This window comes from Mirounga angustirostris, unplaced genomic scaffold (genome assembly GCF_029215605.1).
Source record: "Mirounga angustirostris isolate CCGP_5_RB_7025 unplaced genomic scaffold, mMirAng1.0.hap1 SCAF_12, whole genome shotgun sequence".
Classification (NCBI taxonomy): Eukaryota; Metazoa; Chordata; class Mammalia; order Carnivora; family Phocidae; genus Mirounga; species Mirounga angustirostris.
The window spans coordinates 57607690-57718582 of NW_026991720.1; the positions used below are offsets into that span (position 1 = coordinate 57607690).

Sequence of the window (110893 nt, forward strand, 5' to 3'; positions counted from 1 at the left end):
TGATAGAGCTATCACCTCTAGCAACAACACGGGTGAATTTTACAGTATTGAGTAAGAGAAGCCAGACACAAAATAATTCAACTTCTCTGAGTCCACTTATATGCCTTTCAAAGACAGACACAATTAATTTATGGTTTAGAATTCATAACAGTGATTCCTCTTCAAGGGTGGCTACTAATAGGGAATAGGACTGGTAACAGGAATGAAGAGGCCGTTCACATGCTGGTAATAGTCTCTCTCCCAGTCCAAGACTGCTGTTACATGAACATGGTCATTTTTGGAAAATTTGTTGAGCTGAACACTTAATGATTTGTGTACATTCCTGTATACCTGTTTTACTTTAACAAAAACAAAATGTGTAGGGATTATATTATTGGTGTTTCTGCTTGCGTTTACGTGGCTCAAATAATATAAGAAATGTATAACATGCTTAATCACAGAGAAGTTTAATAAACAACAGAAATTCACTAGGATTTCTAGAAATACTAGAGTTTATCTTAGTGTAACTGTGAGCATTTGAGCAGGTTCTCTGCCTTTCTCGTCAAGGTATTTTTCCTCTCGTGTTGGAACTGTGTCCCAGTTCAGGGAGGTAATAGCCATAGCAGACCTCTTCATGGACCTTACCAACACAGCATCTTCTGGGTCATCGAACACAGTTCTGCAAAAATGGCAATTAACATCAGAAAAAAAAATCCATTAAGCCACAGTGAAATTTTCATTCAAAGAAACAAATGCCATATTTTTCTATGCTATTTTTAACCTCGTACCGCTAACAAATAACTTTGGGCCTCTACTGACAAATGACTTGTAGAATAAGGAATGCTAGTTTTACCATATATATTGTTTATTTTTTAAAATTCAGTTTTTGAACATATTTGGGATCGGCTATTCCAGTTTAGGTCTCACACGTGAATGTGTTTATGATTTGAAACCAGTGTTGAATGAGATGATTAAAATATTTGTAGATGTCATATGCATATTAGTATCTTAAGAACATTTTGTTAGAAAGTTATGATTACATTATGCCATTATTTTATAAATGTGCTTGGGGATAATATTTTTCAACCTGAATCCAAAGAAAAAATACCGAAGTGCAAAATCGAAAAAGAATGATGATTTTTAAAGTTTATCAATATTCATGAATTTGAAATGTTTTCCATAGTTTAATGAAGTATTTGCTATTGAAAACGTAAATTCCAGAGAATATAAAATGTTAATCTACATAACTGCTCTCACTGAACATATTTGGAGGAATATTAAACATTTGTAATTTGCTAGTAAGTCTTAGGTTTCATTTTTTATGCATTGAATCAGCCTTTCATTTTTTTCTGGTTATAATAATAATATTAAAAACATATCAAATATGAATAAATAGCTTGAGCTTATTTATCACAGAAAGATGGCAATTTTTTCCCCCATCTATTGAAGTTAGTCATTTTTTAACTCATTAAAATCTATTTTGGAAATTGAAGATAATTTAAAGTCAACACAATCATGATAATAAAGTTAAAAAATCACTTACTTGTCTACATTATTCGCAAATGCAAAATCTAAAAAAAAATACATTTCTAAATTAGTATTTTTCAAATGTTTATTCAGCATTTAAAAACAATGGAACAATGCTATCAAGGAAAAGTCTAGAGCACAACTCTCTGCTTTTTGAATGGTTATTTAGATGAATAGTTCAATCCTTCAAAAATGCCTTGATACCTAAACTCAAACTGAACTTTTCTATTATAGTGCCTTGGGTTTGCCTTAGGTTTTGAGGCAAATTCTTTAATTCAATACAGATCTCAAAACTGAGAACAGAACGCTTAATCAATTAAGTTACCAGTGGAATCCAAGTGGGGATTTTTGTAATTAAGATATTGAGTCTCATGCAGAAACCAATTCTTTTTTTTTTTTTTTCAGATAGACACATACATCTATAAATGGACTAACAGACCAAATGAGGAGAAATACTTAGGGCAGTTTAAACCATTTGGATTCTTGGCATTAACTTCAAAGAAATCGAATAAACAAATCCTAGATCACAAGAATCTCCATCTTCCCTAGCTTTGGGAGCTCAAAGGCTAGTCCTCAAAGCCGGGATTTCTTATGGTATCTTCCAAAGACTGTCATTGCTTTGTTCATTCCTCTCCAAAGGCTAGTGCCAGGCTAGACATGGAATGTACCAGCACCTGTTGGGCCACCAAAGCCCACAGTATGAGTCCTGCCAATCCACAAGCAGCAGGGAGCACACAGCCTCTGCCTTAGGAGAGGAGTTCATGGCATTGTTCCCTTCACGAATGGGTAACCCAAGGCTCCCGTTCCCTTTCTGATCTCCCCAGACTCTTTTCCTACACTTTTTTTTTTTTTTTTTTAGAATTTCTATTTATTTATTTTTAAGTAATCTCTACACCCATTGTGGGGCTTGAACTCACAACCCCAAATCAAGGGTCCCATGCTCTTTCAACTGAGCCAGCCAGGTGCCCCTCCTACATTTTAAGTTACAAAGTGCACCTTTTGCTTATAATGAATATAAACAGGAAAATAGAAAGTGAAACTTCTCTTGACCTTTCTCATTCCTCTTATCAGAGGTATCACTATTGAGAGTTGTGTATGTATGTTTCCAGCCTCCTATGTGCATACACATGTGTACTCACACACATACATATACCCAGTTCCAATTTTGTTAGTACTCTGCATTACATTACTCCATGATGTATTTTTTATACTCCATTTATCATACAATAATTCTCAAATACAACAGTTCATATTGTATGAATGTACCATAACTTAATATTCTATGAAGGACCAGAGTACTTTCACTATTTTTTCTATTACACAAAATGTTTCAATGAACAGCTTTACATGTAAATCTTTGTTCTTAGGTGCAAATGCTTCTGTAAAAGAGACTTCATATTTAATTGCTATGTTGAATGCTTTGCACATTTTGTATGTTGATGGATGCTGCCCTATTGCCGTATGGTCTTCCAAGAAAGTTGAACTAGTTTATACTCTTATCAATAATGTATAAGTTGTGCTTTTTCTCTCTTAATTATTAACTTTTATTAATCTTTTCAACTTTTATGTATCTGCCGGATGAAAATAATATCTCATTGTATTATTTTGCATTTACTCGCTCACTAGTAAGGCTGATCATTAGATGACACATTTATTTCCTTCTCTAAATGTCCTGTCCATAGCTTTTGTCACTTTTTTAATTTGGAGTTTACAAATTGATTTATAGAAACACTTTAATATAATGGGAGCCTATTGTATATATTGCAAAGATTTATTTCTATTATGTCTTTTAATTTTGTTCCTACATCATATAATGCTTTTCATTTATATGTAGTTTAAATCTGTCAACATTTCATTTTTATGGCCCTGGGTTTTATGTAAAGCTTTGACTGGCCTTCTCAGAATTATAAAAGTTTTTTTTTTTTCCAGCACTTTTCAATTCATTTACATTTAAATTCTTAATCTCTCTGGAATGTATTTTTACTTATGATGTCTCCCTAAGAAAGTGGTTTTAGTTTCTTCCTTTCTTTTTTTTTAAATAGGCTCCACACCCAGCATGGAGCCCAACACAGGGCTTGCACTCAACGACCCTGAGATCAAGACCTGAGCTGAGATCAAGAGTTGGACTGCTAACTGACTGAGCCACCCAGGTGCCCCAGTTTTAGTTTATGTCTTTAGCCCAGGACGCTCCATGGCACAACGCCAGTGGCCCCCAGTTATTATTTTCTATGTAAATGGTGCCTACCTGGCTTCCACAGCATGCTCTGCTGACTGCTGATTTTTGCCTTCACAAATTCTTCTGACTCTGCAGTTTTTACTCAATTCCCAACCAATCTCCAGATCTTACACTGGCCTCTGGTACCTCTCTGAGGCTTCATGCTCAAAGAACACTTGGCGTTTGCTTTCCAGGGTATGCCTGGTGTCACTCCTACCCAGAATCAGAGATGTCTTTAAAGGCTGGCTTCCCAAGCCTTCGATCCCCCAGCTCAAAACTATTAATTTGGGGGGCGCCTGGGTGGCGGAATCAGTTAAGCATCTAACTCTTGGTTTTAGCTCAGGTCATGATCTCAGGGTTGTGAGATTGAGCCCTACGTTAGACTCCGTGCTCCGCACAAAATCTGCTTGAGATTTTCTCTCTCTCCCTCTGCCCTTCCCACTCCTGCTCTCTCTCTCTGATACATAAATAAATCTTTAGAAAAAAAAAACTTTTAGTTTTTACTTTTCTCTGGAATCTGTCCTTTTGCCTTATATCTGGATTCACCCACTGTAATGAACTACCATTTTTTAAACAGTCTACCTGACTTTCTTTTTGGTTTTCTTCTTCACTCTTCCTAACACATGCCTCAGCTGCTAGGCCCAGGCTCTGGGACATCATCCCCCAGCCTGGTCTCAGCACCTTGAGTTCTGTCTTGTTTAGGGGAGAAGAGCAAATATCACAGAAACCCAGCAGTTTGACTTGGACCACTAGTAGACATTTAAAAATTTTATTGATATTTTCATTTCTTTTATTTTAAGATTTTATTTATTTATTTGAGAAAGAGAGAGAGGGAGAGTGAGCATGAGAGAGAGAAAGAGAGAGAACCAGCAGAAGGAGAAGCAGAGGGAGAGGGAGAAGCAGGCTCCCCACTGAGCAGGGAGCCCATCGCGGGACTCGATCCCAGGACCCTGAGATCATGACCTGAGCCGAAGTCAGCTGCTTAAACGACAGAGCCATTGAGGTGCCCCTATTTTCATTTCTTTTAATCGCCCTTAATGTCTTTCCCCATTTAGGTAGCTGGTGGGAAACCTGCAAATATCTACCTCTTTAAAGCCATAGAGAGCCCACAACATTTTGATTCTGAGGTTATTGGTTTTCAATCAATAAGCACCAAAGACATTAATGGAAACAGGTGCCTGTGTTTTACTCATATCTATTTGACAAGTATGGATAGCTGGGATTTGAAGAAACTCCAAGCTGACCTTTGCTTCTCAAGCTATTTGAATATAATTGGTTTCTTTCCCAATTTAAGATTAAAGATAATGAAATCAAAATGTGGTGTTAAAATTGCCTTATGGACAGTTTTAGGTATGGTTTCTTTCCAGTAAAAGAATTCAGAATCCTAAATGTTCATGTCACAGCAAGATGAGATTTATATCAAAGCAAATACTGAAACTATAAAACTCTAAGCCATATTTTAAAAACCTACATAGCGGGTTTTATTAGTTTCATTATACATGGTCAGCTATTAAGATAAGCTAAAGTAAGCCAAGCTAAAGTATTGGAATAAAAATACTATTTAGTTGCTATGATATACTGGCATTTTGTAGGAAATGAGAAGATTAGAGTCATGCCAATTTTTAAGAGGGCTATAGTCAACATAGCTATGAATTAAGAACAACTCTCAAATGCAATAAAACATTCTCCTATTCTTTCTTCCTCTGATTTTGTTTTTGGAGGCTTAATATGGGAAAGTAGTAAAGCGAATAAAATGCTAATAGTTTTTTCAGCAATCTGCACCAAAGAAAAGTGCTAAACATGGTGATCAGCGGTTCTCCTCACACCTGTAACAACTGTAGCACTGAGTAACACAGGGGGTGGTCTTACATTGCTTGTTATTGTGTAAGCTATTTTTAGGAGTGGAGATTTTCTATCCAGAGAGTCATTGCCTAGCACAGGCATGGCTCACTTGCACTAATCCAGTAACATTCAGTTTGCGCATCTTAACGTGAAGTGAAAGGAAAACCAAGGTTGAGACTAAGAGCAGCTCAATTTATCATGAACTTGATAGGTGGCTGATCAGGTGTGGTAATGTTTCCATACTAAGTGTCATCCCAGCCAGAGGAAGATATGGTCCCCATTTTTAAAAATCAGAAAGCTGAAGCAAATTAATGTCCAGATTAATAAAACTTCTAATTACTAACACAGTTGGTGTTCCTAGGGTAATCTGATCCCAAAGCTTGTGCTCTCACCTCTACACTGCTGGTTCTTTAACTAGCATGTGTATCAGGATCCCCTGAAAGTCTTGTTGAAACATAGCTTTCTGGGTCCCATCCTTGAGCTTCTAATTTTTTTTTAAATTTTTTTAAATTTTTTTAATTCTTATGTTAATCCCCATACATTACATCATTAGTTTTAGATGTAGTGTTCCATGATTCATTGTTTGTGCATAACACCCAGTGCTCCATGCAGAATGTGCCCTCCTCAATACCCATCACCAGGCTAACCCATACTCCCACCCCCTCCCCTCTAGAACCCTCAGTTTGTTTTTCAGAGTCCATCGTCTCTCATGCTTCGTCTACCCCTCAGATTTCCCTCCCTTCATTCTTCCCCTCCTGCTACCTTCTTCTTCTTCTTTTTTTCTTTCCTTAACATATATTGCATTATTTGTTTCAGAGGTACAGATCTGAGATTCAACAGTCTTGCACAATTCACAGCGCTTACCAGAGAACATACCCTCCCCAATGTCTATTACCCAGTCACCCTCTCCCTCCCACCCCAACCCCCACTCCAGCAACCCTGTTTGTTTCCTGTGATTAAGAATTCCTCATATCAGTGAGGTCATATGATACATGTCTTTCTCTGTTTGACTTATTTCGCTCAACATAATACCCTCCAGTTCCATCCACATCGTTGCAAATGGCAAGATCTCATTCCTTTTGATGGCTGCATAATATTCCATTGTATATATATACCACTTCTTCTTTATCCATTCATCTGTCAATGGACATCTTGGCTCTTTCCACAGTTTGGCTATTGTGGACATTGCTGCTATAAACATTGGGTTGCACGTACCCTTTTGGATCCCTACTTTTGTATCTTTGGGGTAAATACCCAGTAGTGCAATTGCTGGATCATATGGTAGCTCTATTTTCAACTTTTTGAGGAACGTCCTTACTGTTTTCCAGAGTGGCTGCACCAGCTTGCATTCCCACCAACAGTGTAGGAGGGTTCCCCTTTCTCCACATCCCCGCCAACATCTGTCTTTTCCTGACTTGTTAATTTTAGCCATTCTGACTGGTGTGAGGTGGTATCTCATTGAGGTTTTGATTTGGATTTCCCTGATGCCGAGCGATATTGAGCACTTTTTCATGTGTCTGTTGGCCATTTGGATGTCTTCTTTGGAAAAATGTCTGTTCGTGTCTTCTGCCCATTTCTTGATTGGATTCTTTGTTCTTTGGGTGTTGAGTTTGATGAGTTCTTTATAGATTTTGGATACTAGCCCTTTATCTGATAGGTCATTTGCAAATATCTTCTCCCATTCTGTCGGTTGTCTTTTGGTTTTGTTGACTGTTTCCTTTGCTTTGTAAAAGCTTTTTATCTTTTTTTTTTTTAAGATTTATTTATCTATTTATTTGAAAGAGAGAATGAGAGAGAGAGCACACATGAGAGGGGAGAGGGTCAGAGGGAGAAGCAGACTCCCCACTGAGCAGGGAGCCCGATGCGGGGCTCGATCCTGGGACTCCAGGATCACGACCTGAGCCGAAGGCAGTCGCTTAACCAACTGAGCCACCCAGGCATCCCTAAAAGCTTTTTATCTTGATGAAGTCCCAATAGTTCATTTTTGCCTTTGCTTCCCTTGCCTTTGGCGATGTTTCTAGGAAGACGTTGCTTCGGCTGAGGTCGAAGAGGTTGCTGCCTGTGTCCTCCTTTAGGATTTTGATGGACTCCTGTCTCACATTGAGGTCTTTCAACCATTTTGAGTCTATTTTTTTGTGTGGTGTAAGGAAATGGTCCAGTTTCATTCTTCTGCATGTGGCTATCCAATTTTCCCAACACCATTTGTTGAAGAGACTTGTCTTTTTTCCATTGGACATTCTTTCCTGCTTTGTCAAAGATTAGTTGACCATAAAGTTGAGGGTCCATTTCTGGGCTCTCTATTCTGTCCCATTGATCTATGTGCCTGTTTTTGTGCCAGTACCATACTGTCTTGATGATGACAGCTTTGTAATAGAGCTGGAAGTCCAGAATTGAGATGCCGCCAGCTTTGATTTTCTTTTTCAACATTCCTCTGGCTATGCGGGGTCTTTTCTGGTTCCATGTGAATTTTAGGGTTATTTGTTCCATTTCTTTGAAAAAAGTGGATGGTATTTTGATGGGGATTGCATTGAATGTGTAGATTGCTCTAGTTAGCATTGACATCTTCACAATATTTGTTCTTCCAATCCATGAGCATGGAATGTTTTTCCATTTCTTTGTGTCTTCCTCAATTTCTTTCATGAGTATTTTATAGTTTTCTGAGTACAGATCCTTTGCCTCTTTGGTTAGATTTATTCCTAGGTATCTTATGGTTTTGGGTGCAATTGTAAATGGGATCGACTCTGTAATTTCTCTTTCTTCTGTCTTGTTGTTGGTGTATAGAAATGTCACTGACTTTTGTGCATTGATTTTATATCCTGCCACTTTACTGAATTCCTGTATGAGTTCTAGCAGTTTTGGGGTGGAGTCTTTGCGGTTTTCCACATAAAGTGTCATATCATCTGCAAAGAGTGAGAGTTTGACTTCTTCTTTGCCAATTCGGATGCCTTTTATTTCTTTTTGTTGTCTGATTGCTGTGGCTAGGACTTCTAGTACTATGTTGAATAGCAGTGGTGATAGTGGACATCCCTGCCGTGTTCCTGACCTTAGGGGGAAAGCTCTCAGTTTTTCCCCATTGAGAATGATATTTGCTGTAGGTTTTCATAGATGGCTTTTATGATATTGAGGTATGTACCCTCTATGCCTATACTCCGAAGAGTTTTGATCAAGAAAGGATGCTGTACTTTGTCAAATGCTTTTTCTGCATCTATTGAGAGGATCATATGATTCTTGTTCTTTCTTTTGTTAATGTATAGTATCACGTTGATTGATTTGCGGTTGTTGAACCAACCTTGCAGCCCAGGGATAAATCCCACTTGGTCGTGGTGAATAATCCTTTTAATGTACTGTTGGATCCTATTGGCTAGTATTTTGGTGAGAATTTTTGCATCCATGTTCATCAGGGATATTGGTCTGTAATTCTCCTTTTTGATGGGGTCTTTGTCTGGTTTTGGGATCAAGGTAATGCTGGCCTCATAAAATGAGTTTGGAAGTTTTCCTTCCATTTCTATTTTATGGAACAGTTTCAGAAGAATAGGTATTAATTCTTCTTGAAATGTTTGGTAGAATTCCCCTGGGAAGCCATCTGGCCCTGGGCTTTTGTTTGTTGGGAGATTTTTGATGACTGCTTCAATTTCCTTACTGGTTATAGGTCTGTTCAGGTTTTCTATTTCTTTCTGGTTCAGTTTCAGTAGTTGATACATCTCTAGGAATGCATCCATTTCTTCCAGGTTATCTAATTTGCTGGCATAGAGTTGCTCATAATATGTTTTTATAATTGTATTTCTTTGGTGTTGGTTGTGATCTCTCCTCTTTCATTCATGATTTTGTTGATTTGGGTCATTTCTCTTTTCTTTTTGATAAGTCTGGCCAGGGGTTTATCAATCTTGTTAATTCTTTCAAAGAACCAGCTCCTAGTTTCGTTGATCTCTTCTACTGTTCTTTTGGTTTCTATTTCATTGATTTCTGCTCTGATCTTTATTATTTCTCTTCTCCTGCTGGGTTTAGGCTTTATTTGCTGTTCTTTCTCCAGCTCCTTTAGGTGGAGGGTTAGGTTGTGTACTTGAGACCTTTCTTGTTTCTTGAGAAAGGCTTGTATTGCTATATACTTTCCTCTTAGGACTGCCTTTGCTGCATCCCAATGAATAGTTGAATAGTTGTGTTTTCATTTTCATTGGTTTCCATGTATTTTTTTAATTCTTCTTTAATTTCCTGGTTGACCCATTCATTCTTCAGTAGGATGCTCTTTAGCCTCCATGTATTTGAGTTCTTTCTGACTTTCCTCTTGTGATTGAGTTCTAGTTTCAAAGCATTGTGGTCTGAAAATAGGCAGGGAATGATCCCAATCTTTTGGTACCAGTTGAGACCTGATTTATGACCTAGGATGTGATCTATTCTGGAGAATGTTCCATGGGCACTAGAGAAGAATGTGTATTCCGTTGCTTTGGGATGGAATGTTCTGAATATGTCTGTGAAGTCCATTTGGTCCAGTGTGTCATTTAAATTCTTTATTTACTTGTTGATCTTTTGCTTAGACGATCTGTCCATTTCAGTGAGGGGGGTTTTAAAGTCCCCCACTATTATTGTATTGTTGTCGATGTGTTTCTTTGCTTTTGTTATTAATTGGCTTATATAATTGGCTGCTCCTATGTTAGGGGCATAGATATTTATAATTGTTAGATCTTGTTGGATAGACCCTTTAAGTAGGATATAATGTCCTTCCTCATCTCTTATTACAGTCTTTGGTTTAAAATCTAATTTGTCTGATATAAGGATTGACACCCCAGCTTTCTTTTGGTGTTCATTAGCATGGGAAATGGTTTTCCACCCCCTCACTTTCAATCTGGGCGTCTCTTTTGTTCTAAAATGAGTCTCTTGCAGACAGCATATCAATGGGTCTTGTTTTTTAATCCAATCTGATAGCCTGTGTCTTTTGATTGGGGCATTGAGCCCATTTACATTCAGGGTAACTGTTGAAAGATAGGAATTTAGTGCCATTGTATTGTCTGTAAGGTGACTGTTACTGTATACTGTCTGTGTTCCTTTCTGGTCTATGTTGCTTTTAGGCTCTCTCTTTGCTTAGAGGACCCCTTTCAATATTTCTTGTAGGGCTGGTTTTGTGTTTGCAAATTCCTTTAGTTTTTGTTTGTCCTGGAAGCTTTTTATCTCTCCTTCAATTTTCAATGACAGCCTAGCTGGATATGGTATTCTTGGCTGCATATTTTTCTCATTTAGTGCTCTGAATATATCCTGTCAGTCCTTTCTGGCCTGCCAGGTCTCTGTGGATAGGTCTGTTGCCAATCTAATGTTTCTACCATTGTAGGTTACAGACCTCTTCTCCCGAGCTGCTTTCAGGATTTTCTCTTTGTCTATGAGACTCATAAGTTTTACTATTAGATGTTGGGGTGTTGACCTATTTTTATTGATTTTGAGAGGGGTTCTCTGTGCTTCCTGGATTTTGATGCCTGTTTCCTTCCCCAAATTAGGGAAGTTCTCTGCTATAATTTGCTCCATTATACCTTCTGCCCCTCTCTCTCTTTCTTCTTCTTCTGGGATCCCAATTATTCTAATGTTGTTTCGTCTTATGGTATCAAGCGCTTATCTCTTGAATTCTGCCCTTGTGATCCAGTAGTTGTTTATCTCTCTTTTTCTCAGCTTCTTTATTTTCCATCATTTGGTCCTCTATATCACTGATTCTCTCTTCAGCCTCATTTATCCTAGCAGTTAGTGCCCCCATATTTGATTGCACCTCATTAATAGCCTTTTTGATTTCGACTTGGTTAGATTTTAGTTCTTTTACTTCTCCAGAAAGGGTTTCTCTAATAACTACCATGCTTTTCTCAAGCCCAGCTAGTATCTTTAAAGTGATGATTCTGAACTCTAGATCTGACATCGTACTAGTGTCCGTATTGAGTAGGTCCCTGGCATTCGGTACTACCTCTTGTTCTTTTTGTTGAGGTGATTTTTTCCGTCTTGTCATTCTGTGCAGAGGAGAATAGATTAATGAGAGAACAAAATGCTAGCAGAGTAACAATGTCCCCAGAAAATATACTCTAAACAAATCAGAAAAGACCTGAAACAGTGGGAAAAGAAAGGGAAAGAGAGAAAAAAGAAAAAGATAAAGATAAAAACAAACAAAAACAGAACAAAACAAAACAACAACAGCAACAACAAAAAACAGAATGTGATCAAATATGATCAGGCTGGTATATAGATCAGTGCCACACACTAGATTTTGGGTGTATTTTGGTCTTTTAGAAGAAAGTGCCTCCCAAAATTTTAAAGAAAGAAAAACTTATATATGTACAAAAATAAGGGTTGATATGATGAAGGGATGGAATATGACTGTAAAGATGGAAATTATAAAAAATTTTATAAAAGGAATTGATAAGAAGTTGTTTGAAAAAAGAAAGAAGAGGATTTAAAAAAAAGAAAAAAGAAAAAAGAAAAAAAAAGGGAGAGAATGTGATCAGGCAGGGGAGTAGAAAAAATACATATACTAGAGATTTAGGGTATATTTTGATCTGTTAGAAGAAACTATCTCAAAATTTTAAAGAGAAAACAACTTAAATATATATGCCAAAAATACGGGTAACTACTATGAAGGGATAGAATATGACTCTAAAAATGAAAAATAAAAATGTTTTTTTAAAAAAGGGATTGATAAGATGTTGGTTGAAAAAGGGAAAAAGAAAAATTCAAAAAAAAAAAAAAGAAAGAAAAAAATACAGTTAAAAAAAAATTAACTTTGAAAGACTAAAGAATCATGGTAAAAAAGCCATGAATTCTATGTATAGTATTCCCCTAGTGCTGGAGTTCTGCCATTCTCATTGATCAGTAAACTTGGTCTTGGCTGGCTGTTCTCGCTGAGCTTCTGGGGGAGGGGCCTGTTGCCGTGGTTCCCAAATGTCTCTGCCGGAGGCGGAATTGCCCCGCCCTTGCCCCCTCCCGGCTAAGTAATCTGCTCGGGTTTGCTCTCCGGGGTTTTGTTCCCTGCGAGCTTTCCGTACAGCTTTGGAGGCGGAGAGTGAAAATGGCGGCCTCCCACTCTCCGCCCCGGAGGAGCCGAGAACTCGGGGCCCCGCTCCTCAGTGAGCCCCCAGAGAAAAGCCGTCAGTCACTCCCATCTCCCCGGTCTCCAGGCGCACTCCGTGCTCACCCGGCCTGTGACTGCGCGTTTCTATCTCTGGCACCCGACCCCGGGTGGAGTCTCCAAACCCAGCAGATCCCTGCGGTGCGCTCCTGTGCGGCTCCTCCTGGGGGAGGAAGGTGAGTCTCCCCGGATCTGCCGCTTGCTGGGTCCCTGCTGGAGGAGCAGGGGCCCGACTGTGCCGCGGATCCCGGTTTATGGCGACCCCGAGCTGAGAGCCCGCGCCTGCGCTCCGCCTCTGCAGCCGGCTTCCCTGCTCCGTTACCTGGGAGCTCTGCCACACTCAGGCACCCCCGGTCTTTCTGTGACCCCGAGGGTCCTGAGACCACACTGTCCTGGAGGGTTCCACCCCCCGCTTAGCCACCAGAGTGACGTCCCTCGGCGGAGCAGACTTTTAAAAGTTCCGATTTTGTGCTCCGCGGCTCTATCACTTGCCAGAAGCGGCCGACGGAGGCCCCTCCCCCGCCGCCTATCCTCCCAAATATCGCCTCAGATTCACTTCTCCGCACGTCCTACCTTCCAGAAAGTGGTCGCTTTTCTGTTCAGAGAGTTGTTGCTATTCCTTTCTTCGATCTCCTGTTGGGTTTGTAGGTGTTCAGAATGGTTTGATCCCTATCCAGCTGAATTCCTGAGAGGAGACGAAATGCAGGTCTCCTACTCCTCCGCCTTCTTGCTCCGCCCCCCTTGAGCTTCTAATTTAGTAGATCTCTTTGGGGGCAAGAATTTGCATTTGTAATGAGGTCTTAAGTGATGCCGCTGTTACTCGTCTGGGGACCACCCTTTGAGAACCACCGTGCTACACTACACTTCTGCATCCAGAACATGTCCTGCAGACATTTCTTCCATTCTCTGGGACATGGAGTCGCTAAAGGAACAAGTTCAATGACACCTTGTAGAAACAATCATACAAATTGATGCATTCTACAGTGTAACTGGCCGAGTCCCTAAAAAAGGCATGGCAACAAATTTAGAAATCTACTTTAAATTTAAAAAGAATAAAGGCCCATAACAACCAAATGTAATTATGAACCTTGACTGATTTCTGGTTTGAAAAAGCAGATAGCAACCATCTTGGAACAACTGGGAAGCTTTGAATATTATTATATATTAAATAATACGAGTACAGAAAGTATTTTTTTAGGTATGATGGCGGCATTGTGGGCATGTAGGAAACTATCCTTATTTTTAAACTTGTAGGCTAAATTATTTAGGCGTGACGAGTCATGATGTCTACCAGTGAAACGTTCAAATGGTTCAGTGATGTTTTGATTTTTCCAGTTTACATTGAGTTTGGTGATGTCCAGTCAGATGTAACGAGAATCTTCTGAGGGGGTCCTTCATGAATAAAAAGGCAAAGCCTCATATATGAAGGGTGAAAATAGCAGAATGTTAATAATTAAATTATATATGGGTATATGTAGGTATTTAACATTCTTTCAAGTTTTCCTGTATTAGGAAAATTTCACATTAAAAAGTTGAGGGGAAAGTCTTGATTTTGACTTTTTTTTTTTTATCTCTTGCTCATTTTTGACTAACTTAGCTAGTTGCAGAATTTTTGGTTGACAATTACTTTTCCTCAGCATTTTAAAGGTCTTGGATCGCTGTTTGTGACTTCCATAATTGTAGTTGGGGAGCTTGTTGTGAATCTATAAATTATTATTTTATAGGTAATGTCCATTTGCATTCTATTTTTAGATCATTTTGCCTTTGGTGTGGATTTTTGTCATCATTGTACAGTATTTATGTCTTTGGATATGTAAGGATTCATAGCTTATCAAATTTGGAAAATCCTCAGTCATTATCAGTTCAAACATCACCCTCTGCCCAATTTCTCTATTTTTTCCTTGCAGGAAAAATAAGCTGATACTGGACCTTCTGTTTCCAGTGTCTCCTTGTGTCAACAGCTAATTAATATTTTCTATTTCTTGCTTTCTCTATTCTGCATTCTGGGTAATTTCTTCAAAATTATTTCCCCATTCACATTTTTTTCCTTCATTTCTAGAAAATCTTTTTTGGCTTATTTTTTGCAAACCTATGTTTGTCTCTTGGGCAAAGTGTTGCGAGGAAAGGTTTTTGTCTTTGCACCTTTTTTTTTGTACATCCTGTGATGCCTGGTGGTGTAACAGCCACCTTGTAACCGAAAAGCACACTTAGAGTAGAACAAAAGATAGATATATTCTTGAACACTGATGATATCATTGAACTTTGCACTAGCACTGAATACCCTACCTTTGTACTCTTTGCTGTGTGAGAAAAATCTCTGCTTCCTTAAGTCATTGAACTTGGATTTCTGTTACATAGAAGAAATTCAATTCCAACAAACGAAACATCACTGAAGATATTCAAGTTATACTTGTATATGATGACTGTGTATATGAATCCAACCAAAACATTAACAGTGATTATTTCTGGTGAAGGAATTGCAGATGATCTTTATTTCTTCTTAATATTTTTTTCCATGTTATCAACAACTTATAGATTTAATCGGTGAAATTGTCCAGTGATAGTGGTAATAGTAACAACCACAGCTTATTAACTGAGACATCTAGATACTGAAGAACTTCAAGATAATATCTCATTGTTATCACATTACTTAATTTAATAATTTAAACACATGAAGATAAAATTGCATATTGCTTTAATTAGACTAATAAAATTGGAAAATATTCATTTCACTATGTAGGTGCTTCGCTTATTATAAATTGCAGTTACTATTATAATCAAATTAGCTAAAGTCTGAGGAATTTTAATTTCATTTTTCTTCTTTTTTCAAAATACCTGGAGGTACTCTCCGGGCTGGTTTTTGCTTAAATGGTGCTCTAGGATCCCACGAGGCATCTACTCTTCCTCTGAATGCTATTGATTGAATAATACGAGTTCTTTCATGGTGAAAAATAGTAATCATTGCTCTTCTTTCATCTTCTGTAACTTCTGACAAATGCAAATAGTAATGTTATTGCATAGCATTATAGAGATGCAGAGGCTTTCAGAATACAATTGAACACTTTCAATAATGTGTTTATCTGGGCTATGCTATATGTGAACACCCTGTCAAAACTGTGAAGGGCAATCACAATTATTTCCATGATCTTACTGATGCTCAATATATGCCATCATGTCACAAGGCACAGATACTCCTAATGCACCCCAAACACTTTCTAACACATCACCATGGATGACTGAAATCACAACCTATGATACATTCCTTCATTTCCTCAGGGATGTGAGGAGTAACAGGAATAAGTGTAGGTTTTATATATCCTCATTAGGAAGTTAGTAGTTAATTATTAAGAATGTTCAAACCTATAGGGGCGCCTGGGTGGCTCAGTCGTTAAGTGTCTGCCTTTGGCTCAGGTCATGATCCCAGGGTCCTGGGATCGAGCCCCACATCTGGCTCTGCTCAGCAGGAAGCCTGCTTCTCCCTCCTCCACTCCCCTGCTTATATTCCCTCTCTCGCTATGTCTCTCTGTCAAAATAAATAAATAAAATCTTAAAAAAAAAAAAAAAAAGAGGGGCGCCTGGGTGGCTCAGTCATTAAGCGTCTGCCTTCGGCTTGGGTCATGGTCCCGGGGTCCTAGGTTTGAGCCCCGCATCGGGCTCTCTGCTCGGTAGGAGGCCTGCTTCTCCCTCTCCCACTCCCCCTGCTTGTGTTCCCTCTCTCGCTGTGTCTCTATCTGTCAAATAAATAAAATCTTAAAAAAAAAAAAAGACTGTTCAAACCTATAGAGATAGAAAGGTAGGTAGAGAGATGGGTAATATACTTGGAGGTAAAAAAGGCTCCCCCAAAATGTAAAGTGTAATGAGGTGAGGTTGATTATCTTTGCGGCTTGTATAAATCAGACATACTAGTTGATCTACAATGTTTAAGATGTATTCATAAAGAAGTTATCATTGAATATATAAGTTTTAATATATATATATTTAGAGAATTGCAAAGAATACAATTTTTAGAACTTAAATAAGCCTTAAGAGATTTAGTCCAATTCTCTAATTTTTGAAATAAAACACTAAAATGCCAGGAATAGATGATTTGGCATTCAACACATTCATGTCAAAATCAGGATGAGGAGACCTATTCTCACACTCAGTTAGATGGCCTTTTCAATACAGAGATCAAGAGAAATGAATTCCTAACCTAGGGCAAATTTCACAGAACAAAAATTTCAAAAATAAATCATTGAAAAACTTTCACTTACAAAGAGAATTATTTTCAAAGACTTTCAGAATTTTTAAACTAGTGAGTTATAAGACTGCCTTTCAAATATTTCTCTGCAAGAGGTATCCTTACGTTTTCGGTCAAGAAATTCTACTTCTGGAAGGTGGCAGATTATATATAGACGGTACAGGTTGTATTGGCACAAAGGGTTTTGGTGGAGAGCTGCAAAGAAAGAATCCAAATTAAGATGTCAGGTTTCAAAACTGGTTTCATTTATCACTTGATGAAATATAGGAAATTGCAGAATTAATACAAAACGTCTGAACATATAAAACTCTGCTTCACAGACCAAACCAGTGGCCCCACTGATTTCACTTATTCAGAGCAGCACTTATATTTCCCATTTGTGAAATTCATTCATTCAACAAATATTTTGTGAGTGCCTACTATATATATATATATATACTAAGAACTGTGCCAGGTGCTGGGGACATACATAGTGTTGACCCAAATCTACCACCAACGAGGAAAATTTTAACATGTCCATAAGTTAATTAGTAAAGAAGAGCAAGAAAACACCTCCGGGGAAGTCTTTTTAAATTTTATTTTACTTATTTGACACACAGAGAGAGAGAGAGAGCATAAGCAGAGGGAGCTGCAGGCAGAGGGCGAGGGAGAAGCAGGCTCCCGGCTGAGCAGGGAGCCCGATGCGGGGCTCGATCCCAGGACCCTGGGATCATGACCTGAGCAGAAGGCAGACGCTTAACGACTGAGCCACCCAGGCGATCCCTCTGTGGAGGTCTTGATGCTGGTCTTTCATTTGTTCTCTTGGTTCTCTTCTTCCAGTCTCAAAGATCGCACAGGTGCCGCCTGAGATGGGCAGAGACGCAGGACACTGACCTAATATAGTTTTCTTTCTCCACTTAGAACTATTGCACAGAGTTCCGAGTACGTAAAGGTCAGTAGCTGCTTCGATCTCAGCAGGAGCTGAGGTGAGCAGGTGCTGATCTTGCATCGTGTCTCCCTTTGGCCAGACGCACGTGCCTCTGACTTCCTTTGCTCAGGTGCCGGGATCGCTAATGAATCATGCTGTCTCTGCCGGTGGCTGCAGGTGGGAGGCAAACACAGGTGGAAGAGCTCCTGGCGTGGCTGACGTCACACGCCCTACGCGTCCACGTGTAGGTACATTTCTAAAAACCCTCACCTAGAAATCGTGAGAGTTTCATTTTTAGGGAAAGAGTAAAGTCTCTTCTCTATTCTTCCCTGAATATATTAAAAAGGGTTACTTTAGTGTAATGTGAAATAACACTATTATGATTGCCACTAGGGCATCTTTAGCTCTTGGATTCTGCCTACATTGGAATTTCCAGACACTTCTGGAAAATACATGTGGGGAGGAGAACCACTAGGTGGCAGTAGTAGAAAGAGTTCCAGCCATTGTATGACCACATCTCGGAATGGGGCTCATTTATGGCACATATTAAATTTAGGAGTAGTGCTGTGACGTTTGACTGTAAAATAGAGAGAGGCTTGATAAAAGCACGAAAATATCAATCATTAGAAGCCCAGGAAAGAACAATTGGCAACGTAAAGAAGACGGGGGCGTGCTTAGAGCACGAGAATTTTTGCTAAAAACTGAAAAAGTTAATCATGTAAATGTTTTCCCTGTAGATTATAAAACATTTTGATATTTATCATATAAACACAAACTTTTCTGGCTAATGAAATCATTACATATCGCTCTTCCCTGTGGAAAACCTGAACTTTAGAAGGACTTAAAGCAGGCAATGGAAGACACCTGGTAGCTCATAAACAAAAGCTCTCAGAATGAGGAAGGCATAAAAGAAACTGGAGAGCCAGGAGCAACCAAGAATTTAAAAAGAGAGGGAATGTGTATGCAGTGGTGGAAAGGAGAGGGACAATGAAATGGATGATTCGCAAGATTTCTCAAGCGACAAAAAGGGTTTACATTTTAATCTTAAAGGGAATGAATTTAAAGTGGTAACCAATAATTATAACTACTGGACAGAGAGTAGAACGGATGTATATTAAACCAGTAATAAGGACAGATTTTAAAAGATCCACAGGGATCATGCATTGTAGTTTGAGCCAGAAAGAGAAAAGAACCTCCTTCAGTGATGGAAAAGCAAAACACAATCGTTGTTAATGAGAGTTTAGGAGGAAGAAAAAGTCACAAAGGCTTTATTGCAGAAGTCTGCTCTGCGGTTGCTGTGTTGGAGAATCACATCTGACAACTCATTACCCTATTGTGCGTTCAAGCAGCCGGGAGTCGAGTCTGCCTATGATGCTCATAGGACATGTACCAATGACATTTACTCTGCCTCCCCTTCATACTCGTTTCCCTCTGAGAACATTCCAAGTTCATTTCTTTTCATGGCTTCTTCTCCTAGTCTTCAGTTAAGTCACTTCTTTATGTAAATTGAAAACCTTCTAGCTTTAGCGAAACAAAACATCAAATTTAGATTTACTGCTGTTACATGACTTATTAAGAACGTGTCCCCAATACTGAAAACTTGATGAGCTTATTGTGGCCCTCCGTTTATCTCATCCTAATGTAAAATCTACGGGACAGCAGGTCAGAACACTGGGCTGTTAGCCCGGCCTCTGCTTAAATTAACTTAAAAAAATAGAATTAAATAATTTGAGAGGCATCTCACCTTTAAGATTTTTCACTTTTTTCTTTGCTCTTAAGTTTTAGAAAGAAGTAATCTTATTTTCAACTCTTTCTCCCCCCCTTCATACTATTAAACATTTAACATTTTGGATTTATGAGTTTTGGATTGATGCTGTAAAATTACCATAAATTAAGTTTCTCAGATATGAAATCCGTTTCCTGTGTCTGAAAGTTCTGAAAGCTTTCCATGATGTATGGGCACATTCCTTTAGAAACTATGAAGCGAAATTGCTTACACTTTCACTTTCAATAGGTTAATACTATTTAATCCACTTTCCCTCTAGGCTACTTACAGAGTACACCTCGGTGGCGCCAGCACTGTCTTGCTTATCTTAATTTGGGATTCTGAGTCTAAGCAATTTACATCTATCCAATAATATATCAAAATGTCTGTACTACCTTCCTGCACAAGCTTGAATTACATGAGTCACATGTATGAAGCTACTTATTATTGAAACAGAGGAGAAAAAAGTAATCTAAATAGTTGACTTCAGTCAATTTTTTAAAACTTTAAAAGCTAAATTAAGAACCATCATTTAAATGATGGTTTAAGACCACCTTTGAAGAAAATTGATGTGATTGATAATGTACCAAAACATCCACTGTTTAAAAAGATTTATTTATTTACTTGAGAGAGAGAGAGAGTGCATGGGGAGGAGCAGAGGGAAAGAGAGAGGGAGAGAAGCAGACTCTGCTAAGCACGGAGCCTGACACGGGGTTTGATCCCACGACCCTGAGATTATGACCTGAGCTGAAATCAAGAGTCAGACGCCTAACCGATTGAGCCACCCAGGTGCCCCCAAACATCCATTTTAATAGATGGGGAAAATGATACAGAGAAGTTAAAAGCAGTTGTGTTCTATGTCTATGCAGAACAGCCTGTAGGAGTGAGTTCAGCTGTCAATGGTCAGACACTACGATTCTGAGGTTCTCGCTCAAGGTTACTTAATAAGGTCAGCATCTCCATTGTTACCACCATCTGGCTTTAAAATCTGTGGGCCACTGCACACCATATGCTTGTACTGAATATGGAAATCATCCCCGATTTTTGAAAGGCGAGCTTGGACTAAAGCAGGGGATGAAGAGGGTTGGAGGGGTCAGAATATTCTCTTCTTCAACACAAACAGCAAAGACCCAGTTGGGTCTTTTTATTTGGTGATTGTTCTGTTTTGTTGTTTGGGAGGAGTTGTCCCATCTTGAAGGGCATTTAAGGTAGAGGCTTAAATGAAGAGACCACTGAGATCATAGTCCCACCCTGATCTCAGTGTCCCTCTTCAGCCCCTGGCTATTTGCCATCAGCAGTGGACTGGGGCCAAGTGAAGAAGGAAAGAAAACGTTTAAGAGCAGAACCTGAAGAAAATGGAGACCCTCTCCTGAAAGGGGCACCCTGTCTCTTATGGTGAATCCTTAAAGCATTGCTAGGAAGCAACTCTTAAAAATTAAGGAACGCAGGTGTCTAAGTGTACTTTCCAACAGTGGAGCTTAATGAAACAAAGAAAGCTTGAGAGAAATGAGGAGAGTAAAACTTTAGGAACAGGAGAAAGTATTTTGTGGCTGCTGGTGGTGGTGTTTTCCCCATGTGCTGGGAAAGGCAGAGACCGGAGGTCAGGGAAAGTCATCAGCCAGGAAGTAGATCCTGACTTAGAAAGACTTTGCAGAAAGGGAGGGAAGAGGAAAACAGAGCTGGAGAGGAAGGGTGTGGAAAGGTAGACCGCCTGGAGAGAAGAGGTGGGGCCCTCCTGACTCAGCCTGGAAGTCGGGAATTCAGGTTCCAGGACCTCACACTCGGCAGCTGCGTTAGGCCTCCCTGAAGCTCCCAGCCCTGTGTCTCCTGGGCCATCTCTTGGCAATCCTCCTCATAAATGCCAGTGGAGGGGAAAATGCTGAAATGGATTGAAGGTTTCCCCTCCAGGCTATTTTCTCACCCTCTGAAGACCTTGTAATTGGAGTGGAATAATAACAACACTTTAGCATTTTATACGGTTTTAGGGCTTGAAAAGGCAAAAATTTTAACACTTGAAAGTGCATGGATCTCTCATGTTAATTAATGAGCTGAATCTAATCTGTGATTGCAAATGAGGCTCACAGAAACTGAATCTGGGCACATTACTGCCCAAATACAATTAGTAGTCTAGTACTTGGGAACAATTTTCCCATATAATATCTTTAACTAAAATGGGTCAAGTGCATTATTTGCTACCAAAACTTTTCTAAAAATGCTTTTTTTGGGAAATTGGACAGAGCATTCGCTCCATTTCAAAAAAAAAAGATCTCACTACAAAGATTCTCAGTTGGAACCACTGTAGTTATGTAACTTGAATTACAATTACTATGATTTTATTTTATTTATTATTATTATTTTTTTTGCTGAGAAATGTATGTTTATTCTGATACAGTTGTACAACTAATCTAGGACAAATTACCAAATCAATTTTACATTCTTTCTTCAGGACTGGGTTTTTCCATGATTTCAAATTTAGGGTCTTCAAATTTGAAGTCCGGGAACATATTCATGTCTGCCTTACCATATATTTGCTTAAGCTTCAAAAGCTCCCTCTCTAGGTCTTGCTGGTACTCTGGGCCAGTATCAGCAGGTCCTCCAGATGCCTGTCGCTTAGTTCTGTATTCTCTAATCTTGTCCACGAAGAGTTTCTGTACAGGATCAAGTTCCTTATTAAATGCCACCGCTGTAACAACAATGTTCCTCCTCAAATGAACTGAGACTGCAGACCGAATGAGAGAAGAGAACGTGAAGAGCCTCTGGAGAATCATGGTGATTCTGTTACGGACAGGAAACGTCTCAGAGGCAGTCTGCCACAATCACTATGATTTTAAGTAGAGGTCGCTTGAACTATTGTGACAAGTAATGATAGGGACATTATACTACCAGGCTGGCAGAACAGCCTTTCAGAGAACTAGAAAAGGCACTACCTCAGGGCTGACACAATTCTGTGTTCACGCACACACGCTTAACAAGGGAGGCATGGACTGGATTTCAGACTCTGCTCACTCCCGGGCCAGGCACCTTCCTTCAGGGCATAATCCTGTTGACTATGATAGGACAACCTTGATTGCTAACTTCCAAATCTTGTATTGTAAAATAAATTTGCTTAAATTATTGAGTTCTTACATTTAGCACATCTTCCAATTAGTTTCATATCAAGCTCCTTCAGCTCTCTAAAAATATTTAGGCTGAATGTTATAAAACCATAAACCATGGGACTTCTGTGTCCCCATGTATTACAGTGTGACATAGTGAATGCATGATAAATATTTACTGAATGAATGAATAAATGATAAATATTTATTAAACAAGTGAATGAATAAATGTGAAACAAAGAAACAAGGCGTGCGTTTAAGTTTCAACATTTCTTAGTCATTTGGTTAAAGCTCAGAGACTTGCATTCCCACCACTCAAGAGGAAATCATTCTAATCACGTCATAGGATTGCTGTGAAGATTTAAATGAGACTATAATAATAAAGCATTTTCTCAACAGGAAAGACAATCAGATATGTTGTTGTTTTAACGATTATTATTTCAAATGTCAGTTATGTTGTTAAAATCTGCTTACTACTTAGCAGACTTTCTAGTTTGCGAGCATCTTAATTCATCATCTAATTTACATAATCCACAGTAAAACTATTTTTGTTTTTGTCACTGCTTCAAAATAACATTAATGTCAAGAAATGCTCTTTAAAAACATGTCTTACAGAGTTAGCTTAATAATTGAGGTGATCCTGAGAGCTAGCTAGTAGCCCATTTTATGGAAAAATGAAGATACGTGAGAGTTCCAGATCTAGCATAGTCAGTCTTTTCATCACAGAAGTGTTTGCTCAGCACCCAAGGGCCAGGTAATTCCAGTACACGGGCCAGTCCTGAGTCTTTCATAGACCTTATCACGTTTCAAAAATAAGCATGGGATTATTTGCATGTTAAAAGATGTCTAAGGTGGCAAGGCGGCCATGTTGCCAGCTCCAGGGGACATCATCCTGTGTGTAGTCAATAGAAATGCGCCCCTTGGACCTGTGCTCTGAGAAGAACAAGATGGGAAGTAACCAGAGATAATGAAAACCCATTTAAATGGGGGGGAGCAGAGAAGAAAGGCTGGTGATAGGTACATAGTTTAACTAGTGAGTGAGTAAGGACGGTGAGGGAGGGTGGATGGTCTTGACCAATTGCCCAGTTTCTGGTCTGAGTGGATATGCTGAGGGGAGATGTGGGATGTGGGAATCAACTCAGATTATTGTATGTTTATGAATATCTGTCTCCAACTTCTTTCCAAAGGGAAAATCAACACGATTTTAGATTAACAAAAAACAAAAACAAAAACAAAAACATGGAATCCCATGAACTTGGTATAATTTTAATATTTGGGTTTGAACAATCTACGTATAAGCACATGAGTCATTTCTCCTCAGTACAGTAGATGTTCCTGATTAGCACTGAAAGCATATGAAAACTATAATTACTCTATATATCGATCTGATCAGAACCTTCACCATCAACGCCAGTTTGCCCATATTCAAAACATTGTTTCAGGCAATTCTGAGAAATGAATAGAAAATGAATAGGAAAAAAAACCCCACATCTATTTCATGACATTATATGAACAAGTCTCCTAACTCTCAAATTTGGAAACCCACTCATCGGTCTGAGTGTCTTTTCCCTTGGTACACCCAGAAACATTTATCCTCTGTTGCAATCGTGCATGGGTTATTTACACTTCAAGATTATAAGCTTATTGAGCAAGAACTTTGTATTATTTATTTTTCCAACCCATTTCACACTTTTTTCCACTATGTAGGTCACCTCCTTGCTGGGTGTGATTCAATATACATGAATAAAATTTGCTGTTTACCCACTGGAAAACTTAAAAAAAACTTAATTTTTTTCTTTTGGTGTCAGCTTTATTAATATAATTCATATACCACACGATTCACCCATTGTAAGTATATAATTCATGTTTTTTGTATATTCGAAGACATGTGCAACCATCACAGCAGTCAATTGTAAAACATTTTCATCACCCCTAGAAGAACCCCAACCCCTTATTCGTTAGCTATGGCTCCCCGGTCCCCTCTGTCCCCCAGTCCTGGACAAACAAGAATGTATTTAAAAATAGTTAGTGCTCAGTGTGGTTATCTCCATAGGTGTGTCTATTCTGGACATGTCATGTAAATGGAATCACAGAATGCGTGCTAAAACTTACTTCTGAGATAAAACCAAACACACAGATTTAAACAGGTAAAACTTTGTTGCTTTCGTCACTTCCCTTTGGCATGCCATGTCATCTCTCAAAACATTTTTTTCACCTGTTATTCTTGCAACAACATGTTTTAAAAGAGAGTAAGATTAAATCTTATTTTCAAGAATATTTAAGTATTTTGCTATAAACACTGATCGATTTTAAACTTAAAAAAATGACACCTGTCCTCTGTGTTATTACTGTTTTAACTTATGGCCATAGAAACAAACAAACTAATACTTAGGATCTTCAGATTTGGCATCCCCTTTAGTTCCCTCACTGTGGCGTCAATGTTTGTTAGCTCATTGTGGTGTAGCAGAAGTAAGTACAATGAAGGCAGAGAGTGCAGGCCTGAAAGACATTTTTTTACAAGATTTTAAACATTTTTAATGCTAATTAAACATGCTAACTAAACAAAAGCAAAGAATACATTTCAGCTGGTACAAGGAGTCATTATTAATAATAATGTGATTTATCATTAAGAATACAACAAAGCACAAGAATTCGAATAATTGAGTGTGATGTGGACATGGAGAGCCAACTTCTTTCCACTATTATTGTTTTCTGTTTTTTTCTCTGTAGCAATAATTTTTTTTTGTTTGATTTCAGAGGGGTTATTTTCCATACTCTTCTTTTTGTTGTGTTTTGTTTGGCCAGTGTTAGGTTCAGAAGGCCAATCAAGGGAAACATTGCTCACTTAACTCAATACCTTCCCCCAAATTGCTCAACTTAATATTTTCTTTACACAACAGGAAGCCACATATTCATATCACTTTTGTTGATTCTAAATTTCACATATTCCCACATTTTTAACAGAAATGAAAGTGGGTTGTGTCTTTACAAAGCCACATCATAGTTCAATTGGCAAGATTTTCTTTCTCCATGGTACATAGAATCATTGTGGATCTTAAAATTTATGACATTTTGACTCTATGATACATGATATTTAAAACAAATGTTTTGTGCTGTATCTCTTTGTATTTCATGATCCTAGTGCATCATGTACTTCTGTACCTGACTTAAATTGTCAACTTAGAGATAGTTACACATGTAAAATTAACTCAGAGTGAAAAGAGAAAGAATTTGGCTGGTAAAAATTATAGCCATTGAAAACATTAAGACCATTTATAAAGTTATGTTTATTAATGCTCCCAAATATTGTTAAAATTCGCTTCCCTAATACCCACTTTGTGTCCAACTGTGCAGGAGGATGGCAAAACTTCTATTTAAAAAAAAGATTCTTCTACATTTTGAATGAGGCACATGACAATATTACATTAACACTGTAATCCGAAGCACATTTTTCAAAATGAAATGTAAATAAGAACATTTTAAAAAATGGATTTCATCACATATTTTCAACAGAAATGTTCAAATAGATTTTTGCATACCATTAGCAGTACGATAATTACCAGTTATTACTCAATTGAAAATCTATTCAATCAGCAAACATTTAAGACATACCTCCTATGTCAAATATGGCATTGTTGTTCAGATACAGCTCTACCAGACAATAGTTTCTAGTTAAAAACGTTATTCCCTGGAGCTGAAAATGAAAGAGAATAATATACTTTCTATAGTAATTATATGTGTATATATATCTATATATCTATAAATAAATGTGAGTATATATATTTATAAAATTATAATAAGATCATAGAAGTTTGATGTTTGCTCTTATGATGATTTCTGACCATTTGGTCTGGGCTATGAATTTCCATCTGGATTGTCTTTGAGGGCATTGCAATGAAAAGGCTGTTTTCAGCTAATTGAAGACAAACCTCTCATCCTGTCTCTCCCAAACTTCTTGCATAGTTTTACATGCCTCTGTAATCTGGCCTGACCCCTTTGCTCTAACCTTGCTTCTCACAGTTCTGCCCCTGGCAGTGGATCTGGCCCCCCATACCCACTAACTCACCATCGCACATTATTTAGGGACTGGTATGTGCCAGGGGCTTTCTCCTCAATGCTGAAGCCATTTCCGCATCTGTGTAGGAGTCATGCCTTCTCTTGCCTGAGTGACTTTCTCCCTGGTGCAATTCTGATCTTTTTTTTTAAATTAAGATTTTATTTATTTATTTGACAGAGACAGCGAGGGAGGGAACACAAGCAGGGGGAGTGGGAGAGGGAGAAGCAGGCTTCCCGCTGAGCAGGGAGCCCGATGTGGGGCTCGATCCCAGGACTCTGGGATCATGACCTGAGCTGAAGGCAGACGCTTAATGCCTGAGCCACCCAGGCTCATCCCTCCCCCCCTTTTTTAAGATTTTATTTATTTGTCAGAGAGAGAGAGAGAGAGTGAGAGAGAGCAAGCACAAGCAGGGGGAGTGGCAGGCAGAGGGAGAAGCAGGCTCCTTGTTGAGCAGGGAGCCCGATGTGGGACTCCATCCCAGGACTCTGGGATCATGACCTGAGCTGAAGGCCAACGTTTAATCGACTGAGCCACCCAGCCGTCCCACGTTTCCAGTCATTCTTAAGCATCAGCCCTTGTCCAACAGGGCATACCAAACCATGCTTGAGGGACGCCTGGGTGGCTCCGTTGGCTAAGCGCCTGGCTTAGGTCATGATTTCAGGGTCATAAGACCAAGCTCGGGGCTCACACTCAGAGGGGAGTCTGCTTGAGATTCTCGCTCTCCTTCTACCCCTCCCCCTGCTCATGTGCACGTGCTCTCTCTCAAATAAATAAATAAACAAAATTTTAAAAACATCCCCAAAGTGATGCTTGGGTGGCTCAGTCGTTGAGGGTCTGCCTTTGGCTGGGGTCATGATCCCAGGATCCTGGGATGGAGCCCTTCCTCTGGGATATAGTATGAGCAGGGAGCTCGATGCAGGGCTTGATCCCAGGACCCCAGGATCATGACCTGAGCCGAAGGCAGATGCTTAATTGACCGAGCCACCCAGGTGCCCCTCATATCTTACTTTTAAGATTAGATTCGAAATTTAGTTCTATGAACTGCAAATAGTCAAAAGCAGTCTTGAAAATTCCCCAAATGAAGTACTGTATACAAGAAACGGGGTCTTCAACTCTAGACTGAGGGTCAGAAGTGACTGTTACTTTGCAAGGAGAACTCTGTTTTAAAAAAAATATATTGACTCTATGACCTCTATACAATTTAACAATTTGTTTGAGTTATAAGGATGGTAGAGCCATGGAGGTGAGGCCAGGTATCTTCTAAAAGCAGCAGGTAAGTTAAATACAAGGCGATCTTTCTACCTAATACAGGATCTATCAGGGAGAACATTCCCATTAAGTAGTTACTGACCACGTGCTTAGTACTTTCTATACAGAAGTATATGCTCATGATTATAAACTAGTTTTAGGAGTTTATTAAAACTTATCATAGCGATTATCGTTATCAGTTAAGTAGAACTGTTTTGGCCTTCCATGGATTGACTCAGAGAGATGCCGATGCATCTGATTTAGAGGATTTATTGCAAATTTTAGTCCTGAGACATAGCTCAGAAAAGCTATTTTAGGTTTGTATGCAAAGTCTCAAAACTGATTTCTTTTAATGCGTTTTTCTTTAATGTGCGTTTGCAGCATTCACAAATTATGAGGCTATAAAAGGCACGTGTGCTGCTCATCTCATCATTTCACAGATTCATCTGCACCCAATTATGTCAGCCCTCATGCAGGAGGACCACCAGCAATTTCCCACAGCTTTTCTTACATCACGAGAGTGACTACGTTCCTCCCAGGTAGGAGACCATGCAACGCAAAGAGGGTGTGGGGGTCCCAACTGGCTGCCTCTGCCTTTCTCCTCTTCCTACTGGCCTCCTGACGGCAACTCATTGCCTTCCATCCTTCCTTCCGCTCACCACTCCCTGATCGAATGGTAGCCACACCTGACACAAGTATAGACAACAAACCCGAGCTGGAACCATGACTCCTTCCCTTCTCTTCCAGTTGCCTGCCCGAACACACATCAACAGAACGTTTCTAATGACTCAAGACTTTAATTCCTCTTGCATTACTTATTAACACATGAAGAATACCAATAAACTCCATAGTTTCATCTTGATTATAGAATCATGGTTTTCCCAAGAGCATTAATAATCTTTGGGCCATGACTACTGGGACTTCAAGACTGCATGGTTTGTTGGGTGGGATGGGTAGGAGAATGGAGTGGAAAGAGATAAAGCTAGCTCATGAGGACCCTGGAAGCTATTACAAGATTTTGTGCAGAGGACTGTGACTGTCTAATTTTATTTTAGAAAGAAATTGGCAGGGAAGAACATGGTTTAGAAGGGAGAGTAAGTATAATGGCAGGCGTTGAATGAGAAGGGGGTTACACTAATTCAGAAGACTATGTGGCGTCCCAGAGGAGAGTAATTGCAATGGGAGAAGAAAAGTAGAGGGAATTGAGAGACAGGTCCAAGGTAGAATTCACAGGACTGAATAGATACTGCAATGTAGCAAGCTGTTGAAGTCAACATCTAGGAATGAGAACTGGAAGACATGCTGATGGTTCTGACACTCAAGCCATTGTTAAAGTAAATGGTATATATAAAATATATATAGTGTTATAATTATCCATTTAGAAAAATCTACACTATTAATTTGAAGGATCACCATAGGATTTATATTGAATGTGACATTTCACAAAACATTTATTTTAATTCAGGGCTCGGACATAAGTGCTCAATAAACAAGAGCAATTATTACTTAACCATTATTTTTTAGAGAGAGAGAGATAGAGAGAGCTGAGAGTACTTCCATTTAATGTAAAGCACTTACAGGTAGCCCCTGAGGTACTAGTGGAGAAAAAAATATGCCAGCATGAATTTAAAATTAAGGAGGCATTCTTTTAGAACAGGGCTTCTCAACCTCTCTAACTATTGACATGTAGGGCCAGATTATTCTTTGTTGGGGTTGGGAGGGCAGTCCTGTTCATTGTAGTATGTTTAACAGCAAATCTAGTCTCTACCCACTAGATGCCAGTAGAACACACACACTCCACTTGGGACAATCAAAAGTGTCTCCAGAGATTGCCATATGTCCGCTGTAAGGGAAAGATTGTGTGTGTGTGTGTGTGTGTGTGTGTGTGCGTGCAAAGTCACTTCTTGTTGGGAACTGCTGATTTAGAGTCAAGGGAAGAGGGGAGAGTCATCCTGATTAATTGCTAGTTATCAGTTGGCCCCTAGCTAGATGGCTTCACAGACATTATCCAATATGATGCTTACAATAGCCCTGTGTTACTTGTTTTATCCCTATTTACCTAGGAGGAAACTGGGCTCAGCGAAGTTAAACAACTTTCTCAAGGTAACAGAGCAAGGATGCAAATCCAAGTCTGTCTGATTCTCAGATCAAAAACTGTCATATAGTACATCATAATTGGGTTCATTAAAATAGAGGAACCTCTATATAAAGTAACCAGAAGACATTCATTTTGAACATACTTTGAAGTAATGGAAAATATTGTTAGTTTGAGTAATGGAAAATACTCTATAAATTATTTTTTTCTACTATTTCAGCAATGTCTTTCACCAAAAATCATGCTTAAAATACATTCAAAAATATTTGGCATAAAATGGGAAAAAATAGAAAACTCATCTCTCAACATATATGTCCGGCAAAGTACTATACATATACTAAACCAACTAAAATTCCATAATGTATGTTGTAAAGCTACTGGAAAAAAAGTAGCAATTCAAAAAATTCTTTACAAATATTTAAAATAGCACCTTAAAAATCATTTGATTTTTCAAATGCTCTAAGCTGTTTTTAGAACAAGGTATATTTGGTATTAAATGAATAAATAAATATATATGTACCCAAACCTTATTGAAGGAACAAACTAAAATTGTATATATTGGCATATGGAATATTTTCCAATACTCAATCTAAAATTTTCCATTGCTCAAACTACTAATATTTTCTATTCAAAATATTTTCAAATTAACATCTTCTCGATGGTATATATATATATATATATATATATATATTAAATATATACTTATTTAATCTTCACAACAAACTCATGAGGTATGAGTACTATTATTACCTTATTTTAAGGTTAAATCATTTTAAATCATAACTAGATATATAGTGTAGATATCTATGAATTTCACAAGCATGCAGTGAAGCCTTATTTAGGTTATTTATGTTGATTTACTTTTTTTGAAGAGGTTTTAAATATTTGGCAAAATATAATTCTTTCAACAAAGTTGACATAAAGGATAGAATTAAGGTTGCCCTGAGGCAACAGAAACATGTAAGAGCCCAAATTATGTGGAATGCATGCTAGTTCATTTTATTCTTTAATAGCTCTTGTGCTCTACTATGGGATTTGTGTGGCTCTAACTCGTTTTTTAGAACAAAGTATGTTATGTATAAATGAATAAATAAATATGTAGATACCTAAACCTTATTGAAGGAATCAACTAAAATTCCATGATGTATGTTGTAAAGATACTTGGAAAAAAGTAGTAATTCGAAGAATTCTTTACAACTATTTAACATAGCACATTAAAAATGATTATTTCATTTTTTAAATTGTGATTTGCTAATTTTGTACATTAGTGTTCCTTTCTAATATATACAAATTTGTGCTATTTACCAAATTCTCAATATGTGCTGACTGCTTAGGAGATAGGAAACAGTAACATATATATATTTTTTAATTATTAACATATAATGTATTATTTGTTTCAGGGGTACAGGTCTGTGATTCATCAGTCTTACACGATTCACAGTGCTCACCCCAACACATACCTTCCCCAATGTCCATCACCCAGCCACCCCATCCCTCCCACCCCTCTCCACTCCAGCAACCCTCAGTTTGTTTCCTGAGATTAAGAGTCTCTTACGGTTTGTTTCTCTGGCTTCATCTTGGGAAACAGTAACATATCTTAATGGCATAGAAGAATGAGTCCAGGATCTCTCTTAAAGTGATTTTTTAAATTTTAATCAGAGCATTCTCTGGTCAGTTAGTATGGAACACGGTATTATAAATAAGCATTTCAATGATTTTTTAGATGATGAAGTTTAAAAACAATGATTTTGCCAGAAGAGGTATTTTTATTTGAACTTGGTTTGTAAAATTTGTCACCTCTTTGGTCTTTGCTACATGGCAGAAACTCAGATTCCATTTTGGACTGTTGCTTGGTCTAATCACATGCTTATTCTAATCTGAGCCAAATGCAATATACCAAAGGACTGCTAGTTCTTCCAGAAATGGAAGAATACCACCATTGTGGCGCCAGCATTATGAGTTCATTATTGAATATGTGTAAAAGAAAATTTTTGAGGTGATGAGCCCAAACACAAATGGATCAAATGAATAGACCATCTGAAATTGTAGTGTTAAAGGCAAGTCACTCTACTTCTCATGGAAGGTTGGAAAGGATGGACGGTGACCTAAAATTCCCTCGGTCAGGCTTACTGGAAGACGAGACAAGGAAGGGAGCCTTTAGAAGGCCTCAGTCAATATACATCTAAGAGCAGCTGCCTCCCACTGATTCTGTGAGGGGAGCTGAGCAAAAGGTGACCCGGAAATGGAGGTGATTCAGAACTAGCGACTGACGATGCCGTACAAGGAGCAAGTAAGCCCTCAGAGAGTATCCTGAAGGAACCAGAGTTGCCTGAGCAAATCTAGCAAGGATGGGACATGGGAAACAACTTGTACTTACTTCATCTACTAGTCCAGGGTCAGACCAGAAGCTCCAGTTTGATCACCCACTAGGTAATAATGGGGAGAAGTGCCTTCTCTCCTAGCGTGCTAGGTTCCAAATACATCAAACTGTGTTCATTGCCTCCCAAGTCTATTACTTTCTGGCATTCCATTCCAGGCAGTTCGCAAATGCTGTGCCCTCACCAAAGCACAGCCATTCCCTCTGCCCTTAATTTTCTTATCAGAACAGGTACCGTCACATTTATTGTTACATATTCTATCAATGGCCTAACGCAAGTACAGAACAGGCCACATCAGGTAGGAGGCTTTTGGCGCCAGGTAATCTCTGAGCTCAACTCAAACTGGCCCGTTAATAAATGGAACCTTTATGATCTCACATACCAAGAAGTTCAGTGGTTGTGAGAGCCTCACTCTTAGTATTGCAATGATTCTCTGGGCTGTGCTTTTCTCTAAATGTCACATACATTCTCAGGGTGATGGGATGGTTCCTGCTTCACATCCAGGCAAGAAAACATCAGGGAAATGAGGGACCTCTCTTCTAGTGCTCTCTTTTAGGAATGAGGAAGCCCCTCACAAAACCTCCCTGCAGATTCTATGTCTCCGTTACCATAATTGGGATATGTTCCCATTCATTGACTAGCTACTCACAAGGATGATGGGACTATACTGAATGGCTTAGACAGTTCAGGATCCACTCCCTGGAACTGGGGATGGGGTCACCTACCTGAGTAAAAAGGAGACATATATACCAAAACCTAAGTCCAGATTCTGCTGGATAGGTAAAAGGAGAAAATAGATACTGAATGGACAACCAATAATATCCAGTACATACACCTCAACAGAATAACTGGTTGAATAAATGAATAAACAACAAAGACGGGTTCATTTTACTACTTTGTGCCTTCATTTTTCCCAAATAGAGGGTAATTTTAAGATATTCACTAGTTTAAGAACAATGCTGATCACAAATTCAGACCATTGTTAACAAAACGTTGCAATTCTAAATATTTACATTCTTATGTCAATGTTAATGTTTTTCACCATATTTCTCCACACCATTTCTGTGTTGGTATAATGACTTCTTAGTGGTGATCCTAGTGCTGTCTCGATTTTAAAGAAAAGTAATAATCAAATTTTTACATATGAATTTTGGTGAAGTACTCTCATAGCTAATATGCTCACCAGAGTTTGGGATTCTGAATAAGACTTTAATTTTTCTTTTTTTTTAAAGATTTTATTTATTTATTTGAGAGAGAGAGACAGATAGTGACAGAGATAGCGAGAGAGAGCACAAGCGGGGAGGAGAGGGAGAAGCAGGCTTCCCGCTGAGCAGGGACCCCGATGCGGGGCTCGATCCCAGGACCCCAGGATCACAACCTGAGCCAAAGGCAGATGCTTAACTGACTGAGCCACCCAGGCGCACCAAGACTTTAATTTTTCATGAAATGTGAGTACTCAGGCAGCTTAGCAACCAGTCAATTACTGACCAATAGGAAAACTCACATGAGCTTTTTTACTTACCCAAGTAACACTTAAAACTTATTTTGGATAGCTTGTCCTTTCAGTGTTCTATGAACTAAATAAGTCTGTTATTGTAAAGAACAAAGTTAAATGATGATGATTTTGGAAATAATATAGTTAGTTTGTTGAACAGAAAGAGCCAAGCACAAGAAGAGAATTCAGCCTCTTGTTGCATTCCTTCCCCACCCACTGCCCTTTAGAAACAGAAGAAAGTGAAATAGTTGGCAGCATATACAATCCCTTCCTATGGACCTAATGTATCTGTGTCAATTGTATGAAAATTCAATGGCTGGAGATGGGGTGGTGTTCACTACCAAAAGCCAAAAAATAGTTTTAAAAATCCTAATTATATCTCCCCCATGTTCTTCCCTTAAGAACTGAACCCTCACAAGAGGCACACGTGGAAAACAAAGATTAGTCATTTGTGCCATGCTTTTGATGATTTCCATCTTTTTCTAATCAGAGGTCACACACTGTGACCCAGGATAATTTCTGGCAGGGTGTTTAAAAGAGTTTTAAACTCCTGTGCCCTTAAGTGGTGCGTGCACTTTCCATTTCAGTAGCTAGTCGCCTGGGTCTTGAAGGTAATTGCGTTTATTCTCCTAGAAATGATTTCAAGCTTATGAGATTTATGCTTACACTTAATACGAAAAGCACTTTCATTTTCCATTTCCCACTTAGTTGGTTAAAAAAAAAAAAAAAAGAAGACTGAAAATGCCATGTAATATTGCAATGCTTTTATAAACACGGCTGCTCAGGGATTCAGGGCTGTGAGTCTGGGCTACTGTTGACAAGCAGACGACTGCTGAAAAGTGAAATTCTTTCTAATCAACTAGTGTTTGAAAGTCTAAATTCAAAATGTTCAGACTGGATCATCAATTTATAACGAACAAAAATACAAGCTGTTGGAACGTCAAATTTTTGAGAGTTGAGAATAACCAACTGACTAGTTAACTCTAATGATTGTTTGGATTTGCATTTTAGTTCAGCCCTGCTCTTTGCCGTGGAGGGAACTTGGAGCCCCAGTCAGACACCCACAGTGGGAGGGCATCGCCTCCTGTACCTTAGCCTCTAAGAGAAGCTTTAAGGGCCATACTCAGTGACCTTGACGAGAGCTCCTTGCAGTTGGGGACATGTTGGCTTAATGTCTGGCAATTCCTGAGAAAACTAGATCAGCTTGGGTAGCAGCTGGGAGGTAACCACCTCCCTTGGCTTCTGACAGCCGGACAAAGGTGTGTGAGTGCTGGAAAGTGCATGCCAGGCCACGGAAGGCATATTGATCTGGGGTACTTTACAAGGAATCCCGCCCAAGAGAGTAGTCTGCCACAGCCCAGGGACTGTCACTTGTAGGTACGACTGGGATAAAAGGGGAGGGGAAGTCAGGAGTGGCCAGCGAAGAGGAATTAGAGTTGAAGAAACCTACTTCTGAATAATCCATTGAGAGAAAAGAAGTTGACTTTGAAGATCTGTTAGTACCAGATGGTACAGATCAGATAAGAACTTTGTTTCTCTCCAGCCCTTCCTCCACACCTCCTAATTCCATATCAACCTTGGGTAAGGCTGGGGAGAGGGAAAGGAGAGGAAAACAACCAGGTACACCTTCCTAGCTAATGAAAAAGGCACCTGCAGTCAACCCCAGCTGGATAAGCAAGGGGATGTAGGGAGATGTCTCATTTACAAATGAAGATTGAAAGTGAATTAATATACTCTTCTAAACATTCTCATTGCCTTTTTTAAAGACTTATTTATTTATTTATTTATTTATTTATTTATTTATTTATTTATTTTAAGACCTATTTTATTTTTTTAGACTTTTATTATTTATTTTAGCACTCATGCTAGCTAGCAAGTGTGGGGAGGGGCAGAGAGAAAATCTTCAAGCAGACTCCCCGCTGAGCACAGAGCCCTACTCAGGGCTCAATCTCATGATCCATGAGATCCTGACTGGAGCTGAAACCAAGAGTCTGACGCTTAACCAACTGAGCTACCCAGGCGCCCTGACAGTCTCATTTCTGAACTGGAACCATGACTAGGAGTCCAGTGGACTATAAGATTTTGAATTACATAAGAGAGATGAGAAAAGTCACTAAGACTGTCGAGGTTTTCTTCCAGGAGTCCAGGAAGAAATAACCTCCACTGGGCAGTTTTGACAGGACATGAGAGACGAAAGTAAAGTTGCAATCTGATAACATCTCACAAATTGTGCTAGTCGATATAGCAGTATATGCATGTGTGTGTGTGTATAAAGTTTCTTACCTAAAGTTAGGAGTATAAAATATTAATACTTTTAAAGACTAATTCCATTATAAACATGAGAATAGATAGTGATTTAGTTACAGAGCTATTTAAAGATAAAATATAACACTACCTTGTTGTGCTGTAGCCATAAGTATTTTAATTTTTTAAACCTAGATAGATCGATGACCTCTGTCAGATCCCTGGAAAGGAAAGAAAAAGTAAGCATTAGCAATAATTAATTTATTCATGGGTAAGGTGGGTTATATAGTAGGACTTTGGAATAACTGGAAAGGCCTCTCTCTTTGTTCTTTCATAATTGTTGGCACATCTACCTACTAATTTCCGAAATACCATCATTAAAACTTCATTCATTTGGATTAAGATTTTTGTCAACCAGTTTAAAGGAAATACTGAAGGAAACACTTTATCACATTACTAGAAATTTACACCTCATTATGATTACATTTATTGGGACCTTAATTGGAAAAAAAAAAAAAAGATTTTACTGGGGACAGGGCAGAGGGGGAAAAGTAAGTGTGGAAGACATTGGATTTGCGCCTAAATGTCGAAACACTATTGGTTCCTACTTGGACAACGTCTGCAAGGTTGTTACTTTGGGCTTGTCCAGATCTTGGCCACGTTGTATTTTTTTTTTTTATTGTTAAAATTGATTTATTAAACGTGGAGTAGGACATTTTGTCCCTCAATTTTCAGAGTCAATTTCAGTGAGCTATATGACAGAAACAACTTTTATTTATTTATTTTTTAGTTTGTCCTGAGCATTGTCTCATTGGTTAATATACTAAGAGTTAATATCTTTTCATTCTAAAATTAGGAAATAGAGCATTTTGTAGTCATAACGTTACTGGGGACATTTGGCAGGACATGTTAATAACAGGGTAAGAGTTTTGACATGTAGACTGTCAGTACTAATTTTTTAATAGATTTGGCCACGTTGTATTTAAGATGTGGAAATGACCGTGTGCCAAGAGACAGAGACCAGGTGAAGTGTTTTATTCTTCCTTTGTTGTTTATTAAATATGGGGTCAAAATATTACCATCCCTCTTGAACTGTGCAGGTGATCCTGAACCTTGTCGCTGATGCTGCTCTCTTAGCAAAGGGACAGGCATGGGGTGGGGAGGAGGAGTGATCAGCAAATCGGGCAAAGCCCTGAGGATAGTTGGTCCTTGATTGCTGTGGGCTCGAATATTCAGATCTCTTTTATTTCTCAGGACAGAAACTGTGCCCAGGTCGGGTATGTATACAGGTATGTCTCTATGCATCAAACACTTATGGAGCACATCCTCTGTGCCAGGCAGTTTTCCAAGCCTTTCACCAATACTAAGGTTCATTAATGTTACATATATTAACTCATTTGTGGCAACATCCTTTCACAAGTGTTTTTTTTTTTTTTTTTAACTTTGAGATACTGAGGGGCTAATATTTTTTTTTGAAATACTTTAATGAAAATTTATGAAATTTTTAAGGAAAATTTTTAGGAAAACATACTTTTTCAGTCATGCAAACAATATTTCTAAACGAAAGAAACCCCTTTCAACAACGTTTTTATATTGAAGGATTTCAAAACTAAGAAAAGTTGAAGGAATAATACAATGAAAGGTTGTATAGCCCTCATAATGTTTAATATTTTGCCACACTTAAGGTCACTCTCTCTTATTTATGTAATATATGTACTTATTGGTTGATAATTTTCTTGCTGAATCATTTGAAAATAAATTGCAGACTTATCATCGTTAGGGCTCTCACTCCTAAATGCTTCAGCAAGCATATTCCTCAAAGAGGGACATCCTCCTGCATAGCCACAATACTGTTATCACACCTAAAAATTAAGTTGAATTCAAAAATATCATCTAACGTTCTTTTCCATATTCAAGTTGTCCCTGTTGCTCCTATTTTTTTTTAATAGTTTGTGTTTTTTCAATCCAGAATCCCATTGACATTCATGCATTGCATTTCAGTTGATATAATCCCTTAGTCTCCTTTTATTACCTTGACATTGACTTTTTGAAGAGTCCAGACAGTTGTCTGATAGAATGTCTCACGTTCCCAGTTTGTCTGCTTGCTTCCTCATGATTAACTTCAAGGTGGACCATTTTTCAGGAACAAAGGTGGTGATTACTGCATCACAGGAGGAGGCAGGTAATGTCACTTTGTCCCACCCTCTTGGTGAAGGAAGGTCAGCCCCTTGGTTTGGACTGCATCTGCCAAGTCTCTCCATTGTAAGGGTACAAATGCTGTCACTGAGAAGTAATATGTGGGTCAAACCTCCAACGACCATGTGTGTCTCATGCCCCAACCACTTACCCACATATTACTTGGACCCACATATTACTTGGACGTTGTCCAAGTAGGAACCAATAGTGTTTCGAATGTCAATGGGATTCTGGATTGAAAAAACACAACACAGCTTTCGCTTCAGCTGATGGTCCTTGCTCAGTCAGAAGATTTGGGGTGATACAATGCTGATTTTTCCTATGCTCTTATTCTTTTTCCACTTATTAGCTGTTATTATGTTAAATAGGTGATTGGTATTAAAGAAGGCACTTGTAATGAGCACCGGGTGTTTTATGTAAGTGAGGAATCCCTAAATTCTGCACGTGAAACTAATATTACATTGTATGTTAACTACCTGCGATTTCAATAAAAACTTGGAAAGAACATCCACCCCTCCCCTTCCTCTCTTTCGGTCTTTCTCTTTCCCACCGTACTTGTATTTGAAGTTTTTTCTTAATCCTTTTCCATTTTTTTTAATTCTCAAATTAGCCCAAACAAAAGACTTCAAGCAGACTACACGTCCTTTAGACATGTGCTGTTACTCTTTGAGTGCTTCTCTGGCACAATGAAATATTCCAGACTCTCCAAAAGCAACTTCTAATAGGAGACTTATACACATAATGCATGCTCCTCTCTCACTGTAGATATGTAGCCTATTTCTGGGAAGAAGCATTTAGATCCTGGTATACCTAAATTATTGCATTGGGCAAAAAAGATAATACATTGGCTTCATCCGTTCCCGTGAAAAATAAAACAATTATGTGGTAGCAGAGAAACTCAAGCCCCACTTAGAGGATTTCCCCAAGGATTTCCCAGAAAAGATATTTTAACACATTAATACTTTGAAATATCACCTGTGTCAAATTAATGTCATAAATTTTCCTGTAAATTTTCCTGTGAGATTGATGCTGGATTTCCAGCTATTTACATAATGTAATAAAGTGATTCCCTTTTAAAGGGATTTTAACTCAAGTTAGAAGGGTTAGTCCTGTAATTAACCTGTTCGAAATCAATAATGGGCTGTTGCATTTCAAGGTGACACCGATGGAAGACAAAGAGGAAATTCTACTAATGATGGCAATGACTCGTGCTGACAACAGTATGTCAGCACTGTTGTATGTGTTCTCCGTGATTACTCAAGGAGATGTTGGATAAGATCTCTCCCTCCACACACACACACACACACACACACACACACACACACACACACACACACACCCAGGGCAACAGAGACTCAGGCAAATAACCTAGTTTACCCAGTGTATTGGTGTCTGGACTGAGAAACTTTTTTTTTTTTTTTTTTTGTATCCGGATGGATTAAATGGTAACTTAGTATTCTTGGGATATAAAATGTATTGTCTTTCACTGGAGAAGACCATTAATTTCCCACTGTCAGTGGATCAATATTTCTATTTTCTTTCTAGTATTTTAAAGCTTTTCTTATTGTTCCCTACTTACCCTTGCAGTGTACTGTTGTTAAAATCATGAAAGGCTTAGAGTTGCAATCTTTTGACCACATAAAATACGTATTGTTATTGTAAAACTATAGAAAGATTCAAAGAGTGACTTTAAGTGTGTCAGAATTATCTACCATACCTGTTCCATTCTAAAATATATATTTTTAAAAATCTTAAATTGGCCAGCTATTTTTCCCCTTACTACCAAGAGATTCGGGACTGTTACCATGATAAATATTTTTCTCTGCACTTATAATCTGAAAATGTGTATATATATACATAACAAAAGAAATATGTTTATTAATAAAGGATTTCCTCATATCACCAGAGATAAAGTGATTAACCTCAATGATAAAGTAGGACATCTTCTTGAGAAAGTAGCTGAGTTCAAAAAAAAGAAAAAGAGTAGCTGAGTTCCAAAGTTTACATATGAGTAGAAATATGTCAAACCTATTTTAAAATCATACATGGAGTTCATAGAGATTAAAAAGCATGAAGGGGGAGGGTGCCTGGGTGGCTCAGATGGTTGAGCGTCTGCCTTCGGCTCAGGTCATGATCCCGGGGTCCTGGGATCGAGTCCCGCATCGGGCTCCCCACTCTGTGGGAAGTCTGCTTCTCCCTCTGCCTCTCTCTCTCTCTCTCTCTCTCTGTCTCTCATGAATAAATAAATAAAATCTTAAAAAAAAAAAAGCATGAAGGGGGAAAGAAGAGTAGGAATAGGATCATTGTTATTAAATGCAAAGTCTAGCTGCACAGATGTCACTTTTAGGCAAGTAAAAACTGTGTCGGAGTCCCACCCAACCCATAACTTCCTCTTCCTCTTACCCCTGGGTTCTTTCTCAGGCCCTGTGACTGCTCTGCAGAAGAAGAACCCACTTTGCTGGCTGCCAGCTTGGGGAGTTGGAGGGCATAAGCAGAAGGTTTCCTACTTACTAGTAAAATAGAACAGGGGTTGTTGGCTACGGGTATAGTATCATAGGACTATTATTATAATGTAGGGGTATAATGAGCCATTATTCTCTAATAATAGTAATATTATTAACTGTATTAATGCTCACTGAGCGCTTACTGTGTACCAGGCCCTCTTCTATCTTCTACTAACTCACCTAATCTTCACCTAGCAACCCTGTGACGAAGATAGCATGATTATACTCAGGCAGGAGTCTTGCCAGATGAAATACGAGACCCTTTTACATGTGAATTTCAGAGAAACCCAAGGAAGTGTGGGACAAACTTAATACTGAAGAAGAATTACATTCATTTGTTTCTTTGAAATTCACACGTGACTTACTGTATTTTTATTACTAAACCTGACAACCCTAACAGGGAGGTTGATGACATGCCCCAGATTACCCAGCTGGAAGAGACAGAGCTGGGCTTCAAACTCAGCCTGGCTCCATACTCTTTGTTTTTATCCATTTCCATCTTGCCTCTCTAGTAGAGACTGTGGACACCAATGAATGGTAAAGTAATTAGAGTGTGGTACTTGCCTCTCCAGCCCTTGGGGAAAACAATGGAAAAGAACATTTGAATCTGGGACACCTGGGCGTCTGTCAGTGAAGCGTCTGCCTTCAGCTCAGGTCATGATCCCGGGTCCTGGGATCGAGTCCTGCATCGGGCTCCCTGCTCAGGGGGGAGCCTGCTTCTCCCTCTGCCTGCCGCTCCCCCTTCTTGGGCTTGCTCTCTATTTCTATTTCTCTCTCTCTCTCTGACAAATAAATAAATAAAATCTTTTTTTTCAAAAAAAAAAACATTTGAATCTGTGAAACATAATATGATGATCTTCTACTTCTTATATAAAGTACACTTAGTTTTTTTTTTTTTTAAAGATTTTATTTATTTATTTGAAAGAGAGAATGAGAGACAGAGAGCATGAGAGGGAGGAGGGTCAGAGGGAGAAGCAGACTCCCCGCCGAGCAGGGAGCCCGATGCGGGACTCCATCCAGGGACTCCAGGATCATGACCTGAGCCGAAGGCAGTCGCTTAACCAACTGAGCCACCCAGGCGCCCCATCATTAATTGTTAAAGTGATAATTTGGCATCTGTCGGGTAGCCATGAACTCCTAGCGGAGGTAGTTTGCGTTTTTTTTTTTTTTTAAGATTTTATTTATTTATTTGACAGAGAGAATGAGAGAGAGCAAGCACATGAGAGGGGGGAGGGTCAGAGGGAGAAGCAGGCTCCCCGCCGAGCAGGGAGCCCGATGCGGGACTCGATCCCGGGACTCCAGGATCACGACCCGAGCCAAAGGCAGTCGCTCAACCGACTGAGCCACCCAGGCGCCCTAAAGTACACTTACTTTTGAGAAAGGAACAGCTCAAAGACATCAGCATCCCTCTTGAAGTCACAAATCTTTAGTTGATCTTCAACTGCCTGATAACATATAATTAACCTGTCAAGCCACATTCCACTGAGCAAAAATACGGAGACATTTGCAGTCAATAACAATAACGTCTACAGGAAGATCAAAAGAAAGGTGAATAGGGAGGCCACCACTCTAAACTGATAAATTCCAACACTACAATTATATACTATTTAATCATTTTTGTGGTTGAATTTCATTATCCTTAATCCTGGGCACCGATGTGTAAATAATTTTTAATCAAAGAGAAAAAAATGTGTATGTGTCCATATGCACCAAAAACAAGTTTTCGATTCTCTATGAGGCAAAGTGATTTGGTCTTTAAATATTCTTAAATGTTCTTTCAAACATGAAGAATTCATATTTACGGAAGATATTTGGTATCATGATGGCAGGTGGAGTATAAGATACAATGCACATTATCACATAGGTGCTTGACACTGAATTCTCAATAAATGTCAGACGAATGCATCAGTGAATAAATGTCATTTCCCTTTCTTTGCAAAGGAACCGTGTCTTCATTTTTCACCAGTTACTAACATACTTGCACCGTGGGAATTTTTGCTGGAGAGTAATTTTTATTCCCATAGGCTTTGTTTTGAAAATACAAATCCAACAACAGCAATTTAAGCGCTTTGCTTTTTCTTAAGAGCCTTTGCTAGATTACAAAATAACATTTACAAGCCACATGGCCTAAGATGATATGGAAAAATTAAATCCCATCTATAATTTGCCATGAAGGAGTAAAGCTAACAAGACACAACAAAAGTGGAAAGTATAATTGTTGCACTACTGGAATCTGACAAACATTGTAATTATCAGAGTCAAAACAGTGACCAAATTTCAGTTGGGATTTGTTGTGGGCGGTGAGGTTGTGATGTCAGCAAGTGATTGATGAAATTTTGACAAGAGTTTTGTTATTTAGTAGAAGACTTTTAATAAAAGTTAGATTTAATGGGATGAACACATATCAAAAGAAGTGAGGAAGATAGATATATCAGGGATTGAGTGTCACTGCTAATTTATATCCCAAACTTCCTTTGTTATCTTGTCACACAAGCTGAATCTTGGGGCTCAGAGAATTCATTGGCTCAGGTGGAGGCATTTCCATCAGGGTATTTTGTGACTCAATAAAGAGCAAGATGAATTTAGGGCTTGGAAAAAGCCCATTGGAGGAGGCTTCCGCATCTGGGTCTGGATGGTTTAACTTAAACATCTAAACTATCGGCTTCTACTATACACAGTCACTCTCAGCTGTGTCAAAGTGTTTGGGATATCAAAGACCAAAGTAGAATTAAAACTTTGCAAATCACTATGAAAGTTATAAACGTGCCTTTAACTCGATCCTGCCATTCTGCATCCAGCACTCAAAAATATAGCAGGGTGTGCGTGAGCACACATACACGATTTGATTTTCACTGTTTATCTCAGCATACATTATCTACATTTGTGAAATATGTCTCACATTAATGGGAATAGAGGTTAGATTAACATGTAACTCCATAATAGAATCCTGTGTAGTAGCTTAAAAATATATAGAGATAGATAGCTACACATCCAAAAGTAAAAATGCCATTGGCAGTACATGTCTAACACTATTTTTGTTACCAATGACACTTATTTTTTATTTATTTATGTATTTTAGAGGGAGAGAGAGAGAGAGAGCACAAGTGGGAAGGGCAGACGGAGAGGGAGAGAGAAACTCAAGCAGACTCCGTGCTGACTGTGGAGCCCCATGCAGGGCTGGATCTCATGACCCTGAGATCACGACCTGAGCCCGTAGCTTAACCAATTGTGCCACCAAAGACATTTATATGCATACAAATGCACACACTCCAAATTGTTAATAAAATTATCACTTGAAATCATGCGGGATTTTCATGTTCTCAGCAATACATTTAAAAATAATTATTTGACAAAAATAAAAATAATATTTGAATATTTTAAAATAAACACCTATTAGGTTAGTCTTCAGAAATTAATACAAATTTTGAAAATTTTAGCCATGGGATGAATATTTAAGGATTTAAGTCAAACTTTGAAAATTCAGAGATGAAAAAGGAAATTGAAACTTTCAGCAGAATATGTAAATCCCAGGTATAATTAATTATTTATTTACGCAGCTTTTTATCATGGTATGTTTCTTTCCAACCGAAAACTTCATATGAATCTAGTAACAAGTATTAATGTCAAAGTACCAAAGAACCCAAAAATGTGCCAAGAAGTTTCGAATTTCAGTGAATCTGCGGTGGAACAGTTGCAGTTCCCAATCAACACACAACTTCACGAGCAGCGTAGTCCTTTCATTTAAATGAGCACAACAAGCATTCTTTCCCTGAACTATTTCTTTTATTGTGGTAAAATATATAGAATGCGGAATTTACTATTTTAACTGTACAGTTCTGTGGAACTATGGCCACTATCCATTTCCAGAAATTTTTCATCTTCCCCAAATGAAACTGTATGCATTCAACACTCACTGCCCATTTTCCCCTTCCCCTTCCCCCCCACCCCGGCCCCTGGCAACCACCCTGCTATTTTCTGTCTCTATGAATTTGACTACTCCAGGTGCCCCATCTAAGTGGAATCAGACCGTATTTGTCCTTGTGGGACTGGCTTATCTAGCTCAGCATAAGGTCTTCAGGGTTCATCCAAACTGTAGTGCGTGTCAGCCTTTCCTTCTTTTTTAAGGCTGAATCATGTTTTATTGTAGGTATATACTACATTTTGCTTTTCTGTTTATCTGTCTATGCATACTTGGGTCGCATGGATCTGTCAACGCAGCAAGGCCTCAGCTTTGCAAGAGCAACGTGTACGATGGGCCGAGGTGCTGAGAGAACTGCAGACAGGAAGCAAGGCTGCCTCTGCCCAATCAAGGCAAGGCGCCAGGAGAGTGGCAAGTGGGAAGGAGCAGTGAGCAGATGTGACAGAGGGTGTGCAGAGAGAATTGATAGAAACTGGCAAATAATGGGGCAGAGAATAAGGGCGAGCAAAGTCACAAGTGGTGATGCTAATGTGATGATGTGATGATGAGAAGTGACTTGGAAGGGAAGATGAATTCAGCTGGAAATGCTGAAATTGTGGTGCTGGTGAGACAGAGGGGTCAAGGCGTCTACCAGAAAGCTGCCTGTGGAAGAGAGAAGCTCAGCAGAGGCATCAGGTTGGGGATGGACAGCCTGGCCAGTCCGGTCGGTGCACAGAAGAGAGTGGGACCCCGGCTCGATCGCTGGGAAGTGTACACATTTAGAGAGAGTAGGGAGTCAAGCTGCGAAAGCAGAAGGAAGGGGGTTTGGAGGGATGGTTACAAAGTTAGAAGGAGAAACAAGGACACAGTGGGAGCCCAGAAAGCAAATTTCAAGAAGGTAGAATTTGAATCCGCAGTGTTGTGTAGGGGAGTAGAGGATATTACTCACAAAAGGTATTGAATGCAGACAATTACAGTTGTCTGATGGGGGGAGGGCGCGAGGGGGGGGGGCAGTCAGATTTCAAATTAACTCATTAACCAAACAGGGAACCAAACACAATCCAACATGGAAGTGGGGTGTGGATGATTCTGGCACAGGGAGGAGAACAGAGGTTTCCTCCCCTGCCCGTTGCCTGAGGATCTAGATAAAACAGGAAAAAATGGGGCGCCTGGGTGGCTCAGTTGGTTAAGCGACTGCCGTCGGCTCAGGTCATGATCCTGGAGTCCTTGGATCGAGTCCCGCATTGGGCTCCCTGCTCGGCGGGGAGTCTGCTCCTCCCTCTGACCCTCCCCCCTCTCAGGTGCTTGCTCTCTCTCATTCTCTCTCAAATAAATAAAATCTTAAAAAAAAAAAAACCAGGAGAAAATGTATTTGAAAATTGTGGGATTATTAAATCCCAGAAGAGTGAAATCTGTATGAAAATCTATAGAAGAAAACATTCCCTTTGCTGACTCAGGCACTGCAATGATAGATTCCTACAGCTGCATGCAACCCACACGCACCGCAGCTTCGTTAGGACTCAGTGCGAGCAGCTTTCAAATCCTTACGGAAGCCCCAGCCCTGAGTTACAGGGCAGCCCCAAGCCTCCCCAGACACGTCCCCGGACTCTTCAGCCCTTGGCTAGCTCCTGTGGCCAACAATTCTGACCGCTTTTCCCGCTCAAGCGTTCTCGAAGCCTCGATCTTAACCGCCCTCAACGCTGTTGTACGGCTCATCAAAGAAACCTTCCTCCTCCGTGTGTCCATTTGCACTTTAGGGGAACGGCATTTCTGGGTTATTTATATTTGTGGGAGAGTCAAGACTCCAAATTTAGGGCTTTATTATCTGATCTCTAAACGGCCATTGTTACATATGGGGCAGATGGTAAGCCAGAAAAGGTTGACGTTAAGTCCACCAGCGGGGATCAGAGGCATCCCCAAACCCGACCCTGGAGATGACAAAGCTCTCGCCCCAGTGGAGGGCCCAGGGTCTGCCATTGTTCCACCCCCTCAGGCCGACCCCAGGGGCAGCCTCGCGCTGGCTGGGGCTTTGGCGCAGGGACGCGGGGGCGGGGGGGGCTCATGGCCTGGAGAACGGGGTGCCGCTTACCCTGCGGCTGATCTCGAGGGCAGCTTCCGGAGCCCTGACTAAGCTCGTAGGGTGCAGGGAGATGCGGGGCAGACGGTTCAGGTCCCAGGCCATCGGGGCACCAGGGAGGCGAGCAGCACCTACCATCCACCCAACCCAGCCCCACAGCTCATTGTTCCGTTACCAACAGTTACCGCCATCTCGGCGACTTAAAAGCCAATCCAAACTAGGGAAGATTTAAAGCCAGTCCTTCTATGACGTTTTCACGTGTGGCCCTGCAGTGCCCACCGTGTCGTACCTCGGACACCGTCACGTTTCTTCAGTGTTCGGTGAAGCTTGCTGGGGGTGCCAGAGGTCGGGTGATCAGCTATGCCAGAGCACCCCCAATGGCAATCACCCACTAACAATCATTTCATTGATCTGAACTCTAAATATCAGAAAACTTAGCTTTCCCAAGATGAGATGTACCACTGGCCGCATATGGAGTGTGGGGGTGAAGGAATGCCCTGCAGAATCCTAGCGGAGCCTGAAGCAAAAAAGAAAAAAGAAATCAGGACTGCTCATCCCGCCTTCATTTAAAATTTTGACATTCTGCTCATCATGAATGCTGTTGTATTAATTTTGAATTTCTAAAAAAAAATATTGCATAAGACATTTGTTTTGATTGCTGAGTTTGGATGCTTTACATTTTTGTACTAAGGCCAGTGTCTTACTTGGCTCATCCTAGCCCCAGTCCCAGGATGCAGGTGGAGGTAGCAGTTATCAAGGAGCCCCAGGTCCCAGGCGCACAGAAAACTGCAACTCTTGGCTGATCGTATAGTGAAGGGTAAGTGCATTTTGGTTTAGCAGCTGAAAAGTCCTCCCTCTGGCAGAAAATGGGTAAGTTGAGCCACTGTTTGGCAAGTTTTTTCCAATGTTCAAGTTGTTGTTGTTGTTGTTGAATTTCGAACCTCTTGTGTAGGCTATGTTATGATCTTATTTATGTGAGTTTTGTTCCCCACTAGCTTGGGACACTTTGGAGGCAGGATTCTCTCCGTGTCATCACTATTTTCTGCCCGGGGCCTAGTACACTGCATTCAGTAAATGTTTATTCAATTGAATGAGTTGGTTTCTTGGGTCCAAATTTGAACTTGCAATCGAGAATTAAATGTAGCTGTTAGAAATGGGTCAGGCTACTTGCATTAAAAAAAATGCTGGTGTTGGAATAGAGCGTTTAAAAATGTCTCGGGGAAATCAAACACACACTCTTTTAGTACTTCTGAAATGTGTTTGGGTCTGGTAGAGGTGGGTGGGTAGAAGTCTTCCAAGTTATCACAGAAGGAGGGATCATTTGAGAGCGATTGTTGAAGTGGTTTTATATCCCAGAAATAAAAATCAGCTGAGAGGAATGATCCACTGAGAAAATGCATAAAATAATTTTCTGCTCTCTTGTCTCCCATTTTTGCTGTTAAATATGGGTTATAGAATTTCAAATATCATTCATGTGTCTGCTACATGAAAAAATGGAAATATATTTTGTTCAACTTCGTACATTACACAAATGTGAGTTTTAGAATCATATGCAAAATACTTTTACAGAGCGTCTTACATAAGTAAACTACTAGTCAGTTAATGTCTACTAAAATCACATTTAAAAATTGTAACCTTTATTTTTTAAATCTTTTTACTCAATATTAAGAAGAGAAAAAGAATTTTTAAAAAAGCCCTATTCTTAGTAAAGGAACTCAGAAACTCATTATAAGGTCTTAATGTATTCTCTCTTTGAGAAAAATTCACAATTTATTTTATTATTTTTTTAAGATTTTATTTATTTATTTGTCAGAGAGAGACACAGCGAGAGAGGGAACACAAGCAGGGCGAGTGGGAGAGGGAGAAGCAGACACCCCGCTGGGCAGGGAGCCCGATGTGGGGCTCGATCCTGGGACTCCAGGATCATGACCTGAGCTGAAGGCAGACGCTTAATGACTGAGCCACCAAGGCACCCCAAAATTCACAATTTAACTGATCACAAGGACTAAAGTAATGCAAATTTAATTACAGAATGTCAAAGATGGAGGTTAGCGAAGCACTTTTTTGGTAAAAAGGAACTTCCTAGAAATCCTCACATTGGCGGCACAAAATTTTTACAAAAGAAGTATCCCTAGCAGAGTGAGCAGAGAGATTTTTTTTTTTACCTCATGTGAGATGGGATTAGAGCCTGAAGAATTCAGCTTGAAATTTTAAAAATCCATGTAAAATGTACATTCTGCTTTACAATCAATCTTTTTTTAATATAAAAATAAAGTTGCTTTCCTACCTCCCCTCAAATCTTTGAGTAATATTTACACTGAAGCAAGACACCCTGTGTTTATCCTGTGGCTTTACCTCCCTGGCATATTGCCAGTGCCTGCAGGGGTGTGCATACCCCAGTTTGAAAGCTCTATCATATCATGTATGTGGCTTTGGATAAGAAGAAAGAGCCTTTGCTCCAAGTCAGGGCATGTGGGGTTTGGTCTCAGCTCTGACATTAACTAGTTGTTGGCCATTTTGAAGTCACTTAATGTCTCTGGGCTTCAGTGTCTTCAGTAGCAAAATGAACAAGTTGGGAGTTTAGCTCAAAAATCTACTATTTAACACTCCTCTAGACAAATAGTATGTACTGTTCACAGAGTAAAAGTTCATGTTGAGATGTTGACATGCGGTTGTTTTTTAAGAAGAATTTTCCCGTGGAAAATGTGTGAGAAAAAAAATTATGGGTGTGATGGTTATCATGAAAGCTAAATAATTTTTAAAAAATATTCTTAATTTTGCCTTGAGTAATTCCAATAATCAGCCTGGATGCTATTTTTCCAAGTGAGTGAAAAAATATTTATTGTATGAAATAATCATTATCAGCCATTTTCTACTGTGGAGAATCTGCATTGAATGAGAAACATATCAGCCACAATCAAAACATATTCTTATATGTATAAAAATATATCTTTTTTATGATATTTGATAAGCACAGTATCAACATTTTCATTGTTATAAGTTTAGGTAAAATATCATTTTAGTTGACAGTTACAATTTTTTTTGCTTACACAAAATGAGAATGAAATGGAATATTGAGAATTCCTGGAATTCTCCATGAGTCTTTCATGTTACTCTAAGTCTTATAGGAAGAGACACTGACTGCCTTTGTTCAGCACTATATTTTAAATTTTTATAATGAACACCCTTGGAAGATATAGTGTCTACCTCCTGAACAAATAGTTGGTGTGTTTTTGTTTTTTGGTTTTTTTACTAAGCAGTATAGTAAAGGCAATGTCTCCTTCCCTTATAATAAAGATAAGATCAGGCAGGCTTTTACTGCCCAGTGTAAAAGATTAAGATTCCTAAGTTTAGTGTTCCTCTCCTCTAACACAACCCACGCATGTGACCACATCACCTGGCCTGCTTCTCATTGCCCTTTGGAATTTGTGGCTGGAGGAATTGGTGCAAATACTGATACTTGGGCTGTGCTGTTACTGTGAGTAGTAAACTGTCCTTAGTCTCTGACCCAGAAGTCTCCTATCATCTGCCAGCACATATGAAACTGTGGCTTGCTAACTTGCTTCTGCCTGTGTAGGTTTTTTTTGTTGTGGTTGTTGTTTAATGGAATACGTCCTTCTAATTTGTTCTTCAGCTTTCATGTTTCTCTTTACCATCTCATGAACTTCCATCTTTCAACCCAAACTACTGAGTTGAATTGTTGCATAATGTTCCCTTGTAATGTTTCTTATGGTTTATTTAAGCATTACTCTATTGATGGACATTTATGTTGTCCAGTTTTCTTTTCTTTTTGCTATGGTAATCAACGCCGTAAGAAGCGTCTTTGTGCTCCTGGGTATTACATCAGGTGAAATTCTTTGATGGTATTAATGAGGTATATATGTGTGTCTCGTTCTCTATAGGATGACATTTTGTTGAATTTTGCCAATCTAATTGAAGAAAACTTTTATCTCGATGTTTTAATTTGTACTTATTTAGTGAAGTTGAGTGTCATTCAAATGCTTATTGGTCCTTTGTATTTTTTTCTGTGAGTTGTCATTTCATGTTAATTGCTTAACTTTGAACACGCAGATCGAAATGACTGAAGCCCTACAAGCCAGGTCTATAGAGTTTCCCAGTTATTCTTTGAAGTCACCCAATGACTCAAGTCATCTTTTAGCATCCTGCACAACTGTCTTCCCTTGCTCTCTCTCCCTGGCTAATGCCTGCTGCACTTCAGACTTCAGAACTCTCTTAGTTCTCCGTCCCCAAAGTACTCTTTCACTGATCTCTGGGATCCATGCCCAGGATGCTATCACCTGATGTTCTCAGTGTTGCCATTGTTTAAATTATGGGAAGGATGGTGGGTTCTAAGCTAATAGGGAAACATCAATCTCTCCCCAACCCCATGACATGTTTTATCATCATGGTTCTGAAGGAACTTTGCCCATATATATTAGTTCTTGAACTCTCGCAGAAAGATAGCCATTTCCAATTCTTCCTTACATACCTTATTTCCTCTCAAAATTCACACACAATCCTCCAAATAGCTACCTGAATAGGAACAGGAAGTGGTTCAAGTTTGGAAACATTTCTATACTCTCTGGAAAAGCTAAAAACCTCTAGACAGAACTACAGCTTCACCAAATAGTATAATTTTCAATTCCAAACCTGTGCTGGTTTTGGTGTGATTTCACATTTTCTCCCAAGATCAATGGGTCCCACGTCTAAGCTCTATCCATGACCTCACATAGCCACCCTTTGACTATTCCTTGTGCCTAGAGGAGCACATGCCCATCAGGGTTCTAGATATAGACTATGAAAAAGATGAGGGGGAAAGAGCTCCAGGTGGGTTCGTCCAGTTGCCTCTTGGGGTGGGCAGGATTGAGGGTGGTGAGTTCAGAGGAAGACCTGAGCAGGGCTTTTGAATCATGGGGCCTAGGACAGAAGACCTCTTGCCTGAAATTAGAAATGGCAACTGGGTGGAAATGTCTGTCATACAATTCTTTAAAATCAATTTCCATCATAGGAGTTCATTGTGTGGTATCATTAAAATTACCAACCCTTCCCTCCCTGGGTTCAATTTAGACTTCTTGAGTTATTGATAGAGAGAAATTTATCCTAAACTGGCAGAGAAGTCTTGATAATACTAGCAGGAGGGCTGTGTTTTGTCATACATATGATGTCACAATCAGGCATTTGAAGCATAAATTCTCTATATAAATGTGTGGGGATTGTGTGTATATATACCCATATATACTCACACACATGTGTGAGTGCATGCATGCACGTGTGTGTGTACATACATGTTCACACACATATGCACATGCACACACACACACACAGTAGACAACCTCTAAAATATCCCCAGTGATCCCTACCTCCTGGTTTTCACATCCTTGTGTTACTCCCTTCCCTTGCATGTGGGCCAGATTTATGGGCTTCTGATAAACAGAATATGGCAGGAGGATGGGATATCACTTCTGAGATTAGATTACAAAAGGACTGTGGTTTCTGTCTTGGGCCCCCTCTCTCTTGTTCTCTGGCCTGCTGAGATCAACTTGCTATCATGTTGTGAGCTGACATAGAGAAAGGTCCACGTGAGAAGGTATTGTTGTCACTAGCCAAAAGCTGGAGAGGACCTGAAGCCTGCCAATAGCCGTGTGAGTCAGCTTGGGAGTAGATCCCCCCCACTGAAGACTTCAGATAACTATAGCCCTCGTCTGGCTTGTATCCTTGTGGGAGACTCTGACCCAGGGCACCCAGTTGAGCCACACCCAGATTCCTGACGCTCAAAATGGAGATAATAAATGTTTGTTGTTTTAAGCTTTTAAATTTTGGAGTAATTTGTTATGCAGCAATAGATAACTAACTATACATTTATATGTCTATTTTTGTATTACATGTATATTAAATATGTATATATGAATTTAAATTACAAGTACAAAGAGGTCTGAAAAGCTATATTTCTATGGTCAACTCAGTTCTTCTCAAAAAAATTCTTGTCCCCTGTTACCATATGTATTAAAAGTTTGACAAAATTTCTCATCCTAACAATTTCCAGATTAATATTTAAATCTGGAAAGCCAAATTTACTGTTGGAATGTTAGCTACATGCAACCATATGTTTAGATGTAAACATAAACCTAACTCTTTTACCATAATAGATGGTAAATTAGTTTGAAAGATAATGTTTAAGATATTTATTATTAAACTACAACTTAATCTAAGTTGTGTTGACTTAAAAAAACCATTACTGAATGAATACTATTAGCAAGTCAATAAGTTTTTTTCCATCTCTTTATGAAAACTTTTTCAAACGTGATACATACTTTAAAATGTTGGGGTTCCGTTTCACCTCTTAACATAACAGGTTTCTCTTAGACTCTAACTCAAGCATCTGTAACTGCTGAGATTTTCTTCTCCATACTCCCATAACTTTTAAAGTACATTTGAGAATGAAGACTCAGCTTGGAAGTCATTTTCCTTTACGGCCTGGATTAGTTTTGCATAATAAGATCGCTGTTAGCAGTGGCATCCAAAATTCTTGGGGACAGATTTTTTGTTGCTCTTATTTACATACTCTAGTGACAGGAAGAGACTCCCAAACTAGCTCCAGGAAGCCTGGGTTACCATGTGTGGCCAGACTTGGGTCATCAAGCCATTTAAAGAGCTCTTCTTTCTGCATGAGGAAGCTACTTTACATGACCCTACATCCTTCATTTATGCATTCATTCATTCAGTCAGGCATTGAAATTGACTGAATCCCTCCCATAAATCACACTCTCTGCCAAGGAATGGAGAATGTGAATAAGACACTCTAAAGAAAGGAAGTTACAAAGCAAATAGTATTAGCACCCATAGCTGTAAACATACTTTAATTGTGCTTGGTTCGGCTTGATATTGACTGGCATTTAAAAGGATCATTAAAGATGTTATTATTATTTGCTTAGAACCCAAAGTGTTTCAATTACCCTGGTACAGAATTCCAAACTGTCTTATTGACTAATAACTGTGTGCCCTTTGTTGCCTTTATTCAGTTGTAAGGTTCTTACTAATGATGCTTTCTTTACCAACTTTTCACACAAAGCAAATAGGAGACAAAAGTTCAATAATCATTTTAATTATAGGCACTACATTTTGGAAATAGTTCAGAAGAAATCTTTTTCAGAAGAAGTACAAAGACATGAAGAGGCTTTTTGCATTGCAAGTTTAATGCTTCTAAAGTTTGGAAATAATTTTTGGTTTCATGAATTCATTTTACATTATAACAAAGAAAGAAAATGTGTTTCCACAATTAGGGTACAGTTTCCAAGAAGTTTGGCAATTTTCCTTAAATTTGGATAGAAAAGATAAACAGCTTATTTAGGTTTTGCCCAATTCTTTACCCTTTACCTAGTGATCTGGCTTATGAAGTAAGAAGCAGAAATCAAGCTCAAGGCCACCAGATTCCTACTATTTGTATAGGTGATGGCTGTGAGTGGCTTTTGCAAGCAGGGACTATTAAAAACGGTGGGGGAATCAGGGAGAGGGAGTGAGAGAATAGAACAAAGGAGGAGGAGAGAGCAAAAGGGAAGAAAAACAGAAGGGAAGGGGGTGGAGAGAAAAGAGAAGACAGAGGGTGAAGACAAGAAAAAAGAGAAGAAAACAAATGTAGAGAAGCCGATGAGAGAGAAAGGGAAGAGAGTAGCAAAGGAAGGGACATAATTGTGATTAGGTATTATATTATTGTCTTTTGATCGCCCTCATCTTCTCATCTTTTGAAAAGAGATGTCCTTCTTTAGGGGCACTGCTTTATCCCTGATTATATGGCCCAGGGAGGCTGATAATTATAGCTCTCAAAGCTCCTAGCATCAAGGGTGGGAATATAATCCAAGATAGGCTAAGCAGAATAATTACTCCTAGATTTTTCAAGTTGGAATTAAGGGGAAAGGAAGCTATGTGGTGTAAGACCTAAAGTTAACATTACATGTTGCCTTAATATCTAAAACTGGGAGGGCCTAAAATGACTGAACTGCATGTTCCCTTCCTTACTCTCTTCCTACAGATACAGTCTCTTAGCCAAGCAACCATCCTTATCCAGCAGAACAAATACAATTGCCACTTACCCCTCAGTAGCAGGTTTCACTTCCCTGCAAGCTCAAAGAATTATTCCAACAATCCAGTCACCTCCTTGTGTAGGAACCAAGGCATCTCACCCTCTTGTTACTACAAAGTCTGCCTCCCGAAGGCCCTGGCTGTTCACTCTCTTCCAGAGCACAATCCCCATGTAGTGCTGCATGGCCAACAGTGTCCTCTTCCCCTGGGCTGTGAGGACAGGGGACTGATAAACTGCTGTCAGTCACATCTCTCCAGAGTCAGGTGTCATGCATTTGGTCATCCCCAGAAGCCTGGGTTGGGGTTCCCTCTCTTCCCAATGAGTTGAAGAGAAGGCAATGAACTGGGAGCCGCCAGGTATGTTTCCAGCCATGTAAAGGGCTGGGAATGAAAAGCCAGCACACGAAGAGTGGTAGAATTGGGAGAAAATGGGTGAGGGACGCATGCAGATTTAGTTTCTGTCTCCATCACTACTGAGGTTCTGCCTTTCCAACAGTTTTTCCTTTTTTTTTTTTTTTTTTTGCTTCTCCTTGCTTGATTAGGGTTTCTTTCAAGGGCATCCAAGAGTTCAGATGGATGCAAGCAGGAAGGGAAAAGAGGGGGAAGAAGGAAAAGAAAAAAAAGAAAAGTTGTGCATGGTCAGTTGGAATAGAGAACCAGTAACAGTCATCTCAGTGCTAATCAGTGAAATCAATATTTGGTTGCCTTTATTTGAATACAAATCAATGGCCTTTATTTACTTAATGTGTGTGACTTATATATTCCTTTTAGAATGAGAAGGTACATAACAGGTATTGAAGGCTAGTGATAATCCAATACCATGAACAAGGAAAAAAAGGTCTCTAGATACATAAGGTATATTCTATAGTGGGATAGGAAGGTATCACCTTCCTAACAATCACCAATGTGGAAAGTCAAGTATTAAGAAATTAGAATATAACCTATCAAGTAGTAGTTATATTTAAAAGCACTGAAATTCTTTTTGGAAGGCCCATGGTTTTTCTGTCTAGAAAATGAAGGGGTCTTAAAGTTTATATGCTGATGATCATTAGAAAAAAAATTTTATTGAGGCGAAATTCTCATAAACATCATTTAAAAATGAGCATTTTAGGTGTGCCTTGGTGGCTCAGTCAGTTAAGCGTCTGCCTTCGGCTCAGGTCATGATCCCAGGGTCCTGGGATCAAGCCCCACATCAGGCTCCCTGCTCAGTGGGGGGCCTGCTTCTCCCTCTCCCTCTGCTTGCTGATCCCCCTGCTTGTGCTCTATCAAATAAATAAATAAATAAATAAATAAATAAATAAATAAATAAATAAATAAATAAATAAAAATCTTTAAAAATGAACAATTCATTGGTATTTAGTACTTTTACAATGTTGTGAAACCATCACCTCTCTCTGGTTCTAAAACAGTTTCATCATGCCCAGAGGAAACCACATTCCCATTAGGTAGTAATTCCCCATTTCTCCCTTCCCGCTACCTCACCCCCACCCCAGTAACCACTAATCTGCTCTCTTTATGGATTTACTTGTTGTGGATATTTCATATAAATGGAATAATATAGGTCTATCTTTTCTCCTTCAGAAGAATGTTTTGGAAGTTCATACATGTTTTACAATGTATCAAAAATTCATTCTTTTTAAAGCTAAATAATATTCCTTTGTATTGATATAGCACAGTTTGTTTATTCATTTACTGTTGGTGGACACCTGGGTTGTTTCTATCTTTTGGCTATTGTGAATAACACTGTTATGTAAATTTATTTGTAAATCTTTGTTTGAACACTTGTTTTCAATTTTTTTGGCGTATGCCTAAGAGTGGAATTACTGGGTCATAGGGTAATTCTGTTTAACTTTTCGAGGAGCCATCAAACTAGTCTCTACAGTGGCTGTACCATTTTACTTCCACCAGCAATGTATGAGGGTTTGAATTTCCCTGTTCCTTGTCAGCACTCAATATAGTTTGCATTTCCCTAAGGACTAAAGATGTTGGGAGTCTCTTCATGTGCTTGTTGGCCATTTGTGTATCTTCCTTAGAGAAATGTCTATTCAAGATTTTTGCCCATTTTTAAATTGTTTTGTTTGTTTGGTTGGTTTTGGTTTTTGAGCTCTAAGAGTTCTTTGTATATTCCTAAGACTAGACCCTTGTCAGATACATAACTGGCAAATATCTTCTCCCATTCTCCAGGTTATCATTATAACTCGATGATTTTCTACATACTGTTTCTTCCCCTTCTCTAATTAATACTAATTAGAACTTATCCTATGTGTATTATTATTGAGTATTCTTTTTTATACTTTATCCTTATAATGGGAAGTTTGGTTAAAGTATAAATGAGTTAGAATAGGCAGGACATGACCCTACCGCCGTGGGCAGTTTTTGGTCCAAATGTGGGGACCTAAATGTAACTGTATTTCACAACCTAGCCATAAGTACTGGTCCCCCACAGAAGCCAGTACAATCAGAGTTTTTGCCTAAAATCTTTTTATTGTCTTATCATTAAGTTACTAGTGTATGAGCCTAGAAGCTGCTGTTCGCCATGTTTCTATGTAGAGAGTGGATTTGCAGTAGAAGAGAATACAGCTAACATACAGAACAAGAGAAGGTCAAGTCTAATGGTAGTCCCCCCTTTTGCCAGTAGCTCCACACCTGTGTTTGGTTGACTGCAGTTTGGTTATACGCAAGTCAGTATACTTTCCTTTTGATTTAAGCTAGTTTGCATTCGATTTCCCTACTTTAAATCGAAAGTCCAACCAAGTTCGTTGATGTGGTAACATTATCGTGAGGGTGAACCTCACAATGTCATGGCATTTTCACATATACATGTTATTTCTTGGGTCTACATTTGGCCCACACTGACCCTAATTTTTACTGTAACACTTGCCTAGAGCTTGTGTCTACTGACCTCTCTGCCCCTCCCCTCTACTAAATTAATAACTAAAAGGAAAATGTGAAATTATTTCTGGTAGCATTGTATCTTTCTCTTTCTCTCTAAAAATCTACATTACAGTAATTGGATAACTGCCAAGAGCTTGAAGTACAGCTGCATTTTTGAATTAATTAAATATCATAATCCTGTTTGCAGCTTCTATCAGTAACTGGAACAAATGTTATAGAAAGAGCATTTACTAAAAGGAATGTGTTGTGTAATTTAATGTGTGCTAAATGTAGGTGGTCTAAAAGCTATTTCACTGCATTCCTACTTTTGCTCATAAACTTTAAAAATTCTGTCACTAAAGTGTGAATACCATTCAACAAAAGGAAGTCAACTAAGCCCTTTATATAACATTATTTTAAATAATCTTCTCTATATTTTCAAAGTCAGATTGTATAGTTAGTTAATCCATCTACCTATTATAATATTAGGTGGTGAAAAATGTCCTGCATCCTGTCTCTGTACGTTCTTTTTCAATTTCCTTTTGTTGACTTTTGTTATATTTTGTATCATAGCTTTAGTAACTAGGATGTCTTTGGGTGAAGAAAATCCCTTATTTCCGATCTTTGTCATTTACAAATTAGTGACTCAAGGTATTACATGTGCACTCCCATAATTGTTTATCTTGGTGTGGCCCATGCTGAATATTATTGCTACTATCAAAATTATTTTCTTCTTTGACATGATCTCTTCCTTTTTTTTTTGGTTATGTTTTCTCTAAAAGTTCAGGAATTGCTTGTCGGAAATCCCTTGACAAGGAAATTTACCAAGGACGTTACTGCACTGGTAAACTTGACAGTTTCTTTGCTAGGAAATTCTAGCTTCCAGAGCTTAACTTCTTCTTACCCTACAGCTATTTTTTTCCTCCTGCATCATTGTCTTCATATACTATTCTTGTTTGAATAAACTGTTTTTTATTAACTTCATTTTATTACTTTGATATGGATCATACCTAAACTGTACAGCTATGGTAACATAACAAGTTCATACTTTGTATGAATTAAGATAATTTAAGAAGCTTTATTTAACTGATAGAACGACCCTGAGGCTGTCATCTCGAACTCCATCTAGGAGAGACCGATTGGAAAATCACAGTCTAGTTATAGTTTTTTCCTATGGCAGCTTCCATACCCTGGATTGTATACTGTTTATCTGTAAATGCTCTTGATGGTTCCTTCCAGTAACCCTGAGTGTAAGTCCCTCTGATTCATCATGCGCACGACCACTAGCAGACTCATTGTCAGGGACAGGTGTCAGCTTTGGAGTAAAGGGATTATCATCAGCTCTGATGTTTTTTATTATAGTATCAGAACCCTAAGCTTTACGTGTTTAAACAGCATGGAAATATCTTGCGTCTCTTAACAAAAAGTCCAGGGGGAGATCAGTTCTAGGCTCTAAATAGTTAGGACCAGAGCTATAGATCTCTGCTTGTTTTAAATCCTACACTCCGGAGGGGGGAAAGATGGCATAGGAGTAGGGGACCCTATTTCAGCTGGTCCCCGGAATTGAGCTGGATATCTACCAGACCACTCTGAGCACCCACGGAACCAGCCTGAGATGTAAGAAGATCTGGATCTCTACAAACAGAATATCGCAGGTGGTTGGTTTTGAGGTATGAAGCAGAGAGCCGTGATTCTGCGGGCAGATATCGGAGGATAAACGGCAACGTGAGGGTGCCTGGCTGTGGGGATCCCACACCACCGGTGAGCGACAGCCTCGCGCGCTGGGGAAGGGCACAGACTCGCAGACTGGTAACGGCAGGGAAAGGACTTTAGGGCAGCCCCTGGGGCAGAAACCCGGAATGACAGGGTTGCGCCTGAGAACTGAAGCCCCCTGGGGTGGAAACCGGGCGCGAACTGGGAGCAGATGGCGGTTTTAGAAGCACAAAGGGCAGAGACGCGCCCCGACCTGGAGGCAGGACTGGTAGTGCTGCGGAGGGGCGCACAACCCAGGATGCTGCAGTTTATAGCAGCACGGACAGAAACGGAGACAGTGTGGCCTGGAGAGCTCACTGAAGAACAGACTGAGGTCTCTCTGGCAGAGGGTTGGAAACGGTCTCTTCTGCTCTGACGCGTGGAAGAGACACAGGAAGCCACCAGGGAAAGGCGCCAGAGAACAAAAGCCCCCAAAACTGATTCCCGCTGAGCCCATCCCCCACCACAGTGGGGCAGGGCAACCTTGCCCAAAAAGGGTTGCCTGAGTAACAGCGCAGCAGGCCCCTCCCCCAGAAGACAGGCTGGGAAAACAAGAGGCCAGCAACCCTAAGGTCCCAAGAAGACAGGTGCATCTTGCTTGGGTTCTGGTCAATAAGTTGGACTCTATACATTCCCTCAAACACCCATCAACAGACTGACTAGGAGGAGGAGCCCCCAAAATAGGAAAGACTCAGGGATTATGACTTATGCTGCAGATTTACAAATGGATGCAGATATAACCAAGATGTCGGAGATGGAATTCAGGCTAGCAATTGTGAAGACAATGGCTAGAATGGAGAAATCAATTAATGGCAACATAGAGTCTCTAAGGGCAGAAATGAAAGGTGAATTGGGAGATCTTAAATGCTATCAATGGCAGAAATGAAAGGTGAATTGGCAGATCTTAAATGCTATCAATGAGATCCAATCCAATCTAGATAATCTAACAGCTAGGGTAACTGAGGCAGAAGAACGAATAAGCGACCTGGAAGACAATATAATAGATAAAAAGGGAAAAGAGGAGGCCAGGGAAAAACAACTCAGAATCCATGAAAATAGAATCAGAGAAATAAGTGACACCATGAAGCGTTCCAATGTCAGAATAATTGGAATCCCAGAGGGAGTGGAGAGAGAGAGAGAGGACTAGAAGATGTATTTGAGCAAATCATAGCTGAGAACTTCCCTAATCTGGGGAATGAAACAAACATTCACATCCTAGAGGCAAAGAGGACTCCTCCCAAGATCAAGGAAAACAGGCCAACACCCCGGCATGTAATAGTAAAACTTGCAAATCTTAGAACCAAGGAAACCATCTTAAGGGCAGTTAGGGGGAAGAGATTCCTTACGTACAGAGGAAGGAACATCAGAATAACGTCCGACCTATCCAGAGAGACCTGGCAAGCCAGAAAGGCCTGGCAAGACATATTCAGGGTACTAAATGAGAAGAACATGCAGCCAAGAATACTTTATCTGGCAAGGGGCTTTCATTTAGAATGGATGGAGAGATGCAGAGCTTGCACGACCAGCAGAAGTTGAAAGAATATGTGACCACTAAGCCGGCCCTGCAAGAAATATTAAGGGGGGTTCTATAAAAGGAGAAAGACCCCAAGAGGGATATACAACAGAAATTTACAAGGACAATCTATAAAAACAACGTCTTCAAGGGCAACATGATGACAATTAATTCATATCTTTCAATAATCACTCTCAACGTGAATGGCCTAAACGCTCCCATAAAACGGCACAGGGTTGCAGATTGGATAAAAAGACAGGACCCATCTATATGCTGCCTACAAGAGACTCATTTTGAACCTAAAGATACATCCAGACTGAAAGTGAAGGGATGGAGATCCATCTTCCATGCCAGCAGACTTCAAAAGAAAGCTGGGGTAGCAATTCTTATATCAGACAAATTAGATTTTAAACTAAAGTCTGTAATTAGAGACACAGAAGGACACTATATCATTCTTAAAGGGTCTATCCAACAAGAAGATCTAACAATTGTAAATATCTATGCCCCCAACATGGGAGCAGCCATCTACATAAGCCAACTGTTAACCAAAATAAAGAGTCATATTGATAAGAATACGTTAATTGTAGGAGACCTCAATACTCCACTCTCAGCAATGGACAGATCATCTAAGCAGAAAATCAACAAGGAAATAAGAGCTTTGAATGATACATTGGACCAGATGGACCTCATAGCTATTTACAGAACATTCCACCCTAGAACAACAGAATACTCATTTTTCTCGAGCACACATGGAACTTTCTCCAGAATAGACCACATACTGGGTCACAAATCAGGTCTCAACTGATACCAAAAGATTGAGATTATTCCCTGCATATTCTCAGACCACAGTGCTTTAAAACTGGAACTCAATCGCAAGAAAAAATTTGGCAGAAATTGAAACACTTGGAAGCTAAAGACCACTCTGTTCAAGAATGTTTGAGTCAACCAGGAAATCAAAGAAGAACTTAAACAATTCATGGAAATCAATGAGAACGAAAACACATCGGTCCAAAACCTATGGGATACTGCAAAGGCAGTCCTAAGGGGGAAATACATAGCCATCCAAGCCTCATTCAAAAAAATAGAAAAATCCCAAATTCACCAATTAACTCTACACCTTAAAGAACTAGAGAAAAAGCAACAAATGATGCCTCAGCCACGCATTAGAAGAGAAATAATTAAAATTAGAGCAGAAATCAATGAATTAGAAACCAGAAACACAGTAGATCAGATCAACGAAACTAGAAGTTGGTTCTTTGAAAGAATTAATAAGATCGATAAACCACTGGCCAGACTTATCCAAAAGAAAAGAGAAAGGACCCAAATTAATAAAATTATGGATGAAAGGGGAGAGATCACGACTAACACCAAGGAAATAGAAACAATTATTAGAAATTATTATCAACAACTATACACCAATAAACTGAGCAATCTGGATGAAATGGAGGCCTTCCTGGAAACCTATAAGCTGCCAAGACTGAAACAGGAAGAAATTGACAACCTGAATAGGCCAATAACCAGTAACGAGATTGAAGCAGTGATCAAAAACCTCCCCAAAAACAAGAGTCCAGGGCCTGATGGATTCCCTGGGGAATTCTACCAAACATTCAAAGAAGAAATAATACCTATTCTACTGAAGCTCTTTCAAAAAATAGAAACAGAAGGAAAACTTCCAAACTCATTCTATGAGGCCAGCATTACCTTAATCCCCAAACCAGGCAAAGACCCCATCAAAAAGGAGAATTTCAGACCGATATCCCTGATGAATATGGATTCCAAAATCCTCAACAAAATCCTAGCTAATAGGATCCAACAATACATTAAAAGGATCATCCACCACGACCAAGTGGGATTTATCCCCGGGATGCAAGGGTGGTTCAACATTTGCAAATCAATCAGTGTGATAGAACACATTAATAAGAGGAGGGAGAAGAACCATATGGTCCTCTCAATTGATGCAGAAAAAGCATTTGACAAAATACAACATCCTTTCCTGATTAAAACTCTTCAGAGTATAGGGATAGAGGGAACATTCCTCAAGTTCATAAAATTCATCTATGAAAAATCCACAGCGAATATCATCCTCAATGGGGAAAAGCTGAGAGCCTTTCCCTTAAGATCAGGAACACATCAAGGATGCCCACTCTCGCCACTATTGTTCAACATAGTACTAGAAGTCCTAGCAACAGCAATCAGACAACAAAAAGAAATAAAAGGTATTCAAATTGGCAAAGAAGAAGTCAAACTCTCTCTTTTCGCAGATGACATGATACTTTATGTGGAAATCCCAAAAGACTCCACCCCCAAATTACTAGAACTCATCCAGCAATTCAGTAATGTGGCAGGATACAAAATCAATGCACAGAAATCAGTTGCTTTCTTATACACTAACAACACAACTGTAGAAAGAGAAATTAAAGAAACGATTCCATTTACAATAGCACCGAAAACCATAAGATACCTCGGAATAAACCTAACCAAAGAGGTAAAGGATCTATACTCTAGGAACTACAAAACACTCATGAAAGAAATTGAAGAAGACACAAAAAGATGGAAAAATATTCCATGCTCATGGATTGGAAGAATAAACATTGTTAAAATGTCTATGCTACCCAGAGCAATCTATACCTTCAATGCCATCCCGATCAAAATTCCAATGACATTTTTCAAAGTGCTGGAACAAACAATCCTAAAATTTGTATGGAATCAGAAAAGACTCCGAATCGCCAAGGAAATGTTGAAAAAGAAAATCAAAGCTGGGGGCATCACATTGCCCGATTTCAAGCTATATTACAAAGCAGTAATCACCAAGACAGCATGGTACTAGCACAAAAACAGACATATAGACCAATGGAACAGAATAGAGAGCCCAGATATGGACCCTCAACTCTATGGTCAAATAATCTTTGACAAAGCAGGAAAAAACATGCAATGGAAAAAAGACAGTCTCTTCAATAAATGGTGCTGGGAAAACTGGACAGCCACATGCAGAAGAATGAAACTCGACCATTCTCTAACACCATTCACAAAGATAAACTCAAAGTGGATGAAAGACCTCAATGTGAGACAGGAATCCATCAAAATCCTAGAGGAGAACATAGGCAGTAACCTCTTTGACATCGCCCACAGCAACTTCTTTCAAGATACATCTCCAAAAGCTAGTGAAACAAAAGCAAAAATGAACTTTTGGGACTTCATCAAGATAAAAAGCTTCTGCACAGCAAAGGAAACAGTCAACAAAACAAAGAGGCAACCCACAGAATGGGACAAGATATTTGCAAATGACACTACAGATAAAGGACTGGTATCCAAAATCTATAAAGAACTTCTCAAACTCAACACCCAAAAAACAAATAATCAAGTCAAAAAGTGGGCAGAAGAGATGAACAGACACTTCTCCAAAGAAGACATACAAATGGCTAACAGACACATGAAAAAATGTTCATCATCATTAGCCATCAGGGAAATGCAAATCAAAACCACATTGAGATACCACCTTACACCAGTTAGAATGGCAAAAATGGACAGGGAAAGAAACAACAAATGTTGGAGAGGTTGTGGAGAAAGGAGAACCCTCTTACACTGTTGGTGGGAATGCAAGTTGGTACAGCCACTTTGGAAAACAGTGTGGAGGTGCCTCAAAAATTTAAAAATAGGGCTACCCTATGACCCAGCAATTGCACTCCTGGGTATTTACCCCAAAGACACAGATGGAGTGAAAAGAAGGGCCATATGCACCCCAATGTTCATAGCAGCAATGTCCGCAATAGCCAAACTGTGGAAAGAGCCGAGATGCCCTTCAACAGATGAATGGATAAAGAAGATGTGGTCCATATATACAATGGGATATTACTCAGCCATCAGAAAGGATGAATACCCAACTTTTACATCAACATGGATGGGACTGGAGGAGATTATGCTAAGTGAAATAAGTCAGGCAGAGAAAGTCAATTATATGGCTTCACTTATTTGTGGAACATAAGGAATAGCATGGAGGAGACTAGGAGAAGGAAGGGAAAAATGAGAGGGGGGGAATTGGAGGGAGAGATGAACCATGAGAGACTGTGGACTCTGAGAAACAAACAGGGTTTTAGAGGGGAGGGGGGGAAGGGGGATTGGTTAGCCCGGTGATGGGTAATAAGGAGGGCACGTACTGCATGGAGCACTGGGTGTTATACGAAAACAATGGATCGTGGATCACCACATCAAAAACTAATGATGTACTGTATGGTAACTAACATAACATGATAAAATTAAAAAAAAAAAGATTAAAAAAAAATCCTACACTCCTCGGGGTGCCTGGGTGGCTCAGTAGGTTAAGCGTCTGCCTTTGGCTCAGGTCATGGTCCCAGGGTCCTGGGATCGAGCCCCGCATCGGGCTCCCTGCTCAGCGGGGAGCCTGCTTCTCCCTCTCACTCTGCCTGCCGCTCCCCCTGCTCATGCTCTCTTGCTATCTATCACATAAATAAATAAAATAAATCCTGCACTCCTCTAAGTTGGCTTTCTTTTCAGGTTTTCAGTTAGCCTTTCCCCTCACGAGACAGTAGTAGCAGCTCCAGGTTTTACATTCTGATATGCCACTATTGAGAGGAAGAAGAGGGCTTCCTTTATGTTCACCTTAGGAGAGGGGCAACATTTCCCTGAATGCTTCCCTTCCACGTGTCCTTGGCCAGAATGGGGTCACATGCCTGCCTAAAATCAGTCACTGACAGGGGGAGTGGTATCGCTATGATTGGTAGATAATCAAGATCCACTCTGATGTGTTCTCAAGTTGCCCTGCCAGGTGGATTCATCCCTCACTTCGCTTGGAAGTGGATAGTTCACAGCCATCTGCCTGGACTCCCACATAGATGCACAAAGATGCCCTCCTCCCCCTGCTAGAGCTTCTACACCACCCATTGGTTGCCCTTCTTCCACAAGGACATGATCCTCATGTGGCTCGAACTCTCACACTGTACACACTTGTCTTCCCATCTACCCTCTCCCAACCCCTGGGGCTGCTCCGGCAATGGGCCGAGGCTCTGAATCCCCCATATGGGCCCGCTGTATGCGTGGACACCTTCTTTACCCCCTTGGGCTCTGACACCTGGGCCCTCCTTCATCCTGCGGAGACTGACTGCTGGCCCAACAGTGTTCTGTTCCAGAAAGAGTTAAACTTTGCTCAATGCAATTTTTATAGCAGTCTATTTAAAGAATAACAAATAGCTATCTATTTAAAGAACAGCAAATAGCTATGTACAAAGTAAAAAAAAAAAGCAATGAGATTTTTCCACTCACAGGAAAAAAAAAAGGTGTCAGAACAGAAAGCTGCGATAGTTCGTGCACCCTGTCACTAGAGTACAGACAGCTAATAAGTGTGGTTTTCATACATTAAGACAAATATATAACTATTTCCCCACCCATCAGCAGTATCTCAAGTTATAGAAATGGAGAATAGCAATTTCAAAGGACATTTTAACTTTTAAAACTGGGTAGTGATCCCTGTAAGTTGGAAATAGAATAAGAATGTGGTCTCATTGGCCCCCACACTGAATTTAAAAGAAAATAGTTGCTTTTTTTTTATGAGTTAATGTCATGGTACCTCTGATCAGTCCCCAGCATAAGTGCGTTGCAAGAAGGCAACTCTGAGCGGCAATTAACCTTTGAGGTTGCTACCTTACCTGCAAGATTTCCCCAACAGGCTCATTTTACAGATGAGCGCCTACAGATGAGGCGCAGAGGGTTAAGTACCTGGTGCAGGGTCACACATCAGGGAAACAGAACAGGCAGGACCCACCCCCGAGCAGCCTGGCTCCTTTGCCCTTCTTCTCTAGAGTGTGTGCTGATCTGTGGGAAAAATACCTGACTGCGGTGTTATCTTTAATAGGAGAAAACTGGGAAGTAACTGTAGAAGAGAAAGGATTAATGAATCATCCGTTCTGTGGAAATGAAACAGCTATTGAGGAATGATGCAATCAAGTTGCATTTATTGACGGGGAAAGATGTTTAGTTTATCTCACAATGTTTGCTGTAAAAACTGAGTAAGGACCATCTACAGATTATAAAGAGAGCCATTTGGATAAACCCATAAATGCCCAAAGCAAGGTAGAAAGATTCCAGCCAAACGTCCACAGTCTGGTGGACAGTCTGGTGAGGAGAGCAGAATTTGGGATATGAAAAGAGGAATGTCAGGGGATGGAGGTGTATCAACAGAAAGGAAAGGTTGTACAGGTCAGCTGAAGAAGAATAATGCTCAGGAGGTCTATGCTATTCGGATGATGGGGGTGGATCCCACAGGCTGGAGGTGAGGACTCTCATATCTCAGTTTCATGCATGGAGATCAGCTGCCCAGACCAGATCCAAGGTGATATCAGGCATATCTAGGCCAGGTGTGCTCAGCTGGTTCCCTCATCTTTTCAGGGTTAGCAGGAACCCTGTGCCTACCAGCCCATCTCAGATAAATGCTGCACAGAGCTTGGATCTGTGGAGGGTCCCTCACCAGATGGAAAAGCTCAAATGGATCCCAGAGACTCAGCTGTCCCTTGTGGAGCTTCTATTGGGGATTGGCCAGCCCTCACTCATGAAAGGTCTACTCAGAATCTTCTCACCTGGCTTCAGGAGAATTCAGGAACCTCCGTCATGTTCTGGGAAGGTGGCTGGTGTGGGGGGCCTCACACAGCATTGAGACTCAGTTCTTGGCATGGAAGTGAGTGGCTAGGGTTAATTTGACAGTCTCTTGCCTTTGAACCTTGTGCCATTCCATTCGAGAGGTCATGTTTTCTTTCTGATGATGAGGACCAACTTCCAGAATGCCGGGTCAAATAGGTAAGTCTTAGAGCCCTTCTGTCATAGTAGCTTCTTCAGTTTTCATATCAGTTATCATATGATGTTACTTGTCAACATATGAGTAACACTGGGCCTCCCTACTGGAGTTAAACTGCACAAGGGCAGATCCTATCCCCATGCAGCCAAGAACCTGAGCCTAGGATCAAAGGGAAGACTCAGCCTGGCCCCTCTGAGGCCCCTCTAACTGGTCACAAGGTCCACAACATAGTCGGGAGAGTCCTGGGGACTGGTAAAGGGGGAAGGTCCCCATGCTTGACGTCTCCAATTGCTACCCTCTGATGGTGGCCCCAGGGTGGGAGAGGTTAGAGCTCCAAGGCTTCTCCCAAGATGGTAGTGTGGTTATCCTCATATGGTTTCATCGCTTAGCAAATTCACTACTCAGTTTCAGCATTTTCCTAAATCATTCTGTCTGTTTAGCAAATACCATTTTGGGTAAAATTTGATAACCTATGGAATTTAGAAACTTGATGAAATTGAAACAGAAATAATTTTATGGAGAAAAAAGTCCAACTGGGGTTGTGTTAAATTTATAGGTTAATTTAGGAAAAATTCAGATCAATATAAATTACTGTGATTTCCCAGCCAGGTGCAGGAGCATGAAATCTTACTTGATTTGAGATCGATATCTCAGAGGTCAAGATCATCTTCTTTGCTTCCCCCCACACCCTTTTTTAAATTTTAAGGCTGACTTGGCTATTTGTGGTTAAACATGGGATATTGGGCATAGTCCATGACAGAATTTGTACTTGATCTTAATTGGGGTAAGCCTTCTGGAGCAATTTGAGGAAGCGGTGATAACATTATTCCAATTATCTTTGGTGAATCCTTTGACTCTGGAAGTTTCTTATGTGGTGATTTTTGAAATAATGAATAGCAAGTTAGCCATAGTGATTTTATTAAATAGCATTACTATTAGCTCTCTTCTTTCTGTCCATTCTTACTTCTCACAAGAATTTTATTTACCCAAAAATATCTGCTTAAACTCTCCTATATTATAAGCACTGTTTTAAGCCCTGGGGACTTAAATAAAAAATAAAAATCTCCTTAAGATTACATTTTAGTGAATACAATTCAGTGATACAGCATGATGTATCTTTGTCCATAGATGGGTCTGCGAAAAACAGGAAGAAGTTGACTCTTTCCCAGTGAAGGTGTAGTACTTGAGCCGTGTGTCTTATTTCTGCCCGCCCTGCCCTGCTCTTTGCGGCACGTGGTTAAATTCTTTGCTCTCTTCTGATTGAATGGGGCCAGGTGACTAATAATTGCGGATGAGTTGTAAATAGAAATAATCTGGGTCACTTCTGGGTGGGAGCATTTAAATGGCAGTATTAGATCATCCAGGACGCTTATTTTGTCGACATGAGGGTGGGCGGCATTTGAGACGGTGGCTGCTTCATCAGTCTGGGCTCCCGAAGGACAACTACACAAAAAGACAGCTTTCCCCTTAGCTACTCCCAACCGACGAGAGTATGGCTGAGACATTTTGCGATACCGATACTGATCTTCTGAGATTTTGTGGGGGAGGCATTGTTTGTTACTGCAGGATAGCTCAGCCTACACCCACTGATAGAACCCGTTTGAAGGAAAATGAAGTGAAACAGTTTATATGAGGACCTGCAAGCCGTCAGGTGTGGAATTATACTTGTACAGCACAAGTAGGCAGATACTGATCAGGCTTTGTACAATATTCCTTCCACTAGAATTCACTGGAATCATCTAGTAACTGTCTCTTGTCTTTCCCATTTTCCTGTTCCTGATCACTGGCCCCACATTCTGTGCTCACAGCTCTGGGTCCTTCCCTGTTTAATGCCTGAGACTGTCTCTTCATATACTTTGTAACACTTGAATTGGATCTGGCTTTGACCTTTTATTGTGAATAGGTGTCTATTTCTGGTTTCAGTCTTTCTATATGCTACACTGTGCCACGTACAACATGAACATCTTTTTTTGCAGCCAAAAAGGACAGTCTAGATGACATGTTAATTTATCTGAGTGGGCTAAGGTGATGCTACTTTGTTCCAATGCATGTTGATACACTTAGGCTGACTATCATTTCCAGCATTATTACTTTATTAGTAAATGATATTTTAGTTATCTATGTCCTGTCCACTTTCCTCCATAATTTAAATGAATGGGGATTGGTAATAGTGGAGGACCACTTAGGCAACTAGAACTCTGGGGTATGTTTTGAGGGCAGTATTTTTCAACATTGGCTGTATGATAAAAATCATGAGATCTAAAAGATCCCAGAGCCCAGGCAGCACCCCAACTGATTGCAATGGAATTACTGAGGCCAGGACTTTGGCATCAGTGTTCGTTAAAGCCGCCCCCACCCCTTGACTCCGATGGGCAGTCGAGGTTGAGAATCACTCTTTCAAACGTTAGTGCTGGGTCAGATGAAGGCAGGTAACCTCTGTAACTAGCAGCAGGAGGACCGAGAGGAGAACAAGGCCTAGGAGATAAAGTTTTGTAGGGCCTCCCAGCAAAGACTGACCTGCCATAAGTGTTGCTCCTGACATGCAACGAAGTTGGGCTTAGACCCATCTGAAGACTGCCAGGATTCTATCATTTGTGCGGGCTTCTTCTCCTCTCTCTTGCTGCAGCCAGAGCATGAAAAGCTACTAGCAAATATTTAAAAGTCACATCTAGGTGAACAGAATCATACTGCAAAGTCCAATGAGAGAGGCAAAGCCTGAAGTATGAAAAATCAGGAAGACACTGGAATGGAGTCGGGGAGTTGAGCAAAGGTGAGAGGGAAGGATGGAATTCCCACACCAGGCTACAGCTAGGCTGGAGAGACCCAGCTCCGTTGTTGGGACAGCCACCGTCAGAGAGTATGCTGAGCCCGGGCTGGGAGGAAAGAGCAGATGGCATGGGGCAGATTTTGAAATAGAAACCAATCCTTAACAAGTGATAAGAACAGCCTTCTAGCAAAATTGCTTCTGTATTTATTCTCCTTGAATAATACAATAGGGCTATATTACAGGGTTTTTTTTAAGGCAAAGGATATTGTTCATTTATGAGGAAAAAAACCTCAAGCAGTTGAATATCTCATTAAAATGACACATCTTAGGGAGAAAGTAACCTGAGTCCACCTAGATATTGTACCTCAACGTAATTCTACTAGGGTATGTTGGGGGATAAGTGTTTTATACTTCAAAGATGTATAAAGATACTCTATAGTATCCACTTCCATGCTTATGTGCTTTTTCTTTCTCCCTTCTAACATCCTTTTTACCCCCCGACATTTTCTCTCCTTTTTTTCTCATCTTTCTCTAGCCTTCTGCATTTTTTTGGTCCCCTGCCTGCTACGGAGACTCCACCCACCAGATCAGCACATTGGGCAGCACTTGCCCTAACTTCTGCTCATTTATTCCATTCATCATCACTACCACCCTTTCTGGCCACTTGTGTCTCTTCTCTAATCTCAAATTCTTGCCTCTGTCAGGAGGCTTTGCCTAATCCGTGAGACCTCATTTCTCTGCGGCTTCCACAAGACCCCTGAGAAGCCTGAAGCTGCAGCTAAATCTCCCCAGGACTCCTTGCAGTGATTTACCCAATGAAGCTTTGTTTAGCATTCCCAAGAAATGAGTCACTTGAGCCCTCCATGTTTAGGGAAAGCTCCTGCTTGTCTAAGGAGGCTGATGGAGGGGCTGCATGCTCCCTGAACCTGATATCTACAATCCCCACTTGAGAGTGTCATTATTTCCTCTCCTTGATCTGCTTGCTTTGGATCTAGTAGATCATCTCCTTCTTCTGTCTGTTCCAGCCACAGGCAGACCCTGCCAGAAATCTGTCTGGGCATGATTCCCTTGATGCTTTGTCTCTATATCCTGTAGTGAAAAAAAAATGGCGATGTTTCAGGTAAAGGAGGTTGGGGGTAGCTCCCACATTCATTCTGCCTCTGTATCTCACTCTTTGATGTCCTGGGACCTCTTGCTTCTCGGCTCTCTGTCTGCTGTCTCCCTGACCCCTGCCATTAAATGAGGATTCTTAAGTTGGTGATGAGGGGAAGTTGGGGTAGGAGGGAGAGAATACAGAACCTCTCAGAATCCCTGGAATTGGGAAATCATTTAAAAACTTTTCACTATTATAAGATTACTGTATATTTTTAAAATAAACAAAAAGTCTTGCTTTTTTTTTTAAAAAAAGTTATGCTCTAGTAATTTTATATTGGCTAACTGCAAAAATTTTTAAAGGAATCTTATTTTTCTCAAAATAGAGTCAATTTTGTTACTGGTCAGTGTAAAATTCCTTACTTGGTTCACATTTGTTACAAAATAGATCATTAAATTCTTAACATCCTATTAAAGAAATACTTTATAGATGGCATTTTGTACGTCTTGTTACATCATTCAGGGGACCTACAATGTCTTCTGACCTGTTCTTGGTGATCCTTTTTTTTTTTTTTTTTTTTAGATTTTATTTATTTATTTGTCAGAAAGAGAGAGAGAGAGCACAAGCAGGGGGAGCTGTAGGCAGAAGGAGAAGCAGGCTCCCTGATAAGCAAGGAGCCCAATGTGGCACTCAATCCTAGAACTCTGGGATCATGACTTGCGCCAAAGGCAGATGCTCAACTGACTGAGCCACCCAGTTGTCCCTGTTTTTGGTGATCCTAAGAAGGATCTGCAGATTCAGGAGTCGCCAGCCAGATGATCCCGTTGTAACATTCTTACCCACCTTTTCCCTAAAGGTTTAGCGCCTTTGATATTGCCTAATTTCTTTATTCCATCAAGGGTTGCAAAATGGTGACTTTTCTTGCAGTCTCTCTGTACTTATTAGCTCTATAAATAACTTTCTCTTGTCAACGATGTGTTACCCAGAAATACCATTAATACCGGCACAACAGAAAAAGTGCTTTATGTTTTTCAATTTATTGATTCATTTTCAGAACAGTGGATTGGTAGGGATTGGTAGTAGAAACCTCCAAGGATGATCAATGAATTTTTGTTAAAGTTTTAGTATGAATTCATGGATTTTCATGTTTTTCAATCCACTGTAGTCATTCTTATTTTTTATTCTACTGTCATTATAGTTCAAATAACAGTATATTAAGTTTTTCCAAATTTTCTTATCTGGTGGGCATACACAGGTAACACACCAGAAAATCTTAAGGTCACCTGTGTGTCAGACTATGATGAGTAGGGGTTGGTAGTTGTTTTATGTTTATGAAAATGGGCCTGGGTATGGTAAAAAATTAATGATAAGATTATGGTAAAAGGTAATGGACATATGTGTATTCACCATAAAATTCTTTCAGCTTTGCTATAAGTTTGAAATTTTTCACAATTAAGAAAATAAATGACTTGGATACTAAGTTAATACTCTGAAATAAATAAGTGGGACTACATCAAACTAAAAAGCTTCTACACAGCAATGGAAATCATCAACAAAATGAAAAGGCCACCTACAGAATGGGAGAAAATGTTTGCAACTCCTATATCTGATAAGGGGTCAATATGAAAAAAATTAAAGAACTCACACAATTCAATAGCAAAAAAGCCAAATAATCCTATTTAAAAACGGGCAGAGGACCTGAATAGACACGTTTCCAAAGAAGATGTAAGATGGCCAACAGGTACATGAAAAGGTGCTCAACAGCAGTAATCGCCAGGGAAATGCAAATCAAAATCACAGTGAGATTTCACCTCATACCTAATAGAATGGCTATCATCAAAAAGATAAGAGATCTCAAGTGTTGGTGAGGATATGGAAAAAAAGGTAACTCTTGTACACTGTTGGTAGGAACATAAATTGGTGCAGCCACCATGGAAAACAGTATGGAAGTTCTTCAGATTAAAAATAGAACTACCATATGATCCAGCAATCCCACTTCTGGGTATGTATCCAAAGGAAATAAAAACAAGATTTCGAAGGGATACCTGAACTCCCATGTTTACTGCAGCATTATTCGTAATAGCCAAGATATATAAACAACCTGAGGTCTGTCAACAGATAAATGGATAAAGAAGATGTGGCATATATATGCAATGGAATATTATCCAGCCACAAGGAAGAAGGAAATCCTGCCATTTGGGACAACATGGATAGACCTTGAGGGCATTATGCTAAGTGAAATAAGCCAGACAGAGAAAGACAAATGCTTCATGGTGTTGTTTCTGTGTGGAACCTCATAGAAACAGAGAGTAGAAAAGTAGTTATCAGGGGCTGGGAGGTGATGGAGAGGTTGGTAAAAGGATACAAACTTTCAGCTATACGATGAATAAGGTTCGAGAATCTAACGTTACAGCATAGTGTCTATAGTCAATAACACTGTATTGTATAATTGAAATTTGCTAAAAGAGTAGAACTTAGATGTTCTCTGCCCTTCCACCACTGCAAAAAAGGTAAATGTGTGAGGTGATGGCTCTGTTAATTAACTTGATGGGGAGAATCCTTTCAAAATACACATGTATGTCAAATCATTACGATGTGTACTTTAAATATCTTACAATGGTATTTATCAATTATACCTCAATAAATCTGGAAGAAAAAGCCTCATTTAGTGAATGCATTGAAAGTTGTAGCATCACACAAGAGAAAAGGAATTAAGGAGTTTTTAGATTTTGAGTATAGAAGGAGATGTATAGTCTATCTTTCCCTTAGTGCATTGACATTTTTCATAGTGGCACTCACACATCTATAAGGTCTGTTGACCTCTGATATGGGAAATTTTTCTCAAATTAAATCAAGACTATTTAGCTATGCAGGGATAAAAGAATCTTGATTTGTTTGAGAAACACATTTTGAAAAATTATGATGAAGTTTAATGGGAAACATACTTGTATAGAAGCCTAGGCATAAGGTTGAAATTGATCATCACATTGTTTAGAAAAGAAAACATAACATTTGAAGAATATGTTAGAAGCGTTGGATTTCTTCACATGAGAACACACACATTGAAAATGATGAGGCTTGGATAAAGCATAAATTACAGCTCTTTTTTCCTTACTTAGAAGTGTTGAGCTTAAAAAATACGCATATATTATTGGGTATTCTAAAAATCAGAATATTTTTGCATAGGGAATACTTTTGGGGAGAAAAGATATAAAATAATAGAAACATTTTGTGAATAATACTAATGATCAGATTCTGACAATTATTCTACAAATGGGAGAATAAGACGACAATTTACAGCAAGCCAGATACGTAGATTTTAGGTAGTAGCCTATCATTGCTTGCCTGGGTGGTCTCCCATTTCCCAGAATAGAGAATTGTTGAACTTCATGATAGTCATGATGTACTCTGCACCTAAGGGGCCTCTGTGTGTGGGGAGGGCGAGGGGAGGGGGTGATAACTTTTTAAAATGTCATAGAAAGAGGTAAAAAAAATCATAGAAGAAACTTTGTGAGTTATATAAACCAACCCATTTACCCCTAAGAAAAACCACACCTAAATTCTTCCAGACAGATTAGAATCTTTCTTATTTCTAAAGACCTCCTGAGAAGGAGTTTCCATTTCCTTACTTTAGTATTTAACAGGCTTCACTCTCAAGAACACTGCTCTCTTGCCTATGTTAAATCTTTCATGATACTGCCAAGATTTTATTTGTTCTTATAATTTCCTCTACACGTCCTCCGACTCATCTTGCTTCAGGAACTCTTTGTCCCTCTCTTCCCCTTGCGCCCCCCCCCCCACCCCAGCCTTTTCTATGCTTATAATTTTCACTTTCTAAGGCAGGGAGTGCAATGCCTTTAGGGATCAGATGGATAATATCTAACTTAAAGGATTTAAGATTGTAAGGAGTGGTGTCAGAGTGGAGAACCAGTGCTCCTTTGAAGGCATTTAATTGCATAGTCATTATATGCACATTATATGACTTTGGGGTGAATTCTGCTTATGAGCTACCCACTTAACATCCTTGCTTTAGACCTTCCTAGAAGGGTAGAACATGGAAGTAAGATTGCATTTGGCTGTGTATGCAAGTGGAAAACCGAGTCTTAGTTTAACTCTGATGAAAGATGTCGTCTGTTTTCTTCAGTCCTCTGAGCACTCTTATTATAATATAATTTCTTCTGGATGCAAATATTCTGCAGGAGATTTTAATGTACACATTAGCTCCAAGATGGCCCGCGGTGATCCTTGTCTCCTGGTGTTCATACCCTTGTGTGTTCCTGTGTGTGAGCAGCAGGATATGGTGGAAATGAGGATGTGTGCCTTCCGATGCTAAGTTGTGTAAGTCACGTGCAGCTTTCCCTTCATCTCTTAAAGAACTTGCTCTGGAGGTCCCTAGAGCTGCACTGTGAAGAAGCTTCAACTGCCCTATGCAGAGAACCGAGGCCCTCCGCCAACCGCCGAGACGAATTTGCCAGTCTCATGAAATGTATCCGCCGGGGCGCCTGGGTGGCTCAGTTGGTTAAGCAACTGCCTTCGGCTCAGGTCATGGTCCTGGAGTCCCGGGATCGAGTCCCACATCGGGCTCCCTGCTCAGCAGGGAGTCTGCTTCTCCCTCTGATCCTCCCCACTCTCATGCTCTGTTTCTGTCTCATTCTCTCTCTCAAATAAATAAATAAAATCTTTAAAAAAAAAAAAAAAGAAAATGTATCTGCCAGTCCCAACCCCGCCTTCAGATGCCTGCAGGACCAGGCGACAGCTAACTACAACTGAAGGAAAGACTCCGAGTGAAAACTGCCCACAAAAGCCCTGAGTTCATGACCAACAGAAACTTGAGATGTAATAAACGCTTATTATTGTTTCAAACCACTAAGTTTTAGAGAGACTGGTCGGGCAGCCAGAGATGACATGGCAGGGAGAGTGGGTGGATTTAGAGCCATCACTCCACAACTGCAGAATCTATTACTTAAAAGGAGTAGACACCTTGAAGGAGCGGATGAAAGAAGCCGATGTCTAAGTAGCTGTGATTTTTAAAAAAAATGCTACATAATTTCTCTACCCCAAAACATGCCTACAAATCAGATAGCATGGTTACTTCAGTTTCATACGTATGAGCCTTAAGTGTTTTTCAAAATTATCTCTACACAGGGTAGTCAGTCAGTTAATGAGTATATGTTCAGCAGGTGTGTGCTTTGTACCCCTTCCGGTGAAAGCTGGGGTGTTGCCCTGGCCTGTGAAAGAGAGCCTGCTGTGTTTGCAGTTGCAGGGAGCCCAGCTGAGCCAGGGCACCAGCTCCGTGCCCCTCTGTCCGTCCCTGTCTGCGCCGAGGCCATGTTTCCCAGGAGCCATTCCTGGGCAGTGAGTGAGTTGGCTGGGTCACAAATGGGAAGCTTTGTTCTGTGGGCTGCAGGACCCCTCCGAAGGATGACTCCATGAGGCCCTGCCAAAATCTCTTACTACTACACCGCAGTCCAAGCCTCTCCCTCCCATTCTTTTTCTTTGCCTCTCTCATTCACCTGAGGTGGGACAAGCATTAGGGTCTAACGGGCACCCCCTTCGCCTGTCCCTCTCCAGATTCCCCTCACAGGTGTTGTTGCCTCAAATTTATCTCTTGCGTATTTAGCTCTGTCCTGGCATCTGCTCCTTAGAAGGCATGGACTAGCACGTATGGTAGCACACGGGGCATCTGGGATGACAGCGTGACAAGATGTCATGAGCAAACCTAAAAGGACTTGGGGAGGATTCAGAAGATAAGTAACAGGTTGTATAATTTTGGTTAGGCAACACTGGTGCTGTGCTTAGAAACAAATCAAAGATTATTTATGAGGACTGTAAGAGGAGTCCTATTGGCAATGGAAGTGTGATCTGAAAAATGAAGATACATAAGGATGGGATATGTGGTGTTCTGTCTGATAAAGTGAGGTAGATTTAGGCATCTAAAATAAAGAATACTTACATGTAGCAGATGCTTGGGTGCCCTGCTTCATCTTGCCCTTGGCCCACCTCTGATTTTAACTGTGGCAGGGGTGGACGATTCTGGACGATCTGACTTGTGACGACAGCATCCTACCTCAGGCATGTGCCAGGAGAAGAGTTACCAGATTTAGAAAATCAAGAAGAAGGAGAAGGAGGAGAACGAGGAGAAGAAGGAGAAGGAGAAGGAGGAGGAAGAGGAGAAAAGAAGAAGAAAAGAAAAAGAACAGAAAAAGAAGAAGAAAAGAAGAAGAAAGACAGTTTACCCAGATAAATAATGAATAATTTTTTAGTGTAAATATGTCTCATGTAATACATATAATGAAAAAGTATTTACTATTTATCTGAAGTTCTAATTTAACTGGGCATCTTGTACTTTACTGGCACCCCTAGCCAGGAAGGTCTCTACTTTTCTGTCTTGGAGCTTTTTTTGAAGCTATGGGAGCTTTCTCAACTTGTACCTCTGCAGCCCAGCAGTGAAAAGGTTTTAATGTCCCAGCAGGAACCCTCAACTTAATGGAGAACTGTAGCTAAGGGATCAACACTCAGCACCTGTCCTTCGAAAGGAAAAGGGGGCCTTCTGTCTGTCTCTGAGGTCCCGGGATTATGGAGTCTCTGTTTCCTACAGCAGCAGTCTCAGATACACAAGCCTGGACTGGCCTCTCCTTGTCTTCTCTCTCTTCCTGTGTCTTCTGCTTCCTGTGATTGCCCTTCAAATAAATCTAATTCCATGTCTTAGGATCTGCATTTGGGGGAATCTAAATTAAGACAATGTAATTATTGATAAAGGCGAGTATATGCAATCCCTTTTCCCAAAAATAATTTCAAGAACCCATAAATTTGAAAAATGAGTTTGCAGAAATAGATGGTTACCTAATTATACGAAGATATAATTTTAGGTTCTAGCAAATAAAAAATTAGGCAATTTACATTTCAGGAAGGGACATTTTCCTTATTCAACTGTAAATAAAATAAACCACATACTAACTTATGGTTAAAAAAAAATTCTCATGAAAACACGAACCTACCCGTATGTAAAAAGTCAGCAACTAAACCTAAACAAGTCTATTTTCTAGCATATGCACTTTCAAGGCAGTACGAGTTTTGTTTAAAGAAGTGATAGAAACAGTTGGTATGGGTATCTGTAGTGAGTTTGGGAAGTCTGCGATTATGAGCTCTCAAATACTTTTGGTCATCAGTATAAATATTGTGATACTATTGAAGAGTTACGTTCATTTTTGGCACTGCTTTGCCTTTCATCACAGTTTTCCAGTACCTTCAGAGTGTGCGAGGTTGTGCATAAAACAATCAATCATCCCCTTTTGGCTGTTTGGCAGAGACAGCCAATGACTTGTTCTGTCATGAACTGAATTCATATATATTTATGAGGCCCAGAGAAACACTTCATTGTTTCGGATTGTTTTGTTATTTTAGAATAAATCATAAAGACACCATCCCATCCATCGCTGGTAAAGAAATATTTGTCCTATGATCCTCACCTTTGTGGTTTGTAGTGTTTTAACTTGCACAGCTTAGCCCACATTACATGTTGTTGTTGTTTTTTTACAGTAAGTTGCATACCTTTTTTAAGAACACCATGCTTGTGTTCCCTTGTATCAGCAAAAATGAGAAGCATCCAAAGACTAAAATGACATGTGTCCGAAGTTAGAGTGATTTCATTTTCCCCGAATGAGGGATTCATGGAATAGGAAACTTCCTACAGGTAGATATTGTGTAAGCTTCCAAATTCCAGCAATCTCAACATTTTTTGCCCCTCATTTATTGGTGCACAACCTTCCGAGAATTGGTCGTGATGACATGATTTTGTACTCTGCCAGGACGTCTGCGTAAACGTCAGTAAGAGCCACGGCAGCACCAGCAGCATGAAAACAACTTGCTGAGAAAGCTATTTTAACACCTCTGATTAACAGCAGAGGAGGGGGATAGTTACATTTAAAGCCATCCAAATTCCTCCCACTGTCTGTCTTTCCTAATCAGTAATCATATGGTCCAATCTTGTAAAATCAAGGGAAATAGAATCCAGAGACAGTGAATCCCAGGGACATAAAAGCCATTGAACACTCTTTTTTTTTTTTTGATTTTGTTTATTTGACAGAGAGACACAGCGAGAAAGGGAACACAAGCAGGGGGAGCAGGAGAGGGAGAAGCAGGCTTCCCGCCGACCAGGGAGCCCGATGCGGGGCTCGATCCCAGGACGCTGGGATCATGACCTGAGCCGAAGGCAGACGCTTAACAACTGAGCCACACAGGCGCCCCCATTGAACACCCTTAATCACCACCAACGTGGTTCTCAGAAAAGACAGTTTATTGGATCGTCCCTTTGAATTATGAGTTCAGCAATAAGACTTGATTCAAACATTTACTGTCTTGGCTCCTAACAATGGCTATTTGTTTAGGTGACACAGTGCCTATTTAAGACTTAGTCAAATTCTTGCCATGGGGATCAACAATGTTTAAGAGGACAAATGGTAATATAAATGTGGCTCCACGCAGGGCTGGAATCAGACAACTTGAGTTGAAATCCTGGCCTTGGGTGTATTAGCTGGTGAAACTCAGACAACTTATTTGATTTTTAACCCTGGATTTTCTCATCTGTATAATATAGACGATAGTGTTTATCTTATTATTATGTGACTATGTGCTGGCCGTAAAGTAAGAATCTATGCATTTTAGCTATCGTTTCTATTCTTATCCGCAAAAATATTGAACCCAATCCAGCTTGATTAAACAGAAAAAGAATTTATTAAAGGAGACCCAGTGGCTCAAACATTTTGGAAGTACAGAGAATCAGACTTGGAAGTGACATAAAAAGAGCAACAGTCTATGTCATATTGTAGAGCTGCTGAGGGGCACACATACTGGGGCTCACACAAGAATGACATAAATTGTGGAGCACAAAGCAAAGTGAAAATACAAGGTATGAGGCCACTTGTTCAAAAAGTGGGAAATTTTCCATTAAAGTCACTAAAATATAAAGCGCTCTCTCCCTTTTTTCTGCAGGCTCTCTCACAACCCGTCATGGTGGGGTTTTTTTTTGTTGTTGTTGTTGTTTTTTGGTTTTTATTGTTGTTATTTTTATTATTTCATGTGTTCTGAGCAAAGAAAAATTAAATTAAAAAAATTTTTAATATGAATTTTATTCATCCTCATGTCATACCTTGTCAGTCTTAAATGCAGACACAGGAGCATTTGGCTCATATGCAGAATGAATGAAATCACTGCAATTCATATATCATAACCTGTGCGTGCTTATGTATTTCGTTCTTACCAGCAGAGTAGAAACACTGCGCAATATTAACTCAACTTTTTATTTCACTTCTTGATATGTGGGCATTCTACCAAAGCTCTCTACCTGTGGCATTCTGACAAGCAGGAAGAACTGATAAGAAAAGGAGACATGGGTTGCCCCATTTGTCCCTTTTCTTCTGTATCAGCCTTTTTAGTGTCATAGAGTTGGCGACCACAGAGGAATAACATGAGTCAGAACAGCCATGAGAAGGTAACTTGGTCTTTTGTGTTTCTTGGAACGACATTGCCTTTTTTCTGTTTTGGAAGTAAGATCTGGTTCAAATGGGGAAGTGTGGCCTCTCAGGGCTGTCAGCGCTCCTCACCCCCATACCTATCACTCTGTAGTAGATGTGAACACGTTTACTTTGTCCTTGCTTTGAATCTTGCTGGACTCCTACACATCATGGGTCTATGGAATGCTGTGCTTACTGGGTAGGTAAATGCAATATGCAGATGGGGCGGTAGGGAATTGAGGCAGACGTGCATATTGTGCAAATTATTACATGTAGCATAATCTGGTTGGGGTATGCCTTAGAAAGTTTTATTTTTAACCCAGAAAGGCATAGGCTTTACTGTCTGAATGTTCTTTTCCAAGAAAGTAAATGCTAGTGTCAGAAAATGCATCTACTTGAAGAAACTCACATCACGCTGCATGAGGCTAAGTGAGAGAAACATGTATATCAATTCGTCAGTGTCCTCTTAGGTACAAAGAGCCTAAGGACAAATGTCATCTGACAGAGTATGTTGCTTATGATCCAGAACTAAAAAAACCCAACAATTCCCTATTGGAAAAATTTGCAGGAGCTTAAGCCATCTTTGTTATTCCATACAGTGAGTTCCCAAGGATCTTCTCTTGTGACCTGTCATCAATATATACCCTCAATACACACTGATGAGCTGAACTCATATATATATATATATAAATGCCTCCCCTCTAATAAGTGGGCTTGAATGTGTAAAGTCATCATGATAGGCTGTCCGGAATTCTTGAAATTCATTTTCAAATTCATTTTTCATTCTATTTTAGTCTCATATTATTCTTTCAAGCCAAATTTGTTCTTTAACTTTTAAAGCACATTAATTTTGGTGTGTAACATATTTCAATCTATCTGATGTATTATTCAAATAAATTATGTGAACAATTTCTTGGCTATAAGATTGTTGGAATATTTATCTTCCTGTTTTATTTCACTCTTGTAAAGACCTTACATTTTGCATGCTATAACAAAATGTTAAATTAAGTCAGAAATACACAATTCTTTTTTTCAGGATAGAAATACTGTAGATAACCTGGCTTCTATTTCTTCACTAATATTTATCAATTCAGATGATTCGGATGAAATTATATAATACAGATACATGCACGGCACACTGGGAGCCTATTTGTTACTTTATTTCTCGTGTGTTTTTAGAACTGACAGAACCTATTGCTCAATAAATATTTGTTAGGACAGATGATTCTATGAGTAACTTTTGAGCATTCTAATGAAGATGTTGATCCACCTCATAATAGATAAAGGTAAAGAAACTTGACAAAACTAGGTTTCTCATTTTGGGTTACTAGCATTTTCAGTTACATATTAAGAAATTTTAAAAAAGGGATTAGATCAAGAATTTAGAGAAAAAAGTAAGAAACTTCTCTGTAAAAGTGGTCACATGGGTGTTTTTCGAAGCTGAATCTTGAAGTTATTGAGCACAGCCTTGATAGTCTACTAGTTCTGCCCTTACTCCTCAGGAAAACAAAATGTAGCTGGGCTCATGATGGCCCATATTAAATTTCCCAGACCCTCTTGAAGCTAGATGTGGCCATGTGACTGGATTTTGAGACCAATGAAATATGAGCAGAAGGGATGTGTGCAATTCAGATTGTGTTATTAAGGGTAGAAGAATAAAAATTAATCTTATACAAGTGCTTGTGATTTTGGATTTATAGTACATATGGCCGCATTTTTGTTCTAAATAATGCAATACCCAAGATAGAATGTTTTGGGGGACAAAAATATGTTAAGAATTCATTAATTTTCCGGTGAACCAAATTAATGTAAGATGGAAATAGTTGACATATATATATATATATATATATATATATATGCAGATATGTGTGTATGTACATGTTAATTATAATAATTACAGATTTATCTTCCAAGTAATTTGCCTCAATTCTCTACTTGGTTTTGGAGCTCTGGTTTTCATCAAACACTTGCCTAGGCTGTCTCTGGCCTTTCAGGAGGCTTGAGTGCCGGTCAGGTGGTCCTGAAAAGCTTAGAGAATAAAGTTGATTTCCTGTAGGACATGGAAAGTCTTAAAGACATTGTTAAGAAAGGCAAGTTACAAAATAATGTATAAAGTATAAATTCAGTTGAATAACAAGTACAATGAATAAACTTATATATAGCTTAGTATGTATATATGCAAATTCGTGTGTGTGTGTGTCCATGTGAATATATAAATTAATAAAAAAGGCTTTTGAGGATATATGGAGAATTGTTTATAGGAGTTACCTCTGGAGAAGGGCAGGCATTTGGTTGGGAGGAAGGTGAAGGTGAAAAATTTTTCAGTCCCTATGCTTTTTTTTTGAATGCTGTATAAAGAATATGCATTCAGAAATTACTCATGAAGTTTATATATGTGTATGTGTAGTGAAATTGAAATATATTATCAAAATTAAATATATATAGTATATACTTATTAAATATTTATATATGGCAAAGTAAAAGCAAACTCAGGAAGGCTTGTTTAGTTATGTTGCCTGGGGAAAGAGACTTTAGATTTTTTTATTTTATGATAAAATCATCCCTGGTTTGACTCCTGGTTCAAAAACCTGCTGGCAACAGCTAATGTGTGAGTTACATGCATTATTGAAAAGCATAGGTTATAATGTAACCTTGGAGGGTGGCTGTTAGTATGTAATATCACCAGACCATTAATGAATCATTTCCTGATGCATTAGAGGCACTCAATGGATGCTACTATTATTGAGATGATTCTTAAATGTGGAAAACTGGAATGAAATCTTTTTGATATATCATAGTTACAATTTCATTAAGCCAGGTAAAAATTATGATGAAGGAAAAGAGGAAGCTTGATAGGAAAAATGTAGGCAATGTTTGATTTTATTTTTTTAAACATTTTATTTATTTATTTGAGAGAGATCACGAATGGGGGGGAGGGGCAGAAGCCAACTCCCCACTGAGCAGGGAGCCTGATGTGGGGCTCAATCCCAGGATCCCGGGATCATGACCTGAGCCGAAGGCAGATGCTTGACTAACTGAGCCACCCAGGCACCCTGTAGGCAATGTTTTAAATGAGTATACTTTGTAAGTGAATTCAGTAAAGTTACAATTAAAAATGTTTTATAACATATATAATGTTATTTATAAATTAATTTATAACATTAGGGATCAAATAAAAAATAAAATGAAAAAGTCTTATTCATAATAAAGAAACCAATAATAGCAACAGACACAAGAAAACCAGGAAAGACTTTAAAAAGAAATCTGCCAATCCTATACAAAGAAGATAAAAAAAAGTAATGTTGAATCTTCTTAGATTATATATATGGGATATATATCATTAAAGTAAGTAATTCAGGGGCACCTGGGTGGCTCAGTTGGTTAAGCAACTGCCTTCAGCTCAGGTCATGATCCTGGAGTCCCGGGATCCAGTCCTGCATCGGGCTCCCTGCTCGGCAGGGAGTCTGCTTCTCCCTCTGACCCTCCCCGCCTCATGTGCTCTCTTTCTCTCTCATTCTCTCTCTCTCTCAAATAAATAAATAAAATCTTTAAAAAAATAAAGTATTTCAAAAATTATATAAAATTCCTAAAAACCTTATGTGTTCTAGTTATAATGTTATCAATCATAATTTTAAAATGTCTCATAAAAATATTGGTCAATTGCACTCTTGTGTGTGTGTGTGTGTAAATTCTCACAAGATCCTTAACCGTGGCTATGTGTCTTTTGCCATTTACGGTTATTGTTTTACTCTGATGCTTTTGCAAACATGCTCCAGATAAAATGCTTCATCTTCGAACAGATTCATGGAAGAGAGCCTGACAAGTACTGTAAAATTGTAACAATGAACTGGGTAAGAATTTCTAAAACTCTAATGGAAAACTGATGGATTTATAAAGCTGTTAACCGAAGATGAAGCAAAACAAGAATTAACTACATAAGATGAATGAACTGATGAAAATATTACAATTTTTATGACTTCATTTAAAATATTGCTGGTTCTTCAGTGCTTTTCTTTCCAGCTTTAAAGTACAGCCTTTTTGATTCTCTTTTAAATTATCTGTAACTTCCTGTAATTCTGTAAAGTATCTTTGTAACCAAAGTTAAAGTATTTCTCTTTTTCTCCCTACCTGATCCTTCCAGAATTCAGAAACCCTTATTAAATATTCTTATTTTTCATGACAATATATATATTTGCATAAATTTGATAAGAGTCTGTTTTCCTTGTAACAAGACACAATTGGACAAGTCCTTGGCTTGGATTCTTAGCCTCAAGAGGCTTTTGAAAGTCCCATCTGAGAGTCCTTATGAAAAGTTCCAGCAAAGCAGATTTAAAAGTACCTACATGATCAATCACTATTCTTGTTGTATTTATGTAAGTACTCAGGCCAAGTTTATTGAAACTAGACTTAATTTGCAAACAAATCAGTGTTACTATGGTTATCTTTGGTAGAAATGGGGATGATTATAAAGAGAAGAAAAATCATGTTTCAGCAATACTCCTTTGTGGATGTCAGATTCTAGGGTTGTTAATTGTCTGTGAGGTTTTGTTTCCTACCTGTAAACTGGACTGAATCCTAAATTCTTAGGATTTCCTCTAATATTTGCCTAGAACTCTCCAAACTAACATTTGCAATTTTCTCCCAGTCTTTTGACTTGGAATTACTATAAAACTAAAACTGTCATTTTCCTGAAGTCAGGCAAGGTAGAGCTAGACAGCCTGATAAAAAAAAACTTTAGAGAAATTAGCAAACCAGCTTATGTGTGGACAATCTTCATGCCTGTTGCTATGTGGCCACTTAGTAAGATCACCAGAGACATTTATACCGCAAACTAGGGAAATCTGTCCGATGGTCACTGTCTGCCCTCACTCCATCTGAAGATGCTTTGAAATTTTCTGACATCTAGAAGTTTTCTCAACCGGTTGCTGTCCAAACTCAAACAGAACTTTTAATTTGTTCAAACTATTTTTTGTTTTTCTTTTGTTTCCATAGAAATGCATCTCATTAAAGTACCTGATTGCTCACATTGTATAGAAGCCTAATCTAGGTGAAAGTGCATCCACAACACCAGCCTTTGAAATAAAATATCCTCATATTCATTCTGTCCCAAGTAATCATGGGGATATATGATTGCTAATATATCATGTTGTGCCAGTGTAAAGAACATTTAAAAATCATAATTCATTTGAGTTATTTGATTGTTTAAATCTCGGTTCCTGGGAATCTCTGCTCTGGGGAATTTTTCAATCCTTGGCTGTTGATCTTACAGTCATCAGATTGACCTCTCTGGTGTGTTGTATACTCTCGGGGGTTTAAATGCCTGTAGGCAGCCACTCACCCAACAAATGGTACCCATCAGGATTGAACAACTGGATGAAATCAACAATAACCACATAAATGATGAAGACGGTAACTACATGGCCCTCCGGCCTGATGACTCAATGAATGGAAACAGCAAATATGTGACTCTTCAGCCTGGCTACATCCATGGTGCTAACCGAGAATAACGATTCATGCTGTTCTGGTTGGTCATATTCTCAGCCTGCCAAGAGGGGAGAATCGTTAAAATAAAAACAAATAGAGACAACGTTGAAAATTCCCTGAGCAGAAAAACCAGTGTGGTCTCACAAACAAAGCTTAATTTAGCATATTTTCCAAGACTAACGTGACCTGGGCCATTTCTTGCTGATGCCTCTGAAAATCAAAAGCGAAACTTAAACTGCTTCTCAAGGCTGATATAAGGTAACCTCTGACCGATTCCTATCATTTAAGAAAATTCTAATTATTATAACCAATCGCTGTGAAGAATAAACAGTCACTGATTCCTCACTATGCAGGCTGCTTTATACCAAAATAGCCCCAAGCCTCATTCCACGTTTTGGCTTGAATGCTCCTCCTTTGCAAACTGTCTTTTCGGTGTGTGCACGATAAAATTTCACTAATTGCCACTTCGGTGCTTCATGGGTTTCACTTTGGCTGTTTCTGAACTTTTGACAAGTAGCACTTCTCCCAGTTACCCAATGGAAGTGGCCTCTGGAAGGGTGAGACCCCAGAGGAATTGCCAGTTGGAAGGTGTCTATGCAGTCCTCACAGATGAGCGACAAGCCCGACCTTGAAAGGCAGCTGGCGGGGGGGATGCACCTCTGTGTCTGCCACATTTTGGGGAGAACTTGACAAAGTAATTTTAAAGCTCAACTGGAAGACTATGCAAACACGAAGAGCCAATGAATTTTGGAAAAAGGAGAATAATGTGAAGGGATTTGCTCTGTCAGGTATTAAAACATATTTTAAAAGCCTCAGTGATCCCTGGTAGTACTGTCATAGGGATAGATCGAAAGCTCAGTGACATAGATCTGAAGGCCAAAACAACGTCCTGCTCACCTAAATATTTAGTGCACGATTGTGGGACAGCAGTTTTGTTTTTTGAGATACTCGGAAGGTGAAGGCAATGATATAATTCGTGAATATCAGGGTATTGTCCTGTAGACTTGCTGATAATCGGGTTTCTAAAAAAAAAAAAAAAAACTTGGATAATTTCATGCTGATAAAAATGTCCATAAATGGAAGCAATTAGGTTGTTGATGTAAGATCTTCTGGGATGAGGACATAAACCCCAAATATGTAAGATCTAAACCCCAAAACTTTAAGACTCATAACAAAGCTGGAGGTGGACTGTTCACTCTGCTATGACAAGCCTCTGTGTGGAGGGTCACCAGCAGCTTTGAGTCCAGTGTGAAAACCAAGCAAAAGCACCTAAATCTAGTGCACCTGCTCCTGTTCTGTGGATCTTTGCATTTATGGATATTTTGCTAATTAAATCATAATTATGGTACGTGTGAAGTTGAGTAAAAATGTGAGGCTTACTCTCTTCTGATTAATCTGTAATTCTCCTGAAACTCTGAAATGTTAAGGGACAAAATCAGTGGGAAAGGTTTAGATGTTCAGTAGATTTTTTTTTTTTAATTTACTTAAAAATCATTATTTTTTTTCTGAGGGGTGCTTGGGTGGCTCAGTTGGTTGAGCATTCAACTCTTGGTTTCGGTTCAGGTCATGATCTCAAGGTGGTGGGATTGAGCCCTGACTCGGGCTCTGCCCTCAGTAGGGAATCTGCTTGAGATTCTCTCTCTCTCTCTCTGCCCCTCCCCCTGCTTGCATGGTCTCTCTCTCTGTCTCTGAAGTAAATAAATAAATCTTTAAAAAAATTTTTTTAAAGGGGGGAACATAACAAAAAAGATCACTACCTGCATCCTATCCCAAATAAACTTTTTATAATAAAGTCTGTGAATCACAAAGAATAAAATGTACATATATGTTTATCTGACCCTGGTGATAAGGAAAGCCTTTATAAGCTTTAAGATATAGACAGAAACCATAAAATAAATGAATTATATATGTGATCATGCCCCCACACACATAGATTAAATCTTATATGCAAAAATCATACATGATTGCCCAATGGAAGTGGCCTCTCAGCAGAGTCTAAGACAGAGATCCACATGTGGGTAGTTTATTGGGAAATGTGATCACAGATAGCTTGAGTGAGGGACAGAAGGAGGAATATAGGTCAGCAGAAACAGGCAATGCAGGGATACATAATCCAGTTTGCTACCCTCTGTGTGTTGGATTACTCAATCCCTAGAGATGTTCTGAGAAGACTCCAAATAGCCACTTGAAGGGAAAAGGAAAAAGTTCCACTGCCCTCAAACCTCGTTCATCAAAGGTGGCAGTAACCAGAGAATATTGATTCCTCCACATTTTCAGTTTGCAAAAATGAGTACCAGAACATTCCTGGGGGTATGCTACTATGAGGTCAGAGAGAGCCCAGAGCAGAAAGCAAGAGGTTTGGGGCAAGGGGTTTCAGGTGAATGCTCTCAGGCTACACCCAAGGGAAGCTGGGTGTAGCCAGCAGGGAACTGGACTCTGCCACAGCGGCTGGAACAAGGGATGAGGCTGGAGCCCGAGGAGGCGCACAGGAATGCTCAGGACAACGAGCAAGGAAAACCATCAGCACGATTAAATGGCAAACAAAATCTGAAAAAAATACTTTTTATTCATGATAAAGCATTAATAACTTCACAGGTGAAGACCTCTTACAACTAAATAGAAAGAATAAAGTAAATACAATTTAAAGATGAAGAGGCAAGGTATAAAGGAAGAAAAAATCTGATGCCAAACATGAAAAATGGTCCCGTTCATTGACAGTTTTAGAGATGAAAATGTGATATTTAAGACAGATAATTTTCACCTATTAAATTGGTAATTCAGTAAAAAATTATTCTTCTCAGGTTTAGATTGGATCGAAAGAAATGGGCATTTTCACATATGGTTGATGATTATCCAATAGAATATTTTTGAAAAGCGACTTGGCATTATTCACCAAAGTGCTAAAATGAGCACATACAATAATCAAGGAATCATTCTTTTTATTATACTTTCAGAACTTAAGCTAAATAAAAACATGGAATAATTTGCAGAATAATTAAAAATGGCCAATTAATAAATGAAAAGAGCACCAAATGCAGTAATGAGCAAAGAAATGAAAACACATAGTATTTCTTCCCCCATTAAATTTTAAAATACTCTTTATCAATTAAATATCTGGGATTTTAAAAATTGGCAATGCTAAAGGCTTTTAAAGGTGGAACTTCTGCACTGCAGGTAAGTTTGTACATGAAACTCTGAAAATAATTGGGCATCAGGTCCCAAACATCATGTAACCCATTTTAAGGAAACAATAAGAAATACAAATATTTATGCACAGAGATGTTTGCCTCAGTGTATTGAAATTATCAAAGGATTAGAGACAACTAAAAATTGTCTGTTTAAAATACAACTACACGCATGAACGTTAAGGATGAAATACTAGAGTTTCCCGGTTAAGTCAGGAACAGTGTAAGATTGCTCATTGTTGCTGCTTTAAGCACTGGTGGAAAGTTTTAATCAGAAGGATAAATACCGATATATGATGGGAAGAAATATAAAATATCGCAAAGACAGGAACAAAGTTATCATGATTGTCAGACGATGTGATTACCAGGAAATACTGAGTCAATGAAAAAAGTATTACACAGTATTAGTACTGTGGTCAGTTACAGGATCAATGATCAAATTCTGCAGCTTTTCAATGAACATTTAGAAAATATGATGGAAGAAACTCATTTCAACTGCGGTCTAAAACATAAAATAGGATTATGACAACACTTACAAAACACACAGAAGAAAACCCCAAAACCTGACATGAGGACAGAAATAAAGAGAATACATGGGCAAAAACTTAAAAAATAAAGGAGGTAGGAGGAAACTTTAGGAGGTGATGGAGAAGTTTACGGCCTTGACTGTAATGATAGTTTCACGGGGGTCAAGTTGTATACGTTACCTATGTACAGCTTTTTTTTTTTTTTATGTCAATCATACCTCAATAAAGTGGTTTTTTTTAAAGAAAATAATTTGTCTTTTTGAAGAAAAAGTACGCTGTTGGAATACCCTGACTCTGCCCTCCCTGCCCCTCTTCTGTCCCCAAGAGGAGAGCTATGATTTATACAGCAAATGTTTCTTCCAAATCGCTTCCACCTTGCCCCCCTCTTGGTCTCCTCTTCTCTCTCCAGTTCTCCGGTCCCCTTATTTCCCCCATTTCCCTGTCCTTTTCCATTTTTCCTCTTTAGTTTTTCTTTCTTTATGGGAGTCTGACCCACAGAGGTGATGGTTGAACCCTCAGTTTTGGCCCAGCCCTGTTTCCAAACCTGGCTTCTCTCCTCAGTCCTCCATTTGATTTGAGATGTGTTCACCCTATGCTAAATACTTCTGAATTTAAAATTCTTCTACAATCCCTCAGAGTTATCTATCTAGAACCCCAAGCCAGTCGGTGTCACTTTGCTCAAAATTTTTCTAGGGGTCCACACTGACTTTATTTTTTTTTTTTTTTAAGATTTTATTTATTTCACAGAGAGAGAGAGATCACAGAGGCAGAGGAAGAAGCAGATTCCCCAGTGAGCAGGGAGCCCCATGCAGGGCTCGACCCCAGGACCCTGAGATCGTGAAGGCAGAGGTTTAACCAACTAAGCCACCCAGGTGCCCCCACACTGACTTTAGAATAAGATTCAAACTCCCTAGGCTGACAAAATGTGGTTATTCATACTCTTGCAGTGCTTATTTCTCCTGCCTCTCTTCTAACTTGTCCGTGGGAGGCATTTCAAGCCAAGCAAGACAGTTTTCGTTTCTAAAGCATGCTGTGCTTTCTCTTACTGCCTGACCTTAGTGCACACATGATTTCTTCTGTCTAGAATACTGCATTTCACTTGCTTTTTCATTTGCCTGCTTCTATTTATCCTCAATACTTCACTCAGAATTCTATGTCCCCTGGGAATCTTCGTGGTCCTCACCACTGGCTTTGAGCTCTACTTCTCGTCTTTGATTCTCTCCTCCTCTGACCTAGCTCCATACTGTAATTATCCATTTGACTGTCTTTATCTTGTGCGGTGAGTTTAGGGGAGGTAGCTTCGTTCTATCACTGCAGGGCGAGCCACAGTCTCTCGTACATAATAAGCACTCGGTATGTGTTAGCTACGGTGGTAAATGAAGGGGAACAAAGAAAGCATATTAATCCCATGGGAGGGACAAAAACCTCATGCTTTTGGCATTGATAAGGAAAAATCAGTTTTTGGGTCGAACATGGGGAGGTTGGGCAATGAAGATGAGGATTTAAGATGCGAATTCTTGAAAGGCTGTAGGCCTTGTTTTGAATCATATGATGATTTCACTGGATCCAAGAGTGGTTTGGCAAGCAGTTGTTAAGGAACGCTGAAGCTGTGCCAACATTTCTGAGCTGATCTACTCCAGAGAGAATAAATTTTAAGGAACTGTAATTATCGTGTGCATTAGCCACCTTTAGAATTGGAAAGGTAAAATAGCACTGAAACAGCGCTGTAAATGACAACATTTACGTGCTTAAGGGTTGTCTTTAAAGGCTCTGTCTTATGAAGATTTGATCTGCAGGGATGCAAGCCTTTCAAGTGCCTCAGCCTCCGACTTGCATGGTATTCGGAGACAGTCACCCTAGGGCGTGGCCGCGCACAGTTGTATTTTGTTTTGCTCAACTCCTGAGGCTAGCCAGACTCCTGGGACTACCAAGTATGGCAACAAACCCAGCAGGACATTTAGATGGTCACTGAACAGCCTCCGATGTCCTGGCAGGAGTGGACTTTCCCCGGTCTGTTTCAAGTTCTTCTTTGGCTGTTTGACAGAGGAGCCTTGTCTCCCCAAGCACTGTCAGGCCAACAGCCCCCAACTGCTATATAAACAGGCTGCAGAATGAGGCCTGAAGGCAATATAAACTGTTAGTTTACATAATAAAATTCTAAGCCATAGACATTTTAAGGATCCTCTCTGTCTTTCCTTGTTGAAAGCAATTTTAATCAATGCTTCTTAATCAGAGAATAATGGTTAAATTGTTTCCATGAGCTTTTTAATTGACTTAATCTTTTGCCAACCTTAAACCCAGGCTAAAACCTTCAAAAAAGATTGCAAAAGTACCAATTAAAGGTAAAAAGCAATGGCAAACAAAAAATTAATGGTCATAATGCAGGCATGGCTTTTCCATAAAGAAATTGCTTTTTCTCTTCAAAATAAACTATTAAATCTTTTCTTTTCATATTATGTGTTCCAAACTATGCTTGATGTCAATGTGAAATCGGAGTGATATAATAGATCCTTAAAGTACTAAAGGCATGGTTTATTTTTGTTGGAATTATATTTTAAGAGAGCAAACAGATAACACAAAATTCCACATGTAACTAAGTCAAGATAAAAGAACACTATCTCAAATGGGAATTTTCTCTTTGACCAATGAAAAGGAACTATCCTCTTATGGATAAAAAGCCTCCAGAATTAAAATGCAACTTGAAAAATATCAAAATATATAAAATAGCTTGGTATTTTGGAAATTGCCAGTGTTTATGAAGATGGCATGAATTCCAGGGTAGGAGGTTAGATGTGGGAAAATATACATTAAATACATAAAAATATACATGCATTTCTTTATATTTTTAAATTGATTTAATTTAGAATCCTGGCCCTCATGTTCCTTTCTCTCCTTCCCTTGTGCCTCATCAAGGGCTTTGTAGAATTTCCTCCATAAGGCCAAGGCACTTGGGAAGTTCCTCTAGGCACTGATCATCCGCAGTCATTCCTCACTGGCTACTACCAAGGTATCCATGTCCAGGCTAATGCTCCCTTCAGGTCCAGAGGCTCTGGAATTACATACCCTCCTGGAAACTCTAAAGAAGGTGGTTCTCATGCCTTTCTGAAGACTAACCACCTGTCTGGTACACTGTCAGAGAGTAGAGCTTGTCTTCTGGTCTTTCGTGAAGCATACATACCCAACTCCACTCCTTCACTCCCAATTCTACCCCCTCCTCAACTGCCTGGATGAAGGAAAAGGGGAAAACAGGGACTAAATAATTGTTCAGAGCAAATATCCTGCCCATGTATAAAGGAGATCATCTAAAAACAATCTAAATATTTCATCAATAGAGAATTAATGTATAGTTTATGTCATATCCATTTAGCCCATCCAATGTTAGGGTTAAAAAGAAGGGGGCGAATCTGTATGCTCTGATATATGAAGATGTCCAACATAGGTCATTAGATATACAATGTAATTTGAGAAATGTATAGCATGGTTCAGTCCTTACGACAAAAGTTAAAAATATAGATTGCAAAAGTACATACATATGCATATACTTAAATGTGCTTGTAAATGCAAACAATGTTGGAAAACATCACAAGAAACTTTTGACTGTGATTATTTCTGGGCAGTGGGGTTGGAGGAGAAATGGAAAGAGGTGGATTTTATCCTACCTGATGAACTACTGACATTTTTTACAACATGCATGTGTCTTTTCAGAATTTTCTAACCCGTTTTTAAAAAGGTAGAAATCTGATGATGTGACTCTTTTCCATAATAGAATAATTTTTGTATTTGTTCAATACATCTTTCAATAAGGCTAAATATTACGAAGTAATCAGGTTAATTTTCTTGTTAATGGCATAAAAGCATTAGGAAGGTTACTTGTTCAGAAAATTTAAAAATGTAAAGCAGTATTCTCTTTCAAGTTTCATAAATTAAATAATATTCTGTGCTGAAATCTGCATATATTCTTTTCTCTACTTTAACACTTTATTATACTTTAAATAATTTTACTGATCTTAAACGCATTGCACTGTATATTAGCGTTGGAAATGTAAATCCCATGATTTTACTGTGATTAAAATCAATGTCTTTATATTATTTTAAATTGTAATACATAATTGTCAGTGACCCATCTCCCTCATGTTCAGAAAAGCTTCCTTTTCCCCCAATTGTCCTTTCCTTTGTTTCTTGTTATTTGTTAATTTAGTCTATATATTCAATAAAGGCTTCCAAGAACAGAATTTTGAATAATGGAAAGAAAATTTGCAGGAATGATTGGCATAAAGGCATTAAATCAAATGGTGAGCATGAAAAACTATGATAGAAGCATAAAATATGGGGCGCCTGGGTGGCTCAGTTGGTTAAGTGTCTGCCTTCAGCTCAGGTCATGATCCCAGGGTCCTGGGATCCAGCCCCACGTCGGGCTCCCTGCTCAGCGGGGAGCCTGCTTCTCCCTCTCCCTCTGCCCATCTGCTCCGCTTGTGCTCTCTCTCTCTTGCTCTATTTCAAATAAATAAATAAAATCTTTAAAAAAAAAAACGTAAGTAAGGAATGGCAAGAAAGGAGAGTAGCTGGCTCATGAAAGTGTTTGTTCTGAAAGTAAAAGGATCAACTAACATTTTAATTTATTAATGGATTGATTTATTTGAGAGCAATCGAGAGAGAACATGAGCATGATGGGGGCTAAGGGGCAGAGGGAGAGGGAGAAGCAGACTCCCCGCTGAGCAGGGGGCCCTGACACAGGGGTCAATCCCAGGACCCCAGAATCATGACCCAAGCCAAAAACGGACACCTAACCGACTGAGTCATCCAGGCACCCTATCGACTAACATTTTTATTTATTTTTTATTTATTTATTTTTTATTATGTTATGTTAATCACCATACATTACATCATTAGTTTTTGATATACTGTTCCATGATTCATTGTTTGCATATAACACCCAGTGCTCCATGCAGTCGTGTCTTCTTTAATACCCATCACCAGGCTAACCCATCCCCCTACCCCGTCCCCTCTAGAACCCTCACTTTGTTTCTCAGAATCCATAGTCTCTCATGGTTCGTCTCCCCCTCCAATTTCCCCCTGTCATTCTTCCTTTCCTGCTATCTTCTTCTTCTTCTTTTTTTTTTTTTAACATATAATATATTATTTGTTTCAGAGGTACAGGTCTGTGATTCAACAGTCTTACACAATTTACAGTGCTCACCATAATACATACCCCCCCAGTGTCTATCACCCAGCTACCCCCTCCCTCCCACCCCCCAGCACTCCAGTAACCCTCAGTTTGTTTCCTGAGATTAAGAATTCCTCATATCAGTGAGGTCATATGATACATGTCTTTCTCTGATTGACTTATTTCGCTCAGCATAATACCCTCCAGTTCCATCCATGTCGTTGCAAATGGCAAGATTTCATTTTTTTTTAAGATTTTATTTATTTATTTGAGAGAGAGAGAATGAGAGAGAGCAAGCACATGAGAGGGGGGAGGGTCAGAGGGAGAAGCAGACTCCCTGCCGAGCAGGGAGCCCGATGCGGGACTCGATCCAGGGACTCCAGGATCATGACCTGAGCCGAAGGCAGTCGCTTAACCAACTGAGCCACCCAGGCGCCCAAGATTTCATTTCTTTTGATGGCTGCATAATATTTCATTGTATATATATATACCACTTCTTCTTTATCTTGGCTCTTTCCACAGTTTGGCTATTGTGGACATTGCTACTATAAACATCGGGGTGCACGTACCCCTTCGGATCCTTACATTTGTATCTTTGGGGTAAATACCCAGTAGTTCAGTTGCTGGGTCGTATGGTAGCTCTGTTTTCAACTTTTTGAGGAACCTCCCTACTGTTTTCAAGAGTGGCTGCACCAGTTTGCATTCCCACCAACACTGTAGGAGGGTTCCCCTTTCTCCGCATCCCCGCCAACATCTGTTGTTTCCTGACTTAATTTTAGTCATTCTGACTGGTGTGAGGTGGTTATCTCATTGAGGTTTTGATTTGGATTTCCCTGATGCCGAGTGATGTTGAGCACTTTTTCGTGTGTCTGTTGTCCATTTGGATGTCTTCTTTGGAAAAATGTCTGTTCATGTCTTCTGCCCATTTCTTGATTGGATTCTTTGTTCTTTGGGTGTTGAGTTTGATGAGTTCTTTATAGATTTTGGATAGTAGCCCTTTATCTGATATGTCATTTGCAAATATCTTCTCCCATTCTGTCGGTTGTCTTTGGTTTTGTTGACTCTTTTGCTGTGCAAAAGCTTTTTATCTTGATGAAGTCCCAATAGTTCATTTTTGCCCTTGCTTCCCTTGCCTAAATGAGATGTTCAGATATGCATTTTAAAAATATCCTGCTGGATCTTTTTGTGGAGAGTACATTTTAATGTGATAAGAATGGAAGACGAGAGATCAGTGAAGAAGTAGCCCAGACAAATAACGATGAAAGCTTGAACTAAGCCCAATGACTATCTAGGCAATAAAAAAGGGATATTGAGAGATGTTTATTATTTATGGTTTCACATAAAACATAAGGCTTATGTTTTATAAATTTGTAGAAATATATCTACACAGTAGTTCATACTACTTGGGAATTACTAAAATTAGGGTATTAGATTTAAAAAAAACCTAGGGGCAGGATGAGATGACAGTGGATATGTAAATGAAAGTCTTAGTGTTACCTGATAAAGGGTTTCTAAACCAAGTTCTATCATTATACTCTAAGAAAGCATCCTACTGAATTTGCTGTCAGTCCCCAGACAGATTTCTTGAGCTCTGATTCTAGTTGTCTTTTAGACGATTTCTCTCGGCTTCCCACCAGCACCCTAATGTCATCTTAACCCAGTCTAAACTCATTATTAAACTCTGAATTTTTCAATCCTGGTTCCCCTGACACCTCAGTCTTCCTAGTCACCCAGCTTTAAGACTTTGTTTTCACCTTTGTCTTCATTTCCAACCACTTGCAAACCTACCTCCTCAGTGTCTCTAACCTCTGTCCTAGCCTTTCCTCTTTCCTTCAAGTTTAGGATTTTATTATTTTTCACCTGAGTTCTTGAAATAATGTGCCCCCTTCCTGTGGGCCAGTGTAACTCCACCTAACCCATTTCCTATATTGCAGCTAGATTCAGTGTCCTGAAACGGTGTTGGTCTTGGCCTTCCCGTGCTTAAAATCTGTCAGGGCTAGTGGACATTTCAGTTAATGAGATCACTTGGGAAAACTCTTTGTTATTATTTACTAAAGTTGAATATACAACATCCTCAATCTCATCCATTTCACGACCAGATTTATATCTAACAAAATGTATATCTATAGATGCATCAAAAGACAGGTACAAGAATGTTTATAGCAGCTTTATTCTTAATAGTCACAAGCTAGAATCAATCCAGTCTAGACTGGATAAATAAATTGTGGATCTCTATGTGATGCAATAGTATACAACAATGACAAAAGTCATTTTTATATCAAATTCTAAAACAGACAAAATTTATAACTGGTGTCAGAAATCAGAACAGTCATTTATTTTAGTAAGGAGGAAGGACGTGGTTACTAGGAAAGGGGACAGGAGGGGGACTTCTGGGTACTGGAAATTTTTTGTCACTTTACCTGGGTAAGTGTTACATGGTGTTTTTATTTTATGAAAATAAATATAAACACACACATACACATACACATCCTTCAATGGCTCTCCATTGTCTACCAAATTATATCCAAACCTCCAAACCTGCAAAGCAGGATTGTAGTCAATGACATGCTCCAATCTCCCTTTCTAATCAACGTAGTCACGCTCGTTTCCCATGTAGTCACACTTGTTTTCCATGTTCCCTACCACATACCCTTGGTTCCAGCTACATGGTAGTGGCACGGACCCTACACCACAGCTTCCATCTGTACGTAACTTAGAAGCAGATTACCTCATTAAAAATATCAGAATTGGAAAAAAATTAAAAATTAAATTAAAAAATATATCAGAATTGAAATCAGAAATTTCTGCAGCACCTTAATTTCCCAGAAAAGCCTGTAGTGGTGTTTGGCCAATTTCTCTACTACATTCTTTTTGTTCTCCAGTTTTCTGACATATCAGGGAGCTACAAACTATTAAGTCTCTGCTAGTGATGGAAGGACCTAACATATTTAGGCTTGGCCAGGAGGCCCGTTGGTACCTGAATAAGAGATTCCCCAGGAAAGAGTGAAGCCAGACTGTGTGTTGCCAGGGCTAGGAGCCTGACATGGCTGTGGAATGCTCCTGAGGTTGGTGGACAACAATCAAAAGCACAGTGATTAAAGTATTTTGCCTAAATCTGGGTCAACACTGATATCTGTGAGAATCAGATATGGCTGCCAAAATTTCTAGTGAGCAATGATTTCATTATAGGTAGTAATTGTCATGTCCATCTCTGTGGAACAAAGCATTAATCAGTCACTGGAAGACACCAAGAATATCCAGGCCCTAGGGAGAAATAAATACAGGAAAAGAAAATGGGTTCAGGTTTTGGCCAACTGAGCTAAGGTTTACGGCCCGGCTGCCATCAGACTGTGCAGACTGGAAGAATCTGGAGCAGAGTCCTAGTTAAACAGATTAGGCAACTGTAATGGAGACTATGGGGACAGGGCACAGGTATATTCTAGAGCACTGCATCTCAAACGTTGGCGTGTACAACAGTGACTAGGAGAGTTTGTTAGAACACAGGTTCCTGGGTTCTACGCCAGAAGATTCTGACTCAGGGTCTGAGGTCAGGCCCAGAATTTGCATATCTAACAAGCTGCCAGGTAAAATATGGTTTTAGAACAACTATCAAGCTAGTGGAACAAAACTAATTCTAGCTCCCACTACTGGGGACAGCTTATTTAATAGGCTACCAACTTTGGTCACACTGAGTTTAGGGACTTGCGTGAGCAGAACGCACAGTGAGGACACTGGTTCTGACCGTGGGAGGTAGCAAAGGCCGGTGGAAAGGACAACTTACTACTCTCCCTAGTTTGTACAATCATATGGAAGCCCTGACTGTCTTCACCTGCTCCCTAGAGCTTGCATGGGAGGTTTTCCTTAATAGTAGCTTGCTGGCATTTTTAGGAAGTTTACTGGAGAATTTGCCTAGACCAGTAGTTTATAACCCAGGCCTGTTTTGCACACCAGGGGTACATTTGGCAATGTCTGAAGCTACTTCTGTTGTTCACAATTAGGTGAGGGAGGTGCAATTGGTGTCTGATGGATAGAGCCCAGGGATGCTGCTGAACACGCTACAATGTACAGGATAATTCCCATAACAAACAATTATCTGGCCCAATATGTCCATAGTGCCAGGATTGAGAACTCCATCTAGAAATACATCCACTGGAGTTGGAATTTCCACTTGGGTTTTATTTCAGGTGACACTGGGCATTATATCAATAGATGTTGTCTATGTTGGGGCAGCTTATAACAGCAACAAAAACACATTTATTTTACAAATAAAACCAAAAAGCATTTAAGCAAAATAAAAATAAAGAGACAACTAATAAAGGTGATGAGGGAGGAAGAAAATTGTACAGAAGGATCAGGTTAAGGGAAATTCCTTTAGTGGACTTCTAAACAGGAACTTTTGGGGAAAGGAAGACAGCAAGCTCCATTCAGCTTTGCAGACCCTGGCGTACCCTGTCGTTGACAAATACTGGGCTCAACACATAATGCTATGAAATGAATAAAAGATGTTAATCCATCCTCTTTTTAAAGACTTTTATGCTTGAGGATTCTATAGTAGTTTTCTTTTTCTTCTGAACTAATGATGGTCAATTACTTTGCGAGTTAACAAGCTCTATCTTATTAACTGGAACTCTCTGAACATAGTTTAAATCCACAGAGGACCAGATATAGGTCATTGTTGCATTCAATAAATAAAAATTTATTCTGGTTCTTCCCCTGTCAGAGATTAAAAAAACAGTTGGTCAGGCTAATTATTTTTAAGCAAAAAACATTTACACATTTTTTATTATTTATTTAATCAAGCTAAACAATCTCCTTCCTTTTAACTTTTGTTCTCCACCTTAAATTGAGTTAATTGTATTTGTTGGGGACTTCTCTAATCTTTCCAAACTCTTTTAAATTCAAAGACTCTCATGAGAAACAGTACTCTTAAACCATATTCAGTGACTATTTTTTCCACATTTCTTTTTTTCTTTAAAGATTTTTAAATTTTATTTATTTGACAGAGAGAGAGAGAGAGAGACAGCTAGAGAGGGAACACAAGCAGGGGGAGTGGGAGAGGGAGAAGCAGGCTCCCGGCCGAGCAGGGAGCCCGATGCGGGACTTGATCCCAGGACCCTGGGATCATGACCCGAGCTGAAGGCAGACGCTTAACGACTGAGCCACCCAGGTGCCCCTTTTTTCCACATTTCTTCTGGGCCAGGTTTTGTGCTAGACATTTTCATGTTTTTTATTCCTGAGTGAGGTAGGTAAGTTTGGTCATGTTTCACACATGAAGCAACCAACTTAGACAGTTTCATGAACTATAACCAAGTTCAAAGAGATTATAAAGAGCAGAAATAATATTCAAATTTAGATTTTCTGATTCTAATGCTAGGGCTCACATGATCAACAATACTATGTAGAACATCAAAATTACTTTCCAGCTTTTGCCCATCAGACCAATAGTAGTAATTCTATATTGTTATTTGATAGTTAATAACAGACTATATTGATGACTCAGCTGAGGACTGGAAAATAGGTTTCAAAACCCCAAGAACGGAAGTTGCCCAGTCACCACATTGAATGGTTTCACATCTAAAGCTTCCAAGGCTCTAACATTATTCACAAAATTAATAGTTTAATTACTATAGCTTCATTTTATTTATTTATTTTTAAAGATTTTATTTATTTATTTATTTGAGAGAGAGAGAGAGAAACAGCATGAGAGGGGATAGGGTCAGAGGGAGAAGCAGGCTCCCTGCTGAGCCGGGAGCCCGACGTGGGACTTGATCCCAGGACTCCGGGATCATGACCTGAGCTGAAGGCAGTCGCTTAACCAACTGAGCCACCCAGGCGCCCCTATAGCTTCATTTTAAACAGATAATATTGTATCATCTATGGATGTGTAACAAATTACCCCCAAACTTAGTTTAAACAACATTTATTATCTCATAGTTTCTGTGAATGCCTCTGGCTTAAAGACTTTCGTAACATCACAGGGCCTAAGCCAGGGCTGCAGCTTCACCCGAAAGACTGACTGTGAGATTTGCTTTCAAACTCACCCATGCGGTTGTTGATAGAATTCAGGTCCTCACAGTTTCTTTGGCTGAAAGCTTCATTCCCTTGTTGGTAAGAGACATACATTCCTTGCCCCCTGTGCCAACTCTCCACAGGAAAGCTTACATCATGGTAGTTGGGTCCTAGCAGAGCAAGTGAGAGAGCTAGAGCCGGTAAGGAAGCCTGAAGTCATAGTCCTTTGGTAACCTAATCATAGAATTCACATCTCATTACTATATTATATTCATTAGCGGTTAGTCACTAGGTGCAATGCACACTCAGAGAGCAGGTTGCTTCAGGGATGTAAATACCATAAATAGAAGATTATTAGGGGCCATCTTTATGATTGCCTAGCACAAATATTAACCAGTGTCTGAGTACGTGAAAGGATAGTTTTTTCTATTTTTCTTGAACAACTAATTTATCCACTTATTCAACACTATTCATAAGATAAGAATCATTCTTGTATCACCAGGCTTTCAAAGCCATCAGACAACTAGCCACTCTGACACAATGGATGGGCTGATGACTCTAGACTTGAGGAGGTAGACGGCAAGGGAGTTTCCTTGGTTCTAGTTCTATCGAAAGTGAGATTTGAAGGAAAGACATATATTAGCCAATGAAGAAGGGAATGAGGAAAGTGTTAGAGAAAGATTTTCCAAGCAGAAGGAAAAACATGTACATACAGAGTTTTTGAGATGAAAAAGAACATAGTTTGTTCAGGGGAATACTTTCTTAATCGATTATATCAAATATTTCTACCCATAATCTTAGAGTTTGTGGTTATTCCTAATGAAATAGTTCTAAACTGGACAGAAGAACTGTTAGATATCAAATTTATGATTATTTCTATTTTATCAAAGTAGTTTTTTAATTTGGTCCCCAGGGATGTATTGGACCTAAGAGCTCAGAATGTTTCCTATCCACATGCACCAACTATATTACCCTCATCCCTAATTTGCTTCCACCTGAGGTATTATCAGGCAGAATACTAGGCTCAGATTTAACAATTATAAATAAATTCAGTCAAACTGATTAACCCACCACAATAAACTGCAAATCAAAGTATCTTCTCCTTCACACACACACACACACACACACACACACACACACACACACTAGTAATGGGGAAGAGATTAGATTACTTTGACCCCCTTACTTCCTCTAGGCATTAGGTCTACTGGTCAACAGTTAATATTACCATACTTCATGTAGTTAATATCAAGTACCCTGATAAGTAGTATAAAAACTTCTTCTGTTAATATTTTAGAAGGCTGCCTGTTGTATAATCTCCATGTGTATGCAATAAACTGATATATTATTTTTCAGAAAGGATGTTAGAATAAATGACTACATATAACGTTAGGATAGGGATCTGACTGTTATTAAGCCATACACATTAAATTGAATTGTTTTACTTTAGTTTTTAAAATTTTGATTATGTAGAATTTTGAGTATACACAGGAGTAATCAATAGAATATCCACCATCCAGTCCTAACAACCATTAACCCTAACAACCACTGTTTTTTTTAATCTACTGGGAAAATGTGGAAAGTATTTAAATATTGTGTACAATGCATATGCTCTCTACAGTATTTTGTTTCAATTAAAAATTCAGCTGCAGAGACTCATACGTATGTGTGCAAAGTCTGGCATTTTGCATATCAAACTTAATAACTACATTTTAAACCAGTCTTGCCTCACCCACACTTCTAACTAATCCCCTCCCAAATTATTTTTGAAGTTTATTCCAGACATCATATCATTTCATCGAGGAATATTTCAGTATCTACCTCTAAAAGACAAGTAGTTGACTTTAAATAACAAAACCATAAAAATACTTTTCTTCTAAAAAACCCTCGTAATTTCTTAGTGTTATTAAATAGTCTTTTATTCTTAATTTTATTTTCTTTTTAGAGTGAGATAGATGGATAGATAATCGGTAGTTCTCCACTAGGGTGATTTTGGCCTGCGGGGGGATAGTTGGCAAAGGCTGGAGACATTTTTTTGTTACAATGGAGGGGGTGGGGCTATGCTAATGGCATCCAGAGGGTAGAAGCCAGGTGTGCGGCTAAACTCACAGAGCAGCACCCCACAACAAAGAATTATCTATTCCTCATTGTCAATAGTGCCACTTGGCAACATGGATAGGCAAGTAATAGGTCGGTAGAGAGAGAGAGAAGTAGAGAGATAAGATAGCTGTTAAAAGTTTATAAAGGATAGAGATACAAAATATCCATCTATGAGGTCATTTTTGTAACCACACAAAGGGCAAAAATAGATCTAAAACTGCAAAGAGGGTTCAGAATGTGTAATTATTCCAGTCAAAATGTCCCATAAATCAGATGAAATTTCATGGTTTTTTTTTTTTTTTTTTTTAAGGAATGGAGAATCGCAGTGTAAATGGCACATCTGTTGCAGGTGTGGATAAAGAAGTTCAGGAAAGTATTCATTTCTTCTGTGGGCAGCGGAGTCAAAGGAAGCAATGAACAAAATGCTTAGTAAATACAGGTAGAACGTGTGTTATGCAGCACGTGCAAAACCTAGCAAAAATTATTTTGAATTTGCTAAGCCGTAATCTGTCAGAAATGGCTTTTCTCATGCAAAATCATGCTATGAATGTTCATGATTGTGAGATATTTTTCCAGATGAAAATTGATGGTAGCTACTTTAATGCAGAAAGAGCTATGCTCATTATTCTCCACACAGAACCCCTGGCAATAATTTACCTAGCAGAGCCGCAGCTCATGCAGATCAAAGCTGCATTATTTAAGTGTGTCCAGGGGGCAGATTTGAGCTCCGTGTGCCTTATACTTTAAAGGGAAAGAAATATATATTGGTTTGCTTCTTGAGAAACAAAATATGTTTAATAGGTGCTTCGTGCAAGTCCCACAAAACTCAAACGAATTCCTCCTATTATGTGGGACGAAACCGCTCCTACCCTCAATACTGTAAAATCTGAGGGGAGTACAGAACAACTGTGGGAATGTAAATCTCTTCAAATGAACAGCAGTGCATTCTCATTTAGATTAAACCCGAATGTGAACTAGATTCAGGAGAGGAAATGGCAGAGAGGGAGATACTCTGGAGTTGCTATAGAATGTGCCTGGCTGCTTTCGCTCCCAGAAACTGATGAAGCCCAACTCTGAAATTTCAGGCAATTTGTATACCAAGCTCCTCCTTTTCTGTAGTCTTCTCTTCCATTGGTAAAATTCTTTTGCAGGGTCATGTAGGGATCCCACCCCTTCTCTGTGTTTTCACTCTGAAGCTCTATACAACTTTACACCTGAATGAACGCCAAATCTCACTGGATATATAAAGGGGACCTTGAGGAGGAATTTCACAGTTACAGTGCAGAAGAAGCAGAAGGAAAGGAATTAACCAGCTCTCCAGCCAAGCAAATCCTCTCCTCACCATGCTTCCTCCTGCCATTCATTTCTATCTCATTCCCCTTGCATGCATCCTAATGAAAAGCTGTTTGGCTTTTAAAAATGATGCCACAGAAATCCTTTATTCACATGTGGTTAAACCTGTTCCAGCTGGTTCCAACACCAGCAGCAACAGCACGATGAATCAAGCCAGAAATGGAGGCAGGCATTTCAGTAACACTGGACTGGATCGGAACAGTAAGTGCATTTTACTTGCCTGGATTTGGGGGGTTTTTTTCTTTTTATGGTAGCATTAGCTCACATTCCTATAGAATTGTTTCATTGCTAACTAACCTGAACCATGTATATTTTGCTAAACAATCTGGGAGTAATCTACTGCATGTGTGGATTGGCATTCTTCTCTACAAAGTTAATATAACTGAAACAGTGGTTTGATAATGCAGGCGTGGACTTAAGTTCTATCAAGCATCCAAAAAAGAAAATGTTTCTAGGAATTAAACTGTCGCTTTTTAAAAATCGTGCAAAATGAGAATTTTTTTGAAAAAGTGTTGTTCTGGATAGTTGAAACTCAGGTTGGTTTCTGTGTATTTCAGGACATGTGCAATTGTGGTAAAGTGTATAAACATAACTAAGCAAAGTATGTATAGGAAATCACAGGCTTTCTGGAAAAAAAAAATGGTTCACACAGATTTCTAAAATATGTCCACTGAAATAGTTGAGAGTTTTGATGATGATCAGTGTAAAAGAGAGATGTATCTAAAAATACTGGAGAATCATATTTTTCCGCGATAATTTCTTACTAACCAGTTCAAGATTTGGGTAATTGTGTATTTCTGTGAAAGACTGGGGAAACTTCTGTGACTTTAGTTTTAAAATAATAACAGGACAATACTATTTTGTACAGCAAGTATTTGTTTTCTCTTCTGTTTGCTTAAGTGACACACTAATGAACCACTAGTTGGAGGGATTCAAATTTCTTCTCCTAACTTTTGCTTCACTTCTTTCCTTCAAGAAAAGTTCCCATGCTAGCAATCAGGTTTTAAGAGAGGCACAGAGAAACAGTGCGCAGGAAATCTGACCCACGTCTTTTGCTCCATCTCAACTCCATTCAACTGCTAAAAGTAGTTTTGACCTTGAAAAAGGCAAAGCAAATATGACTATTAATGTCTTCCTGAGAAAACCAAGGTGTTTTGACTTTCGTGAAGAGAGTTGCTTTTAGGTACACAGGAAGGATCTGCTTATTATTAGATTACCGAGCAATGGAGTGGGTATTCATTGTCAATGAGCTGTCACTGCAAAAAAGCCGAGTCCCTGTGTACACGGGGAACAAAAAGCTAGGCAAGTCAAAATCATCTCTGGCTGTTTCCAGGTGCATTCCTAAGGCAGATGTAGGAAGGGAAGCTGGAATCAGTCACACAGGCAGAGCACACTGACCAGCCAACCAGTTTGCTCTTTCATTTTACTCCCGCACTGTGTACGGATGTGTGTGTAGCTACATAAATTGTCTTACAACTACTGCATCCCTTTAGGCTACATCTCTCACCTCCGAAGTACTGAGGCAGAGAGACAAAGTACAACTCCTAAGTCAGTATCTCCTTCAAATTAGCTTTCAGTTTTCCACTTCAGGGCAAGGCCACTTCAATGATCCTTAGAGTTTTTATCTTTCGAATTTGGGCAGTCTGTACTTATAAACATTCTTTCTGGTTAACAAGCTTTGATTTCTTTTCAAGTTTGTTATGGACCATTCTCCTCGAGTTTAGATAACAAAGCAATGGAGAGGAAAACTCAAATATCTCAAGATTAATTTTTGCTTTAATTACATAAGGCACGTAACCAGAAACAGCTAATTAGAGAACATACTTACCAAATTCAAATAACTAAACAAAAAGTTTGCCATGACCAATGTTCAGGAAACGAACACACCATGGTTCCTTTTGCAGTTGTAAATCAGACATGTTAGGCATTTTTCTGCCATAAAATTCATGGAAATGTAGCCAAGTTGTTATGGCAACCATACGTTCCTGATTTGGGAGCTTTTATATTCTTCAAATTTTGAGTTGTAGTGACATTTTGCATTTCAAACATTTTAATATTTGTTTTTAAAAGATAGCTTGGGAATTTATGTTTAAAATGTAGTTATTAAGTTTGATATGCAAAATGTCAGACTTTGTACACATACGTATGTATGAGTCTCTGCAGCTGAATTTTTAATTGAAACAAAATATTGTAGAGAGCATATGCATTGTACACAATATTTAAATACTTTCCACATTTTCCCAGTAGATTAAAAAAAACTAATTAAAAGCACTTGCAAATATTAACTGATACGACCTGTGAGAAAAAGAACATTATGCTCTTTTTTAGTTTACTGAAGAATGAATATTTTACACAAGCGTAAGAACTGCTTAACCCCTGCTGGGGAGTAAGTCTAAAAAAAATGGGATTTTCGAAAACTTTAGCAAGCAGTTAGCTAATGTTATCCATGAAAACAGAAATCAGGCCTCGTTCATTTTGTTTCAAAAGATGTATAGCCATGTAAACTGATAATTTTCATGAAAGTATCTCTATAATCTATCCAGGCAGACTTTTGCGTTGTGAAAATAAAATAGGGGTTTGCTTTCTATTTAACAGTTTGCTATCATTTGGATACAATTTTTGTCATTGCAGATTACTTTTTTTTTTTTTTTAAGTGTTCATTTGCTTCTTGTCTTCAATGCACATTCTTTTCTGTTTCCTGCAGCTCGAGTTCAAGTGGGTTGCCGGGAACTGCGTTCCACCAAATACATCTCTGATGGCCAGTGCACCAGCATCAGCCCTCTGAAAGAGCTGGTGTGTGCTGGCGAGTGCTTGCCCCTGCCCGTGCTCCCCAACTGGATTGGAGGAGGCTATGGAACAAAGTACTGGAGCAGGAGGAGCTCCCAGGAATGGAGGTGTGTCAATGACAAAACGCGTACCCAGAGAATCCAGCTGCAGTGCCAAGATGGCAGCACGCGCACCTACAAAATCACAGTGGTCACCGCCTGCAAATGCAAGAGGTACACTCGGCAGCACAACGAGTCCAGTCACAACTTTGAGAGCATGTCGCCTGCCAAGCCAGCCCAGCACCACAGAGAGCGGAAAAGAGCCAGCAAATCCAGCAAGCACAGCCTGAGTTAGGACTCAGACTCTCCAAACCAGACTGACTCGTAACCATCTGCTTTACAGATTCGATTGCTTGGAAGACTCGAGCCTGCCATTGCTATTCTGTTACTTGAAAATATATGCTTTCTGCTTTGATCAAACCCACCAAGCTGTCCTAAGTATCAGGACCTTCTTTGGGAATAGCTTTTCCTTTTCCAGTTTTTCAAGATGTATGCATATCCAAGAGGGCGATTTGCATTTAAATCCCAGACAACCTGTAGTTTTAATTCCCCATGGTTCTCGAAAGACTGGTGGTACTGTATACATCACTGAATCATTACTTTTTAAAACAGAAAAGGGCTTCTTGTTTACCCTCCACTCCCCAACCCATCCCCACTCCCATCCCCCAAAAACCCCTTCAAAATTAAAAAGTTAAAAAAAAAATAGTTGCCACGAATCTTCACAGTAACACTTCAGAAAGGTGCTTTTTTTTTTTTTTTTTTTTTTTTGGTAATCTTCATGGGAACAGTTTAGCAGCCATGAGTGATCTCCTTTGAAAGAGGGCAAGATATTGTGACATTTCACTTTAAAAATCAGCCCTGTAGCTTTTGACAGTCTCATAGTATGAAATTATACCCTGCATGCTGACCCTTGCTTAGAATGGAATGCCAGAAATGCATGGCAGCAGCTAATAAGTAAAACTGATGAACTATTTATTTGTCAATGTTATTATTTAATGAGCTTTCACATGTGATTTTTTTCAAAATGTTAATTTTTTATGTTTTGAAGCTTTTTCATGTACCTAAATATTTTCCTGTATGATTTGTGGTTGATCTAGAAATATGAGAATACATGTTGTAGATATGTAAAATAAATATTTTAGTCTCCTTATTACATATATGTGACATCATGAACTTTATCAATAGTATGGATCTTTTTAAATCAATAAGATGCTTTGTAAAGCTGAAATATGTAATACTTTTTTTGTTTAATCCGTGCAATCAGAAGGTGATTTAACCTTCAATTCCATCAGTTTCTTTTAACAAAAATAAACACCGCTAAAAGCTATTGTCCTTGCCTTTAACATGTATGGAAAAGGTACATGTTTACAAAAATTAGAATATATGTAGCAGGGTAACTGATTTTTTTGATAAGTCACATTTCAGTTTTTTTTTTTTAAAGATTTTATTTATTTATTTGAGAGAGAGAGAATGAGAGACAGAGAGCATGAGAGGGAGGAGGGTCAGAGGGAGAAGCAGACTCCCTGCCGAGCAGGGAGCCCGATGCGGGACTCAATCCCGGGACTCCAGGATCATGACCTGAGCCGAAGGCAGTCACTTAACCAACTGAGCCACCCAGGTGCCCCACATTTCAGTTTTGACAGAAAGTTCTGCAGTAAGAGGGGAGAGAGAGGAAGAGAGACAATCTTTTCAGCAAAGGGATGATTTAAAAAGTTAAGTGGCAATCCAGCAGTGAGTTGTAATGAGAATATCATATTTATATACACCCATGATGCCAGGTCTGCTGCCCATTACAATCACCTGGAGGAGATAGTTTAAGACCCAATGTCCAGGCTGTCATCCAAATTACGTCATAATTTCTGGTGGTAGAAATCAGATATCAGCAGTTTTTAAGGTTTTCCAGGTGATCCCAACATGCAGCTAAGTTTGAGAAAAGAATTGAACTATTGATTTATCTTCCAGCCTTACTAGCTAGATCTTAAACTATATCATATTATATCATCATATTAATATTTGAGACATTCATGATAATATATCATAGGTTGAATATACCAAAAATATATTGTCCCATATGTCTATTTCTGTCGCTTATCATTGCTCCATATAGGATATTTAACATAATAGAAATTTAAGACACTTTAGTCATTTCTTCCATCTCAACTAGATAGCACCTTTAGTGGATGGCCTTAGAGTTAATCTTAAAAAATTGTGTTCCAAAATCTGAGGCATAAAAAGGACTTGACCTGACAATAGCTTTTCACAATCAAGACTATGTTGCTGCCCTTTCATAAGAAAACATCCAAACAAAAGTTTTGGTGATAATATGCTAAAATCATCACTGATTTAATTGCTAATCATGAATTGGTAAATGAAAGTACTAGAAAAAATAAAATGGAATAAAAGAAGATTATAAGTAAGACTTCTGTAGTCTCTGCAAGTCAAGAATTGGATCTATTTCTCATGGTCACATTCAATTTACTAATCTGTTTTGGGCCTTGTTACATTGATGATGCATTCATTGCATGGTATTTGACATCAAATGAGAGGAAAAGGTCAGCAATCAATAAGAAAGGCCTAGGATACAATCAGGCTTCCAGAGAAGTGCAAATTAAAAGTCAACAGAAAGAGTAGCTTTATAGTTATTATTTTAAAATGCTAAAAAGCACTTGCATCTGAATTGCTGATTATATTTCAGGTTTTTTTTTTCCCTCTGGTTAACTCACATATTCCCATCTAATTAAACTCTGCATAATTGTCTTCTCACCTTAGTAACTATCATTTCAAAATGGTGAATTGTGATAATTTTAGCAGAGTCTGACCTCCAGTTCACATTCATAATATCTATTCATAAAGGATTTGTTACCAAATTTATTTTTGCCACTATGAATAAAGTACTTTTTCAAGAGGCTCAATAAATAGTAGATATTAATATTGATATCTATACATGCATTAGAGGTGTAGATAGATGTCAATAACAAGAATGAAAGGAAAATTAATAGCACATA

At 39.2% G+C, this 110893-nt stretch overlaps 3 protein-coding genes across 3 annotated transcripts; 1 reads left to right on the plus strand and 2 right to left on the minus strand.

Moving 5' to 3' along the window:
- Positions 1-492: 492 nt before the first annotated feature.
- Positions 493-46957, minus strand: LRRC72 (leucine rich repeat containing 72). The gene is made up of 9 exons (XM_045864613.1): positions 46865-46957; positions 42249-42322; positions 36329-36398; positions 26273-26354; positions 25049-25159; positions 16999-17088; positions 15489-15641; positions 1523-1550; positions 493-658 (listed from the first exon to the last, which is right to left on the minus strand). The coding sequence occupies exons 1-9, from the start codon at positions 46955-46957 to the stop codon at positions 493-495; spliced, it is 867 nt and encodes a 288-aa protein (XP_045720569.1).
- On the plus strand, positions 17628-109209 carry SOSTDC1 (sclerostin domain containing 1). Its single transcript, XM_045865135.3, has 5 exons — positions 17628-18044; positions 28347-28504; positions 47571-47669; positions 104021-105264; positions 107768-109209. The coding sequence occupies exons 4-5, from the start codon at positions 105054-105056 to the stop codon at positions 108181-108183; spliced, it is 627 nt and encodes a 208-aa protein (XP_045721091.1). The 5' UTR covers positions 17628-18044; positions 28347-28504; positions 47571-47669; positions 104021-105053; the 3' UTR covers positions 108184-109209.
- On the minus strand, positions 21995-22373 carry LOC123835518 (ATP synthase-coupling factor 6, mitochondrial-like). The gene has a single exon (XM_045864614.3). It carries the CDS (start codon positions 22331-22333, stop codon positions 21995-21997), a length of 339 nt encoding a protein of 112 aa, XP_045720570.1. The 5' UTR covers positions 22334-22373.
- Positions 109210-110893: the final 1684 nt, after the last annotated feature.

Bases quoted from the DNA above. Each gene is read 5' to 3' on its own strand.
- LRRC72 (XM_045864613.1), bottom strand. From the start codon at position 46,957: ATGGCCTGGGACCTGAACCGTCTGCCCCGCATCTCCCTGCACCCTACG. The intron at 17,089-25,048 runs GTATTAGTTTGT...CTTTCTTTGCAG, and splicing joins GCCAAATCTGAAGATCCTAA to CTCTCCACCAAAACCCTTTG. The intron at 1,551-15,488 runs GTATTTTGAAAA...ATTTTTTTTTAG, and splicing joins AGCCCGGAGAGTACCTCCAG to ATTTTGCATTTGCGAATAAT.
- SOSTDC1 (XM_045865135.3), top strand. From the start codon at position 105,054: ATGCTTCCTCCTGCCATTCATTTCTATCTCATTCCCCTTGCATGCATC. The intron at 105,265-107,767 runs GTAAGTGCATTT...TGTTTCCTGCAG, and splicing joins CACTGGACTGGATCGGAACA to CTCGAGTTCAAGTGGGTTGC.
- LOC123835518 (XM_045864614.3), bottom strand. From the start codon at position 22,333: ATGATTCTCCAGAGGCTCTTCACGTTCTCTTCTCTCATTCGGTCTGCA.